Raw genomic sequence first — 132,975 nt, 5'->3', positions numbered from 1 at the left:
GTGAGACAGCGTGGTCACACGCCGCGTGAACATCTACGGCTGCCGTCCGTTCCAGCGAGACGGCGCCTCGGTACCTAACTAAGCTCAGGGTGCGCGGTGCTCGGTACGACCGCGATACGGAACGGCGGACGTCCCGGTCTTTTACCGACCGCGGAACAACGGGTGCCCGGTGCCCAGCTGAGAGTGGTGGCATTGTGCAGGGCGTCAGTCCAAACTGGCCGCCGCTAGTCAGTAGACACTGGCTAAAACACCGCGTCGAGAAAGCACCGCACAGCACGCACCAAACCCTAGTTCAAAATCACCCGAGATCACCTCGGCATGAAACATTGCCCTTCAAACACTCCCACTACTTTACCCCAAAACCCCTAAACTGGTCCCCACCGCGATAAAGCTGGCCGAGCGGCGGCCGTTCTAGACGGTACGTGCACCCCGGCGGCCCGCACAGACGACTGACCGGTGACTTGTGCAGCTCCGGTGACCGCTGATCGGTGACTTGTGCAGCTCCAGTGACCGCTGATCGGTGACCTGTGCAGCTCCGGTGGCCGCTGACCGGTGACCTGTGCAGCTCCGGTGGCCGCTGACCGCTGACCGGTCACTGCTCGGCCACCAGCTCAGCCTCCAGCGCCCGGTATCGCTCCAGCAGCGGCCCGTACACCTGGGGGAGACGGCGACCGGTCAGCATCGGCAAGTCAACACTGAACAGTGAACACTTCACAACCGTTAACCAACGGGCGTCTGTAAACACAAAGAGACCGCAGGACGTGCGATGGATGTTGATTAGGTACAGCTTATTTGGGAACACCAGGCATCGTTCGAATGTTTTATTTATTTATATATTTATTTATTTATTTATATATTTTATTTATATATTTATTTATTTATATATTTATTTATTTATTTATTTATTTATTTATTTATTTATTCAATGTTAGCAGAGCAAAACATAACTAAATGAGCTCAATAGGCTCTCACCTGCTGGGCGTCCGGTCGGGGCTGACAGGCCAGATGGAACGGCTCGGCAGCAGCGGTGACCGTGTCAAAGGTGACGGCGTCGGTGTCCCCTGCGGCGGCGGCGGCCGAGCGGCAGCGGCCCAGCCGCGCCAGGTACGCCGCACCCAGACACGCCGAGTTGGCCACGTCCTGAGACAGAGCGGGCAGCACACAGGTCACTTCCCGAGACTGGACAGCGAACAGATACTATCCTTTCCCGCGCGCGGGCGCACACACCCGCTACGGACAGGGGGCAAGACGGGAAAGATACCTACACCGGAAGACCGCATCCGGCATCTCAAGTTTTTAGCGATGTCAAACGCAAATTATTCGAGACCTTAACGACGATTTAGCTTCGTTTCGTAGACTACGACTGGCCACCGAGGCCAAGAAGCCCAGTTCCAATTTGAGTTGAGCTCAACTCTGTCCAACTCACGTGCGTGTAGACCGGGGCGTTGAAAACGTCGGCTACCACCTGCAGGAGCGCCGGGTTCCGAGAGGCGCCGCCAGTCGCCAGCACGCGACTCTCCTCACCTGAAGGGGGAGTCATTATTAAACACATGGCAGCATGGCTACCACGAAGAGCAACGGTAACCACAGTCCGATGCTCTGATGTTAAATCCATTACACTCAGAAGCCAAACCACTACCTCATGCTCTAATGAAACCCAATACCATTTGAATTCTGAAGCAAACCTACCACCACTGTGACAAATCGTGATTCGTGACCCAACCGGGCTGCCCCTCTCCACCCCTCCACTCACCGAGCTGGAAGCCCAGGCTCTCGGCGTGTACGCGTTTGGCCATCAGCTGGCCCTCGACGACGGCGCGCACCTCGGTGTGTTTGTCAAACGCCTCCACCGCGGCGCCGCTGGCATCACGACGGTGAACACCGGAGCCGTGCGGCGTGATCTCCTGCTCCAGCCAGTACACACCTGACAGAGATAGACAAACAGACACACAGACATCAAACGCTGGAGCCGTGGGACGTGATCTGCTGCTCCAGACAGTACACACCTGACACAGAGACAGACAGACAGACATCAGTGAAACACCGGAGCCGTGGGGCGTGATCTGCTCCAGCCAGTATACGCCTAATACACACAAACATAGGTACGGCAGCTGTTTATCGATGGAGCTGCCGTGGACGTTACTTTATGTAGTCAGCTATCAATGCCTCGGATATGTGTAACTGAGCAATGCATAACACCATTACTGCCATACAAACAACGCCATGAAAAATAGTGACCAGTGTCGTGCGATACTAGTTTTAGGCCTACATGGACCGACTGCTCCGGCACTGACCGATGCTGCCCAGATTTCCCGGCGGTGCGGTGGACAGAAGCTGGTTGAACGTGTCCCACGATCCGCCAGCGCACTGATCCCGGTACTTCTGCCGCGTCAGAGAGCCGTTCTTGAAGCTGAAACAGGCAGAAACACGTTGGTAATGCAGCACCAGGCCTGCAGCACAACACTACGCAAACAGGGTTGGGTAAACGGCTATCCACATCGATTGAGGTTAGCGATTCGATAACAATTCAGTTAGAGGTCAACGTCTTACCATTAAGTCGCCAAACAAACACTCGCCCAAATATACAAAGACAGTGCAATCAATCATGACTGCTGCATTCGGGTGCGTCATCTATGACCGCTTACAATCACGATCTCCACAGCTCAGTTTCAGCGACCGTCGCCAACTCTGAGCCCCGCCCTATTATATGCGGTACTCACCAAAGCAGCGCCATGTACTTGTCGGCGTCAGTGGGGCTAACAAACACGTGCCCGGTGAGCGCCGGCCGCGGCCGCTCCAGACAGGCGAACACCGTGTCCGAGGTGCCCAGGCTGAGCGCCAGGTCGCCGGGCCGCAGCCGCAGGCCGGCCAGCGACGCCGGATTGTCGCCAGTGAAGGCCACCACGCCGCAGTCGGGTCGGAACCCGTACCGCTCCGCCCAGAACTCGCCAATGGGGCCGAGAAGGTGGCCAGCGTCCGGCACCGGCGCGCCCAGCCGGCTGCCCAGGCCCGGCGCGCACGCCTGAACGGAGAGACACGGTCAGATGGAACAGGGAGGACCCGGGATTGGATACGATCAGATGGAAATGGGGCAAACCGGTCAGGTAGGAATTCGAAATGAGATGAGCAGCAAGCATTCGACAATCAACACGCAAATATAGATATTTAGGTATGCACAGATAGATAAAAATGTAAAACAAATCGATAGAACGATGTAGCACTGACAGCGAGGAGGCAGTGCGCAAATCAACCAATAAGTGCCCTCTCATTAATTAGTCATACGCACCATGTTGACATACCATAACCAGACATCCCATCAATTACTGTGCTGCGGGTTGACTGACGCTCCAGTCTAGTCTTGCCCCATCCGGCTGACCCGCTGTCCCGGCACTCACGTCCAGACAGTGCTGGTCCCAGGCGTGTAATTACTCACGTCCAGACAGTGCTGGTCCCAGGCGTGTTACTCACGTCCAGACAGTGCTGGTCCCAGGCGTGTTACTCACGTCCAGATAGTGCTGGTCCCAGGCGTGTTACTCACGTCCAGACAGTGCTGGTCCCAGGCGTGTAATTACTCACGTCCAGACAGTGCTGGTCCCAGGCGTGTTACTCACGTCCAGACAGTGCTGGTCCCAGGCGTGTTACTCACGTCCAGACAGTGCTGGTCCCAGGCGTGTTACTCACGTCCAGACAGTGCTGGTCCCAGGCGTGTTACTCACGTCCAGACAGTGCTGGTCCCAGGCGTGTTACTCACGTCCAGACAGTGCTGGTCCCAGGCGTGTTACTCACGTCCAGACAGTGCTGGTCCCAGGCGTGTTACTCACGTCCAGACAGTGCTGGTCCCAGGCGTGTTACTCACGTCCAGACAGTGCTGGTCCCAGGCGTGTTACTCACGTCCAGACAGTGCTGGTCCCAGGCGTGTTACTCACGTCCAGACTGACAGTGCTGGTCCCAGGCGTGTTACTCACGTCCAGACAGTGCTGGTCCCAGGCGTGTTACTCACGTCCAGACAGTGCTGGTCCCAGGCGTGTAATTACTCACGTCCAGACAGTGCTGGTCCCAGGCGTGTTACTCACGTCCAGACAGTGCTGGTCCCAGGCGTGTAATTACTCACGTCCAGACAGTGCTGGTCCCAGGCGTGTTACTCACGTCCAGACAGTGCTGGTCCCAGGCGTGTTACTCACGTCCAGACAGTGCTGATCCCAGGCGTGTTACTCACGTCCAGACAGTGTTGGTCCCAGGCGTGTTTGCCGATATCCAGCAGGTTCATCCCGGAGCCATCCGACAGGTCTATGCCGGCGTACTTGCACAGGAACAGCGAAGCCCCGAAACTGCTCGCCAGAGAGATACGCTGCAACAGACGAGAACGGTGCGCAATGAATTGGGACTTATGCCGAATTCGGCGCTAAATGACGCTAGACAGGGACGCAATTGACACAAATTATTGAGCATGATTGACAGCAATGGCCCCTGAATTAGGATTTTAAAAAATGACAGAACTGAACCCACTATGTGAACGAAAAATACATAGAAACCTCTTCCACCGACCTCGGTATTTTTATAGGCCTCCGGGCTCTGCTGATGGATCTTGGCGATCTGATTACCGGTGAAACGCTCGTAAGCCCGCGAGCCAGTGATATCAGCCAGTTTCTGCAAAAGTCAGCCGCCCCCGGTCAGATACCAAGACAGCAGCAGCGGGACATGGGAGCTGCAGCGTGAGCTGGCTAGCAAATATGGTACGTACGCTTGTAAACACGAGACTAAATTGATTAGAGATCCGTCATCGGAACAGTGAGCAAAAAAAAAAAACAAAAAAAAAGCAGAACGTTACACACGCAACGTATTCGTCTTAAGATGTAAGATCCACAAGACAAATAAAACAAATAAAGGAAGACCCAGCTACTTCAGTGTACCCGGCACGCACCTGCGGTCCGCCGACGTACTGCTCCAGCGCGCGGCACTGCGCTGTGGTGCTCGAGTCCATCCAGATGGGTGAGTTACGCACGCTGAACGCCGACTCCAGCTGCTGGTGCAGAAACTGGTCCGGCTCCAGGGCGCCGAGCGTGGCCTCGGCTCCGGCGCGCCACAGCACGCAGCCGTGCTGCTGCTCGAACAAACGCACGGGGACACAGACTGTCACACTAGTGTGAGCTAACAGACAGCCGTGTTGCTGCTCATAAACATGAGGACACACAGCGAGCTGCCACACTGTGAGCTGACACACTATGAGCCGACAGACCGTGAGCTAGCGCACAGTCGCGCCGCTGATCGGATACACAGGACAAAGCGGGCTGTCAGTCAGGCACAGCTTGCGGTCGGGTAATCACATGAAATGCACTGGGCAGAAGCTTGGTAACCGAGCGTCAGTTGATTTTAAGCCGACTGCTCGCTAAACGTCGGAGTTTGGTTGACAGTATCGCGCGATATCAATGCTGAACAGGCTGTGATGGTGATGACAAAAAAGATTGTCCTGGGTTCTGTTTGGTCGCAGTTTTTTACCAGCAGGCTGCGAGCATGCTGCTATTTCTTGGCTCCTCATTGGTCAAAGTCACGTGGTCTCTTCATTTAACCATGGGAGGCCAAGAAGCGCCAGCAATAGCTTCCTTATATGAGAAAAACCGACAGCATGCTGATAAAAACAGCGACCGAGCAGAGCTCAGATCACGCACCTGGCCGGCGCCGGAGAGGGCGGCCACGCGGGCAAAGTCCAGTCCGGCCACGCGCAGCTTGTCCATCAGCATGTCGAGCGCCTTGACCCACATGATGGCGGGAGCAGTGAACGTCAGCCCGTCGGCGCCGGCGTTCACACCGCCGTGCGTCCTGCAGAGGGCAGAGGGCCGAGGGGAGAGTGTGTGTGTGGGGGGGGGGAGGAGGGATTTGGACTACAGAGAAAGCACAACAGAACAATTGATTCACCAATCACCATAGTAGTAAGCCAGAGGTGAACACCAAATAGGACTGGCCACACCAACAGCAATGCTAGCACAGTACATCAAGAGGATGGTCAATGGTCACAGCAGCATGCCTAAATAATGAAAGTCAGAGTGCATTGAAATTTGAAGTTGTGCCTATCCTTCACATGACTGAATGCTGACTTTAGCCAGTAGCAGATCAATCTGGCCAATCTGATGAAACTGGCCAAAGCCACACAACTGTACAAAATGAGCCAAGTACCTGCAGCAAAAAGTAAAATGTCATTTATTTCGTATGAGAAGCATAGACTACAAATCAGATTTACAATATACCCATTACCCTGACACCACACCACATGCTATAACAGGTTCCAATCATCTTACCTGAATTCAGGAAGCTCCCTGTCAAACATAACTGAGGCCTCACAGATCACTTTCAGGTGGCAATCAATGGCTAAAGCCTTCAGCTGTAAAGAAACAATCGATCCGGGTCAGCACACACAAACTTAACATTCCAGAAGTATGTGATGAAGGTGCTAATTGTTAACAATCATAAACATATTGAATGCCAAATTCAAATACAAAATGGATATATTTTGCATGTGTCACCTGTTGAGTGCTGAAATCAAACCCAATATAGGCTGTATCTTCCTCCTCCCCAGCCATGGGTCCTGTGTTGGCAGCTGGAGTCTGTTCAGGGTGCTGCATCTCACCAGAATCAGCTGCCTACAGTGTAACACAGGCAGGCACATGGTAAACATTAGACAAAGTACCTACATGTGGACTGACAATAGATGATGGGTATTCATAATTCAGGAGAGATGAATGAAAGGTTTAAAAAAAATGATAATTTTGAGTTTTGACAAAAATACTAGTAAGTCTGTACTATTGGTTTTGATTAAGTCTGCTGACTGCTCACATATCTTTTTAAGGCCCTAGTGGTGCTGTTGGCTCACTCATTGTCCCACGGTACTGGAAGTTCCAGGTTTGATCCTCAGTTCTGTCTGCTCCACATGCATCATGCATCACCAGGAGTGGACTGTGGAGTAGGCTCCCACACTAGCCATAGCCCAGGGGAATGGGGAAGGACAATAGAAGAGCAGGAGCTCTCCTGTCAATAAGACAATATACCTCTCGGTAGCCTCTTGGAGGGAAGATTGAGATGAATAAAAAAGGCGCAATTCTTATTTTCCTTACCTGTGCATACTTCTGTGGAGCCATGAACATATTGCATGGACCAATGTGGGCCAATACATAGGCAGGTACTGAATTACAGTGCTGGTGCACTGTGCAGCACTGCCACTGCTAGAGATGTTTAAGTATGCATACAAAAATTCAGAGAAAAAATCTTGCAATTTTTGGAGCAGCATTTCAAAATAACATTTATTTTGCACTTAGCAGCAGGTAGGTATATGTAACTTTATGTTACTAAAGTAGCTACCTAGGTACGTCCTATGCAGTACCTGTCCTACGCGACCATCAATTAACCAGTGAATTTTCTATACAGGGCAAAAAGTAAAGAGCAATGGGGGTGCCAGAAAACACATCAACTGCAAGAAAATTGATATTTTTTGTAATAATCCTGATCCTGTAAAAAAATCACCCTGTACCTACACTGACACACATGGCAGACTGGTTAATTCTTGCAAATTACTTACATCCATTTTGACACACCATCAGCTGAATCAGAATACTAATTGGTTGAATCTTAAGTAGCCCAACAATCTCAATTTGGTCAATGAATCGACTAGGTATCGGTGATCACCGACACCGTTCCTTGGAGACAAAATCTTTCGCCTCCGACCCTCAAAGAAGTACCTACGGCTTCCAGTTCCACTTGCTTCTTAATATAATGTAGCTGAAAGACCCTATACAAAGAGGTCAGGGACTGGTTCAAAAAGTAGCACTGAAATGATTATTTATCCTGGGCAGATTGAGAATGCAATCGCTCACCATACCAACAGATGCAGCGCTGAGTCAATAAACAAGAAGGCGTGACCTTCATGTAAGACATGTTCAGAATATCCTGTAAGCGTTGTGTTTATGCTCAATCATTTGCAGTTGAGCCCGCTATGGTTCAGTGTATCCTGCGTACACTACCTGCTGATGATATTTTTGAACAAGTAATTGGAACATAAAAATGGTGTAGTTGAGACAAAACAAAAAAGCTGTCAACCACTAAATAGAAATAGTCACGAAATGACTTAACAAATATTGTTTTGGTATTGGTGTGAACTATTTTATATTGTAACACACAATGTCATGGCGTAATGTTCATGACATATTGAAAGGTCATGTGGGAAAACAGTTGTTTTGTGAATGATATAGGAATGTTTGACCAAAAAATAAGCTGGAACTTAGAAAAGCATTATTCGGTTTCATGGTTTAGGTGTGGACAATTTCGGCGCAGCAGAACCAAGTAGGGGAAGACAAGGCCCTAAAACATAAGGTTGGACGAAGTTTTCTACCAAAAATGTACTAGAATAGCGTACGATTCAAAGCTATTCCCGTTGTTTCTTTACAAATATGTCGCAAACAAGCTTTTTCTGTAATAAATCATTATTTTGAAGTTAGGCAACCAGTTGCTATAAATTCGATAAGCAAACACTTATTTTTTATATAAAAGCCTAGCTTATATAGTCCAACTCTAGTTGAATAATCAAGTAGCTACTAAATTTTCCAGATGTGACACATATTGCGCACTTCAGACAAATGCGTTGCTAAGGCGTTGCTAAGGACTCTTTCGCATGTTTTGCTGCGTGGTTTTGTTGGTTTTGTTATGAAGTGAGGGAAGTGAGATGGACGGGCTTTTTGAGATATTTTTTCTGGTTTTCTAGGACCGTCGCAATTCTTTAACTTGACATACCTTTCTTGCTTTTTTATCCGAGGCTTTTTCAATAATTGGTAGATTCTATCGTGAAAATAAAAAGGGCCAGCAGGCCCGAGAATGCAAGTCGACTGATCTGAAATAAAAGCTAAAAGTGTCTGTTCCATTAGAAATTTAATGTGATGTGTGATGGAACATGAAGCAACAGGATCAGACGCAAGAACCACCAATTAAGATTTAAGAACCCAGAACCAGCAAGCGCCATGCCATCAAGAGCAGCCATGGTAACGTTTGATTAGCTTTCAGAAAATCTTGGAACTAGACGCCAGACGGTGAGCAATCAAGAGATCTTACAAGACCAGTAGTTACTTGAAAAAGAGAGCTGCCAGGAAAATCAGTGGATTCTTCAATGGCAACACATTTCAACATCTATCTAGCAATAATTTGCACCAGCGAGGTGCTATCATTGTGTTTTGCGTCTGTATCACTAACTGCTCAAAAATATTTGTCAATAAAAAAACAAACAAATAATGCGTCTTTTTCTACTGAAAGTATAGTCCTCCAAGTGGCAAGGGATGAATAATAGAAGGTACCTTATTAATTGCCATCTATTCATTCAATTAATAAATTAGGCAATTCAGGGCATCGATCGGCAGCGCCATTACTGCATGGTACTGCGGATCGTCCATGGGTTTCTTGATGACTCGGACTCTGACTCAGACTTTCAAAAATCAACTCTGACTTTGATTTCAAATGTCGGCTCTGACCGACTCCGACTCCACAGCCCTAGCAGGTCTGCGGAGGCAATGGATTTTTGGTGACTCCGACTCCGACTCTGGCTTTCAAAATCGACTAGCTGACTCTGACTCTGGTCAGAACTGTCGACTCCGACCGACTACAACTCCGACTACGGAACCCTGAAAGGTCTGCGGAGGGGATTGAATTTCGGTGACTGACTCAAACTCCAGCTTTAAAATCGACTCTGACTCCGACTCGGCGACTCAGGTCAGAACTGTCAACTCCGACCGACTTCATGACTCCGACTCCGGAGCCCTACTGGCAGCTATCACGCCAGGGAGCTGCAAATCATATGTTCCGTGGCGGTTTATGGCATTAAAGTCTATAATGCGGCTGAATCGCACTATGAAACACCCTTATTGGCTCCAAGAACCACGAAAGTTATTGCATCACCACTGGAAAACGTGACAAGATATCGATTAATTGGCCCTGGATTTGGATAAATAACATGCTGATGATCATATTAGCACACATTTACACTATCATCTATCTCAAGGTTGCCCTCCAGGCGGCTCTAAACTATGGCAATTTCCCTATCTTCAACATGTAAATGCCCTCGGGCGTCCTCGTGGTGACGTAGGCATGGGAGTGCCAGGTTGGTAGGAACTAGACTTCGACGCCCCCTGGGGGAAGAGAGAGCACGGGGGGAGAAGAGAGGTATGTCAATTCTAATTATTTTTGTTTCATAGCCCTGATGCAGTTTTGTTATCATTGCGAAAGTTAAGAAATATTATATTGATATAGTTTTAAAACCAAGAATTGCAAGGATCTCTGCAGGGTTTCGATTCAATTCATTTGCACTGGGAGTTAAAATGCAGAATGTGGTCGTGGATGGTTTTGGTTAATTTCTTCAATTATTTGTGAATGTCAATTTGTATGTTGATCCTTATTCAAGCTGATCTAAGCATGTAATTTTATTTATTTCATTTCCAGAGAGCCACTGCACCAGTCTGTTCATCTTAACACACTGATGAGGTTCCCCTTGAGGTGAGTATTCAAGCTGATCTAAGCATGTAATTTTATTTATTTCATTTCCAGAGAGCCACTGCACCAGTCTGTTCATCTTAGCACACTGATGAGGTTCCCCTTGAGGTGGTTGCTGTTTTTTGCTGTGGTCCGCAGAGGCGGCTGACATCTCAAACAGCGACTCAGAAAACAGGGACTTGGAAAAAGCAACAAAAAACAGCAACTCGCTCAAAACAGCAGCCGCGCTTAGAGCGACCTATTAGAATAGTGACTCACATTTTTGAGCGATTGAAAGGACAATCGGTAAAATCTTGATCTGTAATACCTAGAGCGACTTCAGAGGAACAGCGAAGCGACTTTTCTAGGCTAATGGTGATTAGAGAAGCAAAAATCGAAGCTTTCTTATGAAGCATAATAATATTTTTATATAAAATGTGCTCGTTTTGCATCATTGTTTATGTACTAAAAAATCAGTTTGGAGTCCATATCAAACTAAATTTCCTAACATCCTACTTGCAGGTTCGTTTCACTGTTCCGTCATTTCCATCCTCACTTCTCAGGGCTCAGGACATTCAAGTCCTTCTCCTCCGACCTCCACACCTCAGCCCCATGTTCCGGGCTGGACGGGCAGCTTTATCCCATGCGGAAATGCCTGTAAGTGTGCGCCCGATGAGTGCTTCGGGGGACTGGTGAGTGGTCGGTCTGTCCTCTGGACGGGCCCAGCTCCGCCAACTCACCAGTGTGCTCGCCCAGGCCAATGTCTCCTCCTAATTCCTATCATCCTTCCGGCCCTGAAATGGCTCATCAGATCGAAAGGGCCAAACCCAGCAAAACTGGTTTGTTTCAACTCAGTCGTTAATTTGTTTCGATGATGATAAGTGGTTTTTCGTTGACGTCGTTGATCGGGACAAATTAATTGCTAAGTTTCCTCCGATTGCGCTGGGATATCTGAGAATGTCAAGATAATGATGTACTTGCTTTTCCAATCCCCATCAGCTTAGAATAGTCTGTTACTCTGAAGCTGCTCTATTACGGATCGCCGTTTTAGAATTGCTCAAGCGTGATAGTCGCTGTTCTAGAGGTCGCTCAAAAAGTGATCGCTGTTTTTCTGTCGCTGTTTTTAAGTCGCTGTTTTCTGAGTCGCTGTTTGACACGCAGAGGCACCCCAAGTCTGCAAAGCATGGCAAGCTAGACAATTTTTTTTTTAGGTTTGTATTGTAGTCAGGCAGCAACTGCAGATTTTGCGTGGAGTGGTGCAGGCTGTGGGGGTGAATTGGTTTTTACAGCATTGGCTGGTACCACCATGTGAAACTGCTCTGTTGGCTTACCAATTTCTGAAATTAGGTGCCTACATGATATTAAAACTGTAGGTATGTGCTTCCAATTCTCTTTTTCTTTACATTTATGAATGGAAATGAAATTCCAGCAGCATATCATGGCGACACTGTTACTTCCAATGTAAACTAGTTTACATCATTTTGTTATTTATCTGTGAGACCATTGATAAAGTGTTTCATTGTAGGTATCAAATATAAGTGTATGTTCTTCATTGGCCTTTTTTCTTGTATTTACAGATACCACTAGATATTATATCATCCGGTCTAGAGATGTCCAAGCGAAAATCCTTGGCACGATTAGCACTTGAAAGGTCCCAGTGCAGCCAAGATGCCGCAGAAGAGCCCCTGCACCGCTCGTCGTCAAACGCCCGGCCGCTGAGCCAGCTGACTGTGGTCGAGGGTGTGCGGGGAGACAGCGGCGCTGAACGGGCCGCCGATCGGCAGCCGCTGCCATCCTCCGGCGCCAGCAATGGAGCGGCGCCGCAGCCGCACATCGCAGTCATCCGGCGGCGGCCGGCCAGGAGCAGTGGGGAACAACGCATACAGCCGGGTCCCGCAGCTACGGCGGCCACCCACAACAGCCGGCACTCCTACCCGTCCGCAGCGGGCCAGCACAGTCACAGCCGAGTGGGGCCTCCTGCCGGCGACAGTCGACCTCAGAGGCCGGCCAGGGAGCGTCTGCAGCGGTCGGCGGCGGAGCGGAGTCCGCTGGTGGACGTCGGCAGTCCGCCGGCGCTGTCGCTCAGTCCGCCCGTGGACTTGGACGGGCCCGCCGCGCCGTGCGCCGAGAACGGCCGGCCGTGCGTCTCGCCGTCGGCGAGCAGCGGCTCGTCGGCCGGCAGCGGCGACGGCAGCCAGTCGGGTCTGCTCACTGCACGCGCCATGCACCATGCACACTCGACCAACGACCTGCAGGGCCGACCGGCGGACGGCAGTCCCGGCCCGGCCTGGTGCGAGCCCATGAACGCCGGACACAGAGCCAGGTGGGTGAACTGCGTCGGGCTGCCGGCTGCAGACAGTTCTTGTGTCGAGTGTAAATACGTAAGTTAAGAATTAAGCTACAAAGCGATTCGTCGTGTTATCGGCTGAGCTCGTGGTTGATCGATGATTATGTCGTTAGATGAATGCATCGTTTTTATGACTTAGGAGGTTTTGTGTTCTATTTTAAAATTTTGTTGAGCTGTCACTGAACTTACTGTTTTTTATTATGCTGTCATATCAAATACGATTAGTTAGCTTTCTCTCCCCTTCATCATTTCTCGTCAAACACCGCTCTAAAGATGTGTTCTGTTGGCTGGCGCTGGTTCTCGCGGTGACGCCTCTCCGTTTGTGTCAGGTCGTTCCCGACCGGGCTGGCGGGCAGTGTGGAGACGCTGAGCAGCTGCTCGGAGCCGTCTGCCGGCAGTCCGCTCAGCGGCATCACCGTTCAAAAGGCCCGCAGCAGGTGGGTGCCGCGCACACCGCCGCACGCTGTCACCAATGGGAGTGAGCGGTAATCTTAGAGCGGATGGCCCGACGGAAGGAGTTGTAAGATAGTTTCTGAGATTGTCATCGAAAACTGCTCCATTCGTTCGTTTCGTTTGTTCGCTCGTTTGTTTTTTCGTCGAACCGTTCGTTCGTCTGTGCGGGCGCTCTTTCGTTCATTTTCATGATTATAGCCATGGCACCAAAACTCATGAGTTTTGAAAATACCTACGCGTTACACAGCTGTTTAAATTTACATTTACATGTTATTTACTGCAGCCGCTGACTTGTCCTTGACATGTGCTGACGGCGACAGGGGCTATCTGGTGAACCAGACGGGCAGCGCGCTGCTGCTCTCTGCCGAGGAGCTGGACGCCAGCCTGCCACAGAGACAGCTGCACGTGCTGGTCGGCACGTGGAACATGAACGCCAAGGTCAGTTGAGAGAAATAGAGCCCTTAATGACGGAGCTCTGGTCTGAATTGAAGCTGGTGTTGTGTCTGCTGCCACGCAGATCCAATATCTAACGTATATTGATTGCATTGTGCTGCAGACTGCAGAAGTTGAACGTTGTTTTGCATTGAATGTTGAGCTCCATTCTCAACATAACCGGTTAGTGTGCAGTGTGGTCGCCTGGTCGATGAGCTCTGGGACCCTCGTTTATTTTGTTTGTGTACTCGGGGGCTGTTTCCATTGTGCCGAATGGACTTCTGGCCTTATTTTTCCACACCGCAACCGCAGCTGGGGAATCGAACAAACACTCGCTGAGTCTGCGGTGTGCGGTGGACGATCGATAGACGCATATGGTTGACGGCGATCACGCTGCAGATTGCGGACTGCATAGTCGGTGACACTTTGTATGCAAATTGCAAACCTGTGTGTGATTGAAGCTCAGTCGATTGGCCTTGACCTGCTTGACTGGACGTTGTCCATCCTCATAGTTTCTCCTTTGTCCGCTACCATATTTGCGTCTGTACTTGTGAGACCGTCCGTCTGGCTGTCCTTACATCCGGCTGTCTGTTCGCCGGTGCGTCCGTTCGTCTGTCCGTCCGTCCGTCCGTCCGTCCGTCCGTCCGTCCGTCCGTCCGTCCGTCCGTCCGTCCGTCCGTCCGTCCGTCCGTCCGTCCGTCCGTCCGTCCGTCCGTCCGTCCGTCTGTCCGTCCGTCCGTCCATCCGTCCGTCCAACCGTCAATGGGTCTGTCCATTCACCCGTCCATCTGTTCTTCCGCCGATCAGAAAGTTTTGGGTACTGACCGAAAGCCTGGGTTACGGACACCAAGCTTTGGACTTTTGGCCGGCCGGTTGGTTGTTCGGCTTATCCTCCATGTCGTCAGTCCCCCGTGACACAGCGTCCTCGACCCCCGTCAGGAGCCGCCGGCCTCTCTGGACGACCTGGTGCTGCCCGACTCGCTGGCGTTCGTGCCCGACCTGGTGGCACTGGGCACGCAGGAGTCGCACGCCGACCACCGCGGCCTGCTGGTGCGGCTGCAGTCCACCCTCGGCCCCAGCCACGTGCTCTTCCACTCGGCATCGCTGGGCACGCTGCACATCTGCGTGTTCATCCGGCGCGACCTCGTCTGGTACTGCTCAGGTGGGAGATTTGACTGAGTCCATTAGTGACGTGACTGGGGGGAATATGTGATTGAGGCTATCGGAGTCGTGTACATTTTTTCAAGACTTAAACTTTTGCTATGAAACGATAAGCGCACTCGACGAAGAACGTGATTCCTTTTTATGCTAATGTGTTGATCAATGTAATGTATTTCTTATAGCTACGAGCCATGCCGGTTACTTTTATTTGCTCCGTTTAACAGGCACTATTATCAGTTTATCTTCCACGGCACCAACCGTCAACCGGCTGTACCTCTGAACCAAATGATGACGTTTGTTCCTCTTTGTAGTTCCAGAAGAGGCGAGCTACAGCATACGGCAGCCTACGGCCATCAAGACAAAAGGATGCGTCGCCGTCGGGTTCCAGTTTTTCGGTGAGTTGTTCGCAGAACAGTGGTTTGTGTAACATAATTACATGCTGGGTCACGTACCTCTGCGTATTTCAAAATGGTTTTAGACTTTAGAGGTCTGCAATCTGCATATTGCTGATAACTTTGTTTCGTATCGTAACTATACAATTGAATATCACATCTATGTATCCTCTGTCCCCTTTTCTCCGTGTGTGGGTTTATGGCCGGTGCTCACCACCACGTCCCCACGCCGCTGTCTCGGTATGTGACCGCCGACCCCTCTGGCGCCCGCAGGGACCACCTTCCTACTGCTCACCTGCCACCTGACTGCCCACCTGGAGAAGCAGAACCAGCGGATAGACGACGTGCGCCGCATCTGCGCGGCGCTCGACCTGCCCCAGGCCATCCCCAGCCGCAGCAGCAGCAGAGGTGGGCACCGGCGGGGGCCGGGGGCGCCACCGGCTGTAGGGATACGACAGGCCGTACTGGGGGCAGTAGCGGGTAGGACTGCATTTTTGATATTGCGAAGTCTTTTTATATGCGCGTTAAAAGTTTTTCGAAGGTCATATTTCCCGTAGCGCTTGCATAGCACAGCTAGCTTCAACGTCACATTTATCGACGCAAATCCAGTTCAGTGCTTCTTCATTCATAAATCTAACCGACCATGGGTCATAACCTATGCCCCTCGTCCCCCGTCTTCCCACAGACGTGACGGAGCGGTACGACAACGTATTCTGGTTTGGCGACCTCAACTTCCGACTGCACCAGAGCCGACCGCGCGTCATCGACACCATCGTCGAGAGCTCCAGTACGATCCTGCTCCGCGAGCGAACCATGTCCGAGGCGTGTATGCGCAGTCTGCTCGAGTGGGACCAGCTCAACCACGCCAAACACAAAGGTGCACAGTGGTGAGGGAGGGTGGGGTTTAATCTGGGAGGTGTGTCCGACTAGAGGGAGTCCAGTCCGAGCAAACAGTCTTGTTTGATTGGAAGTCTGGTTCTACCATGGAATCGTCTCGACCCTGAATAAAAAATGATGCTGGCATCGTTAACGCAGAAATTGGTTGATAAACATCATGTTATTTTATCTTCTAACGTTAAAATCTGATATTCGTATTGAGTGACGCCGCCCCCGGTCGACAGGTCGGGCTTTCGAGGGCTTTAACGAAGGCGTTATCTCGTTCTTGCCCACCTACAAGTACGACCCGGGAACGAACACGTTCGACACGTCTCACAAACAGCGGATCCCGGCCTATACGGACCGGATCCTCTTCAAAAGCCGGCGCGACGGCGTGCGGTGAGCACAATACCGGTCACGGCAGTGGCTGGGGTGTCATATTGGTGAACGGCCGTTTGGGTTGTGTGAGAGCTGGAGATCGCCAGCGGGCTCTGGTGAACATATGTGAGGGAACATTGCCTGCTTTGATTTGATAGATGATTGCATGGCCTCTGTTTAGATGCCTACAGATATGATGATACCTGGCGGACTTTTGTGTCGCCTTGCATGTCTGTCTCTACACTGTGTTAAGTTTGACACTGGATCAAGTGCTAACCGTCCCTTCTTCTCTATATTCAGTTGAATCAGGATATAATCTCCCTTCTCGTCCCGTTTCACAGATGCATCAAGTACGATTCTGTTCAGCCGTTCAGTACGTCGGATCACAAGCCTGTGTGGGGGCTGTACCAGTGTCGGATACGGCCTAGTCTCGACAGGTGAGACAGATGATAGGACAAATTGAAGGTATTGAGAGATTACAAACCCGTCTGGGGGCTGTACCAGTGTCGGATACGGCCTAGCCTCGAGAGGTGAAGCAGTGCGTGAGAAAGGACGAGGTATTAGAGCAATTAGCATGAACCATTCTGTGGGCTCTTATACCAGTCAGCTGTCAGTACTGAACGCTTTTTGGACAGGGGAGAGAGAAATGGTGTCGTTTAAGGATATGGATGGATGCGAGTTTAAGAGATGGGGTAGGATCTGTCATTTTGACTGAGTCTGGGTGGTGAGTCCGGTCATCGCTTGGTAGCGTATTTAACGTGTACACTCTGGTGCTATTTTAGTGGCTGTTAATGTCAGAGCCACATCCTGAGTGTCACACCTCCGTCTTGCCCCGGTGTGCGGCAGCATACCGCTGGCGGCCGGCCAGTTTAACCGGGCCGTGTTCTTGGAGGGACTGCGGCGCCGGGCGCGCCACCTGCCGGCCAGACGGGTCTCTGACGGACGGCCGTGCAGCGTCCAGTAGCAGAGAACGCTGCCCAGTAGCGGCGACACACCTGCCATCTGCCGACCGAACGGAGCGGCGAGCAACCGCACAACGCCCGACCTCCAGCTAAGTGACTTTGAATAGGTGGTTATTTGTATTGACGCGTCAAGGGAGGTGCTAGGATCGCGCGAGTTAGTGCAAGACCGCGGTTTCTTTGCGATCTTGCTGGTCGGTGAATGATGATCTAGTCATGTCTAGTCATTTTATATGTGTGTAACTGCATTGTTGAGCCTTTTCAGCTAAAGTCAGTACAAATCCGTCACGCATGCTAGTCATCCCAGATTCCTAGTCAGAATGGGAGCTGAGTTAAAGGGACTATCCCACCTTTAACATGGGGTTTGAGTTGAGATAGCCAAGTTTGCGGCGAGGTTCAGAAACCACTATCTACCTAGGTTGCAACCCCCGCGGCCTCTTGGTGTTGAAGAAATTCGTTCCCTTCATTTGAAAATGGGCCTTGCGCAAGGCCCTATCTTCAACATGGAGCGACCGTTAGTGTGACGTCACCTCGTTTAGTCATTCTGATTTAAATGGGTTTGTTCGTTGAAAAATCGCTTAAAACTTGGTCTGAACTATGTTGCGGTGCCTACAGAGTAAAAAGAATCAGCTTTATGACAGTAATGTGGCCTGGGGAAGGAGGTAATTTTGGGCTGTGACGTCACATATTTGAAAGTTTGTGTTTGGAATATGGGAAGCCTAAGATGTTTAATGAAAAATAAATGCCAGAACCGTGTTCCTGGTCATCCAATCTACAAAGTCGTGCACAATTTAACTGGTTTTAACAACATTTTAGAAGGTGGGATAGTTCCTTTAAACTCGGCTAGACATTTGTCTATGTTCGTGACTCGTTAGTCTCAATAGTACTATGGGAATCTCAATGCCTCTGTGGGCTCCGTTACGTAACCGACTGATCTGAAGAAATTTGCGCACAATGTGTGTTAGTGCCTAGAGGGACGTCCTAGAGGGACGCTGCTGCCCTCCGCAGCAGTCATCCATACACACAGTTGCGCCCGCTGCCGCTGGGGGAATAACCGCTAAAACGGCATTTGAATCTCGGTGACCAATGATCTGTTATTTTGTTAGTGATGCTTACCAATGCTTGATGAAAGCACAAACAGCTTGAAACGTCCCCAGTATTGTGCTGGGTTGTTATTGCGTATTCCTCCCTTCGTTTGTTACCGAAGTGTTGCACTATGACGTATTAGCTCACTGAGACACGGAATAGCTCCTTATCTCACTGAGCGGCTGTGTTAGCTCACTGACCATTTGAACGTGTAGCTCACGGAGCTTAGTCTTTTATGGTTTCTGGGATTAGTGGGTCCCGTTCAGCTTGACCGGTATCCAGTGAGATAGCTAATTGTGACGCAGTGTCTGGACCCTCTGCCGAATGTGTGGCTCACCGCTGATATACATGGCTCACTGCCGGGGTTTACAGCTCAATGCTGACGTCTGTAGCTCACTGCTGACGGACCTAACTCTCTGTGCCGCGCGGTATTGTTCACGGGGACACCAATAAGTCTCACGACGCGGCGATAAGCTGACGACTCGGTCTGACCTGCGACCGGCGCTCTGTATCGGCGAGTCAGACATTAAGCACGCGGTGTCGGCGGGTCTGTGAGTGCCTGTGGTCGCTGTCACCATTTCTCTGCCTACCTCCCTCTCCGTCCATTGCTGGTGACGGTCCGTCCGTCCGTCCGTCCGTATTCCCCCTTCCGTCCCCCGTCGGCCGGCCGGTCCGCTGTGGCCTTCTTGTACCAGATCTGATCTGTGTGTGAGAGCGGTGTTGAAGTCTCGCTGGAGTCCGAGTCCGGTGAGGGCGCTGACAGCACTCTCGGTTCGCTGGGTCGGATAGTGGGCCCGTGCGGGTTGTAGACCGCGGAAATGTGTCGGACGAAGGCGATGACTGAAGATATAGGAGAATTGAGTCGCTTGAGGCGGTGAATGGAGGGGCGAACTTATACTGGTGCTGCAATACAATGTATGTCTGGTGGATGATGGTGTGAGTTATCCCAAAAAGCGAGGGTAGAGTGTCTTGTAATTACTTAATGCTGCATTTAGTGATAACTGCATCAGAGGAACATCCTACTTTGTTGTCATAAAATAATGATTGCATTACGGAAACGCTTGTCCTACCTCCGACGTTTATTTTGTGTATTTCTATTTCCTACAAAATGTGAAAATAGTTTGTCACATGCAAGGACATATTCACTGTATGTATGTCGCAACACGTTTCCATCATCAATGGCAATGGCAAGCTCTTGACAAGCTTATGCAATATGCATTATGCCACTTTCCTAGCCTAGATGACTGCTGACTGCTGAGTAAAAATGCATATAAAAGCGATATAAATACTGGTCCACATGTTACCGAAAAATGGCAGTGTTCGCTCCATCCCACTGGTCACTGGCCGGTAGAGCGATTTCGCAGCCCGTATACAGTTTACTGGTTTGCGCTGACCGCCGCGTTGGCTGCCTCCTCTGAGGCACCGGTGACGCTGCCACTCACGGGCGGAGCGGTACGCTCGAGATCACTGTGCACGTTGGGGCCTCGTTGGTTGCTGAGGAGGGCCTGGGGTCGGAGAACGGGCACGTCCCCCTCTCTCGGCGGCGTCGGAGTCTCCCGCGCGGTGCTGCCACCTCCGTGGAGATCGTGCGCTGATCGCGTAGCGCTGAGATCCGGCGACGCCACCGTGCCGCCACCTACCAGCTCCCTGGAGCCGCCCTCCGTCAGAAGGGCCGAGCCGTCCGCTCGCCATTCGGTTCCGCTGATCCTGCGTCTCTCGGCCTCCAGCGGCGGACACAGCGACAACACCGGTCTGAAGCCGGGCTGCGCTCGTGGCGCGTGATGGGAGCACGGACAGCGACTGCCGCCGCCACCAACCACGTCCTCCTTTTTGTGCTTGACGCGCCGGTTCTGGAACCAGATTTTGACCTGTTTCTCGGAGAGGCTGAGGTAGGAGGCGATCTCGATGCGTCTGAGCCGCGACAGGTACATGTTGGCACTGAACTCGCGCTCGAGCTGCAGCAGCTGGTGGCTGGTGAACGCCGTTCGGATCCGCTTGGAGGAGCCGCCGTCGTCGGGGCTGTCGGCCGACTCCGCTGAAACACAGAGGGGACGTGTGAGGACAGCGGGAGACAGCGGCACGGCGGGGAAGGGCGAACACCGACAGCACGGAAAGGCAAGCAGCAACACAGCGGGGCAAGGTGAACAACGCCAGGATGAAAATGCGAACAAAGCACAACAGGGAATGGCGAACAGTGGCACAGCAGGGAAAGGCGAGCATCGGCAACATGACAAGGCGAATAACGACACAGCAGTGAAAGGCGAGCGGCGACAGCATGGAAAAGATAACGACACAGCAGGGAAAGGCAAACACCGGCAAAGAACGACCAGCCACAGGCAAGATATAGTGAGAGACGAGGAACACATTACACAACGGCAAGAAACAACAGACAGTGCAATAATATCGAATGGGCGACAGTAAAGCTCGCAATTTCAGGAACGCCAGGGCAGCTCTCGGTGCATTGTTATTTTCTAACATTGACGCATGTTTCTGGGCAGAGCTTACAGTGCGTTGAACTTCATAAATCATAATTCATCAGGCATAGGGCGTTGCGCTGCACTCTGAAGTTTATTCAATATTTGACGGAACATTTTACATAAGCACCTCCATATAGCTATGCGACGTGGTTGTTTTTGCCAGAATTAGATCGCGGTATAAAAGGAAATGAAAAGTTGGAATTAATGTAATATATCAGTTCTTAAGTCAACGGCCTTGTAAAAAAAAAAACAATGTTGGAAGTTCACAGTTGAGAGCGAAACGGCGAGGTGCGTCACTGCAGGAATTAAAGAAGTTAACCCTATTCCTGGCGGGGGGGGGGGGGCCTCAGGAGCCCCCCTGAGGTTTTTTGATTATTTCTCCCAAACGCGTTGAGCTAGGAAGCTCAAATTTTCTTACTTTTCCTAAAAGGCTTCTACGCAACATGTCTGAAAATTTTGAGTTGATCTGACCTCAGGTCAGGTCACCAGAGGCGGTTTGGTGACCCTACCTCAGAAAAGTTTGCAATCCCGCCAGAGCTAGAGTTTTTGACCGATCAATTTCTTCTCTTCAGGCTTTAGTTAGGGTACCAGTATGTGCAATTTGTATATCTCGGAATTTTGATATCGGTGACCTAAGGTCAGGTCAGTTTCGCGACCTCCCCATTATAAGTCAATGGGGAAAAAATCAACTCCCTGTTTTTACCACTAAAACGGGTCGGAATGGCCCCATATACCATACATGACTTCATATACGATCAACCTTCACTACCTTGAGGTCTGTTTTGCTGTTGGGCAGCTGTGAGGTCATGTGACGTCATCAAAGGTCACCAAAGGTTTTTGGCCAATAACTCCGTACAGGAACAAGATACAGACGCGTGGATGGTCTCATTGTGTTCAGCTCGTCAAGACGCATCGAATGATATACATGATGACCTCGAGGTCACGTGACCTGAGGTCAACCTTTGACCTTGACCTTGCGAGGTCAACATATATATCATTCGATGCGGATTGACGAGAGGATCACGATGATGCCCTTAGTTTGTTCCTATCTTGACTAATTCGAAAGTTATTCGAGAAAAAACTCTCTCCATATCTAGCGCCGCCATTTTGACTTTTTCGACCCCTGTGACGTCATCTTTGACCTGACCTGAAAATGACCTTAGTAAAAATTGTAGATCTTGACCGTGCGTATCCGATGCCGTTTACCGTTTGTCGCTATCTTGCTTCGTTCTCGAGATCTCAGGGGGGGGGGGCCGAATCGGCCCCCCCCCGCCAGTTTCTTGTCCCGGCGGAGCCCGCCAGGAATAGGGTTAAAACTGTGGAGATTAAAATCTATCTAGAATCTGTATAGATCTATCATTTTTATACGCATATACCACACCCACATCTTTATGCGAAACATTCGAATTTAAGTCATATATGATAGCACGAATTACAGCCACCGCTGATCGCCTGCTCATCCTATCCTGCTAATTCCCTGAGGGGATATCACCGGCGGCTCACCCTGGTGACGATCCCGCCCGCTGAGCCCGAGCAAACAGAGCGCCATTGTGCGGGTCCGGGGCGCGCCGCTTTCATACTGTCTTAAATCCAGTTACATCCCAATCACTGTGGCCATGGCCCTGGGAGGGGAGGGCAGATCAGAGGGCGGCGCCGGCCATTGAGGCATGGCCCGCCGCCCGGTCGGCACACAGAAGCCCTGCGCTCAGCAAACCCAGAGCAGCCCGGCCGCAACGGAACACACCGCAAGCGCACGCGAGCGCACGCACCGACTAATGGCATTAACTGAGAAACCGGACTGAAAGTGGGGCGGTAACAGAAGCCGCGCCATTCATAGGTGTATTTAACGGTAACGGGTTCACGGGATTAGGTATAACATTGGGTTATAAAAGAAACGACATGTAACAGCGTAGGGGAAGCGGGGAGAAGTGGGACGTTGTTTGCAGGTTAACTTTTAAAATAGGTTAAAATGGTCGAGCTTCTGTCAAAATATGAGCATTTCCTTGAAATGCCAATAAGTAATAGGTGAGCCAAGTGGCAATTGAGAAACATATGGTGGTGATCGGTTTCACGGAGAGGCAAACGATTTGATTTAGCTAAATACCTAAGTTAAAGGACACTCACGAAGTTGAACGCCGTTCGTCCAACTCATCGCTCTCAACTGGCAATCGCCGATCGATCGTCAGAACTTTGCCATCACACGCGCCGGAGCGAATAAAACACGACTTTTACTAATACCAACTGAGTCTGCTGCTTTGTTGTTCTTACAAACCGAGCCAAGCGAACTCAACACGCCAGATGGCTCACGTACGACTAGGGTCAGGGGCGGGCCCGGGCGCGGGAACTACTTTCAGACTGGGGAGTGGGGGGGGGGGGCACACCGTAATAAATATCAACCTAGGGTATCCCCAAATCTAGTTTTCTCACCGGTTTTAGGCCACTTGTTTTTCATCCCTTGGCTTTTCTACAAAAAAGAAAACATTTGCAAAAAAGTGCGGCATACCGTTTCAAAGTTTTGAGGGCACCACCCCACGATCCCAGAGTTGGGGGGGGGGGAGGGGGCAAGCTGCCCCCGCTGTCCCCCGGTTCCCGCGCCTATGACTAGGGCATTTGATGCCCCGAGCATAGTTACCGTCCGAGACAAAAATATTCCAGCTCACCTGTTTGTGGGCAAAAGGCATTAAAATTGGTAAAAGACATCTACGATAACCACACAATGCATGAACAAGAACGCCTAAATAGCTCTCCTACAGCTCTGTCAAAAGCTTCAGTAGGTACATACCATGATGCATCCGTACGAATTTTATTTAAATGTAAGCCTGTGCACAGTTGCTGATACTGCAGAGCTGCGGCTGCACTGACCTTTGATGTCGACGGCCGGCGATGTCGGCTTGCTGACCACCAGCTGGGCGGGGTAGCGGACGGCGGCGGCGGCGGAGCAGGTCACGGCCGGGGTCAGCGGGGTCACGGCCGGGGTCAGAGGTCGCGCCAGCTGCACACACATCGGACACGGGTAGAACGGGCCGAACGCCGAGTGGGTGCAGTACAGCGGCGGCAGCGGCGGCCGGGCCAGCGGCGGCGGGGGCGCGAACCCGACCGAAGAGCCCTTGCTCACATACTGGGTCACGGGGCTGCGACTGTCGTATCCGGACACGACCGACTTTCGGTCGTCGCGGCCGGTGAGGGCTTCCACGGAGAAGGAGCGCGACATGTGGGCGGTAGGGGCGCGGGGCACTGGCGCGGGGCGGGCGGCACTGGGCGCCCCCGCTCCCCGTGGCTCGGCCGCCGCCTGTGGCTCCTCCCCTGGACACGCCCCCATGACGGTGGCCGCCGGCGCCGGCACGGTGCGACCAATTAGCGCCGCCGCAGGAAGTGGCCTTTGTCCTCTGCCGCACTCCTCCCGATGGGCGTAATTAGCGCAACAAAAATGTCTGCTGCGATCGTCCAGCCGTAGTCATATGGCGGATTTTAACGCCAGCAACATGACACTATTTAGAACGTCAACTAAAAACGATTCCATGTCACTTAGATTTATTTCGTGACAGATTTGCGGGGCAGTAGGAACACGCCACCAGGGGCGTGCTAGATAAAATCGGCATGCAAAAACCATTTAGATGGATTACCGGCACGCCAATTCACCACAAATTAAACATAATAACTGTTGGTTACTACGCTCAAATCCATAGATAAGTTCTTAACAAATTACGCGGCCAACATGAGCAGCATCTTGCCGTAATGAACAACAACTGGGCATTGTTTCTATATAGCAGCCCATCCAGGAAAATGCCTATATGCGTTACATATCGCCTTATATCGAACTTATCATCCTCCGTGACCTTCCATCATTTTGTAATACATACATTCCGAATACTTCAGTCAAATATGCTGCTATCGTACAGCAAATTGGAGGATAAACATAACATTGTAACAACTGAGTATGGCTAACATGGGGTAAAACGCGCTCCTTACAATTTACTTGAGCGGGAAACGAAGCCTAAAAAATAAAAATACGATGACATGCGATGAGACAGGAGTTTCAAAGAATAGTAGTTCATTCCAAGCTCTTATAAAAAATGTACTCTGCATAATGTACGCACAAGGCTCTGGGCGTTTTCACAGTTAAGTCAGCTTTCCGTCCAATAATGTTTCCTATCGATTCTTGATCAACTTGCGAGTCGAGCGAAGGAGCTTTAATGAACCTTATTGTTCGAAACTGAGCCATTACTTATTTACCAGGTAAATCGTCTGAGAGATAGAAAACGCGAGAGAGAGAGAGAGAGAGAGAGAGAGAGAGAGAGAGAGAGAGAGAGAGAGAGAGAGAGAGAGAGAGAGAGAGAGAGAGAGAGAGAGAGAGAGAGAGAGAGAGAGAGAGAGAGAGAGAGAGAGAGAGAGAGAGAGAGAGAGAGAGAGAGAGAGAGAGAGAGAGAGAGAGAGAGAGAGAGAGAGAGAGAGACCGAGTCATTATAGACGATGTTTAAGAAAACGACATAAGTCACTCTTGACAGGAGAAAGCTGGATCTAAGGGGACTAAAGAAACCATGGGCCCATGGCATGTGTATATCCATACATATGTAGGTAGGTACAGGCTGCAGCGCAACATTGAGGAATCATTAATTGAGTGAATAACTGCGCATTATGCACGGTAAAGCTGTTTCCATTCTTAGGTATATGTATGTACGTATGTACATACATGCCTGTTGAAGATACGTCTTCAAAAATGTATGCACGGGTACTCGTGGTTGTGTCGGTTCAGCACTGCTCCGTAGTGGCTGGCCGCCGCAGAGGCGCCGCGCCGTATGGGTAGACTGTGCCGCACGGCGCCACGGCCGCGCGGCACAGCATCAAATGTGCTGCACTGGACGCAACGAGAGCTCCAATTACAGCGAGTAAGAAAATCGGATGCATGGCTCCACTGGCGGATCCAGGGGGGGGGGCGGCAGGGGCTTAAGCCCCCCCATTCGAAACTCGACAGGGGCGGCAAGCCCATAAATTAGCCCCCCCCCCCTAATGCACCGGGATTGGTCATTAAAATGATTCCAGCCTTCGATAATGAAGTTCCTTTAGAAACTCCTTTCCGCTGTTAAGTTGGTAACGATTTGGCAGTTATTCAGGGATGGAAAAGTGGCGCCCAACTGACTTTCAGCGTCGGAGATTTATCCTAGGTAAACTTTTTTGGGACACCCTGTAGGTACAATTGTGACAGATTGCAGGTGTAAAACGACCATCGACGCAAATACTTACTGTCAGTAAAATTGGAAGTGGGAAATAGCTCTTAATAAAAGGGGATGAGAGTGCAAAGTAATTTTCATTTGGATGTCAGTTCGCACCCAAATCGACAAATATTGGGATACTGGCCTGCTGTGACCTGGACTGGAAGGTCAACCAATGACCAAGAACCCTAAAATCGGGTACCATCGGCTTCCTCTCACTACTCACGGGCGACACGCTTGTTTTTTCCGCGAAGCTCCAGCTTGATCAGGGGCCGAACGGCAGGGGTGTCCAACCGACACCTCCCGGCCCGCGAAGGCTGCGCCAAGCACCGACCCGGAGTGGGCTAACTGGTCAACAAAAGCAATTTTAAGTGTTTTCAAAGTAATATAAAGGCACGGGTCGGGTGGGCTACCATTTCTATATTTTTTATTTTATTTTTAGTTAAAAAATATCGTTTCAGGGCTCTGACGAAAAATAAGTGGCCTAAATCCGATGAGAAAACAGGATTTGGGGGTACCCTAGGTTTGGCTCCTGGCATGAGTTGCCCCCCCCCCCCAAACGCAGGTCTGGATCCGTCCGTGCATGGCTCATGGGCTTATGGCATAGGTAAACAGACACTAACCTAACAAATACAACTAATTGATAAAACTAGCTGATAAAGTTAATAGGAGACTAATAAACATCCAAAGCAGGCAAGTGATAACCAATAGCCTAATGCATAGTGTAGTAAAATGGTGCGGTTGATGGAACCAATATGATGGTAAACGTATTATAGTTAATATCTTCTAGTTAATATCTTATAGTTATATTAGTGATATTTTATTTAGTTATATTTTATAGTTAATATCTCAAAGCAAGTCTAATTAAGAGATGCTGCATATCTAATGTGATTCAATGCCTCAATCCTTTCAAGCATCACAGTGAACACTGAACAGTTATCAGCATTGGCATAATTTAGCGGAGGTAGGTATACGTAAGGTAGGATTTCCGCCCTTCATCCAGCTGCGGAGCCAGCCGGGCTGGGATAGGTAATAGGCGGTTGTATTCGGTTCAGTGGTCACTGTTTGCTGCTGACGGGGATATCCTGCGCTCAGTGGTAGCGGTCATGTTACAGACCACAAATAAAGTCGGCGAGGGGATACATACTCCCGATCGAAAGACGTGCGCAATTTATCTGTACGCTTTGTAGTGGCGCCATACCTCATTTAGCACTGACCACTGATCACCCCAATCTCGAACATTAGGGAACTTTTGATGAATGATATCCAACGGGCTTTATGCTTAAACCATCCAGGCGGTGGGGGGGGGGGCATTTTTTGCCCCCCTTTAGTTTTTTTCGATATATCTCCAGAACCACTGCGCCGATCGTCACCAAACTTTCAGTACCCTCCCGTGAATAGCTTTTGCACATTGTGACATTTTTTTCCAAAGGCTATGATAGGTTGGCCGCTAATGACGTCAGAGTGACGTCATTTCTGCCATTTTCGACCCAAAAAAGGTTTCGCGGGAAGAGCTGTCAGGCCTGCAGCTTTAGAGATACAGAAAAATGTTGCAACATAAAAGGTTAGAATTAGCAGGACTACAAAACTGCTGTCTTGGATTTTTGAAATTGTTGGATTTTGACCCCGAAAAATAAAAAATAGATTTTTTGAATACAATAGCCAAAAAAATCCTTAAAGTTTTTTGAATTTCGAAAACACCGGAATATATGTGAAAGTCCCTACCCCTTTCTATCCACATACCAGATTTGAGATCGATACCTCTTGTTTGGCCAAGTTATAGCGAAAAAACTGCTCAAAATTGATAACGTTAAATTCTCAACCTCAATTTTTAGAAATTCTAGACCTCGTACCGCAAAACAAGGGCCACCATTAGACTCCCCTTGACGAGCTGCATCGAATCAATACCCATTTTATGCAAAACTATCAACTTTGAAATTTGACCTTTTTGACATGACCTTGACCTGACCTCCACCACAAAGTGACCTAAACCGTACCTGATGGTCTTCTAACCAACATCATTGAGTTGGAAATGAAAAATTGGCCATAAAACATGCATCGCACAACCTTAGCAAAGTTGGGTTCTTGGTGACCTGACCTGTGTCCTGACCTGGTATTATCAGTGACCTCTAATAGCAACATATGTACTAGGCAACTGACGCCCTATCGCTGATTTTCGACAAAATGCGTTTTACTCGGTGTTATAGCGCATTCCCTCACGGTTCGTCGGAAGGTCATCTCGGGCTCAAAAGAAACGGTATATACCATTCGAAAGCTGACGGTGAGCTGAATCCAAAAATGTAATTTTTATCAAAATCGATCGATGGCCTTTTTTGAAAATTGCGTTTTTGTAAAAACTTTATCTAACTTACTATTCGAACAGAATCCGTCTGTCTGTGTGTCCGCACTTGGTCTCCCCAATATATTGCAGTTCGCAGTTTTGGTGAAATTTTCGGTGACATGGGGTCAGTTATCGGCGCGTGGAGGTCAAACGGTTGCGAGGAGGTGGCTGAAACTTGCGCACCGCGTAGACGACGCTTCGGGCGTGTGCCTTTGCTGGGTCTGCAGTCGGTGGGGTGCACGGTTTGCGCGTGGCGCGCGCTGGAAAAACGTCAAAGTCTCCATTGGTTTAACATGGGAGCGCTTCGGTGCAGTTGTAGATCTTCATTGAGAGCCGGGGTCGAAGAACTTTGTGGACTCAATGCATGCCGATCGGCGACGGGTGCCTCGCATTGGCGGATGGGCAGGTTTTAATTTGAATGAAAAGTGGCGAAAAAATGTCGATTGTCGCTAAATGGGTACAGTTTGTGATAGGAATTTACAAATGCACCGCGTTTGCCGCAAGGCATCACATTGGTCACAGGGCGTCATTTTTGCCGCAAATCGCACAGTTTTGTCAAATATGGTCTGTTAAAGTTGCAATTTGGTGCAAAGACGCATGCTCAATCACCGGGTGAAAATGCGCAACGTTTGCCACAATGCGCCACATATGCCACAAAGCGTCATTTCCGACAAATACGATTAAGCGTAATAGAATGGCACGAATAGGGGCAGGGCTGGGAACACTTTAAGTCTGATATTTTAGTACTGATTGGATCCAATTATTCTGTGACCTGACATGACCCAGCGGTGTTGGTAGGGTAAGGGGTAGGGGTAGGGTAGTGGTAGGGGTAGGGGTAGGGGTAGTGGTAGGAGTAGTAGTAGTAGGGGTAGGTGTAGTAGTAGGGGTAGTAGTAGGGGTAGTGGTAGGGTAGGGGTAGGAGTATGGGTAGGGGTAGTGGTAGGGGTAGGGGTAGTGGTAGGGGTAGGGGTAGTGGTAGGGGTAGGAGTATGGGTAGTAGTAGTGGTAGGAGTAGGGATAGATGTAGTGGTAGGGGTAGGGGTAGGAGCAGTGGTAGTGGTAGGGGTAGTGGTAGGGGTAGTGGTGGAGGCAAAAGTATGTAGAACAGTGGCCCGGGCTGATCCCAGCGGACGAGAGGTGACCTATGTGACCTGGCCTGACCCAAAGCGACCGGGGCTGACCACTTTGACCCGTCTTGACCCCGTATCACCCAAAGTTCAACCAACAACGCCCTCAGAACAGTTCTTTTTTAATTCTCTTCACATTTCCGTCCATATCTATGCTTCTAGACGACACATCGACATGAATCAAACACCATTCGAAAGCAAATTGGCTGGTGCCGCAATTTTTTCCTACCACGCAGCAAAGCAAGTGGCGCAGCCGCTTGTCTATATTACTATTTTAGGAGGGTGCGTCTGTCCGTTACCGAGGTCCCGACTTGGTGGTGCTTTGCGTGGACTACAGGCCAGACCGTTGCACCTAGCCCGGTGAAATTTGCACAACTTATAGATCAAGGATGCGCGACGTGCCTTTGAGGGGTCTCAGCTCGATCAGATTGATAGGGAGCACGTGGCGCGTGCTCAAAAAGTGCAAATTCGCGTCATAGACTTTACATGTATAAATCGGCGTGCGAAATCGGGCGAAAACGGCTAATTTTGGCCGACACGGGTCCAGTTCCCGTGCAATATCTTGGTGACCAGGGGTCCGACCGGCACGGGGAAAACAGCATTGTGTACAGAATTGAACGGGCTATTGAATGGTGTGCAATGCAGAGGATAGCACGCGCCACGTGCACCGGAGAGGGCACTTTTATTTGAAAAATTGCGGTTTTTGAGGGATTTTGGAATTAATTTTATTTTTAGGTGACCGTTAAATGGAGCAAGTTGAATCAACGCCTATTTGCAAGAGAAAGGTACCGCCTCTCATATAAAAATTGTGAAAAGCTGATTGATCCAAATCAAGGTGGTGCAAATCACAGGAGAAAATGGTGTTTGTCAATTTTGTGCCACTTTATTAATCACACGGGGTTTGCTGCATAACCTGATACCTTTGGCAATTGAATATGGTACCATTGGATAGAGCATTCAATTCTGTCCAATATTCACTCTTCATTTTTGCATGATTAGCAACAGTATCCTTAAAAATGTAAATGTTCCAAACCATTACATTGTCATTTTTAGCGAAATTCATCGATGGCCCTCAAAAGACTTCACGCCAGTTTTCGAATCATTCTAAAGTAGAACGCATGATAATACGACACGGGCACCTCGATGCGATGTATCTTTTTATTTTCTTACAAAATGCTTGACCGTCAAAAAGCAATCGAACGAAATGGATACCAACCAAATCGGCACAGACCAAACCAATACCCAAGGGTAAAAATAACCCTTCTTCGCGTTGCGGAGCACGCGGGTAACCCTAGTAATTATCTATTCAACGGGCTGTCCCGGACATTCTTGAAAACATAAACATGTATTTTTGAGTTCTAGTGAAAGCTGAACGCCAAAAGAACAATATTGACCTTTTTGACATGACCTTGACCTGACCTCCACCACAAAGTGATCTAAACCGTACCTGATGGTCTTCTTACCAACATCATTGAGTTGGAAATGAAAAATTGGCCATAAAACATGCATCGCACAACCTTAGCAAAGTTGGGTTCATGTGCTGACCCTTGGTGACCTGACCTGTGTCCTGACCTGGTATTATCAGTGACCTCTAATAGCAACATTGTACTACTTAGGCAACTGACGCCCTATCGCTGATTTTCGACAAAATGTGTTTTACTCGGTGTTATAGCGCATTCCCTCACGGTTCGTCGGAAGATCATCTCGGGCTCAAAAGAAACGGTATACGAGTATACCATTCGAAAGCTGACGGTGAGCTGAATCCAAAAACGTAATTTTTATCAAAATCGATCGATGGCTTTTTTGAAAATTGCGTTTTTGTAAAAACTTTATAATTATCTATTCAACGGGCTGTCCCGGACATTCTTGAAAACATAAACATGTATTTTTGAGTTCCAGTGAAAGCTGAACGCCAAAAGAACAATATTTAGCGAAGCAATATTTCCAAACATTAATATGCGTCCCTCACAGCCGACAATAAGGCGCAATCACACAGCTCAGTGTCACCATGGACCAAAGTCGGCCACACAGAAGCGTGAAATGACCCTTATCGACTCGCAGACCCGGCGCTCTCGGCCCGCCTGACCAGCCACGGAAAGAACGTTCGGCTCTCGTTCTACTAAACAAATGTCATATTTGTCAGTTTAAAGGGAGATAATGAGCTTTCTTTTTTCTTAAATAAAAATTACTCGACATCTATACCAAATGAACGGCATGCGCCAGAAACGCAGCCAAATCTTGCGATTGCGACTACGAAATTCATTATTTTGGCCTCAGAGCCTGAAGCGAAAAATACAAGCATATTTATTTCAAAAAGACTTCAGGTTTGTCGAACGGTGTTATGAGAATTTTGATAACAGTACTGCATAAGTTTTTCAGTGATGCCGCAAAAGTGTTGTATCTATCTTCTTTTATTGTGCAGTCGGCGGGACCGATTCAAAATTGAGTCGTTGCTACTAAAATAGCAGCATATGGCGACAGATGATGAACAGGAAAAATAGTTGCGTAAATTTAGACATAAACCACCCCCAAACCATGAATATCTTTTGAAGGCACTATAGACGACCATTAACTAACTAGATGTGATGAAGATCAAATGTAATGAATACGCTCATTTTACAAAATTACATGCAAGTACCAAAAAGTGATGTAAGTACTTATTCAACGGTCATTTTCAGCGCTCCCCGCTAACGTGACTTCAAGTTGAGATATTTGCGGCAAGGTACCGAATTGAGCAAAATGGCTTTAATTTACATTATAACTTGTTGTGTTTTGTCAGAAAATGGTCCTAACTCAGATTTTGTGGAAAAAGGTCATAATCTCCCTTTAACTATCTACATCGCTATTAAAGTTATTCAGGATACCTGTGAAGAAAATTCATTGTTCTGCTTGATTTACAACATGCTTTAATTTACATTTTTCTTATACATGTTTTGTTCCATCCAGCTGCGCTCAGTGCCCGCGCAGGGGAAGTGAGCGGGGTTTCACTGTCAGAGGCTGTACTGGTGACAGCTGCTCGGCCGTGCGACCGGTCAAAGGTTACCCTGCCCCACCGGGCGCAATCCCCACTCCACCCGAGCTGAGGCCGGTGCAATCTGACATTTCAGCGCTACCAATTTTCCTTATATGGGCATGATGCCAAGCTCAATTGAGCAAAGAAGACATGAACAAATTAAAATTAACGCATGATGTGAAGATGACAGAGCAATGGATCTTCTGCTCATGTATCCTGAATAACTCAACTACCGACTTGAATCGTTAAACTAACAAATATGACGCCCGTTTAGTAGAACGACAGCCGCATCTCCTTGCCGTGGCCGGTCAGGCGGGCCGAGAGCGCCGGGTCTGCGAGTCGATAAGTGTCATTTCACGCTTCTGTGTGGCCGACTTTGGTCCATCGTGACACTGAGCTGTGTGATTGCGCCTTATTGTCGGCTGTAAGAGACGCATATTATTGTTTGGAAATATTGCTTCGCTAAATATTGTTCTTTTGGCGTTCAGCTTTCACTGGAACTAAAAAAATATATGTTTATGTTTTCAAGAATGTTCGAGAGCGAGACAGCCCGTTGAATAACAAATTATAAAGTTTTTACAAAAACGCAATTTTCAAAAAAGGCCATGGATCGATTTCGATAAAAAATACATTTTTGGATTTAGCTCACTGTCAGCTTTCGAATGGTATATATCGTTTCTTTTGAGCCTGAGATGACCTTCCGACGAACCGTGCCCTAGAAGACCCGTGAACGGTGAAACATTTTATCTTCGACCTGACCTGTGACGCCATCGGTGACCCCGACGTCAATGAAATTTGGTTTCCTTCGACAAATTTGACAGGACTATCGAACGCCGTTTGAATTTTATGGATCCGTTCAGTAGTTTCGGAGATACGGGGGGGGGGGGCAAAAAATCCCCTCCCCCACCGCGCGGAAGGTGGCTGGGAGGCCCACCGCCTGCCGGGTTAAAGGGACCCTCCCACCTTCAAAAAAGTTAATGAATTGGCATGAAAGTGATGTCGCTCGGTTCAGAAAGAGCAAAAACGAATATCTACCAAATTTCATCGAAAAATATTCACCGGTTTTCAAGATATTAGACTTTTACTTTTGTTTACTTTTTGGAATCTCCGCTGTTCCTAGCGACTTTATTTGAAAGTGCGGCATTTGTTGCGCGCAAAGCAGCATATACCACCGCGTGCTACAAAACGTTTTAGTCAAACATTTAACGGACGTTCGAAAGCCTGATGACGTCATCAGATTCCCGTAATGGTTAAGAGATAGGGACCACGCTGGTCCCACCCTGCAAGTAAAGGGAAGAAATTTCTTGAACACCATAAAGCTGCGGGGGTTGCGACCAGGATAAATGGTGGTTTCTGAGCCTGGCCGCAAACTTGGCTATCTCAACTCAAAACTAATGTTAAGGTGGGAGGGTCCCTTTAACCCTCGTCGGACCGATTGGTTTTCTACGTGCGCGCCGGCCGAGGGGGGGGGGGTACGAGCCCCCTCGCCGAATCGCCCCTGGTGAAGCTAGCGCGTCGCGGAAAAAACGAGCGTGTGCGCCGTTACGAGACGCAGAGATTGATACCCGATTTTAAGGTCCTAGGTCAACCGGTGACCTCTGAGGTCAGGTCAAGTGCCAAGATACGGCGCCGTTTTTGAATAACTTCGCAAAAACCGGCCGCAGAGCCGCGATTTTGGCAGTATCGTGTTCGCCTCGCTTTTTGTTTGGGTGAGGTTAACTTGGGGTGTTGACCTCTGGTCACGGTCAGGTCAGCGCCCCCAGGTCACGAACTTGGTCGAAGGAGGTCATATCGCATATCATTCGATTCGGCAGGTCTTCCTGAGTCCCTTGGTGGCTTTCCCGACTCGCTAGCTCAATTTGATCGGCAGTTATTGACGAAAAACTAATATGGCCCTAATTATACGTCATAAGTGACGTCACGGAAGGTCAACATTGCAAAAGTAACGCATCGAACCTTGCAAGGAGTGCATGAAATCACGATTCTGTGTGCTTGAGATTGTTGGAGATCGTTCCCGGCGCCAGAATAGCAGTTTTCATTTTTCCCCATTGACTCATAATGGTGAGGTAACGAAAATGACCTGACCTCATATGACCTTTAAGAAAAATTCGAGATATATAAGTTGTGAGACTCCTAATGTATACTAGATCCTGCAAGTTTCATCCCCCTGTGAAAGCTTCTCTGGCAGTGAGGGCGCTGCGAAGGTGCGGCATCTGAAGACCGTGCCGGGGTTTACTTATGACATCATAGGTCAGTGACCTCATGACCTGACCTGACCTGAAAATGCGGTTGGTATTAAAAGATGCGGCTTGGATCAAAGGTTAGGTATGCTAAGTTTCAGCTCTCCATCGCATGCATTTTCGGAACTATCGCAAACAACCCTATGGGGAGCACCCGCCCTCCCCCCACCCCCCGCTTGGCCGGCGATAGTCAAATATATAATTTTAACTTTAGGTATAACTATCTAACGACTAATGATTCACGATTAACGATTTTATAGCAATTCTACAGTAACGATTAACGAAACGTCATTACTGAATTTACTTTCTCATGGATTACCTATGCATAACTTAACAAATCACTACATGATCCTTGTAGTTTTGTGTCTTTACAAGCGGCCGTTCCAGGTGGTTCGATCTCCCACCACACTGATCCAACCCGTCTGACACGTTCATCTCTATCACATTGGTTTCAATTACATCAATATTACCATCATGACCGGCACAAAACTCGGCCAGTAAAACAAAAGCCGTCTAAAAATGGTTTATTGGTCTCTCAATGCGTGATAGAATCGCGGCCGCAGCCATCAGATTTGAATCCCAATTAGGGCCCGTGTCCTGATAATGGCATTAAAACGGATTTAACGACAGCGGAATTAATTAAAATGTTTTATTAGTGGGCAGATTTTGTTGGACGCCACCCGCGCGGTCCCTCCGTCCGGCGGGCCCCGTGCTCCCCCCCCCCCCCATTCCGCGGATGTGATCAGCGGCACAAACCGGTCCCTGGAGCCCCTCCTCTGCCTCCCGTCCCCCTCCCCTGCCCCCTCCCTCCAGCTGCCGCATACGGCAGCATAACGATCATCAAGATGTAAGTTGCGAATAATAAGGATCAAAACGGCGCATTTGCCACAAATTGGAGTCCAGCGCATTGTTTGTATTCAGATTAGCAAGCACGAAGGGGAGAAATGTCGGCAGTAATATGTCACGAACAAGTCATTCCGACTCTTTACGACATTGTGCTATTCAGCCCGGGGTATTAAATCATCAGCGGATCGGGTTTGTAACAAAAGACCAGCTATTTTGGCTTTTTTGGAAATAAAGCCACATTCCCCATTATCCATTGTCGCTCATCTGAAAAAGCTGCCAGTTTGGACGACAATGCGCCAATGCGTTTGCCACAAAGAGCCATGTGCAGTGGCCGTGCGCGCGGCCAAACCTTTTATACGACTGTCGGTCGCCGGCGCCGCCACGGGGCCGGGGTGGGAGAGGACCAGAGCGGGGATGGAGGGGGGGGGGGGAGACCGCCGAGCTGCGCTGCAGGCCCGGTCACCTGTCGCCAGGGTTGTGCTCGACTCAAAAAAATTTGCCAACTCGACTCATCATTCAACTTCAGAATGCCCTGACTCAACTCTGACTCAAACAAGGAGCTGATTTTTTCCCTTGACTCGACTCATGACTCATAAGCGGCTCAATGAAAATATGAGTTGACTCAAACTTGACTCAAATTTTTTGTTGTGTCAAGTGTGTTGACTCAAAATTGATTCAGATAAAAAGTTGTTGAGCGTGGGGGGGGGGGGGGTGAAAAAATCCGGCAGCAGGGCCAGGCCTAAGTTGTTAAGCGGGGGGAGAATGAAAAACTTATACTATATATTGTTTCTAGAAAGTTGAGTCAGCTGACTCATGTTCCTAAATGTTTTTGACTCAACTCAATGTCAAAATTTATTTTACTGACTCAACTCTGACTCAACTCAACACCTTAATATTTTTGTCCGACTCAACTCTGACTCAACTCAACAGCTCAACATTTTATCCGACTCGACTCAAATCTGACTCATTTGAGTCAGAGTTGAGTCAAATTTCTGACTCGGCTCATGAGTCAAGCACAACCCTGCCTGTCGCCACAGCCGCCGCCGTCGTCGTGCACTCGTTACCGTAAAATTATTCCCGTGTTCTGCGTCCGGCCGAGATTGGCGCGGCGGCGGCAGGTGGCGCGTCTCCGTGCGCCAGGTGAGTCGCCGCGCGGCTTAATTGGCGCGCGCTGTGCTAACGAACGGCGCTGGCCGCCGCGCCGGGCCGGAGGCCGGTGCAGGGCATCTGCTGGCCGCGGGCTGTCGGTACCGGCGTCTGGACGGCCAAGGAGCCGGCGTCTGATCGGCCGAGGAGCCGGCGTCTGAACGGCCACCCCCGGGAGGAGCCTCACCCGTCGCCGGCTCCCTGCACCTAATGATGATACTGCAACCGCGTCCAGCATCGCCCCACCACCGATAATTAGACAGTGTTTTTACATACGATCGTGAAATACATACCGTGTACCAATCTCCACGACAGGCAGCTAACAGGCCGTATATAACCCACTTTGCAGCGCGGTTAATACGCGGACATCCTTTTTTACCGTCAGTCGGCTAAATAGAGTGCTTATCTTCACCTGCCTGAAAAGGGCAGCTGGGCTAGACGGTTACATTTCCGCTCACAATTGCAAATTGACATAAATTAAAGTAGTCCGAGATTTACGGAATTATCAGATTCCATGTTAAAACGACTTAAGACGGACGTTATCCAGCAGGATGTTCCTAAAAATGGCTCAAGAATTTCACCGTGGTTAACCGGATGCGTGTCATGTGAGACATGTTACGGTTGGTAACCTGTGAAATGAAGAGAATTTAACTGCGAGCGCTTTTAAAGTCGCTGAAATTCGTTGTTCACTACGATATTTTCGGTAGAATGCGATATTTTTGCACAATGTTACAGCTACTGAGTCGTGTCGGCGCTGGCCGCCGATTTTCTCGGAGACCACATCGCTGGCCAGGACAGTAACCCGAGACGGGGCAGGACTGACGGATGCAGACAAACTGCTGCCGGTAGTATCACCAACGCCGTATACATGCCCCTGGCTCTGGGACTGGAGAGTCATCGCAGTCTCACTGCACGACCCAGGACACTTGGACCGGAGTAAGGATATCCGGTGTGCCCTCGAATGGACGCCGGTCGGGTGCCCGTCGCCGCGCTAACCGTCAGACAGGGATCGATACTGCGTCCAGCCGCGGCCGGCGTCTGCCCGCGCTGCACTGATTGCAGCCGCGCCGCGTGCTGGGCGCCGCGTGCCGCGCCGAGCGCCCGTCTATTACACCGTCCCGGGCCGCCGGCCGGCACACGCCGCCAGCCGCAGCCGCCGGCCGCCAGTCCAGATAGGGGTTTAGAGGGGACAGAGCGCCGACCACAATGCTCCACATCGTGTTTTCGCCCCTTTTAGGCCGGTGAAATTGGTGATAACGCCGAGCGTGCAATGCGAGCGGCGGTCGGCCGGGAGGCTGTCTACCCCAGTTGTTCGATATTTACCGGTCATTTACACTGAGTGGAGCTACATTACGTGAGGTGAACGGTTTCAACCTGTCAAATTCATGAGATTGGCATTCAGCAGGGCAGCTAATGTCTATCATTCGGTTCCGTGACCGGTGAATATTGCCAATGAAATAGGTTTCAGTGGTTATGCGATATTTTCAGCTCGTGCTCGATGGCAATTAGGCGCAGGCGAGCACAACGGTTGTGGCATTCCACCAAACAGCCACTTCTCGGCGGTCGCACGCTATCATACCGCTCTGGTGAGGTAACAGCGGAGCACATCCCCGGAGATAAGCGCGCGTTTGAGGGGTATTTTGTGGCGCCTATGTCAACAGCCGTCAGCACGCCGTGAAAAGGTGTTACCCCGGAACACTAAGATAGGTATACCTGCCTATTATCGGCACCTTTTTATTATTATCCTATCTCGTGTTTTTACATCCATTCCGTTAATGATCCGTAGGGTTAAATATTAATTGATTTTTTTTTTTTGTAATTTAGCTGTGCTTCACAGGAACAGCCAATTCAATTTAAACAGCCACAAATTTGAAATGTCCTCGCACATATAGGTGCTCAGACTCACCGACATTAAAGTTAAAACGTCTAAAATTATTTTCAAGAATTTGAACTTTTCATTTAAGACATTTTTCGCGCGTATAAGTATCACACGTAGTTAGGTTCAGTTCTGTCCATTTCAGTAAGAACAAATCTCACAAGTCGTATCGACTGTCTGGTAGGTTGTTCGTAACAGAAAAGTGACCACTAACGGCAGGCAGTAGCGTACTCGATCTGTCTGAGCCGGCGGCCGGTCGCGGTGCTGTGATCAGATCTGTCGTCCTGTCGGGGGGGGGGGGGGAGAGGGTCGGTGGCTGCTCGCTCCCAGCCGTCGGCAGCTGCCCGGCCGGCCGGCCCGGTCCGCTCGAGGGCCGGAAAATTGGCGCCGCCGAGTGTCGCTGCCGGTGGCTGGGCGGCGGCGGCGCGCCGGCCGCCGACAAAGCCGCTCAAGAGGATGCGCGGCGCGGTGTCTGCGGCGCGCCCTTTGTGGCGCCCCCGTGCGCCGGCCAACGCCGTCACGGCACTAACGCGCCAAAGGAATCAGCCGCATTACCACCGGCGCTACATCTATCTGTCATTACAGGCTACCAGGTGGACCGAGAGCGTGGCCAATCTCGGCCCGAAGCACGCCATGAATGCGAAATAAATCGCCGCCCAGCCAGGTCATAAAGCCTATTATTTGATAACGAATGAATAGCAGAGCGGGTCGGCGTTCGTATGCCAGCGATGAGACGGAAAATTGCTCCGTTTTTGGACGGCACTCGTCCAGAGAGCGTCGTTTTTAGCGCGTGACAAACGATGGTATCGGTTGCCGTCGGCTGCTTTGTGGCGCCGCCGGCGGACTCGGGGGTGCCGGTGCCGGTGCCGCGGAATGTCGGCGACACACAGGAGCCGGCTGAGGCACACGGACCGCCGCACTAGGACAGATCGACTGGCGACGGACGGTAGTCACCCGCCGTTTGTCGCGCTGACCGCCGAGTGAAGAAACATCCCCGCGGGAAAATGGAGCGACACACCAAACAGGGTCCTAACGAGCCCCGAACCAATTTGTTAAAATTAGGCACGCCATATGAATCCACATGATTTGCACATGTCCTAAAACAACAACAAAGTGCCATGAGCAAATAGGGAATGTGAGTTGTGACACGGAAACAATAAGACAAATTCGGATGATAAAAACGATAGCCGAATAGCACTTGGTTGCATCACGATTCGTGTCTGGATATTGGTTAGTTGATTCGTACCAAGTCGCTTATCGCAAACATTTAAAATATGCTCACAAGAAGTGCCATTGTTAGGAAACGAAAGGAGCACTCCTGGGGAGCGAATCCGTCGTGCTCCTTTCACCCACTCCAAATCTTCCCTTTCCTCCCCTATAATTCGAACTCGGCCCACAATGACGTTCTCGGGTCAGCGCATTCTCACTTTGGCATTTCAGAGAATATTTTTTTTTTCGTTTCTTATACCTATTGTCAACGATTCAGTGTGCCTATCTTGTAGGAAAAGGTGTCTGATATCACTATAAGAAGTCCATGATCCTCGAAAATAAATAATTTTCAGAACGTTAAAATTTTGAGAAAAAAGCAACAAAAACCAACACAAACAAAACAAAACAGAACAAACGAGCATCAATACCCCTCCCCGAGTTCCGGCTCGCGTAACGCAATACAAATTAGATGGCCAAACATGTCCTGGTAAAGCTGGCGCTCATATGGTGAGTTAGTTACATAGTGCGGGAACAATTAGGCACGGATGCATTACGAAGTGGTTGCGTAACGCCAGCGAGTCATCAGCCGGCTGCCGGAATCCAATGTGCCATTACTCGCTATCAGGTAGACTGAGAGCCTCACCGTACATGACAATGCAATTAATGATATCCTCATTTAGTGAGAGCGATATCAAACTACCTAGGCAGGATAGTTTTAACTAATTCAAACTGGATCATGGCATAGGGCTATGTACATAATCGAAACTCTCAAAACCATTTCGTGGAATGAAGAGCGCCAATTCACTATTGGGAAACAATGAACCAATTATAACAACTTACCATTTAGCCAGGTCATCAAACCATCAAATGTCATCAATCAAATCAAATTTCCAGTCCCAGATACGGGACTTAATAGTAAATGGTGTTTTTCTGTAGGTTACCGTAATCTGGCAATGGCTCGATGCTAAGCCCCATACACAAATGTGTAACAGATAGCTCTGTAGAATATGAGAAATAACGTCATAAATGACATCGAACTCGTCACACAAGGCTGTTAAATTTATCACCATATATTTTGTAAAGTGCTCATCACCAAAGGTCATACACTCCGGTTTTTGCGGCGTCTGTCGTATGGTTGAGGGTGTAACAAAGAACATTAGCGGGACGCGTCAGACGCACCCAGCCGAGCTGACCACCGAGCCTTCTAGTGCTACTACAGATTCCAGGAAATCAATGAAAGCAAGCCATCATCACGAACGGGCGCACATATCGCCCCAGAGACGCATTTTCGACCTACCCCGCAGCCCGGCTCGGAAACCATGTCACAAGCTAACACCGTCCACCGCCGGCGCACGGCCGTCCGCCGGTCACCGCCACTGACCGCGCGCCGGGCGCCGCAGTCCCGTCGTGCCACCGCGGGTGGAACGCGACCGGTACGCCGCGCGGACACCCCTGACAGAGGTACCGGCGCCCAGACCCGGCCACAGCCGCACCACTATCCTCCGGTCCGTCCCCTTCAGTGTCACCGCCGCGGCACATCGCCGCCCCTTTGTTCTATCGGACACCCACTCGCGGTCCGCTGCCGCAGCAGTCCCTACACCAGTTTCTTGGCCTCAAAGAACGACTTGAGATGTCGCATCTGCCAGTAGCCCATGGCGAGCAGGACGCACGTCTGGGCCAGCGACCACCAGAGCACGCGGCCGTTGGTGGACTCGCTGGTGCTGCGGAACCGCTCCTCCCGGTACTGTCGGTCAGCGGTCAGCGGTCAGCGGTCAGTGGTCACTGGTCAGTGATCAGTGGTCACTCGTGACGTAACACACACATACAGGGTGTTCGGGATAAATTGGACAGTTTTTCATTTCTCTTTCATTTTAAAACAGTTAAACTATCGTTGATCTCTAAAGTGCAAGATTGAGCTTGTTGCTTGTTGTTTGTGAATGGTGAAAACTTTGTTGAGTTTGGTTAATTGGAACTATCACAATCCTTGTATATTTGCCAAATTGTCAGGGAACTCAGATTTGTTTTTCAATAGAAAAACACAATTCTAAAGAATAGTGTTTCTATTGACAACAAACCTTCGGTTACAGTGACGTGCATCATGATCAATCGCGCTGGTTTTCCTATTTGCCTGCTGATAAATGCTCTTTGATCGCTAATAGAACCGCTAGACTGAAATTTAAGTGTTGCGCTAAGAAAATGGAGGCATTGGCTTGTAAGAGACGATGCGACGATGGACCGTTCAGCGACGGCAGCATCACGACCTACCACATCTTCAAGTGAAGCGGAAAGCCTTCATCTGTCCTTGTGTGTCTATGTGAAGCTGTTCAGCGCGACAGTAAGGCCATGAGTAGAGAGAGTGACCATATAGACATCGGTTCGTATGCCAACAGGACTTGCCGCCTGGCTTTTCCTCCGGAAAGAGCCAAAAGTCACCTTTGGAGAACTTCTTCAGCCTCACCGGACCGAACATTTCGCCCCCTAACGCTAAAGATTGAAATCTTATGAACCACCGCTTACATGGCGTGGCTGAGGAAACCACCAACGATGCCTGTTGCATTATCAGAGTCAAACTTGCAGCGGTGAAGACGGTATCGTCATGTTTCTTTAGATGCCATGTGAAGACCATCTTCCACAGGTCCAGTGGATCACTGGAGGCGTTGGAGTAGTGGTCGGGACCATTTTTTAGATGTGTTGAAAACAACGTGAACTGGGCTATTGTCGACAGTTTGAATGGTACAAATCCACCGATTACTTCCTGATATATTTAACATTTATTGATTCGGAGGTAACAACCTTCCCGACAGCGCAGACAGCGTGGAGTGAAGCCAATTGTTGGGCGTTCAACCAGCCCAATTGATCAAAAGCGTGAGAGATGTGGTCAAGTTTCCGCCTACCAGTAACGACCCTGGCGCAGAAATTCAGGATCTTCTGAATCCTGTGTACCTGTGTCGCACCGCAAGAGCCATACACTGACAAACAGTACCGCACAACAGACACAGCGAGAGACTCAACAATAACCTTTAGCACACTGCGAGGGATGACGTGTCTTGCATGACTGAGCGCAACGAGTATGCCGGTGCATTGGCGTGTGATGGAGTCAATGTGGGCCTGGTAATTCAAATGCCGGTCAATGGTGACACCAAGACTTTTGACGACCCGAGAATCAACGATCTTGGTGCCGCAAAAATTGTGATGACGTGAAAGCCTGTCTGCTATTGGAAAGTGGTGCACCTGGATGATTGTGTTAGCTTTTACTCGGCATGCGTGGTTTTTGTATGTGTGTGATGTTTTTTACCTTTGTATTTCTTATCAGCTGACGAAACACAGTGAAAAGCCCGCACCATGTCGAGGACTGTTGTTCAATAAATCTGAATTTTCAACAGTTTATCCCGAACACCCTGTGTAAGTGTATAGTCGACTACAGAATGATGTTCCAATCCTCAGAAGCTATCAGTTGACCGGACTCGGAGCGCTAAGTTGTGCCGTTTATCACGCAATTAATCGTGTCGATTGTGAGCATTGGGACAATGCTATAATTTGTGAACTCAGCCCGTGTGATTCGGCACAGCCTACCACTCCAGGCAAATAATTGCCTGTAAAAAGTGGAACATCATTCTGTGTAGTCGACTATACATACACAGTACCGGAGAAACGGTTCAAATAAGGCGATTGCCGTAAGGCCACTGGTCACGTGACACACGGCTAGTGATGTCAATTATAGAAAATCGGAATACCGATACCAAGCCAAATACCAACCAAAACCGTGAGGAAATACCGAAACCGAACCAACCTAGGAACATGAGGCAAATACCAAATTTATACCAATTTATCAGCCTCTTATATATTAGTGAGGGTTCATAATACCAACAAAATACCAAATATAGGAGGATTGAAATACCAAATACCAAGTTGGTATCGGTTTGGTATCGGTATACCAAAATGTTGGTATCCGATTGACATCTCTTGTACCCACAGGGCAACCGGGAGATGAGAAGGACCGAGATCGCATACAAAACAGCAAGTAATGGCTGCATATCATGCGATGGATCCACGCAAGTTTATATTTCAGGTGAAATGCGAGTAATTCTAAAGCTGCAGGTACAGTATATCTATATTCGTATGCGAGTACCAGTGCCTATAAGACCAGAGGCAGGTTTGCCAACACTCATCTAACACAACTGTAACTGTAAAAGAATAAATATCCATAAATGTATTTAATATTTACGCCTATGCGAGAAACAGCATTGACCTGGGAACATCGTTATTGCCTGATCGTTTAACCCTCTCCGGACCTATTGGTTTTCTACATACGCGCCGGCCGAGGGGGAGGGGGGCGGGTACAACCCCCTCGCCGTTTCGCCCCTGGTGGAGCTAGCGCGTCGCGGGAAAAACGAGCGTGTGCGCCGTTACGAGACGCAGAGATTGATACCCAATTTTAAGGTCCTAGGTCAACCGGTAACCTCTGAGGTCAGGTCAAGGGTCCCAAGGTACGGTTCCGTTTTTGGTGAATAACTTCGCAAAAAAAAAAAAACGGTCGCAGAGCAACGATTTTGGTAGCATCGTGTTCGCCTCGCTCAGGCGCGTCGAATGATATACCTACTTTTTGTTTGGGTGAGGTCACCTTAGGCTTTAGGGTGTTGACCTCGGGTCAAGGTCAGGTCAGCGCCCCCCAGGTCACGAAGCTAGTCGAAGGAGATCATGTCGCATATCATTCGATTCGGCAAATCTTCCTGAGTGCATTGGTAGCTTTCCCGACTCGCTAGCTCAATTTGATCGGGAGTTCTTGACAAAAAACTAATATGACCCTAATGACGTCATAAATGACGTCACGCAAGGTCAACATTGCAAAAGTGACGCATCGAACCTTGCAAGGAGTGCATGAAATCACGATTCTGTGTGCTTGAGATAGTTGAAGATCGTTCCCGGTTCCAGAACAGCAGTTTTCATTTTTCTCCATTGACTTATAATGGTGAGGTCACGAAAATGACCTGACCTCATATGACCTTTAAGAAAAATCCGAGACATACAAGTTGTGTGACTCCTAATGGATGTTAGGTTCTGCAACTTTCATTTCCCTGTGAAAGCTCCTCTGGCAGCGAGGGCGTTGCGAAGTTGCGACATCTGAAGACCGTGCAGAGTAGTGGTGTCAATTTTAGAAAACGTATGTCCAAAGTCCGTCCAATGTCCATTGCTTACGTCGATTGTCCGTCCAAAAATGTCCAAGCCAGCCATTTGTCCAAAGATGTCCGACACATACGCAATAGATTACACTCAACACTGTTAATTTGCTTTTCATGTACCGTTACAAGCTCAAAAGTGTTAATCATATCGAAAGCTGAGCTTTCTAATAGCCAATCAATGTTAAACACGACTACTTTTTAAAAATGTTGAGGTGTAGCAAGCGATTGTCCAAAGTTGTCCAAAGCCTGCTGCCATTGTCCAACCGAATTCCGAATTGGACATTGGACAAAATCGGAATTCCGAAGATTCAAGTTCCGATTGACACCACTAGTGCAGAGGTTCACTTATGACGTCATAGGTCAGTGACCTGACCTGACCCGAAAAACGGCTGGTGTCAAAAGATCCGGCTTAAATCAAAGGTCAGGTATGCCAAGTTTCAGCTCTCTATCGCAGGCGTGTTCGGAGCTATCGCGAAAAAAAAAACTATAGGGAGGGGGGGGGGGGCGGCACCCCCTCGGCCGGCGAGGGTTAAAGGTAGTGTGCCAGCTTTCCTGGACCGTATGGAGTTAATGGCCCAGATAAGGAGAACCGGATTTTTAGAACTTATCCATACCTTCAAAACTCATGGAAACGTCTTAAATTCTTCAAATTTTGAGTACCCCAGTGCGAAATTCGCCCCGACGGGTTGTCGGTCGTACCCCAACCACATTTCACACCACTATGAACAATAAATGCACACACTGAAATCGCTATTACCGATATGCTCATCCAATCAAGTTTCGATAAACCCGTTCATCATCATCTCCTGCGGTTTCGAACACGCCTGTTAGGTGGCTTCTGATGCTCGTCGAGGTCGGAATTTCCAAATACGCGTGGTGCGTCGGGCCGCGCGCTCTGACTTCGGCCAAGAAAAATGCGTCAGCTGATCATTGTCATTTCTGCCACTTGCGTGTGGTGAAATGGGGTCATAACTTATAAGACGGCTTTTTCATATCAATTATTTTACATAAAATCATATTTCAAACCATAAATAATGTTCGACAGCCAAATAAAAGAAACAATACCAATACGGGCTTACAGTTTAAGGCTCGACATTGTGTTGTCTACGATTAGACAGCTGATAACTCATTCCCGTACGTCGTATGGTCGTAACACTATAATGACCTTTGCTTATTGTCACAAGTGCGCCGCATTCGCGATTGTTGCCCGACGCCTGTTTGCAGGTGAGCCCACTACAGTTGTTATACATATCTAAAAACCGAAAAACTTTTAGGCGAAAAAGGCACTATTCCAGGCCCATTTTTGATTTTTTTTTGCGATATTAGGTAAAAACAGAAGCTTCTTATTCTAGGAAAAATAAAATGGGAAATCTTTCAAAGGTGGCACACTACCTTTAATACACTCCATCGATATACTACTTACCTTGACAATCATCAGAAGCATTTCCCAGGCTGTGCCTGGGAAATGCAGCCTTCAAAACATTTTTCGACTTCAAAAATCAAAACGAATCATCTCCTACCAAATGAGAGCCATGAATCGCGTCGTTTCGGAAGCGTATATTGAAATCCAGTAGGAACGGAGCATGGCCCTGAAAGAATAGCCTAGCCTAAGATAACCAAACCAAACCAGACCGTTGTTGGCCGTTGTTCACAAGACTACGCTCCTTTCATACTGGATATCAATGTACGCATCTGGGAATGCGCGACGGTTCGCACCAGACGCCGCCTACAGCTCCCCGGCGACCGTGGCGCCACCTGCCGGCCGCGGCGGCGGCCGGGCTGGGTACTCACGCGCTGGTAGTTTTGCTCCTTGCTGATCTGCTCCACCTGGTCGAGCAGCTGACGGACGCGCAGCTGCAGCTCCGTCAGCTTCTCCCGCTTGGCCACCACGGCGTAGTCGACAGCCTGGTCACCGACCGAGATGTCTAGGTGCACCCGCTGCCGGCCGAGCGGACACACCCCGTCAGAGCCCGGGCGACACCCAAACAACACAGACACTGCGGTCTGGAGACGTTTGATTTTGACTGCAAAACTTTCAACAATGCATCAATTAACCCGACACTAACAGCTTCGTAGAATCCAATCACCCCTGGCTGGAGTAAGCCGGCAGAACAATCAGCACTCCCAAAAGCTGAGTCCCTCTCGCAGAGCCTATCAGCGAACACACACGACGTTCATAACGGCGTTATACTTCTTTTGACGCCGGCAGGCATCGAAGCCCATCGTCTCGGTTAGTGTCTCCCACTCACCAGTGACCAGCAGTGATCCGGCCACCTTCAGTTAGTATCTCCCACTCACCAACCGTCTCTGCTTGCGTCTCCCGCTCCCAACTCACTAGGGGGGGGGGGGGGGGGGGGGTGCCGGCCGTCTCAGTTAGCGTCTCCCATCCACCAGGGGTGATGCAGCCGTCACTGCTTACGTCTCCCACCCATCAGGAGCGATCCGGCCGTCTCGGTTAGTGTCGCCCACTCACCAGGAGCGATCCGGCCGTCTCGGTTAGTGTCTCCCACTCACCAGGAGCGATCCGGCCGTCTCGGTTAGTGTCTCCCACTCACCAGGAGCGATCCGGCCGTCTCGATTAGTGTCGCCGACCCATCAGGAGCGATCCGGCCGTCTCGGTTAGTGTCGCCCACTCACCAGGAGCGATCCGGCCGTCTCGGTTAGTGTCTCCCACTCACCAGGAGCGATCCGGCCGTCTCGGTTAGTGTCTCCCACTCACCAGGAGCGATCCGGCCGTCTCGATTAGTGTCGCCCACCCATCAGGAGCGATCCGGCCGTCTCGGTTAGTGTCTCCCACTCACCAGGAGCGATCCGGCCGTCTCGGTTAGTGTCTCCCACTCACCAGGAGCGATCCGGCCGTCTCAGCTAGTGTCTCCTATAACTCACCAGTCGGTCCCCGGCCGTCTCAGTTAGCGTCTCTCACTCACCAGCAGTGATCCGGCGAACCACTTTGTGCTGTTGGAGTACAGGCAGATGACGTGCTCTCCGGGTGTGTGCGACGTGAACGTAAACGTGCCTTCGGCCGAGTATACCTGAAACGGAGCACCAATCAGAGTGATCACACCACCAATCACACTGGACGGCACACGGCCAATACTCATCCCCACCGACCGAACACTACACTGATTGGCGACACCGCACGCGGCGGCGATTGCGAGTTGCGACAGAGCCATCACCAGCGTCGCGGGGCGCGCCGGCCGGCCCGACGGCGAGTACGCGCACGACGCCCACTGACCGCTGAAAGGATCGGCTTGTCCTCCGGGTCCCGCACGTCCACGTGCATGCCGATACCCTGGTTGGTCTGCATGAAGCCGCCGGTGCGCGGGTCGAACAGCTGCGTCTTGTACTTTCCTGTGCGGAGAATGACGGGAGTCAGTTCACCAGGGCAGCAGGCTATCAGCCCCAGTTGGAACTTTTACCAAAGTCTACCACTTATTTGAATCACTATGGTCACTGAAAAATCACCCTAATTATGCAAAAATATTTAATGCCTTTATTGCACTTTTGGGTAATGGTGGGCAGGCATTGCCTAAAACTCTCTGTTGTATGCATGCAAGGTTGCTGTAGGTTTTGTTGGGGATCGCATGCCTCTTATCATTCATATGAGATTACTCGCATTGCTTGAACATGTTAATGAATCAGTGGTAACTTAAGTCTTTTAAGTAGGTTGTTTTCAGTTTTCACAAACATTCCACCAAACATTTTTTTTCCAAACTGACTAGTCCTAACCAAACCTGACCAGACCTTACCTTACCTTACTGTTGGCAGGGCTTTGGGAGGCCAGAGGCTTCTTGGACCTTCTTATCGAGCTCTTTGAATATCAGTTATTGCTCTAGACCTAACATGATTTAGTCTAACCTTTTTTTAACCAAACCAAACCAGGCCATCCTAGCCTACCTTTATCAAATATAGCCTAACCTAGCCTAATGTTGATTACAAATCAATAAAAAGCTTATGCAACTTAGACATTATCTAATTATTAACATAAGCAATGGCTTTATTAGCTTAGATAAGGTTGTAACTGATTAAGGTCAGGTAGGTTATGTTAGGCCAGGCCATGCAGGTTGGGTTACAATGACATTGCATATAAAACATTTTGAGCCTTGTGTAGAATATCCAAAGATGATTGTGATTGCTAACAGGAGGTGCACATTTATTTAAGCTCTACAGAAAAATAGTATGTTTGTCAAAAGTGTAGGTGCAGAGAATGTGTGTCACAAGAAATTGAGAGTGGAAAGTGGCTGGCGAGAGGAGAAAAAAATAGAACGGATATTATTGAATCATAGACTTTGATTTTGATATTAATTTGAGTAATTTGAGTTGCTAGATACAGTGACGTAGCACATTGAGCAAAAATGACATTAACGTAATTTACCAAACTGAAGTTAATTTGAAACCTTAATCTAAGGCACTAATAAGTGGAAAGACTCAACACCTTGAAACGAAAGCTAGGGTCAAGACAGATTTTCATATTATACTAGGTTTTATAGCTCTGATCATAATTTACCATGAAATGAAATATTTGCATTGAATGCTACAAAGTACAAAACTCAGTGCAATACAATGATTTTTAGATTTAATACCCTGAATAGAATTAATCTCATCATATGATTCACTCCCAAGCGCAAAACAAAATTAGGTAGGAGTTCCGAACCAAGCATGACCATGGCTCTGGATTTAAGATCTAAAAAATCATTTCAAGCCCACCTCAACCTTGTAAATTTAAATAAATACCAACACCATTGCAATTTGAATTGCAGGCTTACCAGTTATCCTTACCTGTGATCATAGTTTCGTCGGGTATTTCCTCAATAAAGCACTTTCGTTCTGTCTCAGCGATGTGAAAGTACAAGCCATTGACACAATGAATTACAAATAACAAAATAAAAGCACTCATTAAAGAGTTACAATTCATTTTATTGCACATTTCAGAGCGAATATAACATATGCTTTGGAAATCAATCACAAGAAACACAGAGATGGAAAGTTAGCGCATTAGTCGGCTGGTGCGCCATAAACGTCTACAATCGACGTGTCTCCAAACAGCTTCAAGAACATTAACCCCGCGTTCGATGTCTATCGGACGACGAAGATTCTACGTCGTCCGGCCAATCCCGTCCAAGGTCAGCGGGGGCTCGGCTGCGGTTATAGAACGTGATTGGCCGGACGGCGTAGAATCTTCGCCGTCCGAGAGACATCGAACGCGGGGTAAAATTTATTGGTCTGCAGTAGTGATGTCAGTTACAGAAAATCGGAATAGGTACATACCCATGGAATACCAATGTCCAATACCATGGATGAAGTGCCAATACCAAACCAAATACCAAAATACCAACCAAAATCGTGGGGAAATACCGAAACCGAACCAACTTTGAAAGATGAGGGAAATACCAACTTTTTACCAGTTTCTTAGCCTCTTATACATTAGTAAGGGTTCATAATACCAACAAAATACCAAACACATTAGGATTGAAATACCAAATACCAAGTTGGTATCGGTTTGGTATCGGTATACCAAAAAGTTGGTATCCGATTGACATCTCTAGTCTGCAGCCAGGCCCTTTTTGAATCAATGGAAAGTAATTCATCGAAAATCATGATCGATGAGATTCGGAAACATAAAAATGCAATGCCAAAAGCGTCATTGTCTAGCAATAAAACTGAGTGACCTCGTAATCGACCGACAGGGGGCAGTCGCGTTCTCAGCTCAACCGACCGTCGACGGGCCCTAACCTAACCTAATCCAACCCGTCGACGGCCCTTGGAGGCTGAGGGTGCCAAGTCCCATGCAAAGGTGGACCGTGCCGATACCTGTAGGAGAAGGTAGTGGCGTAGCAAGGGTAGTTACGTGTCCTCATGGGTTCAGGGATATCGGCCGGGGCACCCTGACTTTCTCAATTCAAAGCTCTTTGAACTTTGAAGGACCTTAGGACGGGTCCGATGGGTCCGTCCTTCAGATTACAAAGAGTGACCCCACCTCAGGTCAAGGTCAGGTCAGATGCACCCAGGTCACAAAGCTGGTCAAAATAGGTCATATTGCATATTATTCGATTTGGAAGGTCTCCCCGAGGCCATTGGCGGCTTTCCGACTCGTTACCTCAATTCGTTTGGGAGCTATTGACGAAACTATGTAGGTACTGTGATCTAAGTGACGTCAGCAGTCAGCACTGACGTCACGAAAGGTCAACGATGCAAAAGTGAAACATCGGATCTCGCATGCAAGGACTAAGGAGTGCCCATGAAATCATGATTTATATATTACTTGAGGTAGTTTCAGAAGAGGTAGGTAGGTGTACCTACTCTCGGCGGCAAAATACCAGTTTCCATATTTCCCCCATTGCCTTATTGCGGAGAGGTCACGGGCCGACCTGACCTCAGGTGACCTAGATATGCAGGTTTTGAGATCTCTGTAGGATACTAGGTCCTGTACGTTTCACCTCCCTCATCCCTGTGAAAGGCGAAAGCTCCTCTGGCACTGAGGGCGTTGCAAAGTTGCTACACTACAGGACCGTTCAGAGGTTCACTTACGACGTCATAGATCAGTGACCTGACCTGACCTGAAAATGAAGTTGGTATAAAAAAGAACCCAGCTTGAAGCAAAGGTCAGGTGTGCCGAGTTATAGCTCTCTACCTTCCACGTGCTCCGAGAGCTGGGAAAAAATAGTGTGGGCCGCGGGGGGGGGGGGGGCGGCGCCCGCATCGAATCCCACTCGGCGGCGAGGGTTAACGCTCGCCGGCACAGGCCATTTTACGTCCTTCGATGGCACAAGGGGCGGGGGCTTGGTACGACCCCCCTCGCGTTTGGCCTCTGATCGAGCTAGAGCTTCGCGGAAAAAACGAGCGTGTTGCCCGTGACGAGAGGCAGCCGCCCGATAACACTCAATTGATGATATCCAAGGTCCTAGGTCATCGGTTGTTGACCTTCCAGGTCAAGTCAATGACCCAAAAGTCGGGAAAATTCAAAATCGGGACCTGTTGCAACGTCGTTAAGTGTGGCTGCTATGGTTTTTTTTTCGGGGTGCTGATCACGAATACCATGTAAATTTTGATCACAGATGATGTCTTCACAGTGGCGGATCCAAGGGGGGGGGGTCACATGGGTCATGGCCCCCCCCCCTTGAGGCCCGGGGGCCCAAAGACCTGCCAGGGGCACCACCGGCCTATCAGGGGTATCACAGTCCTGACAGGGGCACCACAGGACCGCCAGGGGCACCACAGGCCTAGCAGGGACACCACGGGCCTGGTGCCCCTGGGCCCTGACAGGACTGTAACGCCCCTGACAAGCCTGAAGTGTCCCCGGCAGGCACGTGGTGCCCCTGACAGCCTGAGGCGCCCCTGCAAGGCCGGTGGTGCCCCTGGCAGGCCTGTGGTGTCCATGGCAGGCCTGTGGTGCCCTTGCTAGGCCTGTGGTGCCCCTGACAGGCCTCTGGTGCCCCTGACAGGCTTGCGGTGCTCTTGGAAGGACTGTGGTGTCCCTGGGCCCTGACAAGCCTGAGGTGCCCCTGACAGGCCCGTGGTGCCCTTGTTAGGCCTGTGGTGCCCCTGGCAGGCCTCTGGTGCCCTTGCTAGGCCGCTGGTGCCCCTGGCAGACCTCTGGTGCCCTTGCTAGGCCGCTGGTACCCCTGCGCCCGGAGAGGACTGGTGCCCCTGAAAAGTCTGAAGTGCCCCTCGGCAGGCCCGTGGTGCCCCTGACAGGCCCAAGGTGCCCCTGCGAGGCCGGTAGTGCCCCTGGCAGACCTCTGGTGCCCCTGGCAGGTCTGTGGTGCCCCTGGCAGGTCTGTGGCGCCCCTGGCAGACCTGTGGTGACTGGTGCCCCTGCTAGGTCGCTGGTGCCCCTCACAGACCTGTGGTGCCCCTGGGCCTTGACAAGCCTGAGATGCCTGGCTATGACAGGCTCGTGGTGCCCCTGATAGACCAGTGGTGCCCTTGCTAGGCCTGTAGTGCCCCTGGCAGGCCTCTGGTGCCCCTGCTACCCCTGCGCCCGGAGAGGACTATGGTGCCCCTGAAAAGCCTGAAGTGCCTCTCGACAGGCCCGTGGTGCCCCTGGGCCCTGACAGGCCCAAGTTACCCCTGCGAGGTCGGTGGTGCTCCTGGCAGGCCTCTGGTGCCCCTGGCAGGTCTGTGGTCCCCCTGGCAGGCCTGTGTTGACTGGTGCTCCTGCTAGGCCGCTGGTGCCCCTCACAGGCCTGCGGTGCCCCTGGAAGGACTGTGGTGCCCCTGCCCCTAGGGGTGCTCATGGGCCCAACAGGCCCGTTGTGCCCCTGACAGGCCTGTCGTGTATACTTGCGAGACCTGTGGTGCCCCTGCTTCCTGGCAGGCCTGTGGTGCCCCTGGCGGGCCTGTGGCGCCCCTACAAGGCCGTAGGTGCCCCTGACAGGTTTGTGGTGTCCCTGGAAGGACTTTGGTGCCCCTGACAAGCCTGAAGTGTCAAGGACAGACCCTTTAGACGCCAGGGTCAAGTTCGTCGGACTGACAACGATTTGCTTACCTGATAACGTTCCTGGTAAGTACTCACTACTCAGCGTCCACAACATATATACACATAGCACATTCATATATACTTGCTTACAATTAGTAAATGTGGTTGTGGCTAAGAGTTAAGATACTGACTAAAAAAAAAAAAAAAAAACTGAAAATGGGGGCACCACCAAAATGAAGTGGACGAAATCCGTTGAGTTTTTAATTTTGGGTATAGGTAGGGGCACCACTTCGATTCATGACCCTCCCCTTGGAGTTTTCCTGGATCCGCCCCTGTGTCTTCATGCATTTAGACCAGGTTGGGTCAGGTCAGGTCAACCAGTAGGGTTCCTGCCGGGTATTCGTAGTCCGTATCAACCGCCTCTGACAGCTTTGTAAGACGTAACATGTTACAAAGGCACCAAAACTACTTCGTAAATGTTCAAATGGTTGCGAATTTCGAATTGAGTTCCAAAAACTAGCCTAGAAAACATGTAAAACTCGAAAAAGTGGATCGAGATCATCAAAGGTCAATGACCTGACCTGACCTTCAGGTGACCTTGACATCCACCCTAATGCATGGGAGCAACATCAAATCACATGTCTGAACGCTTGAAACCACGGAAAGACTGCAAACGCGCGGCTAATGCGAGCCGACTCCTATGTACGACGAATCGCGATTCCGGCCAAACATGGTCTCGAAAAGTAGGTCACAGGTCAAAGGTCATTTGGATCAGGGTCATGAAATTTTCGGGGTAGGTGTACAATTTATGAACGCGCGGGTACAGAATGTTTGGTCGCGATCTGCTGGTTTTTACGCGAGTTAGTTGCGAAAAACCGTAAGGGGTTGCATCAACAGTTCGGGCGTCAACTGTTGGGGGGGGGGGGGGGGGAATGATTGCACTTGGTCCGAAACAACTGCTGTTGGCGGTTACTCAGTAGTCCACCTACCTGCACTTCCTCACCCTCGCTGTGCCAGCTTTGTCATGACCGATTGACACTCATTCCAATAGGTCTTAACATGTTCCCAAAACTGCTTGCAATGCAACATTCGCCTATCTAGTGCGTTTTATTTCCACTGATGATTGGGTATGTACCTACTTTTGCTCTTGATTTATAAGCCGGTATCTGGGAGTGAATATTGAAGTCAAATGAGCTGGCTATATTCGCACATCCTTGATCTATGCCGTCGCCGGATGCGCGCCCGATCTACCCGACCGACGGCTCTCCCCGGCGCGCCTCTGACGTCACCGACTGCAGCGGACCGCCGCCGTCGGAAACATGAGGCGGTGCGCCCCGCGCCTGATTTGTCAGCCGGAACTCATCCCCACCTGAAGCTCCATGTGATCAACGTAAAAGACGCAGCCTGGCAAATATAATTATGTATTATGTATATGTAATGCTAGCGCATGATTGTACCTGAACAATGGCAGATGCGGGATGCCAGATAAGGACTGGTAAGGTAGAAGCCTACCTGTGCACGGCATCATACGCTTTAGCGATTAGTAACTATTTATGGTCCGGTCGACAGCATCTTTCCGCGTCCCTTGTCACTTCTCAGTTTTTTTTTTGCTCATATAAAAACTGAGTAGCAGTCCTTAACAGATTGTTGGTTTATCAGCCTGGATAACAAGGACGGTCCTTTCAACTTACCATGGGTTTTTAAATGTTCCAATATAAATGTTTTTGCAGTACTTTAATGGTCCTACTAAAGAGAAACGTTCAAGAAAAATAAAATCTATCTGAGCACGTATAGGTAAATGCGTGCACGGATACTACCACCTGTGTCAAGTCTGACATGCCTAAATAAAGCGACACAATATTTAGGTAAGCACATGGTGCAAATACAGAATGCATGCGTCGAATAGCCGGAGTTTGGCCTTTAACCCGGCAGTTGCTGGGGTATTTCGCCACCCACCGTTTGCTGGGGGGGGGGGGGGGGCGTTAAACGCCCCCAGCCGATAACTCGAGAACCAATAGGCGCAGTGAAACGCACGAGGCGGCAAACGAAAGAACGCGACGAGACGCTTCAGATGAGTACTTTAAAGTTGAATTTTGAGGTCACAGGTCAGGTCAAGGTCAGGTCAAACACCTGAAATCGGGCTTTCAGTAGCATGGACTTAAGGACTTCGCAATGGGCGCCTCTCGTCATAAACTCTATCAAAACGGTGCACAATCCATCATATAAGGCTTACAAGAGTGTCAGCTCCATATAGGGGTCGGTCAAGCATAGGTCAGGGTCAAGGTCATGTCAACCGGGCAGGAACATATCCCCGAAAATCAAAACTGATATTCGCAGCCTGTGACACATGTTTTATGGTTAATTTGGGGCGTAGAACACGATGTTGACATTCATTTTACCATATGTGTACGTGTTTGGCTCAAAAAGTTCAATTTAAGAAATGCATGTATCATGGTCGTGAAGTAGACGAGAAATTGCCAAGATTCAGTTCAAGATTTTGGAAAATGCGGAACGATAATCAACAATCGATGATAGCCATTTGATTGTTCATGGTATTGGCAGTCTAATAGCGTTTACGGCATGTCTGTATGTCTATTCTGTGATTTTATATGATTTTTTGAACATATGCCGTTTTTTGTCGAAAACTCAGAAATCATGACGTCACTGACGTCACTAAAACCTTTTCAAACATTTTCCGACCGATTTTTTGAAACTTTGTCACAATAAACTTCAATCAATTCCCTACAGGTAACCAAAGTTTGGTGCGCCTGCGGCGCGCCGTTTTTATGCTATGGCCCGGCGAAAAAAGTGGGGGCGTTTAACGCCCCCCCCCCCCCCCAGCAACTCGCGGGTTAAATGCAGCTTAAACATCAAATGTCTTCCCTGAATTTTCGCGTTGGCGCTTGACTGACTGTGATCTGGCAGCTAGCTCTGAAATTACCCTTTTTATTATCAGACAGTGGTTGATCAAATAGAAATAACATGACTCCAATTGTGCACTCGTCTCTCCTAAAAATGTTGGTCGCAAGCAAAACGTCGATTCCACTTCGAAATTATCTCTGACCTAAATCGATCATGTGAAATCTTAAAGATTTGTGCAATTGCTGTCTCATGATGACCAACGCGGCCAGTAGTTTTCCAAAGCTCCGTCTAAATACATGAGTTAGTGTCGAGTCACTCTCGCCCCAAATCTTCCTCCCGCGAGCGAAGTTGAAGGACTTACAAAGATAACCGTCGGATCGGAAATGCTCGTTTGTTTGATAAATGCCGTTTAATATCTGAGCCAGTAGCCTGGGAGCGAACTTTGTTCTTTTGGTCACCATGAGGCCGACATTATATAAAAAAAAACAGCGGGGTCGTCGTCCACTTTTCACAATATCTCGTGATCTAGTCCATCTCCACCGCTGTCATCGCGCGATAAGGACGGTAGGTATGAAAACGAGATGACCACTGTCGTCATGGCCACTGCATCAGTCCCAGTTCGGCGAGCAGCACCATGGAGATGGCGACAGCTGCCCGATGCGCACGGCCTCGGCGCCTGCTGCTCTTGCTGGCACCGCTGCTGCTGGCCTCCCTCCTGACGCCCAGTCTGGCCGTCTCAGACCACGGGCTGCCCACCGAGCTCGGCGCCGACTGGGACTGGGAGTTCCTGAACCTGTGGCCCAGACTGCTGCACATCCGGCGCCAGTTCGACCGGCACGGCTTCCCTGTGAAGAAAGACGTTCGGTCAGACACGGCGGCAGGCAACAGTACCGGGTCAGGTGAGATGAAATCTCGTTTCGGAGGGAATGACGAATATTGCGTTGTAACTTCTGAATAACTGAATAACTTCAACATAACACACGGAATGACGAATAGTTTATTCACAAGGAAGCCATAAGAGCAACCTGTAGTATTGTAAGACAGAACTTGTATATGTTGCAGATAATTGGGGATTTTTAAGATGTCATAGAGCGTTGTTAACACGTGAGTACGTATATTAAGTACATAAAGCTGCCTTTGACAGGTGTGTATAAACCAATTAAACATTGGGGGCATTCCACGTCAAATCGAACAAAAATCGGCTGTTTTGCACCTTACCATCAGCGATTTCATTATAAATTTGTAAGCGAGTTCCTGTGTCGCCCCGAACATTACATTGATGTTTTTTGCACATTCTGACCACAGGTCTTCTAAATATAGGGCATCGAATTTTTACAAAATGTTGCATCTTTATATTTTTGAACGACCATAACTTTGGTTGTACTTGTTTGATTTGAATGAAATAAACCTTACTGTTTAGGTAATTTCTTAAGCATTTGTTTAGAATTGCACCTACTTAAATATATGACCTTGAAATTTGCTTCACTCTGTTCTTAAGCACAAAAATTGAAATAGCAAAAAACACGTCACCTTCGATTTGGCTAATTTTCATATATTTTATTGCCTACCATATTCTTAACAACCTGTGAAAAAATTAGAGTGGGCCATTCATAAGTTTTGAAGAAAATGGCACATATGCAAACGTATGTTAGCACGCGCTGTGGAGGGGGAAGAGTGAATTTCGCCCCACCCTCCTGTTTTTCGCCAATATCTCATAGTATTAATGCGAAATTAATTATAGCTACCTGTCCAAAATTGAATTGCACATCTCATCGTGCAAGCAAGAAGAAAATCGGTTCACAACTGGGCTAGTAATAGCGGTGTAAAGTGAACATCCTGTCGCCACGGCGACGCGGCGACTCGGCAGCCGGCGCCGACCGCTAGCCGCCGCCTGAATTGTAGACTGTGCCGGGACGGAACGGAACGGTTCCGTCTTTACATCGCGCTCCTTACCGCTGATTACGTTCGATTCGCGTCAAATTTTGTGAGAAGACTAAGAAATGTACAGGCAATCTTATGGTGTAAGAATTTTAGAAATCAGTTGGTAAACAATTGAAATATGAACGTGTAAACACAAAATTGTGATTGCTGCGTTTCCCGCGTCGGCCGATCCCGCCTCAGCCGGCGACATGTTACTCTTAGCAGGTCTCTAACTGCCATATTTATTATTGGATTAACTAGAAATTCCCCATACATACTCAAAAATGTATATTCTTTCGTATAGTGAAGATAAAAAGACGTGAAGATATCGTTGCGTGATAATGTTTTCGTTGAATTTTTGGCTTCATGATGCATTTCCACACGGCTCAAAATTCACCGCAAAATACCGTTTGCCTGAGACACTTTTACTATGGAACTTGAATGCTTGACTACAATGACTATGTATTTCCATTCTCGCAGAGTTTGGGATATCACTAATCAGCAATCATTCATTTCAGAAGTGTACACAAGCAAGCATGTCTTGACTCTGTCTTTCAAGGTCACGCGCGGTTGCGTGATGTTGATGCATGAAAACGGCGTTTGCCGCGAGAGGTATGAATGGCCCACTCCAATTTTTTCACAGATGGTTAGGAACATTGTGACGGACATAATATGTAAAAATTACCCGAATCGAAGGTGACGTGTTTTTTTGCTATTTAAATTTTTCTGTTTTAATTCAAGGTCAAATGCATTTCAAGGTCACTTCAATTTAATTTTATAATTAAAAATCAAAGCCTTATCAATTATCTACAAGACTCTGTTAATATCATTTTGATACCAGAAAAGGAACCAGAGTTATAGACATTTAAAAAATTTATGTGTGGCATTTTTGGCTATATTCGATGACCTATATCTCAGCGATACTTTATCAAATTTCGAAAATATCATACGTAACTCAGTTTTGAGCCATGCCCAGTCTGCCTACAAATTTTCAGAAAAATCGAAGGGGATGACGGATTTCGGTGTTTGATTTGACGTGGAATGCCCCATTGTAATAGTTCTTATCAATCTCAAATAATGTTGCGTAAGCAAGCAGCTAGCTTAACATTAAATGACTGGTTCTAAAAATGGCGTCAACATTTTTAATGTACGTTCCAATTAATCATTACCTCGCGCTGGGTCCATGCTCGGCGCCAACCGCGTCGCGGGCCGGGGCCGCGTTTGAACACACCCTCTCTAGCTCGGCTACTGGACCGGGTACAGTGACATGCAGTTAGCGGCATTCAAAGGAGCGTCAAGCATCGTGATAAGCTCATTGGTCATTTTTTATGTCAGGTCAAAGGTCAGAACACCAGAGGCCATCAAAGGTCAAATTTTGCCTGTTTCAACATTAAAAAAAAACTAATCGGAGCATAACTCGGGAGACAATAGAGCTACAGCGCCGCCGAAAAGCGCATTCAATAGCTCTTTTAACACTCTTCCCGAAACATGCCCTCAGATTTGATCCAAGATCAACGATTTAGCCCCCATAGGAAAAACTCTTAAAATGGCCGTTTTTTAATGTTTTCTGCAACACCTTTCGACGCAAGAAAGGCACGACATTGCTTTTGCCGGCATCGTCTACCTCCTGAAAGTTTGACCCAAGTTCAAGGTCATGAAATGACTGGAAAGAGTCATGCTGCATTTCAGTCGATCCGTTCGTCAAGCCGAACACATCTGAGGTGTTGTCATTGCTTTAGCATGTCTCTATATAAAGTTATTGTAAAAAATAACTGCTGGTGACCTTTCATGACCTGAGATGACCTCAGGGACATAAATAGGAGTCACGGGTGCAATTTTCCGATTCAGTCTGTCATGTTTACTTGCATTACGATGTGTGAGAGTGTTTAGTATGACGTTCATTCAAAAGAAGCGCATTTCAATTTTCACCTACGGACTTCTAATGGAGAGGTCGCAAAATTGACCTGACCTTAGGTCACCGAGATCAAAGCTATGAGATATATATTTTATGCATACTGTTGCTCTTATCAGTCGCTTAAACTTTCATAGTGGTTGTTCAGTCGATGAAGCTATGGCAAGCATTACCTATCATCTTTTTTCTGAGGAAAGGTCTTTTGAAGTGACATGGTGATCTGACCTCGAGCGACCTGGGAACTGGGTCTTAAATTTTCACAACATATGCAAAAAGATGCTTGGACAGGAGTACCGAACTGTCTATATGTTCTATATATGCCTTCGTGATGCCCATTGCAATAATATGTACAACTTTAGCCAAAGGCCGTGTTGTATTTTGTCCAGACAAGTAATACAATTGCTTAAATACCTTCCTTCAGGGTATCTATTCGACTTTATTGAATCATTTCGGAATAGGCTAGAAGACTTTGTGTTGATTATGTTCATGAGCTTTTATGCATATTATGTATGTACATATCAATTTCTTTAGCATCCTCAACAAAAGTCGTCGGTAGGTATAGCAGAAAATGATGCGTGCAGGTAGGCCATTTTTATAGCGCTAAGTATAGCAGACCATTAAGCTTTAAGCCGAGCAGATTCTTTTAAAAATGGTGAGATTGAATTGATGAAGCGAATCCGGAGAGCTTCTAGACTAAACTAAATTAGAAAGCACGATTCACTTTAATCGAAAATACCAAGCGTATTTTTCCTGCCTTTCTCTGCGTTTCAAAGTAATTGTTTCTGTGGGACAGTTGATTGATCTCCGAAGGGCGCCCTCAGTCTAATGAACGGGACCTCACACGATGTCTCAAGCCTCGCACCAGACGTACTCATATCATCAAACCATCTGTTTATCTTCTTCGGTAAGGCGTGATGTAATTCAAAAAAGACTGAAGTGGATTCGTATGACGTTATCACTTGCGAACAATCCACTTAGCAACAAGAGCCGTAGGGTACTAATATACTGATGTGGAAGTATGAAGTCATATGAAGACGCGATGATTTACCTATACACTTACAGTGTATATATTCTTCTATACCCACCTCTACGAGCATGTCTATCATTTAGGGCTTAGGCTGTGAGCAAAGGAGAGGAGAGCGGGGACTCTAAAGCGGCGGCATATGATACACTGTTCATTTGGGATAGGTCGGTTTAGGTGTGGAACTTATAATTCATGCCAAAGTCAGGTATGGTCAGGTCAAAGTCAGGTCGGAATGTTCCTCGAAAGTGGTCGTGCTGCATATTTTCCGATTAGGCAGCTAATTCTAAATAAATCGTTGCCGCATTTCTCAAATATCAGCTTCCAATGAATCGGGAGTTACTGACGAAAAACTTAGATGACTAATGACTGCAATTTTCAAGTAACCTTATGGCCGTCATATTACGTCAGCCTAGTCAAAGCCTAGTCCAAATGCAAAAAAAAAAAATAATGGCGGACGTCAAACATATCACGCGCACTGCAGGGGGGGTTGTTTTCAACCCCCCTGTGGTTTTTCGCAAATCGCGAGAAAACGGCGGCGCGTAGCGCCGCCAAATTTTGCATACCTGTTCTCCCAACTTTTGCACACCTTGAGTAAAAATTTTGACCCCAGGTGACCTATGGTCAGGTCACCAGGTCAGGTCAAGTGACCCTACCTCGAAACGTAAATTTCGAAGTTTGCAATCCCACCAAGCCCACAGTTGTTGAGATATGATCTTTAAACCCACAGGAAATAGTAAAGTCATCACGAGCTACAACTTGTATATCTCGGAATTTTTATATCGATGACCTAAGGTCAGGTCATTTTTGCGACCGGCCCATTATAAGTCAATGGGAGAAATTTCAACTTACTCTGAATGCCATCCTATGACTTCAATACGCTCAGGATCATAGTATTACAGGTCCCTGTTGGTGATTTCACCGAAACATATCACTTATGACCTTTGGAAGGTGATCTCCAGGTCATCTTAGGTCACCTGAGGTCACCAGCGGTTTTTCTTCAATAACTTGAGATTGAATAGAGATAGAGACTCCGTTCGACGTTTATCGTGTTTTTCTCGTCAATGCGGATCGAATGATATGCAACATGACCTATTTCGGTCAGGTCATGACCTTGACCTGAGGTCAAATTTTCAACTTGACCTTTCGAGGTCATATTATATATCATTCGATGCGCCTTGACGAGCTAAGAACGATGGCGTTTGAATCGATCCTCTGTCTTGTGTGCAAGACAAGTTATTCAAGAAAAACTACCGCGAAATTCCTGTTGTGAAAATCGTAACATTTTGTCTTCGGTGACCTCTGGTGACCTCGTTTTTGACCTGACCCAAAAATGATCTTTGTATTTCTTGTAGATCTTATCTCAACCTATCCAACGCCGTTTACCGCTTGTCGCTACGTTGCGCCGTTTTCGAGATCTCAGGGGGGGTTGTTTTCAACCCCCCCCCTGCAGTTCGTGTTCGGCTCAGACCCGCTGCAGTGCGCGTGATATACAGGGTCTTTCATAATGAATGTTACTTTTGAACATTTAGTTAGGAGCTCTTTATTTATCACTTCCGCGTGAATTTTATATGCGTATTGTTGCAAATTGATTAGGGTTTTGTCCCAAAAAATAAAAAATTCACAACGCCAATTTTCCTTCACGGAAAAGCAGAGTATGTCGACACCACTAAAACGCATTACGGATTACGGTCGACGGACAAGTCTTCATCCATTGGCTCTCCCCTGGGTCAACACTGAACGGGGTGGCTTACCTCAGGCTGCTCAAGGAATGCTTCTGCCTCAGGTCAGGGACAAGGTTCAAAGAGACGGCCTGTGGTTCCAGCAGGATGGTGCCACAGTGCACACCATGGCAGCTGTTGCGCCAGTGGCTGATCGAGAATTTCGAAGAGCGCGTTATCAGCCGCCTCACCGAGCGACCATGGCCACCACGGAGTCCTGACCTCTCCCCGCTGGACTACTGGCTTTGGGGAGTCGCATTGGCAGATCTGAGACAAAACCCTCCTGCAGCCATCCACTGTGAACCACAGTGGAGAGGTTTACTGGAAGCCTGGACCCAGACGTTGTGAGGCGCGGGGTCGACACCTTCGTCAGAGGGCCGAAACGTGTGCCTTAATTAAGGGCGATACAGTGGAAAATTCCTGAGGAGCATTAAAATGAAAGTTGTGTGTGCAAAAACGCTAATGTGTTTCCGTTTCATGTGATGGTACATATAACATGAGGAACATATATGTCCTGAGAAATAGCTCTTTCAAAAGTAACATTCATTATGAAAGACCCTGTAGGTACAAATAGGTACCTATATATAGGTACGTATAGGTACAAATAGGAATTAAATCATGATTTAAAGGGACCCTCCCACCTTCAAAAAAGTTAATGAATTGGCATAAAAGTGATGTCCCTTGGTTTTGAAAGATTAAAAATGAATATCTACCAAATTTCACCGAAAAAGCTGTTCCTAGCGACTTTATTTGAAAGTGCGGCACTTGTTGCGCGCAAAACAGCATATACCGCTGCGTGCTACCAAACGTTTTAGTAAAACATTTAAAACCGTTAGATCTCCGCTGACGTCACAAATTCTAAGGGGGCATTCCAATGCATTAGCCCCTTAGAATCCGAAAACTGCAAGTTTGAAATTCCATATCTACGAATTAAAGCATTTTTCGATGTTATGAGTGCCCAAACCGGTATTTGCAGGTCATGGCCACCAATTTGGCTATCTCAACTCAAAACTAATGTTAAGGTGGGATGGTCACTTTAATATTTCATTTCATTTGACATTCCAAATTTATTTATGTTCGTGAGGTTGCCAAAATTTTGGACCGTGCAGAGGTTTACTTATGACAACGTAGTATGCCATGGAGTTCAGTGACCCAACTCCTGACACATCACACAACCTTAAAATGTAGTTAGCAGAGGCGGATCCAGCTCAGAGTTTTTTTTTTGGGGGGGGGGGGGGGCAAACCATAACAATTTATCAATTCTTTCCATGCATCGTCCATAGGCGTAATGTTAAAATCATGCCGTTTGGGGGGGGGGCAAATGCCCATTTTGCCCCCCCTGGATCCGCCACTGGTATTTAGTGCTAAAACTTCTGACTTAACCCGCGCCGGGCCGGTGCTCTGAGATTCCGCGCCGGGCCGGGGGGGGGGGGTGTCTGAACACCCCCCTTCTAACTCGGCTCCTAGGCCACGTAGTGACACGCAATAAGCGGCAATCGAAAGAACGTCCAAAATAAGGACGAAAACATTTCGGTCATTTTTTGGGTCAGGTCAAAGGTCAGGTCAGCAGAGGTCACCAAAGGTGAAATGTTGACTATTTCAACATTTTGGAAACTGCCGACGGCTATCTCGGGACCCGATAGAGCTACAGCGCCGCAAAAAAGCGCATTCGATAGCCCTTTTACAGACCTTTCTGATTAATGGTCTCAGATTTGACCTCAGGTCAACGGTTTAGCATCCAGAGGGCAAAAACTCCAAAAATAGCCGTTTTTACGAAAAGTATTTTTTCGGCAATAACTTTTGACTCAAAAGAGCCATGACATTACTTTTGCCAGCATCGTGTTTCTCTCGTCGAGACGCGTCGAATGAACTATAATTTGACCTTGAAAGGTCAACTTGAAAATCTAACCTCAGGTCAAGGTCATGACCTGACCGGAAAAGGTCATGTTGCATATCAGTCGATCAACAACGTCGAGCCAAACACATCTAAGGCATTTTCAGCGCTCTAGCACGCCTCTACCAGAAGTTATTAGCGAAAAACTGTTAGATTCTGTTCGTGACCTGAGATGACCTCGGGGACATAACGAGGGGTCACAGCTGCCATTTTCCGGTTCAGTATGTCAATTTTACCTACATCTCGATGTTTGAGAGTGTCTAGAATGGCGTTCCTGCAAAACAGACGCTTTTCAATTTTCTCCCATTGACTTATAGGTAGGGGAGAGCGGGGCCAGTTGAAACACGGGGTCAGATGAAACATGGCTTTATTTTCAACAGTATGCAACATATGGCGTTGCCGACACCACTGCGCATCCGCGCTCGACCACTTCCTTTGTCAACGGCGTTTGGGCGGCAAACGGACGGTAATTTTGATTTGACACTTGTTTTAGTGTTTTTGAGGGGCGTTTGGGAGAAATCGTTCTTATGAATATTTTGTGATATTTCATATACCTTTGTTTGCTGAAAGAAGAACTCCTGGCTCCGGAATAACACCTTATTTGGCCCTTCATTCAGCATGATGCCGTCCCTCCAGCTCGTTTGACATGTGCTTTACGCCGCGCGCGAGATGGCGGGAGCGGATGGGGTCAATTGAAACGCTTCTCTGAGGGTCAGCTGAAACAGGGCCACAGGCCGTTTCAATGGACCCCGGTGACCTTTGCAATAGTTATTGTTCAGGGGCTGTAAACATTAAAGGAAATAGTCCACCTTTGAAATGAGCTTTTAAACTGAAATAGTAGTTTAAAAGAGCTCAATTTTTGACCCCTTTTTCTCCAGCCTTTTGCTTGAAAGCACACTATAGCCTGAGATATTTCTCATTTTTCTCATCCGCCCATTTTACCATAGTCCATGTACTTTATGTCACCTATTATGAGGAACTTTGCACTTTTAGCTTTCCAACGACCTATTGAATGTAGCATTTGGAAAAGTAAACCGGACAAAATATCTCCTTAAGAAAGTGGCCTTAAAGAGGAAAACATCCCATTGTTAAGGATAGGTGCAATTGACCCCATGGGCTGGTTCAATTGACCCTCGCATCGGGGTCATTTGAAACGGGCGTAGAGCTGTTTTATAAGCATGCGTTTGGCAGCAAAATATGTTTGAAACATAATTTTACATATCTTAAAATAAAGCCAAAAGAGCATATTTTTTCATGGCATTGTGCATTTTTCGATACGACAACTAGATCTCGCTGTGCATGTCAATATATAAAAAGTGGTTCAACTGGCCCCGCTCTCCCCTAATTGAGAGGCCGCAAAATTGACCTGACCTTAGGTCACCGATATCAAAATTCTGAGATATACATTTTATAGATAATGCTGCTCATATCAATCGCTGAAAGTTTCAAGGCAATCGATCAATCGGTGTAGGTATGACGAGCATTCTTATTTTTTTCTGAGGTGAGGTCACTTGGCGTGACCTGGTGATCTGACCTAAGGCGACCTGGGTCTGAAATTTTCACAACATGATGTGCGGAAAAGATGCACGAACAGGTGTGCCAAAAACGGCGCTGCGAAAAACCGCAGGAGGGGGGGGGGTGTTCAAACACCCCCGGCCCGGCGCGGGCAAATTAGATCCACGTTATTGTTTACATCTTATATTTCTAGATTGGCAGTTAGTTATGTCAAACATCAAACAACAACAACCGTTTCAATGTTTCAGACAGCAATCCTGCACAAGTCAGTTATCGACCCTTGTTGTCCGTAGACGGTCGGATAGGTCGGCCTGCCCGATCAATATCATGTTGTGAATCCTTCTGCTGACCGTCCTTCTCAGTCGTGTAACTCCCCCTGCTGTTCGCCATCAGTTGTGTAACTCCCCCTGCTGTCTGTCCTCAGTTGTGTAACTCCCCCTGCTGTCTGTCCTCAGGTGTGTCACTCCCCCTGCTGTTCGTCCCCAGGTATATATCTCTCCTTGCATTTCGCCCTCAGTGTAACTCCCCCTACTATCCGTCTTCGTCAGTCGTGTGACTCCCCCTGCTGTTCATCCTCAGGTGTGTAACTCTCTCTGCTCTCCGTCCTCGGGTGTGTAACTCTCTCTGCTCTCCGTCCTCAGGTGTGCTGAGGACACTGGAGTTGGAAGATGAAGACGGCGTCTCCCAGACAGCAGAGGCCGCTCGCCGACGTGCGCACGAGCCCACGCCGCGAGACGAGGCGGTCGCCGGCACTCTCGGTCCGTTTATCACGCCGATTGCCAGCCCGCAGCTCAGTGCCGAGTGCTACACTGACACGAGGAAGTATCTGAGCAGCATCTTCAGTGAGCCGTGGGCTCTGCGCATGTTCGACGCCACCGGAAAACTACCGGACGGCATACTGAGCGGCAACCTGTTCCCGTGGGGAAACTGGGACGAGTGTCTCAATACGACAGCATACTACACGACAACCAAGCCCATCACGGGAAAAATAGTTGAGCATACCTTCTCGGGAAAATATTGTTCAGTATTCCTTTCTAAGACGTTTGGTCCAATTTCCAATAGACCTGCTACATTATCAAGAAATCATATAGGCTTAGCACCGCTTATTCCAGTTCTTCCGACTAGATTATATTCAGCCGGTGTTTGCATTCCGTCTAGCTGCACAAGTCTGGAGCTACTTATAGGCCTAAACGCAGCTTTGCATGCTCAAGGAGTTACAGCTGCTACCACCGAAAAGATGTGTCACACGCAAGACGAGAAGAACGAACTTACACCGGAAGCTATTGTCATGATAAGCATTCTTTCGTTAGTGGCATTCTTCATGCTGGTGGGAACGATACTTGACGTACTGACTGCCAAGTTTGCCGATTGGAAGCCCAGTGTGTGGGTGAATCGCCAGCCTCAGACACTTTTCAAAGTCTTCACTGCGTTTTCAGTGTACACCAATGGACGGAAACTGCTGGACACTTCAACCACTAAGGACACATTGAGCTGTTTGCACGGCATCCGCTTTTTCTCAATGACGTGGGTCATACTTGGACATACCTATTTGTTTTCAACATTCTTTGAAAACCAGAACACGTACAAAGTATTGACGTACTTCGGAGACTGGTTTTTCGGGACCATCGCTAATGCAAGTGTGTCCGTTGATTCTTTTTTCTTTCTAAGTGGTCTTCTGGTGGCGTACATCGCCATGCGCAACATCGAAAGAGCAAATGGTAAGCTGAACATAGTGATGTACTACGTGCACCGATACATCAGGCTCACACCAGTCTTGATGGCCGTGATCGGATGCGTGGCCACACTGGAAACATACCTCGGATCCGGGCCCTGGTGGAGCATCGCTTCCTCTGGCTTCAGCAACTCCCAAACCTGCCGCGATAACTGGTGGAAGAATATGTTGTACATCAATAATCTGGTAGATATGGAGCGTCAGTGCGTGGCCCAGACCTGGTACATGGCCAACGACATGCAGATGTTCCTGTTCTCGCCTCTTGTTCTTCTCCCTCTCTACCACTGGCCGGTGCTGGGACAGCTGTGGATCATCCTTCTCGTCTGTTTCTTCACCGGCATCAATGCCATGGTAACAGCCATTCACAAGCTCGGTCCGACCGCCTCGCTGCCTGGTGGGGACGATGTCAACCTGCGCTACATGAAGCCGTGGACGCGGGCGGGTCCGTACCTGGTCGGCCTCTACATGGGCTGGGTGTTGCACAAGATCCGCGGCCGCAAGGTCGTCCTTCCGGTGCCCGTGGTGGCCATCGGCTGGCTGACGGCCTCGCTCACCGCCTGTCTGATCGTGTACGGTCTCTTCGACCAGCCGACCGTGCCGCCCCAGGCGACCAACATCATCTACCCCATGCTCAGCCGCACTGCCTGGAGCGTCTGCCTGGCCTGGGTGGTGTTCGCCTGCGTCACTGGCTACGGCGGCGTTGTCAACTCTATATTGTCGTGGAAGGCGCTCATTCCGCTCAGTCGCATAACGTACACGTCATATCTCGTCTCCATAGACGTGCAGGTGGTCTACTGGCTGGGTAACAAGTCACCGCAGTACCTGGATCACCTGGTGCTGGTGTACCAGTTCCTGGGATCGCTGCCAGTCATATTCACCATTGCCACCATGTTCTCGCTGGCGTTCGAGTCTCCGATGCTGGCGTTGGAGAAGCTGATGTTTCCACAACGCAAGGCGCCACCCACCGCCACCGCCAAAGGACCTTCTTCTAGCGGGGTCTCCTCAACGGACGCCAAACTCGGTCCGCCGGAAGGGCTGGGGCACATCAACAAGACCTTTGACGGTGACACAGGTGATACGTCAACGTCCGGAAAACTGCAAAATGGACGCCCCATCGCTGAAGTCACTGAAGAAGCAACAGCCAAGGAATGATGGCACCAGTTAGAGTGAGAACTAGGACGGATTAGACTCAGTGTTATACCAAGAGCCATGGGGATCAACATAGTCACAAATGAGCTTTATTTATGAGATGTCAATATATTACAGTGTTCAATTTTTTGTTTGCATTGTATGTGCTGTTGCTGTCAGGCTTGTGTTATCCCACACAAGCACGGTAATCCGATTGTTATGCTTCGAGGCAGGGTGAAGATGTGTGTGTTTCGACCTCCCTTTAACTCGGCTCCCATGTGCCACGTACCAAGACGTGATAGACGACTTTCTTCAAAATAACGTCAAAATGCATGAGAAGATCACTCGATAATTCTTAGGTGTTGTTTTTATCCGCTGGGACTGAGAGCGTGAGATGATGTTTGTCCGGGGTTCGAATCTCATCTCATCATCTCAAATCACTCGATAATGTTTACATAGGCCATGCCGCAGTTCAGGTCTAGAAGAGACGGCAAATAAAAGAGTCGTGTCTCCTGATTACTAAAGGCGTATCTAGGGAGGCGTGGTGTGGGAGCTTTTTCGGGTTTGATTCCCGGTGCCGCCTGCATCTCGGTGTGTCGTCCCCCATGGCTGCACCGCCAGGAGTGGGGTGGGCTCCCACTGCTGCCGTAGCCCAGTGAGGAGAAGGGACGCTCCTGTAAGTGGGCCCAAAGCCTGTTGGAGGGAGGACAAATAAGCAATAAAGTAATTAAATAAGTAATTGAGTAATAAATGCACACCTATCCAGGGAAGATACACTCTCTGATATCTATCACAAGGAATTGCCTCTGTGCATTGTTTATCGCATAACAGTACATGATCTACTGCACTCATCAATGCTTTGAAGTGATATACCCCTTATAAAGGTCGGTATACCGAACTGGATACGGACTTCTTATGTTACCTTTGACTTCATAATTTAAAACGAAGTGTAAGTAATAGTAATTGGTACGGGGACCCGCAGCTGCTACTGTACACGAGCCCTAAGTCTAACCGTCTGTCCTGTCCAGTAACAAGTGATAACATTGATATCGACTGCCCGTCCATGTACAAGAGCAGCTGAGGTTTTCTGTGCGTGCCCTCTGACAGCTTATCGTTGTTCCCTGTGAGGGTGCTGGGACAATATACTAAGGGACGCTGTACAGTAGCAACTGCGGGTCCCCGTACCTGAATGCAATTAAACAATATAGGGGAAGGTGGGGTAAGACGGACCAGCTAGGGTTTGAGGCCGCATATCTTGCTACACTGCTCTCGTAATTCATATTATTTATAATCTTCGGAATGCTCAATCCTTCCTCTGTTGATATGTGTAAAGACTAAATTTCAAATTAAAGACATCTAGGTGGTGGATGCTCTTAAAGAGGGACATGTCAAAAACTCAGACAAGAAAAAACGTGGGGTAAGACGGACCACCCAGCAGTGCCTGCTATCCGTTCATGTGTGTTACACTTCTGCTCTGTACTCTTGTAAGAAAAAGTAACCAGAATGGTAAAATAACAAAATGAGCCTTTATTCTTTACTCATGTGTGATGGAAGTGCAGCTAAAAGCTGGGAACATGTGTGTTGATTGTCGTTTGGCATGAATGCATGCTAACTGAGCACTTGCATGCATGGCTCACATGCAACAAAGACTCCTTCCTGAAAAATTAGCTTACTTAAACTTGTGTCAATGTTTTGGAAAAGAACTTTCCATATGCAGGGTACAATGGACCACCACAGGGTAAGATGGACCGCAGTGGTCCGTCTTGCCCCAAGGCCCAAATCTAAATTCTGTCATTATCATGACGCATATGTCAAATAGCCCAACATTGCAAAACCTTGCCTTTCCTAAAGTGTGACTATAACTAAGTTTATAACTTTGTTCTTCACAGTTAAGTGCAAAATAGAAACTAATCATGCAAGAAAGGCGCCGTAATTGAATCACCCGTAGACCTCTAATATTAGATCGGTTTGACGAAAAACAACATTTTTCTCAATAACTCAAAAGCTATGCATCCTAGCAGCATGAGCTCAAGGTGGCCATTGTTACGAAGGAAAACAAACATAGTGAGTGCATAAAGCAGTAGATACCAGCAGCGGTTCAGCCGGGAGGGCTGGTGGTCCGTCTTTCCCCGCTGGGCCGTCTTACCCCACCTTCCCCTACATAGCTTAAATTATATTAAACCCCACTCATTAATTAAGTCTCAAATAAAACTGATTAAATTCCACTCCATTAAAACGAACTATTTGAGCCACAAAATTGTTGATAAGGTTGCGAATATCTAACTCGCTCGGTTTCAACATATCTGTCAATTCAAGAGCGAAATAAGAAAAAGTGTGGCTTGATTTTTGAAAAAACACATGGTTTAACAACATTTGGTTTACATGTAGGCACTAAATCGTACGGGCTTATGAAATTACGCTGAGTTTTGTTGTGTGCTAAATCTTATAAGGTTCCTTGGATATTTATATGAGATATGCATGATTGAATTCTGTCTTATTATACAGGGATTATCCATTTTATATCGACTTCGTCGTTCAATGGGAAATATGTGTGGGCACGGGCAAAAAAAAAAAGAAAGAAGAGAAATATGAAATAAAGGCCTTGCAAATGTAGCGGACTTTTGTTTAAAGTTATAAATCAAGGGAAACAATTGAAAAACATAGTTTGAATTTATATAGCTCTCAATCTCATCTAACAGAAATTTTGTTATTTAAACACATTATTATAGAACAAGTAGACACAATATTTAAGCCACCATATATCACGGCTATTGCCCTACACATTCATTAGGCAGATGATGTGTCTATCTATATTCATATGCACAGAAAATTATGAAAGGACTTTGCACTGAATTCAAACGTTTTCTTCCCATTGTACTCGCTAATTTTACCTAATTGAGCGTACCATCTCGTGCTTGATCCAACGAAAAGGCTCCAAGCGTGATATTTTTGGCGACGTAATCCGTTTAGCTACTTCAATGCAAACCAGGCTCTTAAACGTCTCATCTTTAATTTGATAGGTAAGTGCTACCCTTGAAGCCACGCCAGTGAGTTAAAAAGCAGAGAATGAGCAGCTGGTCTTTTTGGCATTGGTCACCACAGTCCACTGACCACTGATTACCTTACCGGCCATTGACCATCGGTCACTGACCACCGGTCACTGAATACCGGTCACTGACCGCTCGTCACTTGAGAGGCCACTGACCACCGACCGGTCACTAATCACCGGTCACTGGTCACCGGTCACTGGTCACCAGTCACGTCACCAGTCACTGGTCACTGGTCACCGACAATTGCATTCATCAGTCACTGCACCGGCCACGGACCAACACGGTCACTGACCAACTGCCACTGATCAACAAACAGTTATTAGCGGTCACTGAGTACCGGTCGGCGGTCACCGATCACCGACCACTTACCACTCACTGCACCTGAGAGGCCACTGACCACCGACCGGGCACTGACCGGCAGTCATGAGTCAATGACCACTGCACCGGCCACTGACCAACAGTCAATGACCAAATTTCACTGACCACCGGCCACTATGCAGCTGATAGCCAGAGCACTACCTGTGGCGTCGCTGTTTGCTCTCCCCAGTGCAAGAGTGCTAGAACATAAAACAGATCGAGAGCTTCTTCTTTGTTGATTCACGCAATCCACTTAGAGCGTCTGTCTGAGATGTCTCGTGACTTCGGGCATTGTTATGATCTAGCTTGAGCTTGCCTGCCTCAATGATCGCTGATTGCCTCGGGGCCTTTCAGCTCAGAAAAACTTTGCGACGCGTGCCTCGTGACGTCGACAAATACAGGTGTCTGTGCACGTGTTCTCGACAGGTGTTGACATTTCGGCTGGAAAGGTTGGTACGGTCTCCGCGACACCAGCGGAGTGCTCACTATGGCCGGTCACCCACCACTGGGCCTTTTGAGGCCGGGAGGGAACTGTAGCGCCGTCGGGGCACGCAGTCGGTCAGTTCGCGTCCACAGCCGGGACTCGACTGCGTGCTGGGTGTCTGTCTCCACTGACAAACTGAAGGGTGCTTAGTGAAGGAATGCTTGGGCGGACCTTCTCAATTTTGTATCACGAGCGCCCCGGCGACCATTGTCGACAGATTCTCTGAATGCGAGTGCGTGCATATCACGACAGATAGGGCCACGTTTTCTATTGCAAAACCACTGTATGGGAAACGTGCGCACGTGACAAAGCAGTCCACAAGAAATCGCATCCAAACAAATGCAACTATACCGCTCACTTAATTCAGATACATAACCTTAATTCATGTTAGCTTATTGCCGAGAGCAGAGCTTTAACAAGAATCATCTAAGGAATTAGAAATTATTTAAATAAATTTATATTTGTATGTCAAGGAGCTAATAGGTGTGCAGCCAGATTCTGAACGAACTCAAATTACAGAACAATCAGCCGGGTTGTTAAGTCGGTACTTACTTTTGAGATGAGGTCCTTCGGACATTTACCTCTCTGCACGTGCTAGGACCCGTGACATCGGCTCCTGTCGGACATGCACTGAGAAAAAAAAATATTCCCCTGGAACACCTTTAAGGGTGTGTACCAAACTGCACCTCGCTGGGGTGTCAGACGGGTGTCACTTTTGACACCAATACAGGTGTCATTGGGAATGAAACACCGGGTGTCTGACACCCTTTTAGGTGTCTGACACCCTTTTGGGTGCACACCCAAAAGGGTGTCAGACACCCGGTGTTTGATTCCCAATGACACCTGTATTGGTGTCAAAAGTGACACCCGCCTGACACCCCAGCGAGGTGCAGTTTGGTACACACCCTTAAAGGTGTTACGAGAGTGTCCATTGGATGCCAAAAAAGGTGTCGACACATTCTTACATTTATTGGTTCAAACAGGCATATCGCATACATATAGGCATTCTATCTTGTATACAGCAACAAACTATAAAGTACAAAAAATATGGGCTCTATATTTACGGAGAAATCCAATGAAAACTCACCGAAACACATCGGGTCCATTCACAGTGAGAAGTTGCTTGCATTTCAGCAATGATAATTAACCGTCGATTATCTCCAACCAGATGTTATTCCGCAGTTCACTTGCTTTCGTTTCCATGGTGCAATGCTGTGTTGTCATCCTCACTCCAGACTTCAAATTTCACCGAGTACCGCCCGCCTCGTCATTTGAATAAACACGGAGCAAGCTACAAATAAAAGCTTAACATTATCATTAACGCACAATCACTTGAAGAAGTACACTGCGAACAACGTTCGGCGCCACTATATCCACATAAATTCAAAAAAGCCCTGCAATCACTCACACCGCACACGCACCACGTGGCCACGCCGCCGCTATAACTGAAATCTAACGGCTTTCCTGCAAGGTGGCGCTTTTTGATCTTCGCATGGTTGACGCCGTGACAAGCACACAAATGACGTCACACAATGCAGCTTGCTGATTGGGTAATGATTCAAACCACTGGACCTGCTGTGGTTTCCAGCAGTGCTACGGAGTCAGAGTCGGAGTCTGATGGAGTTGGCAGTTCTGGCCGGAATAGGAGTCCATTTTGGAAGACAGAGCGGGAGTCCGAGTCACTGAAAATCCGTTAGATGCACCGCATGCCTGGTTCCTAACACAAGTGACGTCAGAACAATTTATGTGATGATTTAGGTTCGAATACACGACAGCTTTCAAACATTTCATGACTCATGCTGGAATGTTCCTCAACAAATGACAACACACGTGAAGGTATCACAAGGGTATCAGATCCCTTTTAAGGAACATTTTTCTTTACACCTTTTGAAGTGCTGATGCTTTAGGGTGTTTGACACTCGAACGGATGTTGGTGTAGGACACCCATTAATGTGTCTTTCTGAATCCCATTATGGTGTGTTTAAAAGCGCGTTGCACTTGAAGGTTGTCATCGTGGTGTTGTACACCTCCATGATTCCCAAAACAACATTTTTGACACCAATCTGGGCGTTATATATGACACTGCAATGATGTCCGACACCCGTGAGACACCCCATGGGAATATTTTCCCTCATTTTTTCACGCTGTTTTTGGTGTCAGATCCTTTTGCAAGTGTCAATGTGACACCTCTAGCAGTGTCGGACACTTTTAACATTCCGCTTCAATAAATGGCAACACCTGTGAAGGCATCATAAGGGTGTCAGATGCTTTTAAAAGAACATTTTTGACACCTTTTAGGGTGTTTGATACCTTAGAGTGTTTGATACCCGGATGGGTGTGCGTGTCGGACACCTATTAAGGTGTCATGCTGAATCCCATTAAGGTATATCTAAACGCTCGCATGCGAACGAACACTTGAAAGGGTGTCATCGTGGTGTTGTACACCTTAATGATTCCCTAAACAGCATTTTTCAACACCAATCTGGGTGTTCGATGACACCTCCAATGGTGTCTGACACCCGTAAAACACCCCTGGGGAATATTTTTTTTTCTCAGTGTGTGTATCACTGGAGAAACAGGATCAGTAGTCGTATGTTTAGGAGAAATTATACGAAACCATTTGATCAATGATTGATTGTACCATAGATTGTACGTATCGGAACCGCCGTTCAAGAGCGAGCCAGCGAGTTTATTTGTGGTTTAACGGAAAAGTCTATGAGCGGTCCGCCCCTTGACGCTTTTGAGAGGCGATATCTCGACAACCCCTCGAACGATCGACAGGCGATCTTCTGCATTAAGGCCGTCCCACACTGGACCTCGCATGTGGGTTGCGAGGTTGCGGGTTTTGAGTTTGCGGGCATAATACTAATCATAGAGTGATTAGACCGTTCCCTTAGGTAACTTCATGAATGCAGTGAAACCGGTACACCTTCATTATAGTCACAATACCAGCGCGACGAACCAAAATTCGACTCCAACGAAAAACCCGCAAACCTTGCAGAACTCGCAGACATCGCAGCGAGGAACATCGAAAGTTGACTCAAAATAAACTCTTGGAATGCCACGGTCGGAGCGCTACTGCACGTGCACACGTGGAAGGTTCTCTTCCACGTATCGAGAACGGCTGGGCTGATAGTGCTAAAAGCTAGCACACGCGTACACCGTTAGGGGCCGGCTTAGAGGGTGCCCGGCCCGCAAAACTCAAAAGTCTGTTTGGGGTCCAGATTGCACGTGTACACGTGCAGAGGCCACATCTCGAGAAAGGCTGGGATGATTTAAAGCTCAAATTTGATAAACAGCTTCCAAACAACAAACAGCACAACAAAGTTTTTTTCTTATAAGGCAGGCATTTTGTCAATTTTAAAGTACTAAGTGTACCCTTAGTTTTAATCCTCGTCTGTATTTGTGTTTTGCTGGCCGCTAACTTATGCACATACGACCGCTAATGGGCCCCTGATCGAACTAGAGCTTCGCGGGAAAATCGAGTCCGTTACCCGTGACGAGAGTAAGCCGACCTTGTTTTACGATCCTAGGTCATTGGTTAACCCGGCAGGCGGTGGGTCTCCCGGCCACCTTACGCGCGGTGGGGGGGGGGGCATTTCCCCCCCCCCCGTATCTCCGAAACTACTGGATGGATCCGGAAAATTCAAACGGCGTTCGATAGCCCTGTCAAATTTGTCGAAGGAAACTAAATTTCATTGACCTCGGGGTCACCGATGACGTCACAGGTCAGATCAAAGATAAAATGTTTCACCGTTCACGGGGCTTCTAGGGAAAGCGCTATAACACCGAGTAAAACGCATTTTGTCGAAAATCAGCGATAGGGCGTCAGTTGTCTAGTACATATGTTGCTATTAGAGGTCACTGGTCATACCAGGTCAGGTCACAGGTCAGGTCACCAGAGGTCACCAAGGGTCACCACATGAACCCAACTTTACTAAGGTTGTTCGATGCATGTTTTATGGCCAGTTTTTCATTTCCAACTCAATGGTGTTGGTTATAAGACCATCAGGTACGGTTAAGGTCACTTTCTGGTGGAGGTCAGCTCAAGGTCAGGTCAAAAAGGTCAAATTTCAAAGTTGATATTGTTGCATAAAATGGCTATTGATTCGATGCAGCTCGTCACGAGGAGTCTAATGGTGGTCTTTGTTTTGCGCTACGAGGTCGGTCTAGAATTGCTAAAAATTGAGTTTGAAAATTTGACGTCATCAATTTTGAACAGTTTTTCGCTATAACTTGGCCAAAAAAGAGGTATCGATCTCAAATTTGGTATGCAAATAGAAGGCAGTAGGGACTATTACATATCTTCTGGGTTTTTTGAAATTCAAAAAACTTTGGGATTTTTCGGCTATTATATTCAAAAAATCTATTTTTTGATTTTTTGGGGTCAAAATCCAAAAATTTCAAAAATCTGAGATATCAGTTTTGTAGCCCTTTACATTTTACACCTTTTATGTCTGAAACATTTTTCTGTATCTCTAAAGCTGTAGGCCTGACAGCTCTTCTCGCGAAACCTTTTTTGGGTCGAAAATGGCAGAAATGACGTCACTCTGACGTCATTAGCGTCCAACCTATCATAGATTTTGGAATTTTTTTTTGGTCACAATGTGCAATAGCTGTTCACGGGAGGGTACCGAAAGTTTGGTGACGATCGGCGCAGCGGTTATCGAGATATATCGAAAAAACTAAAGGGGGGGGGGACAAAAAAATGCCCCCCACCGCCTGGAAGGTTAACCTTCCCGGCCTGGTCATTGACCCAAAAGTCGGAGAAATCGGGACGTGCTTTAACTTCTTAAAGAGATATATAAAAACGACAATATATTCAAATACACAATAAAAACACACAAAAGCACACACAGTGATCAAGGTATTTGTTACCGAAAGCTCTGTTTTTATTGTGTATTTGAATATATTGTCGTTTTTGATAATATATCTGTCATGGATAACACACAATTCTTAAAGAGAGGTTGTTGTGGGTTTTATCGGAGTCCTGATTTCGAATTTGGTATTTATTTCAATCAGCGATGAGACATTCAGGCAGTTGGGATAGGTCGACTCAGGCCAGGTCAGGTCAACCAGAATGCGTCCCGTCGCCCGCCGACTATCCACAACAGTAGTAGGTTTAAAAAGCCACTAACAACTTCGTAACATGCTGCGTAGGTAGGTACCCAAACTACTTCACAGATGTTGCAGTTAGTGCCGAATTTGCAATCAGCCCCAGAAACTAGTATTGAAGTTCGTATAACTCGAATAATTACGAGAGGTCACCATAGGTCAATGATCTTTGACCGACCTTGAATTGACCTTGATACCCACCATGATGCATGGGAAACATAAAAACACATGTTGGCACGTTTTTAATCACAAGTCTGGAAACGCACCCATATACGACGAATCGCGATTCCTGCCTGACACGGTCTCGGGGAACAGGTCACAGGTCAAAGGTCATTTAGGTCAGTGCCATGAAATTTTCACGATATAAATATGTAAAATTGGTTAACTCGAGGGTACTGAAACTTTCATCCTTTAATCGGCCTCGTTTTTTTTTCTTTCTTGGGAATAGAATTATTCACGAAAACCGTGGAGGAAGGTCCATCTGATTCCATATACCTAAGTGCGTGAGTTGAAGCAATTTAGTGCGATCTTATTCCGAATTACAGCTACCTACCTGCATTAACCCTCGCCCGCACATGAGGGGTGGTTGTGGTTGGGGTGGTTGCCACCCCCAGGTAGTCTTTCTGCTCTGCACTCAACAGTTTTAGAGCTAGAGGGCTGATTTTTCGTGTAGCTGCTCCTCTATCATTTCTTGATGTCCACTGAAAATTTCAAGTTTCTGTGGCTTTTGGTTTCGGAGATATGACCTTGTTTTTCAGGTCATGTCATGACCCAAATGGCCAATTCTCAACATCTTGCGTTGGCTATGGGCCTTGTGAGCTTTTGAGTTTTGACACCTTGATTTCGGCCTTTTTTCATTTTTTGCCAGTCTAACCTGCCACCTATCATGGAACATGTTGTTTGACGATGTACAGATGTCAAGGTCAAGGTCAAGGTCAACCTAGGTCATCTAAGATAATTGCGTTTTAGGCAAGCGAAAATTACTTTTTGTGAAGTTTTTTTGACTGCATTTTTGGTAAAAGCTTCTCAGATCATGATTTCATGTAATATGGACACATAAACAATCGATGCACACATCAGTATACACACAGACACACACAAACATACAAACACATATAATTGACCTTGACCTAACTTGACCTGAAATGACCTCAGCAGCAAAAACATGGTCGGGTAGAGTGACAAAGAGGTTCTAGCTGGCTTGGCACCAGAAAACGGCATCGTCATCGGTATATGATAAGCAGCGCACTTGATATCCAACGGTGACCCAAAACAGCAACATTGTTTAGTTTGACCTGACCTGGAAGGTCAATGACTGACCTGAGAAGGTAAAACTGGGTATCATTGGATTCGTCTCTTCCCAAAGAATCTTTTTGGTCTTTACCGCTAAGCTCTATCTCCAACAGGAACGAAATGGCGCGCGGGGGGGGGGTGGCACCCCCTCATGTGCGTTCTAGGATGGGAAAATGGCATGTGCGGGCGAATATGATTAACAGGTGAATCATGGTGCACACTTAAGACTATTTTTTTGTGTGCATAATATGGTATGCGTCAACTGCACTGAAAACCTGAATGAAGAATAGAGCTGTTTTTTTTTATATAAAGCTCCGTCAGCATCCATTTACATGTTTGTGACGGTTGCACATCGGCATAGCCAGGGAAAGTCAAGGAGAACACGTATCCTCCCCATTGGGTTATGGAGGTTCCGACTTCGCAGTTGAATAATCACCTATCGGCGTCTTAGGGACCACTACCCAATCTCCAAAAATTATATACTCCACTCGCCTTTCAAAGCTCTATACCTCCCACACTTTACAGCCTACATCTGCAGACTTCTCAAGTCCAGATGGTAGATAGCTCAAGGTCTTTAGCTCTAAGCCTCTTCGCTGGTGCACCAGCGCGTCGTCCGAGGACTGGGCTGAGACCGGCCGGGCGCCAGGACACCCGTCGAGTGTCGTCGGTCGCACGCTGGGACTCAGTCGGCGCGGCCCTGACCTCGGCGGTGCCGGCGGGCGCCGGCGGCGGCCGGCCGCACGTGAGTCTCGCCGCCCAACACGTGACTGCGGCCCGATCAATGTGACGTCAGCGGCCGCTCACGTGTCGGCCCGCGCGCGGCCGCCGCCGCCGCCGGCAGCCAGTGGCGCTCGGTGGCGGGGTTCCGGTGGATGCCGGAACGGGTCCGGCCGACGGGGTGCGCCCAGAGACGTGCCGAGACAGAGCTGCCGACCGACGGCTCTGTGGACCGACGGAGGTGTGAGCAGTGAACGTGCATCGCGGGCGACGGCGCGGAGCGGCGCCGGAAGACTGCGGCGCGGTGCATGGATGCTGGATGTGGGCGGCGTGCAGAGCCGAGGGGCGGTAGCGGCAGACGAGTGATCCCGAACTGGGGTGGACCCAATGACAGAGTGAAGGACTATGGAACAGTGGAGCCAGGCGTGGCACTGGAGACAGTCTTCCGACGAGTGAGTGTCGCACAATACGCATTACGCACGCAGCTCTAACACCACACGCACGTGCCACGTCACATTGCACACACGTGGATAAGCTTTGAGCATCATTGAACAGTGAGCAGTGAGTACTGGTCGACATTTGCATAATAAAACCAACATTGCTGCTTAAAGTATCCCCCTGAACGGTCACAGGTTAAGAAACAAATGATAGCAAACGTTCCTTGACACGAGTAGAGTGTTTGTCACGGTGTGTTTTACCTCTGTCGATCGAGAAGAATCCACAGTAAATGTCCTCACTTATCTCTTGCAGCGTTGGTGGTCTAGAATATTTGCGATGTTCCGTCTGCAAAAGAAATGCTTAAGTACTAATCATTGCAATGGACCAAGTCATGAAGGATCAGGCATCAGCCATGCTGTTCAATGTGAAGTAAAGCTTTTTGATATGCAGTTATTGCAGACTATAGGAATAAAATCGTGCAAGGGTGAGCAGCCAGTCTACAGTGCGCCGTCTTCTGCACTTCATCCTCAAAACGATCGATAAAAATAGATCCTTGCTCAAGCCTCGACAAAATGTGTCAACGTGCGTAATGTTTTCCAGCAAACAGGCGTCTGGTAGGACTTAGAGCCATGGAATCTTGACTCCGACTCTGGATTCGGACTGGAGTCGACAAGAGTTTGTTGACTCCAAATCTGACTCCTGCTCTGGGCAGAGTTGACGATGCCGAGGTGACTGACTTACTGACTCCGACTCTGACTCCATACTCCATAGCCCTGCGTCCAAACAAGTCCAATGTTTTTTTGTCCGGGTGTGTACCTATCTTTTGATGTTGACCTCTGGTCAAGGTAAAGTTAAAAGCCGATTAGGTCAGGCTGCTGGTCAACATAATCATGCGATTTGACAGCTAATTCTGAGATTGAAACGAAACGTCTCGAGCAGGAAAAATCATTAGGTAGGTGTATTACTCATTAGGTAGGTATATTAACGCCACGCAAGGCCCTATTGCAGTGGTCGGCAGGTCCTCCGGGGTTGTGCCCCCTTTTCGGGCGCCAGGCAGGGCCATTGCCCCCACCTACCAGACCCCATTGCCTACACAGCCAAGTGTACTGAAATGCCATACTTTTCCATGACTCGTTGGGTATTTTGGATATTATTATGTAAAAAACGTTGGATCACGACAAAATTGTACCCTCGAGCCGATCTTTTTTTTTTACCTGCCCTTAAACATTTAATGACCTTAACACAAATAACCGTTGACTTGTTAGTTCTTTCTTGAGATCATGGTTGGCCCTAAAATCTCAATTCCAGAAGTTACAGCGGGTCCCGATTTTCTCGACAATTGTCATTGACCTCTTGAAAGTCGTCCAATGGCCAAGGAATTTAAAATTGGGTAGCAGCGGCTTCCTATCGTCACGGGTATCACGCTCGTTTTTTTTTAACGCAAAGCTCCAGTTCAGAGGCTGAGAGGCTGGGGCCCGATTGGCCCCTCCCCTTTTACGTTAGCTGCTGTGAAAATGCCAATAGACGGGTGAAGGTTAGCATTCAGTCTGGAATTATCTTTATTCTTTGAACCCGGGGACCAAACAGTCGTGATGTCTGTCAGTGTCACATCAAGGGAGCCATTAATTCTAAGATGAGGCTTTCTCAGAGGCCCTCATTACCCCCCGCCGAGGGGCTCCATTACCCCCAAAGGGGACATGCCCCACCATTTGCAGGCCTTTGGCCCTTGCTGGCTTGGAAAAACTACAACTCTGAGATTCCTCTGGAAAAAGTCCCTCGAAGCATCAGAGATGCAGCATTTCCCTGTGGGGAGAGAAATGCCATCTGGTACAGGAATAGGTATCTGACAAGTTACCCTATTAAGTCATTTATCGATGATTTTCAGACGCATATGGCTCCGAACCAGAGCTAATTAGCCGACGGAGAACAAGGGTGCTTTCTCCACCCATTTCCAATGTTAAAAGTGAATAAGCCCCTGTAGCGTCCGCGTGGTAACTTCACCTGTTCTGCGTTCGTCTGCGCTATAGTTGACCACCAAAAAAGGCGTTTTATTGCGCGATATTATACAACATTCCGGGTTTTGTGCCCAGGGTCTACGTCACTGTACAATTACGGAAGTCATTATTGAGCTGGTCATCTCCACCTTGGCAATTACGCTGCTATTCTATACCCCTCAAATTATAATTATTGGTTGGGTTATATGTGACCCAAGAAAGACCATTACATCTCCCCTTCTGTCTGGGGGGCTCCCGGCGTTATATCTAGCTCGTCGCCCGTCCCTCTTGCCGGCGATGTACATCCATTGGTATGTGCGAGTGCGTCACGGGCGCGGCTCAGGCTGTTCATTTCAGTTCTGGAGCACTCCGAAAGCGGAGCTCTGCCGCGGGCTTTGTCTCTGACTGCGGTGTAGCGCGACGCTCCATTGAACAACACTCGTCATTTGACAATAAATCGCTGCTGTTACTGGGCCCTTGCTGCATCAATTTTTCGCGTGAGATGATTGTGCCTGTACTCAGTATGCTATTATAGTATCAGCTTCACCGGCTATCATATAATCACTGCCATCAGCTAAATCAGTTTTCTGTCCAATCTGCTTTTTTAAAGTACATACAAAGTAAAAATTTCACTTCAGAGATCTTCAATATGATTATGAATAGAGATACTAACGTCACGTATTGGATAACTGTGGATTTGATAATTTTTAAAAAGCGGCTTCCGAATGTCAGCTACAAAGGTGAATGCCACAGCGGGACTGTTGAGAAAGATTTTTGAGTTTTGCTGCAGTTGTAAGCTTTGTGAATGATTCCTTGTTTATATTTACATTGTTTTATTAGCTGTAACCATCGCCCGTATTTGTCTTTTTACAATATATCCCAATATACAAGAGGGGACGCCGGACGGATCCATCAGCCGTTCGGTCCTTGATTGAACTAATTGGAGGCTTTGCTGAGAAACGGAGTCTGTCTCTCGTGACTAGTCGGAGCCATCGATGTCCAATTTTATGGTTCTAGCCTTCTAGGTCAGCAGCTGACCCTTGAGCTCAGGTCAAGTATGGTTCTCCTAAACTTAAGGGTCGACCTCGATGTCAGATCGGCTCGATCTGAACTGTGATGCACCCGAGTCTCAAGGAGATCGAGACGCTATACATGTTCTTGTAGTGAGGGCATTCCGAGACGTTTAGGGAATACAATTTCGAATTTAGCCTTCTTTTTTTTTTTGTTCAAATGTGATAATTTGTGTATTATGTGTAGGTGAGATGAGGTCAGGCGAGGTCACGTCAGAACGACCAGCAGGGGCCCCGCTGGTTATTCTTAGTAGGCTAGTAGCTATTTATTTATCACCACTGTTAGCTTCGACACATGCTAGTGAGCTAAAGAGTGGTTGATGGTTCCCAAATGTGTTGTTTATCTCGAAACTAGCAAAGATTAAAAGAAGTTGTTCAATTAATCAATCAAGGTTTTAAAGCGTTAATGATATTGAACACACTAACCGGTAACCTAGAAACCTACCCCTACCACATGGGGTGGGGTTCACCATTAGCCACCATGCTAATAGTCGATCATTTCTATTATTTCACAAGCTGGTACACACCATAGCCTAAATAGTTCATCATTATTTGACATGCTGGCATGCTTCTAGTCACAAGTTTGGAAGCTTACCAACATTGGGGTGCTGAGCGCTAACAAAATTATTGTGATTCGAGTTATAGCTCGAATCACAATTCTTGTCTAACGCTATCTTGAGAAAGAGGTCACTGCTCAAATAATATTTGTTTCAGACGTGAGGGGTCATTATATTATCAGGGTAAACATTGCCAAATTGATGATCATGTGGTTGCTGAAAGTTTTGTCACTATAGTCTCTTATACGCGTGCTTTTTATGAAAAATCAACCCAGGTGACTCCATCTGACTTCCCCTGTAAGTGCGAGGATCAAGGCTGAATGCATAATATTAACGACAATTATCCTCGTGATATCATGGAATTGCAAAAGTTATCTTTATTGGAAATTAATGTGAATGGTGTACCTAGAAGCATGTGTGATATCTAAAATTTTATCCAAATGATAAAATCAAACATTTTCACACATTCTGAAAATAAGTTATGTAAAATATGTTTTGTGGACACTGCATAACCCCATTATATAATCCGTTAGTCATACGAAGTCATGCAGGGAGGGGCATATCATTCCAACGTTTGCAGCGTATCTGGCAGTGCAGACTGCAGAGTCCGGTGTTGATTTCAGGCTCTGAACTGCAAGGATTGCCCTGCCCACGCCTGCGCTGTGCGTTGTTCTGGTGGCTTCTCAGGGACTCGTGCTTTGTCCTGCACGTGATGTGTCCTGCGTCACACGATGGGGTTCATTTCTGGCGGTCAGGAGCTATAGTGGCTCTATTGAAAGTATCGCCTGCAAATGGCCTCCACTCTGGGGCTGTGGTACACACATACGACCAATCTAGGTGTGGCGGACGGTGTCCCGGAACCATTAATGTCGAACTAATGGTCCGAGGCGCGGCGGGCAGCACAAAGCCCGGTGAGATAATGAACTATCCTGTTGCATACGGCGTACACAGCTCGAGGAGTCGCAGGCAGCCATTCATCGTCTAGTGTTGACCATTACGCAATAAAGTAGCCGCCACACGAACAGTAAAGGATCGGTGGCACGGAAAGAAACACGAAAGCGTATATCTTCGCACTTGTGAGGTCTGCTTTGACTAAACTACTTACCAATCGCACAAATAATAAGGCTTGCGAGAACAACAAAGGCGGTGTTTGCTTTATTGCCGGTATGGTCCGAGTGTATGGCGCTCATTGCCGCTGCGCCGTACTTACATGCGTCACCACTGCACTGATTGGTCCTTATGAATTATTACCCTTATGACGGTATAATGGTTTGGAAATTAACCCCTGATTGTCAAGTCAATATTTGTAAGCTGTGTTTATGTTTATGTAAATGCAATAAGGCACGATCCTCGAATTATATAAATGCCGCCGCTGCTTGATTTTTTTCATGTGCTATCATTTCACGGTGCTATGCATTATGGTCCATAATTATTTTTCCATGTGTTTTGCATTATGGTCCATTATTATTTTTCCATGTGTTTTAGGTCCAACTATATGTTCAGCATAAATATTGTACCTATGTGTTAAACTCTTTTCAAAATATCTTCAGCTACGCATTTTCAGTAAGGGTTACCTATCTCAATATCGAAAAAAGACGAAGTTTTTTTTACCGTCACACTGTGCCGCACTGCGGATTGCTTATTTCATCTGAGTCTATGTGTGTTCGTCAGGTACGCGAGCCGGGTTATTGACGAGGAGGGTGCTGTCACCGATTCGTCACCTTGCCTGAAACGCGCCCCGTCTCGAGACGGTCGACAAGAAGCCGAACTCAGCTACACGCAATGCAAGGTCAGTAGCACACCCCAGTTTATGGATATTTTAAGGGTTATCGAATGACTTTCCAATTGTCATACAATTTCAAGAGCAGATTTTGCAAGCTGGGAACACGCACTCGTATCGATATGTTAAACAGTGAGTACGAATACCGGTCTCCGCCCCATCGAACATATTCTTTCTAGAAAGTTGAACATTAATGCATGTAAGGCGGTTAGGGGCTGCAGTCAATCTGTGGTCTCTGAACGCACGGATGGCTCGTCATTTCCGTGCCACATTTGGCGTAATTGCAAATATCACCGGTCTCCCCATGCGCATGCAATTTTGTGGGGGACGAGCAGGCCTCGATCTGCCACATATAGCTGCAGGCGGCATTATGCCGTACCGCTCCAGTGTGATGGCTGAACATTCCCTAGGTGCACATATGTCCGTAAAGTCGATCGCTCCAGTGCAGATCCGGCCGTGTTACGTCATCAAAAGTGCGATAATGCAGGCCGAACTGTCTGAGTTAAATCGAACAGAAGTTGTTAATGCCCAGCAATGTATGATCTCATTTCGCTTTGTGTTTGGTGGTATTCCAGCGTGAGATTGGTTTGGAGTATTTTGATGCCGAACTAATAACACGGAGTCCGCGGCCGGATTGTGTTTTCCGCTAAGCGCTGGGTGCGCCGAGCAACGCACGACTGCACAATGCGGCACGAGTCCTGCTGCAGCGCCACCTCAGCGACAGTCACTGGCTGACCCAGGTCCTTAGTGCGCTCTTGTCCTCTGGGCAGTTCGGTCCGCACAATTGACTGTTGTGATCACCCAAACCCTCTTTTCAAAGCTTTCTTGCTCTTTTTGCGACCCGCCTTCAAGCGATGCGGCGCCTAATTGAGGATATGTTCCTGCACTTTTCGGAAATTGATATCAGCTCAGTCGTAACGCGATTTTATGTTTCAAGCGGAAAATGCCAAGATGCACTTCACTTCACTTTAACATGAGTTTGCCTCCGTGACCCAATGCTCAGTAGGTACTCACTTATGTACACACACCTTTCAAACTCCGTTTTGGTATCTGTTATTTTTATGCTATATCTTAACAAAGGCGCGGGAGCCGGGGGGGGGGGGGCAGTGGGGGCAGCTTGCCCTCTGTCCCAACTCTGGGGCCGTGGGGACGGTGCCCCACAACTTTGACACGGAATACCGCATTTTTTTGCAAATGTTTTCTTTTTTATTGAAAAAGCCGAGGGATAAAAAATAAGTGACCTAAAACCGGTGAGAAAACTAGATTTGGGGATACCCTTGGTTGATCTCTATTATGGTGCGCCTCCCAGTCTGAAAGTAGTTCTCGCGCCCCTGTATCTTAACGTGACTTAAATAACATGTTTGTGCGTTCAAAAGAAGCACAGCGTTATGAATGAGCTGCAGCAAAGAAAGCTGATTCTAAACGGATGAGCTTTAGTTAACCCGTCAGTCGAAGTTCTAAAATAAATGAGGAAACCCTGTAACATGAGTTTGCCTCAGTGACCAAATGCTCAGCACTCACTTATTTCCATCTCTGAAAAAATCTGTAACGCGATTTAACCCGCGCACCGACGGAGGTCTGCGCCAACTTCGCACCGACGGGGGGGGGGGGGGCGGATAACCGCTCCCCCCTGAGATCTCGAGAACGAAGCAAGATAGTGACAAGTGGTAAACGGCATCGGATACGCACGGCCAAGATCTACAAGTTTTACTAAGGTCATTTTCAGGTCAGGTCAAAGATGACGTCACAGGGGTCGAAAAAGTCAAAATGGCGGCGCTAGATATGGAGAGTTTTTCTCGAATAACTTTCGAATTAGTCAAGATAGGAACGAACTAAGGGCATCATCGTGATCCTCTCGTCAATCCGCATCGAATGATATATATGTTGACCTCGAAAGGTCAAGGTCAAAGGTTGACCTCAGGTCACGTGACCTCGAGGTCATCATGTATATCATTCGATGCGTCTTGACGAGCTGAACACAATGAGACCATCCACGCGTCTGTATCTTGTTCCTGTACGGAGTTATTGGCCAAAAACCTTTGGTGACCTTTGATGACGTCACATGACCTCACAGCTGCCCAACAGCAAAACAGACCTTAAGGTAGTAAAGGTTGATGGTATATGAAGTCATGTATGGTATATGGGGCCATTCCGACCCGTTTTAGTGGTAAAAACAGGGAGTTGATTTTTCCCCCATTGACTTATAATGGGGAGGTCGCGAAATTGACCTGACCTTAGGTCACCGATATCAAAATTCCGAGATATACAAATTGTAGCTACTAATGACCTCATAATATCCTGCGACTTTCAAAGGCCTCCGACATCTACTGTAGCTCTGGCACGGTGACAAAGTTGCAAAAAAGTGACTTGAGGTTGGGTCATTCAAAGTGACCTGGTGACCTGACCTTAAAAGGTAGGAAGTTCAAACTTGCACACCATGTGTAAAATTGATGAGGTTATAGTCATACCAAATTTCGCGGCGCTACGCGCCGCGGTTTTCCCGCTATTCGCGAAAAACCTCAGGGGGGGGGGGGCGGATATCCGCCCCCCCGTCGGTGCGCGGGTTAATGTTTCAAGCGCAAAATGCCAAGATGCACTTCACTTTAAGGACAGGCTCTACATTGTATTGCGCGCGGTAAACTGTGAGTGCACGCTGCCCTGACTGCAGCGGCAGCTGGGGAGGGGCCGTGATGGACCGGCCTGTTGTGAGCTCCCTCCGCGCGACTCGGGCCGGCCGCGTCCATGTCACGCCGCGATCAGCCGGTCCGGCCGTGATAGCTGTCACAGACGGCCGCCAGACGCGGCCCGACGGCGGCCCACGGTACATAGAATACTAGGTAACACCGGTTTGTCCGCTCAACACGGGGCCAATGGTCACCACTTTCTTCAGCTGACGTCTGTGACCTTGAGCTGACCTAGGATGATAAACAGCTGACAATTTAGGCCATTTGGAGCTCACTTGACAGCTGAAGAGCGTGATTTAAAATATAAATATTTGTCAGGCACTGACAAAAGATATTATTCACCAGTCATTCTTTAAGCACATTCTGTCATAAATTAGCTGACTCCCTATGGTCTTCCACACAGCAGAAAATGCAAGTGCAAATTCTGCCGTCTTGAAGTGAGCCAAACGCTTATGATACACATGATCGTTTCTCTCAGAGCACAACGGAAACTGCGAGAAAGCAAGAGAGAGTCGGACTCTACAAATGAATGAATTTGGAAGAAAAATAGCTGTATTTTTTCCTGTGTAAATGTTGGCTTTGAAAACATTGGCCATCGACTTTAAAATTGCCCCCAAATATGAAAATGTGTGAATTGACAAAACAGGCAATCTTGCTGTTTTTGCCCAAGTTTGTTCATGATTGAGAGAGATTCGATGCGAAAATGCACTGATATATACTTTTGAAAGCGAGGTCTCTATCAGTGCATTAATTTTGATTTTTAACTTAACGCTAGTCCCACTTTTCCCTCCAAGAAAATATATTTGTCAATTTTTCAATAATCATATTATGCGTCATTGCTTTAAAAATAAAGAGAGTCGGACCGTAATTCTTTCAAAATGACTGATCGTGCTCAATATCTATCGGAATATATCAACAGCTTGGCCAGACTCATTGGCTAAATATGTTTAAATTGCATTTTTCTTTTTTTTCTGCAGATTTTCCTGCAAAATTTTACTGTAGTTTAAGCTGCGTTTCCTGCAGATTGTGTTCACAGACCAATGGGAGACAAGTATTTCTTCATCAACAGGTTTATTCGCCATCAATTGGTCTAGCGGGTGTTTTTCGTATGCGCAGCTTATGTCACAGCTGCGTAAGAACACGTTCGCTTTAAATCATTATGGATCATTATAGAGTTCAGTGTTATGGATATTTCTTTTCGGAATATCAAAGGTCAATGTTGATGAGTTTCATAAGATTTGTGGTGGCGGGATTATCGTCATTAACTAATTACTTGATATATTTTAATGAGGAGTGGTGTAATGCCTGCACGACTGTTGACTTTCATTGTAATTGCTTGAGCTGGTTCCTGGGCCGCCTCAGATAGCAGGATGGTGTGTCAAGTAGGTATCATGGCCTGACAGGAAGGTGGGTACCCAGACCCCTAGCTCAATATTAATCTCAGGTGAAGCCCATATATATGTCTTGGAGCTTGTTAAATTTTTAACCTCACCTTCATATAACCTAACATAACCTGAAATAACCAGACATGCTAGAACCCTTATTTTGGTCAAATGCTGATGAGCAGAAAAATATTAACTTTTTGATGATTTGCCATGCCTACCTATTGCTATGTCTTGACGAGGGTTTCTCGGTTACTGTGTAGATAAACTATGGTGAAGATAAAAAACATCATCTACCCTAACCTAACCTTTGCGTACTAAACTACCACTTTTAGTAAATGTTCAGAAAGAGTGATTCACTTTTCAGGCATACATTTTGTACATTCTTGCACTATTTGACATCCTGAATCCAGATATGATATTTACATGTGATACAAATACAAAACAAAAATCAAACCTTACCTAACCCCATGCCAGACTGGAAACATCCATACACTATGCCGGTTGCCCGTGAGACTATCTTGCGCCGAAATTCGGCGCAAGCGATTTTGCGCCGAAATTTCTGAGTGATTTGCGCCAAAAATTAGGTGCCTATTTGTGCGAAAATTAAGCCCTTTTCATATAAAGCACATGTGCACATATACTGATCAAGGCTATATCAACCAGGCAGAGTGTTTCGGGGCTTTGTGCACTATCCCATGTTTGAGCGTCTGAATTGGTTTCTATTTCCACGTAAACCCAATACCTCGGTGGGAGCCAGCGAGGGCCCGGCAGGCGGCAGCGGAGCAGCACGTGCTCCGGCACATCAGCCTCTTCTCGGCTCACGGTGCAGAGCGCCGCTGGGCACCGCTTGTCTGGGCACTGCTGACACGCGGCGGGGTGGAGACAGCCGATTCGGTGCCGTATTGGAGCGAGCTGCCCCGGTGGCCCGCCCTCATCTGGTGCACCGAAATGGCATCCTCTCGGTCCTCTCCGGGGAGAGGGAGCGGCGGCGTGCTCCCGAGGAGTGGCTTGAATAGTGATTCTGAGCAGTTGTCGCGCCACTGATGCGAGGCCGCACAATGAACCGCCCTGGTCAGCGATCGGGCGTTTGAGGGCAGGGCGGCCGCTAGTTTTGCCAGATCGTCCACGCTCTCATTCCCCTCGATACTGCAGTGGGCGGGAACCCACTGCTATTGCTTAACGACGCTTGGCGACGTTCAACAAGGTTTTCCATGCCTATCTCTACGCCGAAGGTTGAGGCCTCACCTGGGCGGCCGTTCCTCCGCTGAGTAGACTCAGGGCGGCTCGCCAGTTCGAGCACGCGACGACCGGGGCGGGGACGTCTCGTCCCGCAACCTCTCCAGAGCTGCCCACGGGGCGAATCTGCTGCTAGATTGACCAGCGTACCGCATAAATTCGGTGACTGTTTTCGCCAAAAAATTATGCGACCGCCCTGCACCGAAAAATTCGTCCGCCGCCATGCGTTGAATTCGGCGCATGCGAAGTTACGCCGGACGTGCGCTTAAATTTTCGGCGCAATCCCGCCACTACGCCGGACATATTCGGCTTAACGGGTATTTTTTTTAGTCTGGACCCCATGTTGCATATTCATATGAACTGTAGATCAGATATTTTTTGAACAAATACCCATCTTTCATCCTTTCAGCATGCCTACAACCTACTAAACAGCCTTGGTATTAACCTACCATTCATACTTTATCTACACATGCATATTGATATATGGGGTATGTTTGGTTCAGTAGGTTATAGTAGGTCAGGTGCCTACATGCTATCATTTGTCATGCTTTGATTTCAGGTGGTGTCTTGTGGGCTTTATAGTGGGCTTTGTGGCCCTCTCTAAGTGCAAGGGTTAAGTGTTGCTGCACATAATGCAATGTGTTTTTTTCCATGGGCGCAGGAACCTCACGTAAAGTGTGGGGGGAGGGGGGCAGAGAACTTCAATGTCACTTTGTGGGAACCCCAATACCCCTATGAACAAATTCTTTGCAGTTTCGTGCTTATCTCACCTTGCCGAACAATTTCTTGCTGTTAGTTTTGAAATTAAATGAAAAATAAATATTTTATTTTTAGCATAACTGAAAAGTGGGGACATCCCCTTCCCGATCCTAGGCCGCCTATGTTTTCTTTTTCTTTATGGTACAAATCATCCAGATTCATATGAGAAGGGTAGGTAGCTACCTACAAAATCAAATAAATGCCTCAATTGTTTATTGTTTTATTACAATAAGTCCCTCCTCTGCCAATCACACTAAACTATCTACTGTCACAATGCAGTGTGCGTCATGATTTCTCAACTCTATGCATACAATATATTTCCATTTGTCAATCACATATTGTTTTTTTACAGGCTTTCCGGTTATGACTGAGGCCAGCATCTCGCGTGCCCTGACTACGCCAAATCACTGCGGATGCCGGATGCCGAGGACCGGAGAGCCAACCGCTTTGAGGCGTGAGCTCTATGGCGTGGCTCGAGTGATCACCAGGTTCTGACGGCTACGGCGCCGTCGACCTGGTTGAATAGCTGGGGCCTGGACGAGGGTGCCCTTAGTACGGTGGTCAATCGGTTACGTCCGAGGGACGCTCGAACACGCTGCCGTCGCGTGGCTGCCGGCGGCCGCCCCCTCGCACGTGAATCTCCTGGAGCGAGGACTGCGGGAGGCGGCCGCATCATCACCTGTGTCCGCGCTCAATACCGTGCCACGCACTAATGGCGGAAGCCCGACTTTCTCCGATGGAGGAGAGAAGCTGGACGCTGGCTGCCAGGCTGCTGGGGAGGGCGCTGGGTCTGCCATCAGGGGACCCCCTGCGCGCGACCGCCGAGGCCTCGGCACCGGCGCGCCTGCCTTCGGTCCGAGGCTGGAGATTGCGAGGCCGCCAGGCCTGGGCGAGAGCGAGAATCCCACCGTGGCAACAGACGGCTGGCGTCACCTTCCGGTTGGACGTGTGCCCGATCCGGGCTGGGGCCACGGCGGCGGAAAGGGAAAGCGTGGCTACGCTGCACCTCGCGTTCCTGCCCCTGTGTGCTGTCCGGCTTTGGACGGACGGATCTGTGGAGGCCGGAGTCTTCAGGCGCTGGGCGGGAGTCGTGCTGGTCTGGCTGGACGAAGAGGTCGAGGAACTGCGGGCCCCGGCCGGAGAGTTGTGCTATAGCTACCGCGCGGAGATGGTGGCGCTGGTGACCGGTCCGGAGACCGTACTCGGAAGAGACAGAGACCAGGACCTGCGGTCCGTACCTATCTGCTAACTGTGCGGTAGTGCTGGTGTAGTGCAACATTTTTGGATGGCTAGCTACCAGGGATGCGGAGCCGTGGAAATTTCAGACGGCTCCGGCTCCGGCTCCGACTCCGGAGAAAAAAATCGGCTCCGACTCCGGCTCCGGCTCCGGGTGAAATGTTATGGCGGCTCCGGCTCCGGCTCCGGCTCCGAGTAAAATGGTCCGGCTCCGGCGGCTCCGGCTCCGGCGGCTCCGGCTCCGACTCAGTACGTATGTAAATACATCCCCTATGCAATCAATTAAATACGGGTGGAAGCAAAATTGGATTGGTTATACGCGTTACTCTTTGCCATGACCGACTCACCGCGTCCCCGCGCAAACGCACCTCGGAGAGAACTGGCAGAACAAAGGACTAGGAAGCGATGACATTGGAAACGCAGTCGCCGCGAATCGGAGTTCACTGAACCATCGTAAGCTGACATTCGTCTCGGCTGTATTGGGGTGGGGGGTGGGGGGGGGGGGGGGGTGGCGTGGGAAGAGACGGTGCTGGGAGTCGCAGTCCACTGCACTGGCTTCAAAACAATGGCCGTCACCTGATGACCGGTACTCATGTTCTGGGGATGCAGTAGACGTGGGGGGGGGGGGGGGGAGGAGCAGACAGGAAGTTGATTGCGTACTGTGGGATACTGGGGATATTCGGCTTTTTTCATTCACTTGATGGCCCATGACGTACGGCCCTCCAGCAAAAGAGTGGTTGGTTAGCCTATGTGCTTTTGGTGTAATAACTTTGAATGACAGAGACACACCTGTAATATGACTCAATAGAAATGCGAAGAGGGTTCGTGCACACACTTCGGCAATGGTTTTCAACAGCCATTGGACGTATTCATCAATGCAAATCGCTTATTGTGATGTTGGCAACCAACCACTTAATACCTGGAGGGCCGTACCTACTTACCATATGTTTTACTGCCTTGTACTGTCAAACCGAACTAGGTCAATTTTTTCCTCTTCAAAAAATAAAAAGGGAGCCGGAGTCGCCCCTTTTTTTGGCGGCTCCGGCTCCGGCTCCGGCTCCGGGCTATATTGTTTCACGGCTCCGGCTCCGGCTCCGGCTCCGGGCAAAATATGCCGGCTCCGGCGGCTCCGGCTCCGACTCCGGCTCCGGCTCCGCATCCCTGCTAGCTACATTTCACGATTAAATAGCTGGTACGTTTCAGTGCAGGTGGCGTGACGAACAATGTATCTGTTGGCCACTTCTGCGGCCGCTGCCATTTCCTACTCGAAGGCGGGCGCGCTGTTTGGCTGGGCCGGCAGGATGTTCCCATTATGTGTCGACGACAAAGCGAGTATATTCATGTTCTTTTAATGCACAGAAGTCTGTTGTATATTTGAAGTTTTATTTTAGGTTAACGATTGCGAAGGGCAGATTCATCTTCTCTCTTTCATTTGTGTTGCCACTTTAGCGTTCATGTTTGTCATAAGTGTCCTGGTCCGGCTTGGTTGTCATCTTTATTCGTGATGTATTTTATTTTACGAACATGCTGGTGATCAATGCAATACACTTTTGATTAATAATGCTGCTTTAGCTCTGATCCTTTGTGGTATGTCTTGATTGTACTACTGCGATAGTGATTTTTCCTCAAAAAAATATGCAGGCAACAAATGTAAATGCTGCCAAAAGTTTGTCATTGCGTGATGTATCTAAAAGACATCAAGTTTCTGAACGTGGTCGTGTACTACGCAACCGGAAACTCAATATGACGTGGAATGCTGTGAAGCAAAACTACAGAAGTGAGGCTGGCCACGCCAAAATCAAGTGAGATATGTCTAGCCTTTCTTCAGCCGCCAAGGCTTCGACAGACTATCCGCGGGTTCGGTGTCTCTCGAACTACGAAGATTCAACGTCGTCCGGCCAATCCTGGTTAAGGTCAGCGGGGACTTAGCTGTGGTTATGGAACAGGATTGGCTGTCCGAGAGACTCCGAACCTGGGGTATGTTGCAGCACAGCTATGTCGACCGAGTGTCGTCGCAAGCTGTCCCACTCGACGAGAAAAAGTAAAACCGTCCCGTCCTAGGCTGACTAGGCTTAGCTAGGTGGCAGCACAGTCGCGCCGGCAGGGGGCAGTGCCACAACCAGCCGACTGATATTTTCGTGTGACGTCAGAACCGGTGCCTCCCTGCGGCGGCCGATCCTGGACCGGCGGCCGGCCCTGTTTATCCGCCTCTACGGCCGACGGACGGGGCGGGGCACCGGCGGTGGGACGCGGACGGTGGGACGGACGGGGCGGGGTGCGGTGGGACGCGGACGATGGGACGGACGCGGCGGGACACCGGCGGTGGGACGCGAACGGTGGGACGGATGTGGGCGTTGGGACGCGGGCGGGGCACCGGCGGTGGGACGCGGAGGGTGCGTATTATTTAGGCCAGGGTTCATAATGTCCAGGGCACAATGTGTCCAGTGCTCGAATTGGCCAGTGCCTTGAATTGGCCAGTGTTCACATTGTCCAGGGATTACATGGTCCAAAAGTGGCCAACTGGCTGCAGATAGGGTAAATTCAAAGAGGCCAGGGTTCATAATGTCCAGGGCACGATGTGTCCAGTGTTCAAAATGGCCAGGGTTCATAATGTCCAGGGCACGATGTGTCCAGTGTTCGAAATGGCCAGGGTTCATAATGTCCAGGGCACGATATGTCCAGTGTTCAAAATGGCCAGTGCCTTGAATGGGCCAGAGTTTATAGTGTCCAGGGATTACATAGTCAACCCAACCCAACCCAACCAAACCTAACCTAACCTAACCTAACCTAACCTAACCTAACCTAACCTAACCTAACCTAACCTAACCTAACCTAACCTAACCTAACCTAACCTAACCTAACCTAACCTAACCTAACCTAACCTAACCTAACCTAACCTAACCTAACTTAACCTAACCTGAGGTAATGATGTTTGCCTACCAGGGATAAGGAAATAGTTTCTCGCATGAATAGATTGCAAGCAATAGTAAATCAAATATTTTTAGGTTAAGTGGTTATGCATCAGGCTTCAGGCCTTCGGCCTGAAGCCAGATACATAACCACTTAACCTAAAAATATTTGATTTACTATTGCCTGTAATCTCTCCTAAGGCATTGCCTTCGGCACTGCACTGCTTTGCATTGAGCTGATTCCGTGTTTTTTACATAATGACGTCACTTTCAGTGACTATGTAATCCCTGGACATTATGAACTCTGGTCCATTCAAGGCACTGGCCATTTTGAACACTGGACACATCGTGCCCTGGACATTATGAACCCTGGCCATTTCGAATACTGGACACATCGTGCCCTGGACATTATGAACCCTGGCCATTTTGAACGCTGGACACATCGTGCCCTGGACATTATGAACCCTGGCCTCTTTGAATATACCCTATCTGCAGCCAGTTGGCCACATTTGGACCATGCAATCCCTGGACATTATGAACTCTGGCCCATTCAAGGCACTGGCCATTTTGACACTGGGCATAGCGTACCCTGGACATTATGAACCCTGGCCAGAATGAATGCTCCCCGACGCGGACGGTGGGACGGATGCGGGCGGTGGGACCCGGATGGTGGGGCACGGGCGAGACGCAGCTCTCCCACCAACGGACACTCAGCCCTTGACCGCCATGCGTCAAGCCTTCTGAATGCACTCTGGCAATATTTGATGCTGTATTTGCGCGAATTTATCCTCAAGTCTGACACCCACACGCATCGTGGGGCATTGAGGCTGCCTGCACCTGCTTTGAGGCTTATTGGACTTTCCGTGGAACGGATGTGGACCTTTGGGTGCGCTCATTTGCAATTTAAAATGCTCCTGTTGCAATCCCCATGACGAGAAGAGATGCTGACATGCCATCAAGACATCAGTCGAGCCCATTTCCGATGGGCGGCAGAGGGAGGTGTCAGCCGTCCTTTGGACGGCGCGGTCAGCTGGGCGCCCCGGCGCGGCGCGGGCCGGGTCGGTCACGTGACCGAGTGATCAGGTGCCGCACCTGATCACTCAGCCGACCGCCGGGCCGCGGCGCCACTCATGTGTGGCCGACAACGTGACTGTTTTGCGGCGCGGCCGCCGACCGGCGCACTATCTCGACGGGGCGGCGGGGGCGGCGGCGGCGGCGGCGGCGTCGGTGACGCTCGCGCGCGCGCAGTCCACGTGCGGTGCGTCGACGTTCGACGGCGGCGACGGTCGTCGGTCAGTGCTGCGAAAATGGGCACGGCGGCGACACCAGCGGCGAAAAGGCCGGCGGGATAACCAACGCACATGACCTGGCCGGTGTGGTGGTGTGCTTGGCAGCTGCAGGCGGGCTTTGACGGCGGTCCCGGGGGGCGGCTAACCGAGCCGCGTGAGGCTCCCGGACCTCCGTTCTACAGCGCACGGGTGAGTGCCAGTGGAGCCGCTGCTCACTGACAGAACATGTGTGCATTTATTTTATACAATCTTATGCTCCATATATACACGCAAAGTGATATGAAGTGAAACTCGCTATGGAGTCAGCAGTGGCTGATCCAGAGTTGATAAAACTTAGGTACTCTTGAGCTTAAAGGTCACCATCATAGGACTGCGAAAGCGTTCCTCCAGTTTTGAGAGGTCGTCTCTCTGAGGCGGGAGAATGTTTCGTCAAAACTGAGAGGACTTTCAAGCAGAGCTGAGAGAGCGGCCTACAAAGCTAAGAATCAACTTCTAAAAGGATGAATCCCATGTATAAATTGGAGTAGGTATGTAGAATCTCAGCCGTTTGCAAAATGCAATTATTTGTTTTCATAGTAAAACAACTAGGAAGTTTGCTTCATTGTGGTTTAAACGTTTTTGATTCTACAACATCTTGAATAGCTCTGGCGCTGCCACAAATTGCATGAGGATTGTAAAATAAGGCAACCATTATGAGCAAAAATGATTTAAATAACAAGTGAATTACGAGTGATTGCGATTATGAAATGCAACTTGAGTTTTGTTCAAGACATGGCACATGCATAAAACCTGAAGAATTGAATAGCACTATACTTGGTAGCTTGATGCATAGACCTCTGTTAAATGTAGGGGAGAAAAGTCATATTGCGCCTCTTAAATGCGCCACACTTTCCTCCTGCCCAAAATTCGATTCCAACGAATATCCGAAGGTGTTACTTCACCACCAATAACTCGCTCTTCTTCCGGTCCACGGGGGCAGGTGAGGTGTCTCAGCTTTCTCGCAGACCATTTTTGTGTGATTTTCTCTATTATTTTACGCATTTCGATTTTCGACCTTTGCTATTGTCATGGTTATTCTTAAAGATAGTGATTCAACTAATTATCATTCTTAAGTTCGTTTAATGGCAGCTTTTAAAGCTTCTCACCACTGTGGCTTCGCTGTTGCCGCCATATTTCAAGCTCATGAAAAATGTGTTCCATTCGTAATTGCGTCCACCCTATTTGCGCCCTATTCTTCAACCCAAAGAAACAGCATCTGGTGGTTGGGACATAGTTTATTGAGCACTTTGATCAATAGAGCGCTTAACTTACCATTACCTTAGCCTTCACAGCATAAATGGTTAATGGGCTGAGACGTTCAAATAAGCTACTTAGTTAGGCGGCAAACCGTTGTTTTAAATAGGTCGCTTTAACATGAGAGGCATGGGCGTTTTTTGATGGGGGGGGGGGGGTGGATGGGAGGCAAATGTCCGTAAATGCGCCATTTGCAGGTGTGTCGGAAAACTTTTCTCTTGTTAATTTTTCTGGATGTGATACAAATTGGGAGTTGCTATTTGATGCCAAAAGAACTAAGGTACAATTTGAGATTTCATCAAACATGACAGCTGGTCAACTTAGCCGCAATAGGCCGATATCCTTATTCCTTAACCCTCGCCGGCACAGGGGGGGGGGGTTGATGCAACCCCCCCTAAGGTTTTTCGCGAATAACTCGCGTAAAAAGCGGCCGATCATGACGAAACTTTCAGTACCCTCGCATTGATCAATTTTACACCTACCCTGAAAATTTCATGACCCTGACCCAAATGACCTTTGACTTGTGACCTCTTTTCCGAGACCATATTTGGCCGGAATCGCGATTCGGCGTATGTCGGCTCGCATCAGCCGCGCGTTTGCAAGCTTTTCGTGGTTTCAAACGTTCAAACATGTGATTTGATGTTGCTCCCATACATTAGGGTGGGTGTCAAGGTCACTTGAAGGTCAGGTCAGGTCATTGACCTTTGGTGACCTCGGGTGACCTCGGCTCACTTTTTCGAGTTTTAAATGTTTCTAGGCTAGTTTTTGGAGCTGAATTCGAATTTAGCAACCATTTGAACATTTACGAAGTAGTTTTGGTGCCTTCGTAACATGTTACGAAGCTGTCAGAGGCGGTTGACACGTACTACGAATACCCGTCACAACCCCTACCGGTTGACCTGACCTGACCTGACCCGACCTGGTCTAAATGCTTAAAGACATCATCTCTGATCAAAACTAACACGATATTCGTGATCAGCACCCCGGAAAACCACATAACAGCCACACTTTACGACTTTCTAACAGCCCAGGTCCCGATTTTCCCGGTTTTCGGGTCATTGACCTGACCTGGAAGGTCACCCGATGACCTAGGACCTTAAAATTGGGTATCATCGGCTTCCTCTCGTGGCGGGCAACACGCTCGTTTTTTCCGCGAAGCTCTAGCTCGATCAGGGGCCGAACGTGAGGAGGGGGGTCGTACCAACTCCCCCCCCCCTTGTGCCGTCGAAGGACGCAAAATGGCCTGTGCCGGCGAGGGTTAAGGTGACGCAATATGACTTCTCTTCCCTATAGATGAAGCAATGTTTCCCTTCCTAACTTCCCTTATTCGCTGCAATCTAGTAGTTTTTAGACACAGTATGTTGTCCCACTGACGTACCGTCAGGATCCAGTGTCACCGCGCTATTCTTGCGCTGTTTGTGTTCCTGTTTATGGTCTATAGGTAAAGATATCAAACAAATTGGTCGCTATCTCGAATCCAGTAAGTTGAAACGTGTAAGCTATAAGAGGCTCCCTTGAATGAACTGGGTCTGATATTTTCAGATCATGTGCAGACAAGATGCATAAACAGGTGTGCCAAAAACGGCAGCGCTGGGCGCCGCCCTTTTGAGTTATTCGCGAAAAACCTGAGGGGAGAGGCGTAACCCCCCTCCCCAGCACCGCGTGGCCTTAATCTCGTCAGCGGCCATTCTTGTTATGACTATACTTTCACCTTTCTCAAATTACTTCTTGATTTTTTTTTTAACTTTCTAGTGCTTATCTCTGAGATACATGACCAAAGTGAAGTATCTCAACGCATATCCCTTGCTTACCTACGTGCACGCACGGCACTCTCCGACAAGTATCGGCGACGCAGCGAAATCCCAGCGAAGCGAGACACTACAGAATCTTTGAGAGATACGCCACAATCCGTAGCTCATTTTCTATTCATCGGATTTTGTGTTGCTTTGTCCGTTGTGTTCTGAGCACAGGCACCTGAATATAAGCACCTTGCTATTATTTACGTTGACAAACTAATATGCTGAAACCAATCCCTTAGAGAGTTAATGTAGGTATGTGAAATAACGTTATGTATTACTAGACATTATATGATGGGGAGGAGGAATAAGGACTTCATCGAGTTGTGGCCTCAAGTTTATAGGTACATTTTAATGCTCGAAACAATTCTGCTTCAATGCTAGTCTATTTCTTTTTGTCTCAGACTCCAAAGTATCAAACACTTGAGCATCTATGGAATAGCGAGCGCCTCTCAGGAGTCCCATACACCTGGAGCCAGTGTCGGATTCACTGGCAATAGGTAATAAAAGGGACAATGCGCAAATATCTGATTATTTATTTATTTATTTTTAAATATCTGATCCCTTTAAAGGGACTATCCCACCCTTAACATGGGGTTTGAGTTGAGATAGCCAAGTTTGCGGCGAGGTTCAGAAACCACTGTCTATCTAGGTTGCAACCCCCGCGGCCTCTTGGTGTTGAAGAAATTCGTTCCCTTCATTTGAAAATGGGCCTTGTACAAGGCCCTATCTTCAACATGGAGCGACCGTTAGTGTGACGTCACCTCGTTGAGTCATTCTGATTTAAATGGGTTTGTTCGTTGAAAAATCGCTTAAAACTTGGTCTGAACTTTGTTGTGGTGCCTACAGAGTAAAAAGAATCAGCTCTATGACAGTAATGTGGCCTGGGGAAGGAGGTAATTTTGGGCTGTGACGTCACATATTTGAAAGTTTGTGTTTGGAATATGGGAAGCCTAAGATGTTTAATGAAAAATAAATGCCAGAACCGTGTTCCTGGTCATCCAATCTATAAAGTCGGGCACAATTTAACTGGTTTTAACAACATTTTAGAAGGTGGGATAGTCCCTTTAATGGAGGGTACCGTTAGGTATTTTGGTACCGCTATGGACAATGAAAATCTAGAAGCCTCGAAACTGATGAACAGTCGTTTTTTTTCGCGGTCGCTCTTTCCGTATTGAGTGTCTGACAACCTTTTTTAGATGTGGCCCTGATTAATTTTCCTACATAGACGGACCTCCGCTGCTGATTTTCTTAATGCGCTCGCCGCTCCCATTCTCCTGCCACCGATTCTTACTTTTCGACCATTCATACAAATGTGCACTAAAACGCTATCGAGATAGCAGGCGTCTGATCGCAGAACGACAATGAAACGGGTAAAGGTGACTCGGGTATTCGACCAGGGAACCTGCTGTCTCGGTTGTTTCTTGGCGAATCCAAGAAACTTTGCGTTGATTTTAGGTGTGGTTCATTACATGTCATAGTCACGGCTAATATTTCGTAAGCCATCGCGGGGCTGATTGTCTGCTGTGCTAAGAGGATCTTCCAACGGATGTGTGCAAACTTGCTGCGCTTGTTGCTGAGCACGGAGCTGAATCAGAATGTTGCGCATCCGAACACTATTTCTGGCTCCGCTGGCTGAAGTTCAATCCGATTGCTCAATCCTGAATGTTTTAACCGTTATGGTAAGAAGTTTCTCTTCCTTAAAGCTAGTGATATCCAAATTTCTGCTATTGTAACGATTACCAGTCAAAAACACAGAAGCTATTAAATGGACATAAAATCGTTTGAAAAGCAAACATAATACCTTGTAACGATCATCAGAACTAGCAACTAGCATCGATTACATGAGTTCAGGCCGCTTACGTGACCTCACCATTATAAGCCAATGGGGAACTGTTATTATCATATTTTAGCGCCGAAACTGACCTAAAACTACTTCAAGTATACATGAAATCGTGATTCATGCACTCCTTGAAACATTCAGTGTGTAGCCTTTGGTAAAGCCAGATGTATTTTCTTCAACATCTCCTGATCAGATTGAGCTAGCGAGTCAAGGAAGCCATGTATGGACTCAGAAAACCTGCCGAATCGAATGATTTGCAATAGCCGTTTTCACGACGGCCATCTGGTACACATTTGGTGCACATCCGGTGCAGATTAGGTGCAGATTTGGTCAAATTAGGTTCAGTGTGTCTCTCAGTAGCTATCAGCTAGGGTTGCACTAATTGCTTATGTGCCTGCTTTGTCATATTATCAGAGAGTACCATCGATTAAAACACTGAAATAGATTCATAAAATAAAGATATTTGCTGTAAAAGAGATTTGTGTTTTATCTACTCGACTTTGTGTTTTATCTACTCGACTTTGCCTATCATTGGGAATCTGTCCTGTTGGCAATAAACTGAATAAATACAAATACAAATACAAATTAGGTGCAGATTTGGTCAAATTAGGTGCACTCGCCGGATAGTCCGTCGTGAAAACGGCTAATATTATTCCTTTGGACCAGCTCCGTGACCTGAGTGGCTCTGACCTGAGGTCAACGCCTTAACCCTAATTTGACCTCACCCAAGCAAAAAGTATATCATTTGGCGGCGCCTGAACATGAATAGCATGCTGGTGCCAACTTCTCGGCTCTGCAGCTGTTTCTGGCGAAGTTATATATCAAAAACTGAATCCATACCTTGGGGCAATTTACCTGGCCTGAGACCGGAGACCTTTGGGTAAGGTCACTGGTTGACCTGATACCTTAAATCACTAGTCTAAGTGTCTCGTCACGGCACACATACTCCTTTTTTGCGGGAGATTCAAGCTCAATTAGGGGAGAAATAGTGAGTGTGGTCCCATTTACCCCCCACCCCCCCACCCCGCCTGGACATGCCTTAGTAGAAAAGCGATAGTTCCAGCCAGAGATTTGCTGTATTTTTCCTTCTAGGTATTCGCCCTAATTTTTATTGTTGGTTTCTAATTTTCACTAGCTGATTGTTTCAGTGACATTGAGTTTCTAACAAAAATAATGCAATGTATACCTAAAGCGTTTTGGTAACTGAGAAGACCATCAAACGATACATCTGATCTCCAGCGGCATGAATGTGATCTGATCTGCCCGGCGTCACCGGCCTACTGCGCCTATAATCGCTGCACGTTGCCATACACGTGCCACCGGCCTTGGCTGCGAGCGTGCCCACGCCACGAGTCACACGTGGCACTGTTGGGAATAGATGTTCACTAAACATGCAAGGAAGTTCAGACTGAAGTCCTGAGGTGGTTTACGCTACCTTGATTTCTAATGTTTCGTCATAATTATCATTAGTTTTATGATTTATATACAGCATGCGGCGCAACATGAATATTTTATTGTATTTTGTATTGAATGGCATATTCTAGAGGCATTGGCTTGTTTGTCTCTGTGTGGGGTGAATAGTTGTTACCAGCTACCCGTAGAGGTTGAGCCGTTCCAATACCTGACTTTTCTTCCCTTGTTCCTGTGTGGCGCCGCCCCTACCTGGCTCTGTTGACTGTGCACTTAGTGCAGCCGTGGTGAATGAGCATGCCGAGTGCAGGGTCGTCGCGGCCTCTCCGGGGCCGCTCGCCCCGACTCGGTACCGCTGGACTCTCCGGGGCCGCTCGCCCCGACTCAGTACCGCTCCCGTCGGTCACGTTTGCCGGCCACGTGTCGGCGGCCGGCGTCGGCAGCGTCGACGACCGTCGGTCCGGCTGCCGACGCGGCGTCCCGCGGCCCACGGCTCCATTATTGACCAGTGCAGCCGCGCGGCCAGCTCCAACTCGCCGGGCCGGCAGTGCCGCCCTCCTCCGCCGGCCGGGACCGGAGTGAACTGCCATTCAGAGCGGGTGCGGGCCGCGCGCTGCCGCGACAGGAATACGGCGCGACCTCTGAGCAGCTGCCGCCCCTCCCCCCTCCGCCGTCTCCCCGGCCCCGGACTGGGCCGCTCCGCTGCCCGAGCCGAACGACTTTATCAGGAGCCACGCCGCTCTCTCGACGCGTCTGTAGCGAGCGGTTCAGGCGGATCCATTATCGGCCGTGGAATTTTACAACAGATTGCAACTTTTCTGCTGCTGAAACAACATCCCCTACTATTGTTTCTGACAAATCGATTCGATGTCACGCCATTAGAATTATTTCGAATGGCATAGTCCAATCTAACCAGCTATGACGACCACGTTTCTCAATATGATACTGTGAGTTGTGCTTCAATATAATCCAAGAAGTGTGGTACATTGCAAGTAACATGTTAGTATGGATTAGCAATAAATGAGCTACGCAGGGCGATACATTGTTGAAGTAAAAGTCAGCGACGAATTCGACGGAATTATTAAATTATGCAAAGCTTTATGCGCCAAACACTCGTACATGAGAATCTCAAATTGTTTACATACTATCATCTTTTTCGATCGATCGCTGGCTATCGCCGAAACCTCCTGCACACGAACGAATTTTACATCTTATTTGTACCCAAAAGTTGGCCTGTTTTTAGTAATTATGTCCATGGTGAGAGCAGCATGTATGCCAAGTTCGAACTTGACGAACATGCGCATTGATCGTGTTGGGCAGATGCTCGGATGCTTTTTGATCAGTATTTGTGTGTTTGTGCATGCCCCCGTTTTCAAATGTAATGGCGTAACATTAACAGTTTACCCTGTGTTTTGTTACAGGGAAGTTTGGAGACGCCGATGGCAAATCCACCTCCTCCGGTAAGTACGCTGTTCATCGGTGGATGCAAATTAATGCCATTATCTGTAACTCTAATATACAAATAGCCGTTAATATGAAAGTCGATCATTGCAATGTACTGTCTTGTAATTAGATGTCTTATGGTACTGGTGCAGCGTTGCAAGACTTGCTGGAGATTTTTCTCCCGAAGGTTGATTGCTTTTCGCTTTTAATGACTAAACCGCAGGTGAAAGTTTATTCAGTTTATTTATGTCGTAGGGAAAACCGCATAAATTGTGATAAAAAAAACAACGACGTAGAACTCACATAGTGATTGCTAATTAGCATTCCAATACATGAGTGTCTTACACACTTGATAAACTCCAGAAAACAAGGTCTTTACTCATTTGCTTCCTTCCGGATGAGCCCTTTTCGTTTAACAAACACTATTTGACGATTAGCAGTTTGGTTTTCGTTCGTCGCCCGACGCGCGCGACAGGCGCCAGCATCGACGTGAGTACGTGTGCGCAGATCGAGTCTGCTTCACCAGTTTGACTCTAAGTTATAGTAGGCACTTGTCGATGCCGAAACATTATCTTCTGGTCGCAACCATTCTTTGGACAGCCGTGCTGGTATCCTGTGTTTTCCGTGTCGTGCGGGGGGGGGCGTTTTCACCCCCTCTTACTCGGCTCCTAGGCCACGCAATTACAGGCAGTAAGCGGCAATCGAAAGAGCGTCAAAAATAATGACGGAAACATTTCGGTCACTTTTTAGGTCAGGTCAAAGGTCAGGTAACCAGAGGCCATCAAAGGTCAAATTTCAATAATTTTGGAAACTGCCCACGGCTAACTCGGGAACCAACAGAGCTACAGTGCCGCAGAAAAGCGCATTCGATAGCCCTGCTACATACCTTTCTGATTATAATTCTCAGATTTGACCTCAGGTCAACGGTTTAGCCTTCAGAGGGCAAACACTGTCAAAATAGCCGTTTTCACGAAACATGTTTTTCGACAGTAACTTTTGACTCAAGAGAGCCACGACATTACTTTTGGCAGCATCGTGCTCCGCTCGTCGAGACGCATCTAATGAACTATTTTTGTAGAATATCCAAGACAGTTAGGATAAATGATAACAATAACACGTCAAATGTATATTTAAACACACAAAGCTTTCGGTATGAAAATACCTTGATCACTGTGTTAACAGAAATGAGGACAGAAATTGTCACCGGCAGCTTGTACAAAAATATAAAATAGCACTCGAAACATAGATCATAGATCAATAGATCTGCCGGTGACAATTTCTGTCCTCATTTCTGTTAACACAGTGATCAAGGTATTTTCATACCGAAAGCTTTGTGTGTTTAAATATACATTTGACGTGTTATTGTTATCATTTATCCTAAATGAACTATTTGTTGACCTTTGGAAGATCATTGGGAAAATTTGACCTCGGGTTAAGGTGATGACCTGACCGGAAAGGGCCATGCTGCATGTCAGTCGATCCGTATTGTCGAGCTGAACACATCTGACGTGTTGTCATCGCTCTAGCATGTCTTTATCAAAAGTCATAGACAACGAATTGCTGGTGACGGTTCATGACCTGAGATGACCTCAGGGGCACACAGGGGGGCCACAGGTGCATTTTTTCCGATTCAGTATGTCAAGAAGCGTAGTTCAATTTTCTCCCATTGACTTATAATGGAGAGGTCGCAAAATTGACCTGACCCTAAGTCTAAGATATTAAAAGAAATCCGAGATATACATTTAATGCATACTGTTACTCATATCAATCGCTAAAAGTTTCAAAATGATTGTTCAGTCAGTGTAACTAAAGCGAGCCTTTGAACTTCTTCTGTGAGGTAAGGTCACTTGATGTGACCTGGTGACCTGACCTTGAACGACCCGGGTCTGAAATTTTCACAACCTGTGCGGAAATGATGTATGAACAGGTGTACTAGAAACGGCAGTGCTGCGCGCCGCCGTTTTTGATATATTCGCGAAAAACCTGAGGGGGGGGGGCGTTTTTACGCCCCCCAGCACGGCATGGGTTAAAGAGGAGTAGAGTAGAAACGCCAGCTGAGTCACGGCGTGGGTAATAACTAACTGTGCACTCATTTACTTTGCGCAGTAAATATCTTTCAGATATTTGAAAGCATTTGACTTTATTTCATTGCTTAACCATAGACTTGAAGTTTGCCTTATAAGCATGCTATTTTTTGACTAAGGACTTCAAAAATGAGCTCAAGAGTACGTAAATTGATTTGTTCAGCTACATTGATGGATTAGAACTAATATAGGTGAAACAAGACACATTTTTGCTTAAATCCTACACGAGGAGGGCTTTATCTTGTTTATTTTTTCCGGTAAAGATAATGCGAACGAGCTGTCAGTATTCGTGCAGATTAGACCGTCCAGCCGCTATGAAATCTTGTGGAATCTCAAAATATCTTGCTGTGGATAGCTTTGTCTGTCCTTCAACGTGGCTCGGCCAAACTGGATTCCGATGATAAAGTAGGTGATCACTGATCAACTTAATTAAAAGTTCCGAAAAGTTTGGTAGTTCTTACACAATATTTTTTCTTTTCACGAGCAGTTGTGCACGTTTGGTGACTCGTGGCTGCCTCCGTGTCTGCTTCCTGCGAAGGGTTCAGTTGAGTGTGCGAAGATATTAATCATGAAGTACTTAGCGCGACTTTCTGAAGTCAGCCATTCAATTCACAAGAGTCAGTGCTAGGTGCCATCGATTCTGAACGAGTCCAAAGGAGTCGCCTCCGTTGCTTGTTTGAGCGCTAGCTGCTGGTTATAATGTCGGTTAACATCAGCTCTGGTTCCGTTTTAGGTAAGTTTGTGCGTGTCCGGTTCGTCCCAGGAGCTGTCGGCCCTCTACCCGTCGGCTCACTCCCAAACAGTAAGAGTGCTTTCCAGCGGTAAGTTCAGATGCTGCTGCACAAGGGTCTGTCTGGAATGTTTGCATTTGAAGAATTTGCATTCAATACAGGCTGAAACTGGATTCTGTGTTCTACCGGATTACTGACAGAAATATTTTCTGATTAGAAAGTCAGTGAAGCTGGCGTACTTGACGTGATTCAGCAAAAGCAATTCGTCATGCTGATGAATTGCTTTTTGACGAACATGAGTGTCGCCTTAGTATTGATTATATTTTAAGGACCTAAATAAAAACCGTTGCGGCTCTCTGTTTGGGTATATTCCAGGCTGTCTCACCAACGACACAGGGATGATGAAACTGAAGTATTTTATTGTTTTATTTTGCCGGTTTCATTGCTCAAGTAAACCCAGTCAAGCATGGAGAGGTGCGCAAATACATACAGCGCAGTGATAAAATCACTAAAATCTGGGGCAAGTAAAAACGCAAGAAAACTGAATATGTCTGTTGGTAAGGGAAACATGAATGCACATTGGTCACTGAAATGACACTCTATTTATGAAAAACAAAATAATCAGAACGGATTGGTAATGGAATCAACTATTCTCATAATCTTCCCTCCTTTCCAAAAAATATGTTGTTCTAAAATTGACCTGGCTCGTCGGCAAGCTTTCTGTTTAATACAAAAACGGCCTGAGCTAGAACTTTAGTGTTTTTTCCGCTCATTCATTGATAGTATTGAGCCAAAATTCTGAGTTTGTATCTTGCCCAGAGCGGGTCAGCAGGACATAGTTATTTATGTGAAACCTGGAGGTTTAAGTCTCGGCTCTACCGATATTCGCCGCTGTTAAAAACCAGACACAAGATAAGCAACAGACGTGCGCTAATTACACAGCTGTAACATGCATGTCCTGCTGACAGACACTGCTGTAACTGACATGATTTGCTGACCGACACTGCTGTTACTGACATGATTTGATGACAGACACTGCTGTTACTGACATGATTTGCTGACGGACACTGCTGTTACTGACATGATTTGCTGACGGACACTGCTGTAACATATACGTGCATTGATAATAGGCTGTAACATAAGTGCATCGATAATAGACACTGCTGTAACAGGCATGTATTGATAATAGACACTGCTGTAACAGACAGGGTTGTGCTCGACTCAAAAAAATTTGCCGACTCGACTCATCATTCAACTTCAGACTAGAAAGTTAAGTCAGCTGACTCATGTTCCTAAATGTTTGACTCAACTCAATGTCAAAAGCTATTTTACTGACTCAACTCCGACTCAACTCAACACCTTAATATTTTGTCCCACTCAACTCTGACTCAACTCAACAGCTCAACATTTTATCCGACTCGACTCAAATCTGACTCATTTGAGTCAGAGTTGAGTCAGATTTCTGACTCGACTCATGAGTCAAGCACAACCCTGGTAACAGACATGTATTGATGACGGACACTGCTGTAACAGACATGTATTGGTAACGAACACTGCTGTAACACACCTTTTGTGATGGTGGACACTGCTGTAACTGCACGCAATGATGACGGATGGACACCATGTTGTAACAGACATGTTTTGATGAGGAAATAGCCATACCTAACAGACATGTATTGATGACAGACGCTGCTTTCACATTAATGTTTTGATGACGGACAATGCTCAATGCTGTAGCAAACTTGTATTGATAACGAACACTGCTGTAACATACATGTTTGATAAGGAACTCAGCTATACCAGACATGTATTGATGACAAACACTGCTGTCACTGACACATGTTTTAATGACGGGCGCTGCTGTTATTAACATATATCGGTGACGACACTGCTGTAACAGACATGTCACATGTATTGATGACGACACTGAGACGGCACTGCTGTAACAGGCATATACTCCTGACTGACAGACACTGCTGTAACTGACATGTATTGATGGCACATACTGCTGTAACTGACATGTATTGATGGCACATACTGCTGTAACTGACATGTATTGATGACGACACTGCTGTTACAGACATGTATTGATAATAGACACTGCTGCAACAGACATGTATTGATGATGACACTGCCGTAACAGACATTTGGTGACGACACTGCTGAAACATACATACATTGATGGACATTGCGGCAACGGGCATGTATTGATGACAGACACTGCTGTGACCGACCTTTACCTATTGCTTACGGACAATGCTGCAACTTAAATATAGTGACGACAGAGACAGCAATAACAGTGATCCATTTTTGGACGCGATAGTGTAGTCAATAGTCATGTAATGCTGTCGGACTTACCTGCAACTGTCATGCATTGTTAAAGAAAACAGTAGTAACAGTCTCATGCATACTCATGCATTGTTGATGGAGATTGCTGTAACTGGCATTTACCGATGACGGACACTGCTGTGACAAAAAGTGTAGGTACTGATGGTGGATTTTCTGTAACATACATGCATTGACGACTGGCACTGCTACGACAAACATATATTAAGCATGGACAGTGGACACAATTGTACCTAATGGACATATTTTGATGACAGACATAACTGTAATAGACATGTATTGATGAAGGACACTGCTGTAACAAACATGTTTTGGTGACGACTGCTCTAACATACCTACATGTTTGATGATGGATACACTGCTGTAACAGACATGCTTTGATGTCAGACACTGCTGTAACAGGCATACCTGTATATTGGTAACGGCACCACTGTAACTGACATATTTTAATGATGGACACTGCTGCAACTGACATATGTTGGTAACGGCACCGCTGTAGCTGACATATTTTAATGATGGACACTGCTGTAACAGACATGTATTGGTGACGTCGACGACACTGCTGTAGCAGACATGTATTGGTGACGGCACTGCTGCAACTGACATATGTTGATGGCAGATACTGCTGTAACCGACATGTATTAATGACAGATGCTGCTGTAACTGACATATATCGGTGACGACACTGCTGTAACATACTCGTACGTGCATTGATGACGAAAACTACTGTTCCGAACACGGCATCTTTTTAACGTCCTTGCCGGCAAGCCTGTGCTACCTATGATAAAAACCACAAGGTATAAGATTGATACAGAAAAAGGTTATTGCAGTTTGGTGTCGAAAACCTAGTGGTTTGGAAGATAATGCATAAAAACAAGTGGAAAAGCGAGCTCTCTAGATCCCTTTGTCATGTGCCGTTTAACGTGGACTATAGGGAGGTCGCAAAATGGACCCAATCTCTAGTAATTGTTTGACAGATTGGACATCTCTAGATACTTCCAAACAGCCCAAAGCCGAAAGCTCAAAGCCCAAAGCCCTACGTTCCTCAAGTGGTGTGCCTTGAGGTCGTTCAAGGTCAAGGTCATCAGGTCATGAATTGGTCTTCTGACCTGGTCAAGTTACTTGCACTAGTCAAGTTATTCCTTACGCAGTACTGACATATCTTCCATGGCTAGACCTGCAGATGAAATATACAAATATCGAATTTCTGCAAGTGGTTACCTGCAGACTGGACACTGAAATTGTAACAGCCGCTACATCTACGTCCGTCAGCTCGCTGTCACTTTCAATCACTGTCAATGACATTCGTGTAGTCACACTGCCTTCTGTCGACATATAACGCGTGCCTTTGACTTTTTGCCATGAAATGGCCAGGGCTGTTTTTATGTTTCCTGATTTATCCTGCATTTGCGTTATTTTCATTCTTATTGCAATCGCATGCTTGTTTTTTGTGCGGACCGTCCATTTTCTGTAACTGCGTCTTTTTTGGCGCACTTATTCGCGCAATGTAATGTTTTGCATTGTCGGATACAAACCAATAAGAAAGCAGCCAAGATTGCAGCACCATACCGATATTCAATAGAGTGCACGAACCTCTAAAAGTTGTGGGTGGAGTAATACACGGTTAAAATTTTACCAGCTTCGTGCTTTTTGGTCTTTGTTTATCAAATCGCCCTTTGCTACCTGAATGCCAGGTAGCCGTACTTTTCATAGGTCCTGAAAATCCTCCTGACAGTCGTATGTCTTCTAAATACTGCCTGAAATTTATATAAAGAATCTGTCAAAGGATCGTGTTTCCGCCTATAGTTCTGCATCGGCGTTTTGCCCTTCATTTGCTAGTGAGAGTTGCAATACATATGTGTGGGCATTCTGTAAGTCGCCAGCACACCTGCAGCAGATCGATACGTAAGTAGGTACGTTCTGAAGCTGTTCCAGTTGCAGTAGCCGTTTGCCAGACCGCGGTATGGGCCGACGTCCGACTCGCCTCCTCAAAGCCCAGATTTGGAGCTCCACCGGCCACCTGTCAAGAGGTCAGACGATGATGTTTTCAACCAGCGTCTTATTCTTTGTTTTGTGTGCTCCGTTAAAATGTTCATGTCATGCTCATTCCAGATGAGGTCACATTTTCATCTTTTCGCTCCCATTGCGTCTCCAACCTGTCTTTTTATGGTAAAGCTGAAACATCTCTGGTTCAGTCTGTTTGCTTGTTCGAAATACCATGACATCATTTGTTGGGCAGCATTTGATAGGGCTCAACCTTTGCTCCAAGTGCATTGTTAAGGCTATTTATTTGAATAATGTTGTTTGATTTCCAGATCTGTAGGTACATCATTTTGTCAGTAACACAGATAAAATGCTAACCTAGCTTTGTGGGTTTTGACTGAAGTTGTCAGCTGATAGCATTTGCATTGCTGCTGGGTTGGAATGATAGCGCACCAGCCGTTTAGAGCAAATTGTGCTCACACTGGGAGTATACAATAGATGCAATGCTTTCTCATTTTTGACTTTATCAAATGACAATTAAAAAAGGGTGTACATTTATGTTTCCGTGCGGCCGTGCGCTTGTGCTCCTGCAGGCATATTAATTGTTGTTTAAGTGTGCAGAGGAACCCAAAATATATATGTCACAAGTCCGCTGTAATGGACAAATCATGCGATTGCAATAAGAAAGCAAATGCATTAAGTAAAATTAACTTGCCACTCAATATTTATCAATTACATGTTGTAATTTTAAATCACTGCTCTTTGAAACGTATAAAAATTCAATACAATCCATTTACACATTTAGGGCTATTACCGGGAGGTTGTTAACGACAGCGAGCTTACAATTTAAACCGAATGTTTCTGAGGTGTTTGTCAAGATCCATCCTTAATTTAAGCATATTTAAGTATGCCTTGGCCAGTGCTGCTTGGTGATGAGCGTCTGTAAGTTTAATAGGCAGTTTGTGGCTTCGAATTAATTTATTTGTCTGCATTTTTATTGATCGCCGTACTTATGGCCAAGTAGTTATTCCTAAGGGAGCTATAATCACTTTCTTACGAGCCTGGAGCACATGCATGTAGGTACTTACCCATATGTAAGCGAAACGTTGGGCGCAATTTTGTCTCTGGATCAAAACGTCCGAAACATATTTGAAATGTAGCTTCGCGAATCATCGACGATGACGCTCTGGTCATCATCGATGACGCTGGCATGATCGTTGACTGTCGTCCGCATGTCGTGTTCGGCTTCTGAGACCCGAGCGACGCGCCCCTTGCCTGGCAGGACCCAACGTCTCATCGGGTGATCGAGAAGCGGCGGCGGGATCGTATGAACAACTGCCTGGTCAACTTGTCGCACCTGGTACCCTCCTGTCACCAGCGGAAAGGACGAGGACGAATCGAGAAGACAGAGATTATCGAACATGCCATCAAGCACATCCGCGATCTGCAAGAGCAGCTGGCCCGGCTCCCAGGTACAATGTTCCATAGGGCTAAACAGAGCGTTGGCCACTCCCTCCCCATCAACAGTAGTTTGTTTGCCTGGCGCAGCCCCTGCGGGGGCCGCCTCTACCGGCGTACCTTGGCCGGCGCAGCATCTTCATTTCGGCGTAACTGCCGCTTTGGACCGCTGGGTTTCAGCCGCCCCGAAAAACAACGCTCTGTTTGGACCGCAGCCTCTGGCTGGCAGTCTGTGTGTCATACATTTTACTGTGTGTATGTGTGGCCATACTGCAGGCATGTGCGTGGATCCCAGCCATGGGTCTACGGTCTGATGGGGTCCACGAGAAAAGAACCACGTGAGGTATGACACTAACATACTCGTAAAGTTTTGTTCCTTGAGTGTATTACACTTCTGTACATACACTATACCACACTGAATTACGCTGTACTATATTTTATTATGCTGAGCTACGCTGCACTACAATATATCACACTGCATTTAATCACACTGCACTGAATGCCATGTGAAATCTGTAGTAACAGTCTGGCTGCAATAGTTGGCAAAGAAGCAATACGGAAGTTTTTCCCCCAGGTACTCAGATAATCAAAGTCTCAGATAATCAAAGCTCAGCTCTGTCTCAGATAATCAAAGACGGAAACAATTTAAAGTTGATATACTTGTACTTGTAAAATTTTTAACTAGTAAAATTTGCTTATAAAACAATATTCCGATATGATGATGAGCCGAGGACTAAAAATAAATCAATGCGATATACAAATATAGGTACCTATCTTTTCTATTGTTCCGATCAGGTAACGCCTCATTGCGCGAGGCACAGTTTAAATAGGAAATTCATATTGGCGCATTTCTTTTGCATTTTTTTATGTTTAACCCTCCATCCGTGGTAAGACCTCATTTCAAAATAATATTAAAAAGATGTTGCTGTGTTAACCCATAGTTGGTGGCATCTACGATATCATTCCTCAATAATTCAGCATTCACCTTTTACGTCATGACACAATTTTTCCTTACAAGCTGATTGCTGTAATAAAGAGAACAAGTCAAGTGGATATACATGTAAAACACGTTTTATGATATAACCTTTCGATATATTTTATGTTTGTTTCATTGACCACCAGTTTTATTCTACTTTTAAGGTTCTTGGATTGTTTTTGGCTCTGGCTCAGGGGGAATGCTACGATACTATTTTGCTGTCCTGAGATGCTTTCGGCGCTTTCTAGTTTGCTGTAGCACTTGCACATGCCAAAATTTCCCCTCTTGAATTGATTTCCGGCGTAGATAATTAGTTTTAAATATTTTTGTTCTAGAAGATCAACTATATGTTTCCATACTTTTGCATCTAAGACTCGTGGTCAAACAAAAATCGCTCAACAAATGTACTTGGATCTGTGACCTCATTGGATCTCTCGACAGGATCAAAATGTTGCCTTTGCATTCAGAGCAGCTGTGTGCAAAACAAGTGACATTTTGATATGGCATCACTTAAGTCCCATTTACATATCCGGATCAGGTCCCGGATCCATTCGTTTGAGATCCACGCACATATCTGCCTGTAAAACTGTATGAGTGTGTTTGTTTGCGCGCCGGATGGGGCGAAGGGTGCGCGTCGCGCGTCGCGGCAGCACCCGGAGCCCCCCGTTCGCCCATCTGCGTCTGAGCCGATCTCCGGCGCTGTGGCTCACTCCTCCCCCCCCGTCTATAGCTGGCACGCGTTTCAGTACTCCCCTTCTTTTCACCGTCTGGCCGATTCGTGTGCGTGTTTCACCTGAAGTTCGCCACAGCGCCTCAGACCACCCCAGATGAAGTGAAAGGCGCCGATCAGAATGTCATCTCTGGTCTGCAAACAATTTGAGAACATGCTATTCACAAATACGGAGCGTGGTTGCCATTTAGCGTCCTCCCGATCGGGTTGCGGTATTATCAGCATTGCACCATCAATGTGCAAGTCGCCTGCAGCGGCCAGGCTGTCGAGTTGAGTGTCCATGCGGAATGTCAAGAGCAATGCAAGTTCACAGAGATTTCATGGAGCATATAATTTACTTTATTCATGTAATTTACTTAAGCTCATGCTGATTTCATCCCAGCAAATGCCAAAGCTGCCAAATAGATATTCGAACCTTCAAAGACAACGAAATATATGAACATGGTAAGCCACATCACCAACCACAAATAAGAACACTTAGATCCACGCGTAGGCCATTTCCATGGACGCTCTAATCACAAGCATGGCAAATCATATTTTGATAACGCGTCAACAATGATAACAATGCCAATGGTAAGGGCATTGCTCAAACTCGAAAGGAGACGGATCAGTTGGCTCAGTGTTCAGTGGTAAAAACAATGAATTCAACTGAAAACACTATACCTACTTAAAACATGTGACGTTCAACCCTAAATGGCATTGGGAAGAAAACGAAGTTCTCTACGATTGTTACAAATGTCTCATACGATTGTTGCAATGGTTGATATGTTAAGTGTTTACTTACATTTCATTTATTTAGCTTAAAAAACAGTGTTGTAATTTGGAGCATTCAAGCACCTCCTGATATTTTTTATGTGCTAGGCATGTAACGTAAAGTAATTCAATCAATGCAAAAGAACTCAGCGGTCCGTAACAATAGTTTTGTTTTTCCTGAAGCCTAATCGATGCTGTCAACTGTAATAAGGTGTAATATAAGCCTGCGTTGAGCAAGTCTCTATTGGGGGCTGCGCCAGGCAAATGGCCCTTCCTTTGCATCCTACCAGAGGTCCTTGAACGCACGACCGAGCTGCCACTGGAGGATGAATTGATAAAATCTTCTTTATACTTGAGTTACATTAATTTTCAAGTGTCATCACTCACATTATTCGATGTATCCCAGGTAGCTTGCTTGGAGCTGCATGGCGGGATAGAAATGAACGTGCAAAACTGAAGTGCAGCTCTGCACAACAAATTGAGTAATAACGCTTTATTCTTTCCACACGGTAATGCTGGGAATGTTCGAAATTACAGCTTTGAAATTTGAAGAGAAGTATAGATATTGCTACCAAATTTAGATTAACATTGTTTCTAATCCGTGTAAGAGAAGGAACATTGTCTTTCATATTTAGTTTTACGGTAGCCTGATTGCCATTTTAACCTAAGATTTCTCTTGTTATGCAGCAAAAAGTTGCGAGACAAGATGATTTGTGCAGAGCATGCTTGGTTAGGCCAAATCATCAGGAATCTGACAATGTACCTATTTAAGAGGTTTTCTGCCTTGAAGGGATGTGACAGTTTTCATGATTATAAGTGGTTATTTTATTTTATGGTTATTTCCATGACTAAGTGGTTACGCGATGTTCTGCTAGAAGGACCAGTGAGCTCGATGGAAATCACATTCACTAACCACCACTTGGAATAGATGGCTGATTCTTGCAGCACAGATTGAGTCAGTACATAATAAATCGATCTTTATGCTACACATTGCCATTTTGTGATTCATATTTCAGTCACATAAAGCAACACAACTTTTATTATATAATACAGGTGTTTCATCCTGCTATTATTATGCGCGCATAATTTTTTATTGAGCAATTTAAGGTGCTGATAATCTTCACGTCAAACAAGTTGTCAGACTTTTCAACTCCAGTGACAGCATCTGAGATCCTTTATGCGTCTTTGAATATTCACATACCGTCCTAATTTGACCTCGGCCGGCCAAAGTGCGCCCGCGGCTGACTTTCCGTCTTCCCGCCCGGCCGGGGGAAGGTATCGATTTCGGCCGGTACGACAGGGCACAGAGAGTAACACCACTGCCCCCTAAACTGTCCTCGGCACCCGGCGCGACCTCGCCATCGGCGACGGCAGCCCGCCCCCTACCTCAGAGTCAGCGACGACACGCGCGCCGTCGGACGGACGCGTCTCGGCCCGTGCGCGCCCATCGCTGGTCAGCGGGACCTCGCGCCATCAACTGCACCACACCGCGCCGACCGGCCTGGCTTCAGTTCAGAAATTCGCCAAACACCGGTGCCATTTGATAGTAACTGCATTGCGAAAATGGCCGATGACTGTGACACTGAAGTTGATCAGCAAATATCAAATTGTTAAAATAAAACTTAAAATTTTGTTGAAATATCCATGTAATGATGCATTTTCATTCCTTACTTTGGATAAAACTGTTAATCCACTTTATTGTGAAACATTGATTCGTGCCTTCAAATTCATATTTGTTTGTGGACTGAATATTTGTGTACCTTCGACACTGACCGAGACCTTGACCTTTAGACCTGACCTTGGACCCTAACATCCGACCTAAATCAATCTGTCTACAACACATGCACGTACACCTACATGCACACGCAACCTTAAACATAAAACAAATGTGAACATGAACAGTGAATACCCTGTATGCCTGTATTGCCCTCATAAGCTCTATTGCTCTGATGAGTTTTGGTTTTGCATCAAGTGCATATATATTTCAAAATCACTATAACTATTGCAAGGGGAATGGTACGTCATAATGCCGTCAACATGTGACCATTAAATCTTATTTTCCACATTTTTGTTAACCATTAGTATCCTTAATGAGCATATTTTCTTTTTAATTAAAATGAATGCTCGCATATAACGCATATCATTCCTACTATTCTCAGATTTGATCTTGGTCCTTGAACTACTGCTAGATCAGTCATCTGGTATGTTTTGAACACAATGGATACAGTTTTCGGGACACAAATTATTTCATTTTTTCCTAAGGCGTTTCTGGACTGAAATTATGATTGATTAACAAAATTATTTCCCTAAGGCTGTTGCACCAACATTTCAAACAATTTCGATTCTCCTTATTTTGATCATTAATACTACGCCAAATCGGCTCGCTCAAAAGTAAATCAATAACACATGGGCCGACATTCTATGCTGCTTATATTGAAAGGTGAATCTGTTGTGCTGATAAATCTGCTACATAAAAAGTACAATTCTCCCATAAAATGCTATTAAATACAGGTAAATTACCCATGCATATGTTTATAAGTATGATTACGAATATATTATCTCTAAAAGCTTTCATACGAACACAGTCATAAGCATTACACTTATTTATGTACGCCCAAAAATTAGAGCACTTTCGACTATTCATGTGACTTGTTGTATCTTTTGTAGGTGCTCACGGAACATCACAACTACTTTCATTAGCAGCCTGCACAAAAAGAACCCCTTAAGCTACATGACAATCACATAATTTCGACTTTTACCCCTACTACGTGCACAACTATCGTTGGTGCTAGTGTCAATTTTGATATGCACCATTAGACAATATTCTAATTGTCCAATGATTCAAGATTCAAACCATACATGGTAAAATCGGACAACGTAATAATCACATAGCATCTCGGTAGTGGGCAGTGGACCCGACCTTATTCCCCGTTTTCCTTCAAATCAATAGTTACGCAATCATGATTACGCTAACATGAGGCTATTTTGCGGCTTACCAGAGAGGCAATAAACAATTTCACAGCCAGCAGCTTCTCTCCCGCTATTACTTCACTATGCCATATCTCTATGTCGGGTCCTACCTGTCTTATATTTCAGTCGAAACTTGCCGAAGCTCTACTGCTTGGATCTTTCTTGTTTTGTCTGGATCTGGACTGGAAAATAAAATGACGATGCGACGATTTTAAACACATCAGTCACTACATCAAGACAATATTAAAAATTTATTCTCACTGATATGCTAATCTATCTCTTTGTCACAAGATAAGGCAACGTGCTTGCATCTTTGGATGATTTCATTATTCATACAATGCTATTATCCCGCCATTGGCTTTGTGATGAACTCTTATTCGAAAACAAATCCCGATAATCGTTGCACAGACCCGTATGCATCTCTGATTGCTTAATCGTCTTGATTAAATCAGCTCCAAAGGCCATTGTTGTATAACAAAATATTCAATTAAAATCACTCATGTGACGTCACTTATAAGTCTCGATAAGACGTTGCTATACATACTTTAAACAAGACGTCACTCAAGCCACAAAATGATAAGATTGAAAGAGCTACAAAACTGCTATTCCAGTTCAAAACCCCATGTTAAAAGTGAACTATTTCATTTAAAGCAAGACAAAACCTCTAGTTAAATGAGAAATAGATAATTGAACAAGCCAAAATTCTGCTGTCTGACCTGACTTGATCCAGTCTTGGTTTGAAGCGGTCCTCATGCTCAGACTCGACCTAACCTCTAATCTTGAACTGACCTCGAATGGACCATGCTATAAACTTGACCTTCACTTGACCTAGCGTAAACCTGCTCTCAATCTGACAGTGACTTGAATTTAAACTGAGCGTGACCTGACATTGACGCAACTCTTACCTCATCTGGCACTGACTCGACATTGACCGAAACCTGCCCGACTTTGAATCTGTCTCGGATACTCTTGAGGTGACGATAACTTGAACTAAACGGCTAGACCTTTTGCTTACCTACCTTGAATTAACAACTGAAACCAGACATACCTCTATTTGACTTACATTTTGAAATAGCTCAGATTGACCTGGTCTTGACGTGGCTTTGACATGACTTAGTCATATCTTGGCCTTATTTGAATTTAACGAAACTGACCCTTAACATGTAATGACCCAAAACCGTTATAGACGACCTTGATCTGATGTCCATCTGACCTTGACCTGACCTGGACCTGAATTATGAGTTCTTAAACTGACTTTGAATCGATATGGGCCCGACCCTGCTTTGATCTTGGCCTGACCTTGACCTGGTACTGACCTAGACCTGGTACTGACTTAGACCTGGTACTGACCTAGGCCTGGTACTGATTTGACCTTGACCTGAACTTGACCTGACTTTGAACAGACTCAGGCGTGTCTGTGTTATGCTCACATCCTGATGTTATCTGGACTTTAAGCTGGCTTTGACATCTCCTTGACCTGGCCTGGGCCTACGTTATATTGAGTCTAATGTTTTGTGGAAGCTTCCTGACCTGAAACTGACCTGCACCTTTATCTTAAATGGAGCAGTAGAACTCTGTGCACTGTATACATATCTTTCCAGACCACATGCAGCAGGATGAACTACTTTTTTTACTGATTGCGTTCGGAGCTTAGGAGGCAAAAGTGTCATTGTTTATTTTCTTACTCTCGGAACTACCTCTAGTTTATACATACTACATTATAATACGTCATCTATTTTTGGAATAAATAGCTTTTTTCTTCGATCGACGTCTCCCAAAAACGACTTTCTAGTTTTAATGGGGCGAGTTTGTCGTCTGGGCACCTCAGTAAAATGGCGGGTTAATCATTGTTGTTTTATTGAGCTAGCTTATTATTTTCCCCATTTCATTGCATGTCAAAAGCTGCTGGAATGATCAGCTGAACTTTTAGCTTAATCAAACGGTAGTCCCTTTCCATAAAATGTAATATGGAATTTAACATGTAGCCATATCTTCGTGAGTGAATAGAAAATTTATGGGCAGCAGTTACGTTAAGGGAAACTGTCCTTAGATTGTTCGATGAAAAAGTAATTTGTCTGCTAGAGTATATTCTTTATATGGAGAGAATCGTCTTAGACACTGAAGTAATACATCCCAGGATCTTATTTCTCAAATAATGATTTATTGTCTTCTAATTTTCTTAAATCAATCTTCAGTAGTTACGAACAGAATATGGATAAAGCTTTTTGGCATTGAAACTATCTTTGCGAGTTTGGAAAGCCACTTTTCTCGACTCATCGTAATTCCTGCTGCATAAGGTTTAATCTCAAATACCTCTTAGATGCACCATGTTGTCAAAATGCATGCTGTCTTCTGTCCTATATGCCAGGCAAGACTTTAATGCGATAAGATGTTACTGTTTTTGTCAACCAAGGTGTCAGGGACTTGTAAAAGTGATGCGTTTCTGAATGGTGTTTTTATGCCTTTGATTTGAAGAAAAATGTTTCACTCCTTGAAAGCTGTTCTTCATCGTTTATTCTCCAAAAGTCAGGTTAGTGAATTTTTTCACCTTAACTAAATGCTTGAATGGTACTGAAAACATTCGGGATATAAGTTACACGTCAACTCAGACGTATTTTTTCATGGGACTGTCCCAAAATAGGACGTCTTAATGGGATTGTCATGTGAGACTTTCCTTTGCAAAATGTTAGCTATACGGTTCACTGATATCTTAGTGCAACATTCTATAGGTCCATGACTATTATTTTTAAACAGTGGGGTGAATAGGTTTCTAGCCCACGCCCCGACGGGGGCGGATATCCTCCCCTTGAGGTTTTTCGTAAATAGCGGAAAAAACGCGCTTGTGCCGTGAAATTTTACATGGTTATTGCTCCATCACTTTTACACATTTTGTGCAAGTTTGAATCTCCTACCTTTCCAGGTCAAGTCACCAGGTCACGTCGAATGACCCGACCTCAAATTGCTTTTTTTGCAACTTTGGCACCGTGTCAGAGCTGCACTAGATGACGGTGTCCTTTGAAAGTTGCCGGATGTAATGACTAATGAGGTCATTAGTAGCTACAATTTGCATATCTCGTAATTTTGATATCGATGACCTAAGGTCAGGTCAATTTCTTGATCTCCCCATTATAGGTAAGTCAATGGGGGTGGGGGGGATCAATTGCCTGATTTTTCCACTAAACGCGTCAGAATGGCCTAATATACCATGGTCCATGAATGACTTCATACACGATCAACCTTGACTAACTTGAGACCTTTTTTGCTCTTGGGCAACTGTAAGATCATGTGACGTCATCACAGGTCACCAAGAGTCTTTTGCTTGTAATGTAACCCCTTACAGGAACGAGATACAGCCGCGCAGATGGTCTCATTGTGTCCAGCTCGTCAAGACGCATCGAATGATAGGTATACATGGTGACCTGAGATCAACCTTTGACATTGCCCTTTCGAGGTCAACACATATAGGGGAAGTTGGGGGAACGCCGAATACTTTTTTTTCTGACGCCCGTAGCACGCAAGGTAGACAACATAAGCTATTCTTGTTGGCGTCATTCGAGAGGCCAGTCTTTTGTCTTTCAAACATACCAGGCGCATTTGAGGAATTCGCATACCGTTAAGCGCAAAAACTAAAAATATCAAAGAACTGACTTTTTCGGCGTTGCCCCGGACTGCGGGGAAAGCCGAAAATGGGATAAATGATCTACGAGGAATGCCGACATTGATGTTTTGCCAATCCATCTCAAACTTTATCCACAATTCATCAAAGCTGACACGCGTTTTAAGAGCTTGAGGACGCTTGGTGCACACTGGAAGTTATAATTGTGTGATATAATAAGAAAATGCCAGGTAAATCATTCCTTATAGGTAATAGGCCGTTGTGCCGGCTGAAAGTGTAATTTGTTTGACTAAAAATACGCGTTGCTATTCTACAGCAGTAAAGTCCACGTAGCGTGCTTTAACGTGCGTAATTGCACGTTTTCGGCATTACCCCAGCCAGCCATACTTTCATTTGCAGGCCCATAACTTTTAAACGTGCTGTATAAATTTCAAATAGGCAGCACACTTATGCAAAGACATGCTGAAGATTACTTGACCGAATTGGCCAGACAAACAGTAGCATAATGAGTAAGAAATGCAGCTTCAAAGGCGCATGTAGTACAAGGGAAACGTACCTTGAAAACGCTTTTGGCGCCCTCACAGCCGAAGTATTCCAAATGACAACTCGTAACAAACATGCGATAATTGTAGTCACTTAAGCTTCAGAGCATCACTGAGACGTGGCATCCATGTCGTACGGTTTTAGAAATATCTCGAATTTCGGCTTTGCCCCAACTCCGGCATTGCCCCAACTTCCCCTATGTTTCGATGCAGATCGACGAGAGGATCACGATGGTCCTATTAGTTTGCTCCTAGCATGGCTACCACGGAAGTTATTCGAGAAAAAAACTTCATTTCTAGCGCCGCTATTTTTACTTTCTTTACCCCTGTGACGTCATCTTTGACCTGACCTGAAAATGACCTTCGTAAAAATTGAAAACCTTTTCCGTGTATACCCCATGCTGTTTATCGCTTGTCGCTATCTCGCTTCGTTCTCGAGATCTCAAAGGGGGCGGATATAAACGGTTCTTAGTCTGTTCTTAGTCGGTTCTTAGTCTGCACGGAGCCCCGTCGGTGCGCGGGCTAGGACTGTGCGCTGATAACGTACCTTGAAATGACAAATAGCAGTGGCCAATTAATTCATTTAAAGGGTTCTTGGACGGTTCTCTCCTTTTTTGCATTTTTTTCGTACTAAGATTTTTCCCAAGAAAAGCTGCCAAACTATAATGCAAGTAAAAAGCTATTTCGAGTAATACATTTGGAAGGGGTCGACATAGATACGCACTTATGAACTTTTTAAGCTAATTTTTTGGTGAAACATTTAGCCAGCCGTGATCAATGTTCATTGTTGTTTTTAACCTAGATCAGCACAAACAGCATCACAAGTGCAGAGGTCATGAATGAGCAGCACACATGGACTGATGGTGTAGCGTCAGAACCAAGGAAGACACATGAGTGACCGGGTAGAACGATGACAAAGTGATGACGTTTTGGACGAAACGGTGACAACAAAATATGACCTAATGGAAAAGGAGCTGTGACACAGCGGTAACCAAACTTGTACTGATGTGTTTAAGTAGTGACAGAGCGATAAGATAACAGGCGTGGAGTAATAAATGAAGAAGCATTGTTGAAAGTACGAAGAGCAATGACAGCTGAGGTAGCGATGAACTGATGACGAACAATGAATGAAAGCACAACAATGACGTGAGATGGGCTCTGGACAGTGAACGAACTGTCATGGAATGACGCGAAATGAGCAATGACAGTGACGCGAACTGGTGCTGGAACGGAACCCAAACGAACGATGACAGTGACGTGAACTGCCGACGGGACAGTGAAGGAACAATGGCAGGCGACGGCAAATTGGAGCGAGCGATGACAGTGACGTGTGAACTGGGCACCGATTGGTGCCGGACGGGTCGGTGAGAGGTGGCAGGACGCAGCGACCGGGGGCAGCGCGGCGCGGCGACCGGCTGTCCCCGGTCGGCCACTGATCGGGCGATGTCGGGTGGTTGAAGCGGTCACTGAACAGGCCGTAACGCATCTGTCCCCCGGGGCGCAGGACCCCGCGAGCTGACCGCGTGTCTCAATGACGCTGGGATGGCGACCGTCCGAAATTGGACCAGTCTGCACCAATTTATTTTTTGTATTTTTGTTCGGTTTCTTCATTTGCTCGTTTTCTAAATTATATTTCTGTGATGTGTCCTATGTTGCAGTTTTTATTTGATGCCTTATGTCAGACATTTGGTGAAATTTAAATATAATTTCCTCCCTTGAGCCCGTCGCTTTTGGTGTGCTCCCCGGTGCGTGGGTTGATGGCGAGGTAAGCTCCCTCTCTATGTGATGGCAGTGGAGGCCAGCCACGTCCTGCCACTGGAATCGGTACCTTGTCCCGAGCCAGTGGGCTTCCGGCCGCCCGGCGGCGCTCTGTCTCTCTTCTCTCCCGCTCTGTCTCCGCCGTCCCGGGCTGTGGCGAGCCGGTCCACTCTCTGTCTGTGTGCGTGTGCTGCAGTCTGTGTGTCAGTGCGTGTGCGCGCGCGGCGCCGGGCGCACTCTGCGCCGGGGACGGATGGCTAGTGATGGTGTCCCCTGCCCTTCAGCCGCAGAGCCCAACGGCGGTGGAGGCGGCGGCGGCGGCGGCGGCTCAGAGGCCGGCAGCAGCAGCAGCGGCGGCAGCCGGGCGGCGGCCGCGGCCGCCATCTCCAGCCACTACGAGGAGGGCTACCGGGAGTGTCTGCGCGAGGCCATGCAGTGGATGGTCGAGCACGAGGGCTTCATCCCGGGCGACCCTATCTGCGCCCGGCTGATGAACCATCTGCACGAACACATCGAGCTGGTGCTCAAAGGTAGCCGCCCCCACTGCCCACTGACCAGCGCACCTACCCACAGCTCTTCCTCCCGGCACCAGCCGGGCGCTTTCCCAAAGAGCCGTCTCTACGGCCACCAGCCGTGACGACGTTTCTTTGAGGGCCGCTGCCTTCTGATTTGTGTGTGGTTTAGAGCAACGCATAAGACAAATGACTGTGGAATGTGGATAAGTTTCGGCAAGCCCCATGTAAATGTGTCAGTGGCTGTGCACAGAGTGTATAAGAGTATGTGGTAGTCCTGATCAAAGTCTCAGTGGCGGTACGCGTGTCACTGGGTGTGTCTAGGTCTGACAGTGTGCGTCTATTCCGCGTGTGCCTCACACCCCGGCCGTGTGCGCAGGCGGCTTTCCGCCGCGGCCGCACCACATGTCGTCCAACAGCAGCGCCGGCTGCTACACGGGCAACACGAGCGGCTACGACGGCAGCACGAGCAGCGCGGCCGGCACGGCCAGCAGCGCGGCCGGCTCCTCCAGCGAGGGGGTGGGCGGCGCCGGCAGCGGCGCACAGTGGCCCGGCTCGGCCTCCAACTCGGCATCACCGCCCGAGATGCCGCAGTCGCAAGGTCAGGGCCCCACGCGCCGCAGGCACCCCTCCGCAGGGCACAACTCCATAGGGGCAGGGGTTTATTGGGCGGACAAAACTGGCCTTCTAGCCTGCTAGATGGGGAGGACAATGGGATATCTTGTGTAGGCTCATGGACTGAACACGTACAAAAGGACTGAATTTCTAGAAGTGCTTTATATAACGATTTCTTTTCTAATAACTATAACAATTTTGTTTGACAGTAAGACCTACTAATATTTATGACTAAGCACATGACAGAAATCCCAAGAGCATGTGATTTGGACTCTGGGCATAGCATCCATCACACTTGAAAAATGGATCCACGTTTATATTGCACCAATTTTGTGTAAATGAGCTCGTCAAATCGCCTCTGACCGCACAGCAATCCTCTGACCAAACCTAGCACCTCGCCCTGCGCCTGGTACGTACTACGGACTCATATGAATGTTAACAGGCGTCTCAATACGCAACGGCATGCAACTAACTGTGGGTGTGCGGTAGTGATGATCTAAAGTCTGAATGTCAACGAAGTGGTTAGGGTGTGTGTACGTGCGCGTGTTAGACGATGCACACAAGAATGCACATCGGAAGTCAGTGAAGTGCAAGGTGTGCGCTGTGCAGTGCCCAGCGTCCTGAGAAGAAGCTCTTCGTCATGTGTTAGATATAAGAGTGTGAGTGTGTTTGTGTTTGTGTGAGTGAAGCGCTTGCAGAGAAAAGTATTAACTAACAAATGCGTCTCATTTTAATGGCTGTCGTTCGTTATATCTTATATTATTGGAGGTAGTGAACCTATTACCTATCATTAAGTATTCTTACAAAATAAATTTGCCCTTTACCTAAAACAAAATGATTTTTGCTCTCACTTGCTGGTGTAACGTTTAATTATGCAATTTGCAAGCTCACCATAGTACCTAATATTTTGAGTTTTCAAAAAATAATAGGATTTACGTCATTCAAAATTCGAATGCCTGCCTATGTGTTTATTGATATTTATTTTGGGTTTCAAGGTCATTGTCGATGTCTGGCTCAGGTCGAGTTTAACTCGTCTTCAGTCTGGTCGCTCTCGCTCCTATAATAAAAAGGGAAGATCGTTGTAAAGCAGCGCAGAAATCTCGTAAGGAAGTGCTAAGATCACTCAGTTATTATTTAAAAAAAAGTCACCTCGTAGAAGCTGCCAGCTGAAACATTGAAAAAGTTGCATTTCGATTTCGCCAATTTATTTATTTTCCATGGAATATGTACATATGTTTCATTTTTATACCGGTGTTGCCTTTTCATTCAACATGAGCCTTTGTCATTGGTATTAGTGTTGTCGAATTGTAATAGGGGAATAGCATCACCACCACAGCCGTTCTCATGTTTTTGCTGTAAAGGTAATCATAACAGGACCTTTTCTTAGCCACGATTTTGGGAATTTAGGCGCACGAATCAAATCCATAACTACTTCCATTGAATTTTACGTATTGTGTGTAAGCCGCGTAAATAACTAATATTGCCAAATTGGAATGCTAAATAACAAATAATTCCGGATGCATGTGCTGGGCGCTAAAGCCTCTAAAATGGCGAGCTCTTCATTCCTTTCACCTCGTGCTACATCACCGTACATCCGCTAACCTCCATCAGCTATGCCCTTTGGATAACTATCGCGTGATTGCGTCCAGTGAAGGGTGGACATTGACAACAGACTTATTCTGAACGCTCTCTTATGGATGACGATTCTGCTCCGAGACAGTGCTAACTAATATTTGTGTCTGTTTGTAACGGGTTAAAGCTGATATGGTAAACAAGAACCGTAAACAAAACTACGAACAGACATCGCTACTAAACACGGAAGCTTGTCGGTCTTCTATAATGTCTTTGATAAATATTATGAGTTTTTATATCATATGACTTTAATTGTATGTATCAACTTCCTCATGCTCATTTATTTTGTCGCATGTACGTACCTATACCGACTAATTTTACCGTACATGCATGTGCATTGTGCAATCAAGAGGCAAAATTCTTCCAAATTTAAGTGTTTTTTCCAAATTCAAAATCTAAAGTCACCTATCCAAACAACTTTCGGCAATGTATTCCATTAAGCGAGTAGACTGCTCGTCATTCCTAAGCCATGTGTTTGACATCTGTGTGTATGACCTTACTCGTCGTACGCGACGCCGCGGTCGGAGCGCATCAACTGTTGGTGCTTGTGTGTCGTGTTGCAGACTTGGTGCCCATGTCGGCGCCGACGATCGAGTCGTCGATGAGTCCGGCCGACGCGGGCGCCACCTCGCGCTATCCGGACTCGGAGCCGCCCCAGTTCGACCAGGCACGCCTCTATCAGCTGCTACACGTGAGTACGGCAGAGAAAAAGGAGATTGGGAGGAGAGAGAGAGAGAGAGAGAGAGAGAGAGAGAGAGAGAGAGAGAGAGAGAGAGAGAGAGAGAGAGAGAGAGAGAGAGAGAGAGAGAGAGAGAGAGAGAGAGAGAGAGAGAGAGCGAGAGAGCGAGAGAGAGAAAGGGATACTTTAGAAGATATGAGGAGAGGGGAGGGAGAGGGTGACAGAGACAGGCACAAATGAACGTACACCACACTATCTCTCGCGTTCGCCAATCCTAAGTGAGTTGTAGATAATGGTCATGCCCTTAGAACCATTAATAAGATATTCTTTTGGGAATTGCTATTAGGAATTGTGTGCTGTTCCGCAGACTTACCTGTCTTTTATCTTTTTTTACCGTCATATAAAGCCGGATTCACATGAATTTAACGTTTTATGTGATGGAGCCGCACAACTGAGTTCTGCGTGGGTGCAGAAGTATTTGTAACCATAACACCAACTGATTGCACTCATCTGTTTTTTTTTTTCTCCAGAAATCGAGCGAGGCGAAGCGGGCGCACCCTCCAAGCAGCAGCAGCAGTCGCAGTTCCGAAGAGAGCGCCGGGTTCATGTACAAGTTCAAGACGAGTATGAAGAAGCGTTTTTCGGCCGATATGGGCGACGAGTCGGGTCCGAAGCGCTGTCGCCGGCCGCCGCCGCCCTCTGGCGACCGAAAGCCGGCGCCGGCCGCGCTGGCGGCGGCGGCGGCGGCGGCGGCGCGCAGCCAACAGGTGCCCGTGTTCGCGCTGCACAGTCGCGGCCCCCTCTACCTGCCGATGACGGTGCACGTGGAGGCGCTGGGCAGCCAGGCGGAGCTGCTGACGGCCGAGCCGCACTCGGTCGTCCACCCGGTCAACATCTCGGTCTGCTTCTGCGGTGGCCGGCGACCGCCGTCGGCGCCGCCGGCTTCCGACGAGCCGCCCTCCACCTCGGGCGTCTCGTCACTGCGCACCGAGACGGTCGGATCCGACGAGCTCAACTCGGGCAGCTAAGCGGCAGCGTGCCCAGCACCTCTGGGGTAGTGTCGTAGCGAAAACTAGGCGGCCGTCGAGCGCAGGGCTGCACCCCGGGCCCACTGAAGATCCGCGTCGGGCCCGGCGGGACGCCTCGCCAGCTGACGGCACGGCGCCGACAGTCGAGTGACGCGGAGTGAACTGACGCCCCTCCAGGGACGGGTCTGTGTTAGCTGTTACGTGCCGAGATTCGCCGCGCGCTGTGTGTGCTGACGCCCCGTCCTCGGATCCATGAAGAAGACGCAAAGGGGCAACGCCAGCTTTTCATCTTCATCGAGCCGACTGTGTGTGCTGCGCTATTATTTCTCATTCCCCGGTGGTCATGGGGTTTATGTTGACTCCTCAGGTCTATGGTGATGCGTTGCGGTGTATGAATACCATCGCTTATGGCGATGGCGCCTCTGACAGTCAGCTTCTTGTTGCGCTTTTGTTGTCATTGATGTTATTTGTCGCTGCTCTGGCGCGGGCCGATAGTGGAGCTCCAGACGCTAGATCTCGTAGCTCAGATACAAAGAGTTTGTCCTCCTTATCACACACTCACACACACGACGATGCGTGACCTTTTGGTATCGCTCGGCCACAGTTCTTCCGTCAGCTGCTGTTTTTGCAGACCTACCGTTGTTTGTCTGGAACGCGGTTTATTTGGCACCCATGGTTTCTGTAACTATCTTCACCTGACTTGTCCTGATACCACATGGAGTGCAGATCGACCATCTTCCCTCAGCCATACCGCGCGGCTCGATGCTTGTTGACCAGCTATCAGGCGTTGATATCATGCTGCTGTCATCACCAGGCGTGTTTACCGAACCTCCATACAAACGCAGCCATCAGTACCTGTTCGTTGGGCGGCTTAGCCAGCCGAGTGCTCACATTGTCACCAGCGCGTGCACCATTTTGGCCCGACCGTATACCTCCGGGTGTTCACCATTCTGTTCGTCGCCGGAAGTGTCCGCGGGCGGCCTCATCAGTGTCCGGTTTCACCGCGCGCCCGACGGCGGCCGTGACCGCCGTGTGTGTCTGTCAGCGGCGCCGATCATCATTACCTCTCTAGGGTATCCGCTGAGCACTCAGAGTGCTGATTGGTGCAATTCTGACTCCGTTTTCTGCCGCTCTTGGGCTGAACATTTGCTCAGATGCTCGAGAAACCCGATCTAGTGTGGGATTAATAGCACGGAAAAGGTAGAGCTCCTGTTACTGTAACCTGCGTCTGATGAAGACGCTACAGACAAAATCATTCTTTGGTTACATAAAATATGACTTGTTTTCCTTTTCTGTGTCGTCTCAAACATACCCTCTGTTCTTGTCCTTCTTCTTTCGTTCCCGTCGCGAGTGGTGTGGGACGGATGTTGTTACAAAAGGCCGGTTACCACCAGTCGCTTTGGCCGACGACACCCCCGCCGCCATTTGGCCCCAGAGTGCTAGGAAAACGAGGCCAAAGTTTGGAACTTTATTAGGTGATCAACTGGTCGTCATTCAGCTGTTTGGTCATGAGAAAATGCATGCCGTATCAAACTCAGACAAATATTTCGAACAGATGTGTAAGCTGATGATGTGTAAGTTCGACTGCGTTGAAAAAGTCAAAAGGTGGATGTGATACCCATAGCCCTAGTAGGTAATACGTTGAATGAGCTTCACTAGAGCTGGTGATGAGAAGGGCGTTCTTTCAGATTTTGACCCGGATACGGTGCAAACTACCGGTAGTTATCGGAGCTCGTATATGTGTCGTTGGTATATGTATACCTACAAACAATGTTGGCGTCTGTGGTGCATGACAAATATATTTCGGATAGGAAGTACGTGTGTTTGACTGCTGATTGGGTGAAAACTCAACTTTCGCCCCTGATAGTGCTAGAGCGTCGCAGAAAAAAAACGAGCGTGTGCGCCGTTACGAGACCAAGGTGTTGGTGCACGATCCAAGGTCTCAGGTCAACCGGTGACCTCTGAGGTCAGGTTAAGTTGACCTGGTTAAGCTGGCAGGTACCTGACCTAAGAGGTCAGGTGCCTGTCCCGTAGCTCAGTTGGTAGAGCGCTGGACTCCCGGTGGTGAGAGCCCGGGTTCGAGTCGTTCCGGCGCTCGATATTTGAGACTCCTGACGGGGATGGTCTGCGGTTGGTGGGAGTAGCCTCAGCCAGTTGAAGTCAGGTAAGTGGGACAGGCCGTGTCGGGCTTTGAAGGACACGTTAGCCCTCGCCGGCACAGGCCATTTTGCGTCCTTCGACGGCACAAGGGGGGGGGGGGGTTGGAACGACCCCCTCGCATTTGGCCCCTGATCGAGCTAGAGCTTCGCGGAAAAAACGAGCGTGCTGTCCGGCACGAAAGGAAGCCGATGATACCCAATTTTAAGGTCCTAGGTCATCGGGTGACCTTCCAGGTCAGGTCAATGACCCGAAAACCGGGAAAATCGGTACCTGTTAGAAAGTCGTAAAGCGTGGCTGCTATGTGGTTTTCCGGGGTGCTGATCACGAATATCGTGTTAGTTTTGATCAGAGATGATGTCTTTATGCATTTAGACCAGGTCGGGTCAGGTCAGGTCAGGTCAACCGGTAGGGGTTGTGACGGATACTCATAATACGTGTCAACCGCCTCTGACAGCTTCATATAACATGTTAAGAAGGCACCAGAACTACTTCGTAAATGTTCAAATGGTTGCTAAATTCGAATTCAGCTCCAAAATCTAGCCTAGAAACATGCAAAACTCGAAAAAGTGAGCCGAGGTCACCCGAGGTCACCAAAGGTCAATGACCTGACATGACCTTCAGGTGACCTTGACACCCGCCCTAATGTATGGGAGCAATATGAAATCACATGTTTGAACGTTTGAAACCACGAAAAGCTTGCAAACGCGCGGCTAATGCGTGCCGACATGCGCCGAATCGCGATTCCGGCCAAACATGGTCTCGGAAAAGAGGTCACAGGTCAAAGATCATTTGGGTCAGGGTCATGAAATTTTCAGGGTAGGTGTAAAATTGATCAATGCGAGGGTACTGAAAGTTTTGTTGCGATCGGCCGCTTTTTACGCGAGTTATTCGCGA

The 132,975-nt window shown here is 47.6% G+C and overlaps 5 protein-coding genes across 13 annotated transcripts; 2 read left to right on the top strand and 3 right to left on the bottom strand.

The window, feature by feature from the left end:
• LOC122386494 (xylulose kinase-like) lies at positions 1 to 7,880 on the bottom strand. 4 transcript variants are annotated; one of them, XM_043375739.1, is made up of 13 exons: positions 7,568 to 7,880; positions 6,519 to 6,635; positions 6,294 to 6,376; positions 5,667 to 5,817; positions 4,922 to 5,101; positions 4,546 to 4,647; positions 4,217 to 4,348; positions 2,721 to 3,022; positions 2,295 to 2,410; positions 1,754 to 1,924; positions 1,427 to 1,524; positions 973 to 1,140; positions 1 to 655 (listed from the first exon to the last, which is right to left on the bottom strand). In XM_043375739.1, exons 1-13 carry the CDS (start codon positions 7,571 to 7,573, stop codon positions 593 to 595), a joined length of 1,689 nt encoding a protein of 562 aa, XP_043231674.1. In that variant the 5' UTR covers positions 7,574 to 7,880; the 3' UTR covers positions 1 to 592. The 4 variants fall into 4 exon arrangements, with proteins under 4 accessions (XP_043231674.1, XP_043231673.1, XP_043231676.1 ...); XM_043375738.1 differs by lacking the exon at positions 7,568 to 7,880 and adding an exon at positions 7,107 to 7,514; XM_043375741.1 differs by having other exon boundaries at positions 7 to 655; positions 7,732 to 7,866.
• A 2,280-nt stretch (positions 7,881 to 10,160) lies between these two features.
• Positions 10,161 to 19,776, top strand: LOC122386477 (inositol polyphosphate 5-phosphatase E-like). The gene is made up of 13 exons (XM_043375710.1): positions 10,161 to 10,191; positions 10,468 to 10,521; positions 12,075 to 12,820; positions 13,174 to 13,281; positions 13,618 to 13,735; positions 14,669 to 14,891; positions 15,202 to 15,285; positions 15,556 to 15,690; positions 15,968 to 16,159; positions 16,404 to 16,557; positions 16,878 to 16,973; positions 17,383 to 17,827; positions 18,329 to 19,776. Exons 3-12 carry the CDS (start codon positions 12,108 to 12,110, stop codon positions 17,498 to 17,500), a joined length of 1,941 nt encoding a protein of 646 aa, XP_043231645.1. The 5' UTR covers positions 10,161 to 10,191; positions 10,468 to 10,521; positions 12,075 to 12,107; the 3' UTR covers positions 17,501 to 17,827; positions 18,329 to 19,776.
• Positions 19,777 to 19,863: 87 nt separating this feature from the next.
• LOC122386478 (GS homeobox 1-like) lies at positions 19,864 to 24,425 on the bottom strand. The gene is made up of 2 exons (XM_043375711.1): positions 23,921 to 24,425; positions 19,864 to 20,616 (listed from the first exon to the last, which is right to left on the bottom strand). Exons 1-2 carry the CDS (start codon positions 24,375 to 24,377, stop codon positions 19,958 to 19,960), a joined length of 1,116 nt encoding a protein of 371 aa, XP_043231646.1. The 5' UTR covers positions 24,378 to 24,425; the 3' UTR covers positions 19,864 to 19,957.
• Positions 24,426 to 41,120: 16,695 nt separating this feature from the next.
• Positions 41,121 to 50,307, bottom strand: LOC122386476 (transmembrane emp24 domain-containing protein eca-like). 2 transcript variants are annotated; one of them, XM_043375709.1, is made up of 5 exons: positions 50,026 to 50,307; positions 48,482 to 48,597; positions 48,174 to 48,278; positions 47,038 to 47,184; positions 41,121 to 41,810 (listed from the first exon to the last, which is right to left on the bottom strand). In XM_043375709.1, exons 1-5 carry the CDS (start codon positions 50,171 to 50,173, stop codon positions 41,661 to 41,663), a joined length of 666 nt encoding a protein of 221 aa, XP_043231644.1. In that variant the 5' UTR covers positions 50,174 to 50,307; the 3' UTR covers positions 41,121 to 41,660. The 2 variants fall into 2 exon arrangements, with proteins under 2 accessions (XP_043231644.1, XP_043231643.1); XM_043375708.1 differs by lacking the exon at positions 48,174 to 48,278 and having other exon boundaries at positions 50,026 to 50,254.
• A 29,988-nt stretch (positions 50,308 to 80,295) lies between these two features.
• Positions 80,296 to 131,735, top strand: LOC122386475 (putative uncharacterized protein DDB_G0277255). Of its 5 annotated transcripts, XM_043375703.1 has the most exons (10): positions 80,581 to 80,838; positions 86,117 to 86,234; positions 97,829 to 97,912; positions 105,487 to 105,525; positions 108,326 to 108,394; positions 113,935 to 114,124; positions 125,740 to 125,985; positions 126,347 to 126,568; positions 128,778 to 128,905; positions 129,424 to 131,735. In XM_043375703.1, exons 1-10 carry the CDS (start codon positions 80,792 to 80,794, stop codon positions 129,919 to 129,921), a joined length of 1,641 nt encoding a protein of 546 aa, XP_043231638.1. In that variant the 5' UTR covers positions 80,581 to 80,791; the 3' UTR covers positions 129,922 to 131,735. The 5 variants fall into 5 exon arrangements, with proteins under 5 accessions (XP_043231641.1, XP_043231640.1, XP_043231639.1 ...); XM_043375705.1 differs by lacking the exon at positions 97,829 to 97,912 and having other exon boundaries at positions 80,513 to 80,838; XM_043375704.1 differs by lacking the exon at positions 108,326 to 108,394 and having other exon boundaries at positions 80,513 to 80,838.
• The last annotated feature ends 1,240 nt before the right edge of the window (positions 131,736 to 132,975 follow it).

Source organism: Amphibalanus amphitrite, unplaced genomic scaffold (assembly GCF_019059575.1).
Source record: "Amphibalanus amphitrite isolate SeventyFive unplaced genomic scaffold, NRLGWU_Aamphi_draft 000253F_arrow, whole genome shotgun sequence".
NCBI lineage: Eukaryota > Metazoa > Arthropoda > Thecostraca > Balanomorpha > Balanidae > Amphibalanus > Amphibalanus amphitrite.
The sequence above is the reverse complement of the archived record's forward strand: the minus strand, read 5'-3'. Positions and strand labels throughout refer to the sequence as shown.

Bases quoted from the DNA above. Each gene is read 5' to 3' on its own strand.
- LOC122386494 (XM_043375738.1), bottom strand. From the start codon at position 7,136: ATGTTCATGGCTCCACAGAAGTATGCACAG. The intron at 6,377-6,518 runs GTGACACATGCA...GTTTCTTTACAG, and splicing joins TTGATTTCAGCACTCAACAG to CTGAAGGCTTTAGCCATTGA. The intron at 656-972 runs GTGAGAGCCTAT...CGTCTCCCCCAG, and splicing joins CCCGACCGGACGCCCAGCAG to GTGTACGGGCCGCTGCTGGA.
- LOC122386477 (XM_043375710.1), top strand. From the start codon at position 12,108: ATGTCCAAGCGAAAATCCTTGGCACGATTAGCACTTGAAAGGTCCCAG. The intron at 15,286-15,555 runs GTGAGTTGTTCG...TGGCGCCCGCAG, and splicing joins CGTCGGGTTCCAGTTTTTCG to GGACCACCTTCCTACTGCTC. The intron at 16,974-17,382 runs GTGAGACAGATG...GGTGTGCGGCAG, and splicing joins ATACGGCCTAGTCTCGACAG to CATACCGCTGGCGGCCGGCC.
- LOC122386478 (XM_043375711.1), bottom strand. From the start codon at position 24,377: ATGGGGGCGTGTCCAGGGGAGGAGCCACAGGCGGCGGCCGAGCCACGG. The intron at 20,617-23,920 runs GTCAGTGCAGCC...TCTGTGTTTCAG, and splicing joins GCCGGCCGTCGACATCAAAG to CGGAGTCGGCCGACAGCCCC.
- LOC122386476 (XM_043375709.1), bottom strand. From the start codon at position 50,173: ATGTGCAATAAAATGAATTGTAACTCTTTAATGAGTGCTTTTATTTTG. The intron at 48,598-50,025 runs GTAAGGATAACT...TTCTCCGCACAG, and splicing joins CGACGAAACTATGATCACAG to GAAAGTACAAGACGCAGCTG. The intron at 48,279-48,481 runs GTCAGTGGGCGT...GCTCCGTTTCAG, and splicing joins ACAAGCCGATCCTTTCAGCG to GTATACTCGGCCGAAGGCAC.
- LOC122386475 (XM_043375703.1), top strand. From the start codon at position 80,792: ATGGAACAGTGGAGCCAGGCGTGGCACTGGAGACAGTCTTCCGACGA. The intron at 97,913-105,486 runs GTGAGTGCCAGT...GTTTTGTTACAG, and splicing joins CTCCGTTCTACAGCGCACGG to GGAAGTTTGGAGACGCCGAT. The intron at 114,125-125,739 runs GTACAATGTTCC...CCTGCCCTTCAG, and splicing joins GCAGCTGGCCCGGCTCCCAG to CCGCAGAGCCCAACGGCGGT.